At 39.5% G+C, this 144,179-nt stretch overlaps 4 protein-coding genes and 2 long non-coding RNA genes across 8 annotated transcripts; 4 read left to right on the forward strand and 2 right to left on the reverse strand.

Moving 5' to 3' along the window:
- Nucleotides 1-521: 521 nt before the first annotated feature.
- On the reverse strand, nt 522-9,887 carry MAIP1 (matrix AAA peptidase interacting protein 1). 2 transcript variants are annotated; one of them, XR_009352070.1, is made up of 5 exons: nt 9,263-9,887; nt 4,493-4,564; nt 3,948-4,074; nt 2,493-2,646; nt 522-821 (listed from the first exon to the last, which is right to left on the reverse strand). XR_009352070.1 is itself a non-coding variant. In XM_059168488.1 (5 exons), the coding sequence occupies exons 1-5, from the start codon at nt 9,701-9,703 to the stop codon at nt 743-745; spliced, it is 867 nt and encodes a 288-aa protein (XP_059024471.1). In that variant the 5' UTR covers nt 9,704-9,887; the 3' UTR covers nt 522-742. The 2 variants fall into 2 exon arrangements, 1 of the variants encoding a protein (XP_059024471.1); XM_059168488.1 differs by lacking the exon at nt 2,493-2,646 and adding an exon at nt 2,684-2,831.
- Nucleotides 9,888-9,964: 77 nt separating this feature from the next.
- On the forward strand, nt 9,965-28,994 carry TYW5 (tRNA-yW synthesizing protein 5). Of its 2 annotated transcripts, XM_059168486.1 has the most exons (8): nt 9,965-10,115; nt 14,788-14,942; nt 19,231-19,300; nt 21,997-22,041; nt 23,148-23,285; nt 24,995-25,082; nt 25,467-25,583; nt 28,450-28,994. In XM_059168486.1, exons 1-8 carry the CDS (start codon nt 10,038-10,040, stop codon nt 28,704-28,706), a joined length of 948 nt encoding a protein of 315 aa, XP_059024469.1. In that variant the 5' UTR covers nt 9,965-10,037; the 3' UTR covers nt 28,707-28,994. The 2 variants fall into 2 exon arrangements, with proteins under 2 accessions (XP_059024469.1, XP_059024470.1); XM_059168487.1 differs by lacking the exon at nt 14,788-14,942 and having other exon boundaries at nt 9,995-10,115.
- A 4,016-nt stretch (nt 28,995-33,010) lies between these two features.
- On the reverse strand, nt 33,011-48,718 carry C3H2orf69 (chromosome 3 C2orf69 homolog). The gene is made up of 2 exons (XM_059168489.1): nt 48,242-48,718; nt 33,011-35,942 (listed from the first exon to the last, which is right to left on the reverse strand). The coding sequence occupies exons 1-2, from the start codon at nt 48,587-48,589 to the stop codon at nt 35,115-35,117; spliced, it is 1,176 nt and encodes a 391-aa protein (XP_059024472.1). The 5' UTR covers nt 48,590-48,718; the 3' UTR covers nt 33,011-35,114.
- On the forward strand, nt 40,968-48,248 carry LOC131827602 (uncharacterized). The gene is made up of 3 exons (XR_009352071.1): nt 40,968-41,156; nt 47,031-47,121; nt 47,816-48,248. It is a non-coding gene; the product is annotated as an uncharacterized LOC131827602 (long non-coding RNA).
- A 15,050-nt stretch (nt 48,719-63,768) lies between the features above and the next one.
- LOC131827603 (uncharacterized) lies at nt 63,769-93,339 on the forward strand. The gene is made up of 3 exons (XR_009352072.1): nt 63,769-63,891; nt 87,313-87,419; nt 92,390-93,339. It is a non-coding gene; the product is annotated as an uncharacterized LOC131827603 (long non-coding RNA).
- Nucleotides 93,340-98,063: 4,724 nt separating this feature from the next.
- On the forward strand, nt 98,064-104,469 carry FTCDNL1 (formiminotransferase cyclodeaminase N-terminal like). The gene is given in 5 exon segments (XM_059168895.1): nt 98,064-98,139; nt 100,135-100,259; nt 102,962-102,996; nt 102,999-103,062; nt 104,282-104,469. Coding segments are annotated over 4 exon segments (402 nt in total). The 5' UTR covers nt 98,064-98,139; nt 100,135-100,144.
- The last annotated feature ends 39,710 nt before the right edge of the window (nt 104,470-144,179 follow it).

The raw sequence follows: 144,179 nt of genomic DNA on the forward strand, positions 1-144,179 counted from the left end.
AACAATTTGATCATGGTGTACCTTTATGAGGTTTTCTTTATGTTACCCTGCTTATTGAATTTCTTGATCTGTGAGTTTATAGTTTTCATCAATTAGGAAAAATTTCAGACATTATTTCTTATATTGTCTTTGCTTCCCTTACCCAAACTTCTAGGAATCCAAATACAAGTATGTTAGAGGATTTGATATTATCCCATAGGTGGCTAAGGCACTACTCTATTTTTTTCTTTTGGTGCTATAGTAAGCTTCAAGTTCACTGATCTTTTTGCTTCTGCTGTGACCAACCTAGTACAATTCCATCTAGTCCTTCTCATCTAGCTAGTGACCAGAAGTAATCAAATAGCAGCAATGATTTTTAAAAATAAATCTTAGACATACTTGAACTACTGGTTTAAACGTATTAATGACAAATATTTAAGGACTATTAATTTAGAAATGTTTTTTCAAGACTTTCTTTATGCCTATAAAATTAGTTTGTGTACAAGTAACATTAGAAATGATATGGAATATGACACCAACAATGGGCTGTTATACATTTTTTACTTTGATCTCTTTTATAGAACGTGGCATCTGTGGAAAATGCTCTATTGTATCATGCCGATATACTACAAGAAATATTTCAAAATAATACAAAAGTGAGCCACAGTCTTGACTAAGTGAAGATCAACTCGTCCAAAATTTCTTTCCTTAATTTTTCATAGTAATTGCCAGAAGTCCAGTAAGCTGGTTTTTCCAAGAAAGATCATTCTAGTAACTTTGAGTGTTCAATCCGTGCAATGGTCCAGTCAGGCTTTACTCCTTGTGTAAACTCCCTCTGAAATCTAGGGGAAAAAATTACAAATAATATGAATCTTAACATTAGTCCAAGTATTTCTTGGGTAACTATATAATTTGCAAGTGTACATTAGAGACAGTTTTTAGCAATAGCTATGGTTAATCATAAATAAACATCAAAACAAAACAAGTTTAATTTACCAATTCAATCACACACCAAAAAAATCCTCACAAAATTACCATATTCTCCACTAAAATGAGTTTTGTTTTTCTTTTCTTTTTTTTTGGGGGGGGGGGGTAGGCTCCACACCCAGTACAGAGCCCAGTGTAGGGTTTGAACTCACGACTCTGAGATCAAGAACTGAGCTGAGATCAAGAATCGACCACAATTAACTGAGCCACCCAGGTGCCCCTAAAATGAGTATCTTAATCAACTAATAGACAGTCCAAGAACTGCCAACTTTAGCAGAAGGATGTAATTATCCTTATATAATTATTATTATATAGTAATAATAGCAATTATTATTATTAATATCCTTATTATTCTGCTGTTAAATAATAGCTATCACAAATGCCTAATATGAAGAAAAATAAATTGGACCACCGTAATGCAAAGGGTACTTTAGTGGAATTTGGTTTATATACATTAGATCAGTCTTGGAAATAACAGTGTTTATGAACTGTCTGTGGTCTTAATAGGGAAAATCAGAAGAAGCAGAGGTATTGGTTATATTGTTCTTTAATTATATATGATGTCTTTAAAAGGAGATGATTCAGATTTTGTATAGTAATAAATAAAACAAAATTCAAAAAGAAAAAAAGCAGTCCTTTCAAGAAAAGTGAAAAAGTCAGACTACCTTTTACCTTAGTGAAACAGAATATATTTTCTTTCTTAGGTCATTTTTGGGATTTGTTATTTTAAATCAAGTTTACATAGTTTTGGCAACATGATAGTATCTTCTTTTAAATGAATATTAAATTGTGTTTCCATGGACTTGCTTGACCTGGTTCACTGTTCCAAATTTTATTAGCAGAAAAATACATGATAGTGTCTCTTTTAAGTAAGTTGCTAACCTACTATACAGTACCTCTTTATACGTAGGAACACTTCAATTTTATACGTGAACCCCTACCAGAGTACCTGGTAAACAGGAAATGATTAATAAATGTCTAGAGAGTAGATGGTCCATGTGCCAACTGTGGCAGATTGTATTTTCCAAGGATGGTTATAACCACATGCCCCATCACACATGTTCTTCTGCAATGTGACTCTGCTTTGCCCCATAAAGAGGTGGAGTCTCTCCTGCCCTTTCAAATGTGCAGGTCCTAGGACTGCTTTGACAGGCAGACTAGGGTGAAAATGTTCCCATCCTGGGCACAGTCTTTTACCTGGTCTAGCCAATGACCACATCAAACATGTGAATAGCCTGAGATCGCCACAAACCCAAGCCACGAAGAGAGGCCTTGGAGAATGAGACGTTATGTGGAAAAGTCAAGGAGCACCAAGGGAATCCACGTGTGAGTGACAAAGCCACTATGGAAATGAATCCTCCAGCCCCCGCCACAAAGAAAGACCCAGAGCTGAGCCTTCCCAAAACTCCTAAGCAGGAAAACAGCAGACAAAATATACAGCTGCTTGAAGTGACTGAGTTTGGGAGTGGTTTATAACACAGCAATAGACAGCTCAAACATCCTTTAATTAAATTCAGCAATATTACCTCTTTCTAACTTCTCAACACTTCTGTTTCATGTCCAGTATGTCTTTATGACTTTCTCTCTTCTTAAATAACTTGTCAAATGTCAATCCTTTTCTTCCTAAAGCTCCCTTTAGATTTCATACCTTCATACTTCCTTCATACTACCTTCCATTTTCTAGAGAAAGGAAACAATGAAATGAGATTAGACTTACTCATAGCTTGCACTAAGAAGCTGTTTAGTTTCCACGTTCTGATCCCCCAACTTAACCTGGAACACACTGGCTCCACTTAAAGTTTCACTGGGGATGTTGGCACTGGTTAGATACCAAAAGCACATCAGGATGTTAACAAACTTCCTTCCTTAGAGAAAAAACACACACATACACACATACAAATACAAATCACAAAAATCTATCATCCATATATCCAAAATGAAATTAGAAGTTGGCAATAGCTACACAGTTGTTACAGATCACATTTCATACTTAGTCTAGTCTGATAGTAACATAGGTGACTTTCTATTTTTAAAACATTCTCTTAACGTTGATGATGTATTTGCCTTCTTCTCTGCATCTCAGAAATAACAGTTGGGATTTCCTGAGCATGTACTATGTACCCTAATTCACTTTACTATGTGCCTAATGACTACAATAATGTAGTATGCTAAAATCAGGTTGTGACCATGATGCTGAGATGCAATTTGAAATATTAGGGGAGAAGAAAATATTTATCACTAAACATATCTATAGAAATGTTTTAAATTAACATGTGTATGAAAAATGTTCAACCATTAAAGAGTCCTATATCAGAACTGCCTTGCAAAGTATGTAAGCAAAAGCTAGATTTCCTCTGTGCCTGGCACATAATACATTCATTTATGAGCAAATATTTTAGAAGAAATAAATGAAGTTAATACATTTTTTAGGAATGCTACAGGGAAAATGGATGCATTGGCCAAGGAGAAGAACGAAATAACTACTAAAGTTCCTTTTAACCTTTTCATTGTCTCCAAACAAATCCAATGTGGGAGTTCCACAGCCAGTCTTACTTTCAAAAAAGTCATTAACTGGTATTATCAACTTTTTCTTTTACTCCTTCTATTTAACATATATTCAAAATATATTTAACATATATTTAAAAGGTAATGCTGAATTGTTTCCTTCAAGTTAGGAAATCTGAAACCCCAAGTATTTTCTATTTGAGACATGACAGCAGCCTTAAACAATTTTCATCAACTTAGGTGATGATACCATCTCTCCTGAATGAATAGTAGTAGAGGAAGGTCCTAGATAGAAGGGTTTAAGTTATTACCATATCTTAACTTTCCCAGAGCTGGTCTTGAAAGAATGAATATATTATTTTTCCTGAAGTCTGCTTGAACCAACAAAATCCCCACTATTTCATGATTACCCACTAGATTAGCTTTCCTGGGCCATTATTTATCATAAATTTAAACTGACTACTCTCTAGCATTACCTTTCTCGTCGTAGTAAATGGAGATGTCTCCTGTTGATGTGTATACAATTTCATCTATGTCAGCAGCAAGGGCATTTTTATGGTTGTCAGGTAGTGAACTGACCTTTTCCTTCAATACATGGAGCACCTAAGTATGGAAAAAGCAAATCATAGTTCGCCCGCTGAATTTTCAAAAGCCTTTCAAAAAGCAGATGAGTTCCTTATGGAGTGAATTTTTCTATGCCTATTTTTAAATTTACTACTGTATTTCCTCATATTCAAAAGCAAGGTTGAAAGGCATCAAATTGTTCAATAGGTAATTCCTAACAGAACATTCAGTATAAAGACAACTGAAAAACATCACATTTACTTACTTATTCCTTAAATAGCACATCATTCTATGCGTTTATATGACCCAAAGCACCGAAAAATAAAGATACAGGGATTCTACTTCGGCTGATGGCACACATACTACTTTTAAGCATAAATAAAGGTAACACATGTATTATTCTATTGCAGGAGAATAATACATTTATTTTTAAAGGAAAATTAAAAGTATACTTCACCTCTTTGGCCACAAGTTCTTCCAACAGATCAAATTTACACTGTGACAGTAACTTGGACACATGAGCAAAAGCCTTAAAAAAAAAAAAGTGGGGAGAGGTTGATAATGTTATTTCAAAACACCATGCAAAATACCATACAATGTACAATGCTCATACTTAAATAGCTTAGTATCACAAAGACTGTTTTATGATAAAGGTGACAAACAATGTTAAATATTATGATATCATTGTCAGGCGTGAGTCCTTCAAAGTTGGTTGGCTTTTCTCTTCTCATAGGACCTTCCCACATATACAGTAGTGAGCTCACTACCAATTACGTCTCCACTCTTAGGACCAGGGGAAAGACAGTGTGTGCGTACACATGAGCTCTCAACACAAATCCTCCCATAGCTTTCCTTTATAAAATAATAATGAAGTAATCACTGTTATTACTGTAATGACTATGACGTGACAACCTCCCCCCCTTAACTATGAACACAAAGAATTTGAGAAGCAGGGCAATCTAGATTGTACTGGGAGTCTGGAGATTTGGGTTGCAATCTGACCCTCATTAAGATTGGTAAGGCAGGCCACCTGGGTGGCTCAGTGGGTTAAGCCTCTGCTTTAGGCTCAGGTCATGATCTCAGAGTCCTGGGATGAAGGTCTGACTAGGGCTCTCTGCTCGGCGGGGAGCCTGCTTCCGCCTCTCTCTCTGCCTGCCTCTTGGCCTAGCTGCGACCTCTCTAGGTCTAATAAATAAAATCTTAAAAAAAAAAAAAAAAAGATTGGTAAGGTAGGTTTGGGAAAGTGGGAGGAAAGATAACGAACGAGTTTACAGTCTAAGTGGATGCCAACTCTGAAGTACGAGATGCCACTGTAAAGTAGGGGGAACCAACCGCACTCCTCCATATTCTCAGCAGTGAGACTGAAACGGTTATAAGACTCCACCTGTCTTCAAGGAGCTTTCAGGTTGCTTGAGAAGGGAGACAAGTAAACTGACAAGTTCAAGAACTATGACAGGGGTAGGAACAGAATGACCTGAGCAGAAAAGCCACTTGAGCCAATGTGGAAGGACCAGGGAGGGCCTCTGAAAGGAACATCCAAGATGAAATCTGCAGAACTAGCAGGACAAGCAGGTGTGTGGGATATGTTATGGGATTAACAGTTTCCCCCAAACTCCTATGCAGCAGTCCGAACTCCATCTCAGAAGAGGTCTATATTTGGAGACAGGGTCTTTGAAAAGATGATTAAGATGAGGGTGGGCCTTAATCCAATCTGACTTTATAAGAAGAAATTCTGACACCCACACAGAGGGGGGAAAAAAACCACATGAGGACACAGAAGACAGCCATTTACCTGCAAGGCAGGCAGAGGCCTCAGAAGAAACCAAACCTGCCAATACCTGGGTCTTGGACTTCTTTCCTCCAAAATGGTGAGAAAATAAAGTTCTGTGGTTTAAGTAAGCCAGATTGTGGTATTTTGTTATACCAGCCCTGGCAAACCAGACAATGAGAGAGCTGAATTTTGAGAAAATGCATATATCCAAACAGATTCAAGGACCCCTTGCCCTGAGGGTTCAGAGACACTATACATATATTAATAAGCCTTCATGTGAGGAAGATGGTGGTATTTAGGTAAGAAGAAACGAAGACCAGAGTGATCACGGGGAAACCCAATCATTATATTCTCATTTGTGGCCAAGGTGTGATATTTGTGGGGCCAAAGATCCCACCTGAGCAAATTATCTGATAAGATAATAATGAACCATTAGGAGGCTGCTCTGAGAAGGCTTTGATAATACAGGATTGTCTAACCCAAAGAGGCTTCTAGGAAATAGCCCTCTAAAACAGGCAAGCACCATACAGGAAAATAAACACGGTATGATTAATGTGGTTTGATAACAGGGAAGATCATATGCACACATCAGTAGTACTATACTGTGACAGAAGAAAATAGAAGTTTGTTCTTTGTTCTGAGTTCTGGCACAGAGCTCCTAAAACAAGCCCCTTTCAACCCTAGCTGAGTTTAGGATAATGAGGTGCCTGCTGTCACGGAAGCTCCACACCCTTCCCACATCCCTCGCCCTATGCAACTCTTCTATTTGGCTGTTCCTGAACTGTATCCTTTTGAAAAAAAACTGGAAATACCAAGTAAGGTGCACTGGCCAGTCCAATGGAGCCCTGACTTGTGATTAGTGCCTGAAATGGAGGCAGCCATCTGGGACTGAGCCCTAACTTGTGGGCATTAATTCCAGGGAGTGAGCCTCAGAACTGCTGTAGAATTATGCCCTGATGAGGCAGGCCTTGATGACACAGGAGTGTCTAACCTGGAGAGACTTCTAGGAAATAGCCCTCTTTTTCATAGAAAAGGCTAAAAACTTAACAAACAAGATATATAAGAAAACATACAGTATATGACTAACATGGTTTAATGGCAGTATTAGGGAAGATATCATATTATATACACATATTTTTTTTTTAAGATTTTATTTATTTGACAGAGATCACAAGTAAGCAGAGAGGCAGGCAGAGAGAGAAAGGAGGAAGCAGGCTCCCTGCTGAGCAGAGCGCCCAATGTGGGGCTCGATCCCAGGACGCTAGGATCGTGACCTGAGCCAAAGGCAGAGGCTTTAACCCAGTGAGCCACCTAGTGAGTACACCCCGTTATGTGTACACATTAATGAAAAGCAGGGTCTATGTCGCTAATAAAGCTTAGCATTGGACCACCTATTCCCTTGGCTCATGTAATGAATCAAAACTTGACTAGATTGTACTTAACCATCTCAATTTCTAGTGACTGCTTGTAGACTGGGTCACAGCCCAGTGCTTAAAATGCATCCTAGAGCCACTGTTTTATCATTGGCAAAGAAGAGTTAGACTAGAATCATGAACCTTAAAATGCCTTTTTGTTTTCATGTTCTCTGATTAAAAAAAAAAAAAAAAAAACCTGAATGAAAATGATCTAATGATCACTTGATTTCATAAACCAAGGTAAGATTTTATTGCTGGGAGGTTAGCTTAAGGAGAAAGGGCAAGTGGAGCCCATGAGAGGAGATGAACTAGCTAATGTTTTTGCACCAAATTATTCCCAAGCCCTAGAATTATGTATGTATGTATGTAACCCATGTTAAAAAAAAAAGATACAGTTGCACTAAGAGATCTAGGAGGGAGGTTTTTTTTGCCATGTCGTTTTAAATCTTAGGTGTTGAAGAAGTGATATGCTTGATACAAAAGGAATGTTAAGTAACCAGTGGTTTAAGGGAATTGATTTGCCATGGATGACCCAATATTGCTTTTGAAAATAACAGTGGTTGAATGCATAAAAACTGACTTAGATGAGGCAAAAATTGTTTACAGACTGGCTGATTAGGGGGGTGGAGATACTTCATAGCAAGGAGGGCTAAAATAGCTAACAGGGGAAACAGGAGGAGAGAGTGGCTAAAATGTGTTCCATGCATCCTCCCCAGAGTCTGGGGAGAGGATTTCATTCCTTACTGATATCAATGAGCTGGTACAGTTATACAATGTTATGAGGCAGACAAGCTCACATATCATCAGTGAGCACTGCAGAGGAGAGTAAAATCATGCCACTTGACCTCTGCATAAACAAAAGATTTTGAGAACTGATATGAGCAGAGGTTTACCTCTTATAACGCTGTAAGTCCAGCTTGGCGTTTGCTTTTTAATTTTTTTACAAACACATAAAGCAGGCAAGAGTTGACTCAGGGAAGCAGGAACCAGGAGTTAATATCAACACGGATTATGTAAAGTTGGAAATGATTTATGATTGATGGGTAACACAAATAAATATAAATGGCTATAGTTTACAGAAATAATCTGAAATAAATTAGGAACAAATGTATCAGTATTGGGAAATGATCCCACTAATTGCGTAAGTGTAAGGTATATGGCAGTAGGAACTGGGAAACAAGCCATGACTTCTATTTATCACCGGTTCTGAAACGCTTGGGAATGACAAACTCTCAAAGGGATTCAAAAGAAATTTATAGATGCACTTTCATTCTAGAAAAATGCATGTGCACACAAAATCCATGAGCAATCTTAGGGCCCAAAGTGACCATTGTGTGACAAGGGTCAGACAGAATATTACCAGTCACTAGGAAAGAAACAGGACAGGGCTTAAACTCGGTGCGCAGGGCGCTGTGCGCTCATCAGCGACCAGGTTGCCTCAGAAAATTCTTGGAAAGGGTAAAATTGCTTCGCTCTAGGTTACTCTTTAAAGAGGATGATAGGGAGGGGTTGCAGGGTAGGGAGCGGGGCAAGGAAGCTCCACCAAACAGCTAGCCGGAAGTTTCGTTTTTCTACCAAAATTACATTATTGCAATAGGAAATTATCTGGTTTACTCTTCGAGACAATCTTATCTACTCATTCATTCATTCAACAATTTGTGTAGTGTCTACTGTGTGCCAGGCACTGTCTTAATTCTGCAGAGAATCACATTCAGAAAAGACAAAGCCATGAAGCTTTCAAGTGGCAGAAAATGGTTGGAGTCGAATCCATTTCTATCCGATTCAGAACCTGCGGAGCGGAAAAAGAAACTGGGGGGCTTGACCCCGGTGTCTCGTCCGAACCCCTCCCCGTCGGCGACCATGCAAACAGGCTGAAGCTTAATACAAGTCCAGAGGCAGCCAAGGGGCTCGGTGCCTGGGTCACTACCCACGTGGGAAGACCCGGGACCCAGGGAGGAAAACTCTTCGCTCAAGAACTCCTGCGTGGTAACAGCCGAATGCCCGAGAGGCTAACGGGTCAACCCCAAGTCAAGAAACAAACCTGCTTCGCTCCCTCAGAGAATTCTGCGATGCTGAACTCTTGGTCGAAATAGGCCCAGATTAGGAAGGCGTAAATTCGAGTCCGAACCCAGTTGATGGGGTTGGAGAAGCCCAGAATGATCATCTTGGTTTTCTGGCGCGGCTGGGGCTGCTCCTCCGCGCTGTAGCGGCGCCGAGGGTAGGCAGGGAAGACCGAGAGGGCGGCGCGGGGTCCCGGAGGGCTGAGCAGGGGCCGCGGAGGGCCGCGAGCGAGCAGCGCCGACGCCCAAGTGACGCGAGGAAATGGGGCCGCTCCGGAGCCGAGGCGGCGGCGGCAGAAGCAGCAGAGTCCGGCCAACTGCGGCCTCACCTCGGCTACACCGGGAATCAGGGGTCGAGCGGCCCCGCCGGACAGAGGCGGAGAGAGCAGAAAGCGGGGCAAAAGACGCACGGCCAGCGCCATTTTTATGGCTTTTCACCCCAGGCCCCGTCTGTGCTGTGTCGAATGAAAGCCGGCGGGAAACCAGCAGCGCAGCATCCGGGGAGAGAGACCGGTGAGTAAAGCTGCCAGAGGTGCTACTGCCACCTCTGGTGAGTCGGCCCCGTGCCGCCCCCGAGCACGCCGCTCACGCAGAGGCCCTTTAGCCCCCAGTCTCGCTCCCCGACCCGCCACGCTCGCGCGTCCGCCGCTGCCGCGGGCCTTTTCTCCCCGGCTCGTGTTTCCGGGCGGACGGTATTCTGAGCGACGCGTCAGGCCCGGGCTTCCTGGACTTGGAAGAGGACTGGCGTGAGCCACCATGGCCTGGCAGAGTGTCCCGGTGCCTCGGCTTGAGGGCGTTTCGCAGGAACAGTTCGTGCAGCACCTCTACCCACAGGTGAGCCCCTTCTCTACCACCTGGGCGGCTCCAGATTGGTTTCTTGAGACCCAGGGTATGGGGTGGAGGCAGCGGGCGGCTGAGGAAGGTTGGTTGGCTCTGTGGCGAGGGGAGAGGACGCATGGGGGTGAGGAATGGCTCATCTGCGGAGTTTTCCAGAGGGAACAGCTCCGCGTTTGTGGGGAGCCGGATGACAGCGGAGAGCCGAGTGCGAGAAGCGGCTTGCTCACTGCCAAGAGTGGCCTCTCTGGGACTCTGGGACGCTCTTTCCGTTACCGTGGCAACGAAGGGAGCTCCCCACCCCCACCCCATCTCGTTTCGGGTTTCCTGAAGTTTAGGGGAGGTTTCACCGCCCCGCCTGTTAGTCCCTTCGAGTTGTTGGATTCAGAAGAGCAATTTTTCACTGCCCTGAGCCCAAGGGGGAGCCGTAGGAATCCCTCAGGAAGCTTCCGCCGGTCTCGGATTCTCACTAACCTGGGTTCTAGTTCCGGCGCTGGAAGCTCTCGTGTGTGCAGTTCGAACCTTTGTTCTTTTAGAGAAAACTCAAGAGGAAAATATTAACGAGAAGTCTTTCTCCTTGCACTGCTTTGTAAGGGAACCCATACGAGAGAAACTGAGACTAAATAGCCCAGCAGGTATTTAAAGAAAAAATAATCCACAAGGATCTAGTTGGTACGCTTACGGTTGAACTCTCCTCTCTCCCCGCCGTTTTACTTGATTTACAAGTAAGAGTACAGTTCTCAGTATTAAGGAAGCAGGGATGACGTTTTTTCTTTTAGGAGTTGGCAACCTACAGAGAGGATCTAAGCCTTCATTTATTTGTGGGTCTAATGCTGGATGGTGTGTTGTTGCATCAGGAAGTTTCACAAACTGGAAAATTGCAGACAGCACTCTTGTCACAATGTAGTAAAATTAGAAATGAATGAAATGGTAAAACAAGATCTTTCTACTTGGAAACACTAAAGAAAATCTACAAGAGGACATAGTCTTCATATTTTTAACACGTTTTAATAATTAACAGTGTGATAGTACGCGCATGAGTAGATCAGAGAAATAAAAGTCTGGAGATCTACATATATCCAGAAATAAAGTTCCATTTATATGGAGATTGAAGTATGTGATGAACGTGAGATGTTCAGAATCACTGGAGCAGAGGAATTTTTAAATGAATGATACTGGGGCAACTGGATTGTCATTGAAAAAATGATAAAATTAGATTTATATCTGACACCACATGCAAGAGTAATCTCTAAATGGATCAGAGATATAAATATAAAAAAATGAAACTAAACAGTACTAAAAGAAAACACGGGTAAATTCTTCTATATTGTGGGCCTGTGAAAGGGCTTTCTAACTATGAAAATTCAGATGTAGTAAAAGATTAACATTTGAATACATAAAATACAAACTGGGAAAAAATATTGACAACATGTTTCATAAAAGGGCCATAAAAGCCCGTGTACTTAAGAACTTCTAAAAAATACAGGGTGGGGTGTGAAAGGCCAAAAATCTGATAAAATGTGAGCAGTTGACCAAAAAAAAAAAAAAAAAAAAAAATCAAATGGCCTATAAACATGAAAAGATGTTCAACTTTCCTAATAAAAGAACTTCAGGCCACACTGATGTGCCTTTTCTTATCCATCACTGGCAAAAAAAATCAAAAGGCTGATTTTTAGTAATACTACTCTTGGTGAGGCTGTGAAGGAACTGGCACTCTCACACTTTATGCCAAGTGGTACAACCCTTGTGGAGGGGAATTTGGTATATCTAATGAAATTGTATATATGTTTATGATCCAGCCATCCTTTTAGGAGTTTACTGTGATGATTATTGCAAATAACCTAAAATAAAAACTATGTGTAGGAGAGTGATTGATTAAATTACTCATTTACACATGGTATACAAAGCAGTAAAAAAGAATGAGGGAGATTAGCTGTACTGATAGCAGTGATTTTCAGGATATGTTTTTAAATTAAAAAATAAAATTGCAAAAGAAAATATGTAACATGCCACCTTTTTGTGAAACAAGGGGAAACAATACACTATGTATGTTTTTGGTCCCTTTGAAAAAAAACAAAAAACAAAAAACAGGAATGATAAGCCAGAAATGAGACTGGTTAACTACAGAGGATGAGTGAATATGGGGTGGAAGAATGTGGCTGTGGTGACCCTTTGGTATAGTTTCAACTTTTGGGATCCCATTAATGTTTTACCTTCTAAAGTAATAGTAATAATAAAATTAGCAAGGGTAAGGATGATTAAAAACCCAAAACTCGGAGGAAGATAAGTAACCCAAGTCACTTTTACATATTAAACAAACACTGAGCTCTAGTTAATAGACTTACTTTTTATAGTGGTATGACTTAGCAATTATAAAAGTACTTACTGTGAATTTATGCAATTTAATTAATTAAAGATGAATCATTGATAGGAATGAGATTTCTCATTGTTAAGAGAAAGGAGCTACAAATATATAAATAAAAATTAAGATGAGTCTTGTGATATAAGATCGGAATTGAGGTATCCGTATTAGAGGTATTATGGTTCATTCATACATATATCCATTGTGTGTGTGTGTGTGTTTATAGTATATATGTATACTTGGAGAGAGATAAATAGATACGGTAGCTATACGATACATATAAATACATAGGTGGGGTGAGGGGCCGTGCTCATGCATACGCACGCATATTTGGGAAAAGGGGGAATGAGTATACATTCTTGCACATATTTCCTAGCTCTGTCCACTGAGAAGGCCTGGTAGTAATGACCTTAATAGCAATGAACACCTCTGACATGCAGATCATGGTTTCTAAGTAGCATTCCCTTTAAAAGAAACCAGAGCTGCTTGAAGAAATGACTGTAGGGCTGGGAGTGAGAGTATAAAAGGATTCTGGATTGTGGTGTTTTTTTGCTATAAAATAAGGAAGTGTTAAGGTAAAAAGTCACAAGAGCCAGCTTGATTTGGATCCTCCTGGCCAAACATAAGATAATTCGAGCATCAAAATTAATATCAGTAGATTATAACCAAGTGAATAAAATTAATAGGTGGAGATAAATTAGTTCATTTTGACATTAGCCAATTAATGTAGAAGATGATGGAGTTTTTAAAAATCATAATTTTTGCCTTCATCATAACAATATTTAATTCAGGAACAAATTACCAGTTGATCAAAATTAACATCATAAATAATAGGGCAAAATATCTTGTGCTACCTGATGTGTTACACTGAGATGGATACAACATTGCTTCTTTGGTACATTCCTTCTAAAAATGCATCACCCAGAGGCATCTGGGTGGCTCAGTGGTTAAGCATCTGCCTTCAGCTCAGGTCATGATCCCAGGACCCTGGGATCGAGCCCTGCATCACGCTCCCTGCTTGGCAGGAAGCCTCCTTCTCTCTCTCCCACTCCCCCTGCTTGTATTTTCTCTCTCGCTGTCTCTCTCTCTGTTGAATAAATAAATAAAATCTTTGGGGAAAGTAAATAAATAAATAAAAATAAAAATGCATAACCTGAATCCAATCATGAAAAAACATCAGATAAACCGAAATTGAAGGACATCCTACAAAATAACTGGTCTATATTTTTCAAAAACATCAAGATCATGGAAGAAAAAGGCTGAGGAACTGTTCAGATTAAGAGACATGGCAACTAAATGCAATGTGGTATCTCAGAAATAGGGGGGAACACACACTATAAGGGATAATATTAGGATAGTTAGGAAAATTTGGATATGGACTGTGAAGTTGTAGTATTACATCAGTGCTAAATGTAATTTTGACAATTACTCTGGCTATATAAGAAAATGTCTTTTGTTTTTTTTTTCAGGAAATATACTTAAGTTTTTAGAGATAAAGGAGTATATCTGCAACTTAGAAGTAGTTAAGAAAAAATTTAATTATTTTTAGTACTATGTTCCTCTCTATGCACACATAGTGAGAGTGAGAGCAAATTATAAAGTAAATGGGGCAAATGTTAAATTAACAGTTGGTGAACCAGAGTAAAGGGTATATGGGGGTTCTTTGTTCTTGCAACTTTCCACAGCTTTGAAATAGTATCAAAATAAAAAATTACGAACAGTATTTGACTATAAAATACAAATTTTAATCATCATTTATATTTTATCATAAATAACACTTGTGAAAATGCCTTTTTTTTTTTTTTTTAAGGTTGACTGATTTGAGAGAGACAGTGTGAGGCTGGGGAGAGCAGAGGGAGAAAGAGAATCTTGAGCAGACTCCCCCTTGAGCACTTGAGCCCAGACGTTGGCCTCAGTCCCATGATCCATGAGATCATGACCTGAGCTGAAACCACTAGTCGGATGTTCAACCCACTGAGACACACAGCTACCCTGAAAATGCTTTAAATAATGTTCAGATTTCTGGTTCTCAGCTACTGTTGGTACTGCTGTTTCATTTAGTTTGTTTTCCTAATGTTAAAGTTTCATTCCAAGTATATTACATTGCTGTTCTCCTGCTCTATGGCATGCATTGTCAAAAGGTGTGAGTTTGAGCATCTTAGGATCAAGAATAATTTCTTAATTGTTTTTGTCCTATGGCCAAATAATATAATTAATATATAATATAATATAAATAATAATATAAATATAATTTCCGATATATTGTTCATTTTCCCTAATTTTTTGTTGTATGCTGTTCCCCACTTATAGAGAAAACCCCTGGTGTTGGAAGGAATTGACTTGGGGGCATGTACAAGCAAATGGACAGTGGATTACCTGAGCCAGGTTGGAGGGAGAAAAGAAGTAAAGATTCATGTCGCTGCGGTTGCCCAGATGGACTTCATTAGTAAGAACTTTGTGTATAGGTATTTTCTTCTGAGGTTTACTCTGGGACTACAAGTAACTTATTTTGAACCTTGCAGATATTTCTGTGTTATTTTACATAGACTATATGGCATTTCCCCTTTTGGCTACTTGGATATCGTCACAGAATAGCTTTGTAATTTTAAAGAACAGCTTTTAAAAGACACGAATTCTGAGTTCACACAGTTATAGAAAGACATTTTCAAAGACCATGTTTTTCAAATAGGGTATATGGCTTAGAGCTTCTGGAGTTATGGAAGGAACCAGATTTCTGTAACTGGAGTTAGAGTGCCTCTAACATTGGGTGTGCTATCCTCACTCATGCTTCATTAAGAGATCCGACCTCATTAGTAATTGTTATAGAGTAATGAACTCTAAAGTTTTCCCTCATAACCTATTCTGATTTTTAATGCTCTTATATTTAGAAGATTTTCTAATTCATAATTGTGACAGATACATAAGCCATGTTTTCTTTTTCTGCCCTCTTCAGAAATAAAGGATAGGTAGTTGCTATGTTTGATATAGTTTTTCATCAACTTCAAAGCTTTGAAAAAAAAAAAAAATCACACTAAATTTTCTCTTTTGACAAAATAACCTTTAATACTTTTGATTTCCCTTGTGGTTGTCATTTTATGCTTTGGGATGGCTTAAAAGTAAAAAAGATAGTTGAACACTGCTGACTGTCCAAACTTGAAAGTTTTAAATGTTGTAATCTTATAAATACGTTATTTATTCCCATGTTTCAATAAAAATGCTAAAAAACAAATTATATTCTGAGCATGTGCAGTTTCCAGCAAATTCAGTCTATTGAAAAACCATGTAGTTCACAAAGAGTGATTTTTAAAGAAAGGTGGTTCTCACTGTTCGTTCCAGAGTTTAGAGATGAGTTAAACAGAGCTTCTAATGTCCAGAGCCATTCCTTTCTCATTAGAGTTTTCCAGGCTCATATAGCAGCTTGCCAAAGTATTTCTTAGTTTTTGATCCTTTGAATATTCACCATTATAGTTTTGGTTTTTAATAGGCCGTGAATTGAATTTAATTGCCTAAGTTTTTCTGAGTGTAAGAACTTTTCATTTTTTATTAAATCAAAAAGGTGGAAGAAAGTGCTGGAATGGTGAACATTTTTAAGCCAGCAGTTAATGATGTTTATTTTCCAGAGAGTCCAAAGCCGTAACAAATGGGTATTGAAACTTCATCTTGAATTGCTTTGCTGTTTTGTCATGTTCCATAAACCTTTCAAAACTTGTTTTTGTATCACATATATTATGTAATAGTTCCTATCCCAGCTTTCTTTAAGCCTTTCACTGGAGCTACTGAAGAGTTGCAAGATTATTTTCTTAGTGCAAGAAGAAAATAAATTTAGTCATTGTTGGCAATTACGAGGGAGTAGCAAAGAAGGGAGGCATCTAGGTCAGAGAGTCTAGAAGGAAGACATCCTACACACATGAATCATTGTTACCACTTCAGTGCCAGGTTGCATTTCTGCTTACTTAAATATTTGAAGAGCAGTACATTTCCAGGTCTTAGCTTTTACTTCTTTCTTCTTGGTGGCTCTCAGAATCAGGGTACTATGCGTGAGAGTATTGTGCGGTAGGAATACTGTTGGTATTCTTATGGTCATAGATCTAAAGAAATAAATCAGTTTGACTCTTATAGCTTTAATTGCTTCTGTCTGTCACATCATCTAATCCCTTTCATCATCCTGCTCTTATTATTTATTATACTTTTATTAATCCTGATCTTGATTTTGCAAAGCAGCCTTTGCAGATGAGAAACAGGACAGTGCGAGATTTTTTTTTTCTTAATGTTGGTAACTACTTTTGTCCTGCTGAAGGGTACATTACCATTGTTATTAACCCCACCACCTGTCCTTTACTGAGCGCTTACTGTATATCAAGTACTGTGCCATGCATCCTACATCATATATTAGTCATTTAATTTAGAAAGTCTGTGAGGTAGTTTTTTGTTTGTTTGTTTTGTTTTCAGTAATTATACAATCGAGAAAATGGAGGCTTAAAAACATTAAGTAACTTACCCAAGACCATACAGCTTAAAATAATGGAACCAAATTTGTACGCAAATTAGCCTGACTCCACAGAACCCATGATCCTAACCCCTCTTTGATACTACCTCCCTTACTGGTCTGTTTACCAGTCCAGACAGATGGAACTTAAATGGCAAATGTCCTTCTTTTTGAAACATGCATGGGATAGATTAAATCCTTGAGTCTAAGGAATTCCTAATTCCTACCTCATTTCCTCTTCTCTTAGCTTTGCTTCTACAGCTCTGACAACCGCCATTACCCAAGGGAAAAAACTGCTGAGAGCACCCAAGTTCTGCTCCTCTGGGTTGAGTTACTCTGTCTGCCCTGTTCTTAGAAAGGTCTTGAAACACTTCAGAGTTTTCAAGTAGCATCTAGTACAAAGATAAGCCGAGGCAACTGCACCAAATAAGGGATAGCTCGGGACCCGAGAGGCTTCCGTATTTCCCCAGACTCTCCAGAGTTGCTTTCGTAGGAATGAAGGGTTTGTGATGAGGTAAGAAGTGGAAAACATTGCACAGGAGGGTGCCAAATAAATTTGTTGATATAATTAACTAGAAACTGTAGCAGCAAATTGGTCTTTAGGTGGCAGACTCCTTTCTTCTCTCCTGCAGTGCTCACTCTTACACATAATCAGCAGTGTCCTCAAGTTCACATTGACATTCATGCCCACAGGACCCACTAGTCCATAATCTGGCATCAGATTCTCTTAGCTTTACACAGGAGTCCCCATTCTAGCAGTGTAGTATCAGTGGGAGTTCTCACACCAGTCCAGGAGCCATTTTTTTGGTTCACCAAGTGACAGCTTAATTACAAGGGAACATGACTATAAAGATAGGTATAGAAACACTTTGGCTAAATTAAGCCACCTAGTCCATAGAAACCAATGACATGAAATGGCCCATGAAATTTAGCTTCTAGGTTCCTCCAAGGGAGAAACTCAATGATAAGAGTTACACCACACAGGGAAGCCGTATCTTTCCCTTCTTAACAAATATTTATAATCCACACATCGACCTTTCAGTCTAGACATAGTTCATCAATCAGGGGTCATTTTTTACAACAAACAATGTTAACTGATATCACAGGTGACACTACATTTATCTTAACCCAGCAGGTTTCTACAAAAGCATTGCTAGGAAAAGGTAAGCCCAAGGTCATCTTACAGAGGAGAAAGGGTTTTTGCTAACACTTTCTCCCCACTTCCTCAGTACAGAGTTCTAGTGGAAAGATATTTGGTGGTAAGAGTGAAAAGACTAACAGAAAAAAAGAGAAAAGACTTCTACTCTTAATCGGAGGTTTGGAGGCCGGAGTGCAGTGAGCATTAGGGGGAGAGGCTTTTGACCCAGATGCTTTTTAGGAGGTCATTGTCTTGATGTTACTGTTACCAACTTCATGTCAGGGTCAGTACTTTTGCTTCTAGGATGGTGAAGGGACAGGATGGGAACCAGAAAAATGGTAGCCCTCCAGGCTCAAGAGTGACATAAAAGGAAACGAACTGCTTATGTGATGTTCAGCCCTGTTTGCCACAAGGGAAAGAGGTAGCCATTTGAACAGAAATAATGAAGAAGAATAAAACTTGGTCACTTCCCTGACTTCTCCTTGAGGTGTTCCTAAGACTTCAAATGACAGATGGTGAAGGAGAGTGAGAGCAGTGCTGTGAGCTTCTGTTTCCACCGGTCGTGCCAAAAGGCGGGAAGATAAGTGAGTGAGGACTTGATCTCTCTGGACCATTTGCCTGGGGTCTCTTCCAAAGGGGCACTTGGTAGTTTGTCCCATTCCACAGTCCCAAGACTTGTTTTGCCACGACACTTGAAGTAGCACATTTGAAAGTTTGTGTATATCCAGAGGTAACCGGATACCACAGAAATATTTTTCTAACAGTAACTTGGAATAGGAGAGTATTGACCTAAGAAGGATTCATCTGTGGCATAGATTTAAAAGTTCTTAATTTTTGAAATTGTAATTTTAGACAATCTAGGTCAAATAGAAAGGACCTAAATGAATTTTGAAAATTTAGAATTCCACATAATAGGTTATGATAAAATTGAAATTTCAGACAATGTAGGTCAAATAAAAAGGACCTAAATGAATTTGAAAATTTAGAATTCCACATAATAGGTTATGATAAAATTACAGCTGTTATAAAACAGCAAAGCATATACAACTGCAACAAGCCTGTATGTATAGTGATAAGGGTATTTATTAGTTGATTTATTGAGTCCAAGGCTTCTTTGTCTTTATTTCAGAACTTTACCTTTTGATAAGTTGGTTCAGAGGGCAGCTGAAGAAAAGCATGAAGAATTCTTTATTTCAGAGGTAACTGATTTGAACCTATTTTCTTTAGAAAACATTAATATGTATATATTAGGTGGATTTTCTTATACAAGAATATTAGATATAAAAGAGCTGTAGCCTTCTCTGAGAGCTATTTTTAAGGTTTGGTTTTGTATGCCAGTAGATCTAGGCTTGCTATTTATTAGATCTCAAACCTTGGCCAAATTATTTATCTGTGCCTCAGTATACTCACCTATAAAATGGGAACAGTTAAAGTACCTATTTAATAAGGTTTCTGTGACAGTTAACTAAATAAAATCTGTAGAGTACTTAGCACAATGCCTGACATGTAGGAGCTACTCCCTAAATGTTAGTGATTAATCATACTTTCTTTGAATATGCTTTGTTCTGGGGCGCCTGGGTTGCGCAGTCAGTTAAGCGGCTGCCTTCGGCTCAGGTCACGATCCTGGGGTCCTGGGATTGAGACTTGCATTGAACTCCCTATTCAGCAAGGAGCCTGCTTCTTCCTCTACCTCTGCCTGTTTCTCCCGCTGCTTGTGCACTCTCGCCATTAAAAAAAAAAAAAAAAAGGAAAAAATGCTTTGGTTTGATGTGCAAAGTTCAAATGCCAGAGGAGAACTTTATTTTCATATCTTACTAACCATTAGACTACTTTTATATTTTATTATTGTTAGTATCAATGTGACTTCTGTTGTATTTGCTATAATATTTGTTCAGGATTAAATGCAGAAAAATTCTGTTTATTTACATTATAATCCAGTTTTAAATAATTCAGTTTTAAATAATTCAGCTTAAATAGCCTGAGATAAAACATTGAGGCCTATATATATATACATTTTAAAAACTCACTGTTACCTCGAAATAAAAATGAACTGCTCTTCAAGCTTTGAATAAAGCTGTTTGCACTTGAGCCCGCTGGGCTGGTGGCCAGTTGGGTAGTGACAGGTGCCACCCGCTCACAGTCGTCTCAGCAGGTCGTGGTTACACTAGATGACCACGAAGGTGTGATTCTGCGCTATGATTAGATTGTCTCCTGAAACGGATTCCAGTAACTCTGTGAGTTTCTATTTGACTCACAGAGTTACTGGAATCAGTTAATCAGATACCTGAACAGTGTATATTCTTTTATATACTTTCCATAATCTTTAGACATAAATCCTTTATCTTGTCTCTTGTTTCTTTTACTTCACGTGACATCTCATGGCTCTTTAAATCTGTGCTGCTCGTTACATTACCCTTGGACAGGAAAGTTCCAAAGGGCAGCTGACTATACGTGTATATTTACATCTTAAATGGTGGAAGTATGTCAATAAGATGAACACAGACGGTCAGTTCAGTCTTCCAGGAAGCAGGTGTTAGGATGGAATTAGGAGTGCTGGTAGGTTTGTTGGAGAATAATACCTCTGAAAGGAAGGGGGGATTGGGTAGGGGGAGGCCGTCAGACGGTGACAGATCTCTATCTGATGGACTCTGCCAGCTCACGCTGGAACTCCTAAGCAAAGGCTGCCTGGTAGAGGAGTCTCGTGTGGGTGGCGGTGTCTAAGCCTTTCACGTCTTGCTCAGTCATCGGTTGGGGCTGCCCCAAGAAGCACCTTGAAAGGCTCTTGAAAGACTGAGGTGGACCTGGAAGAATTAATAGCGTGGCCAGAAGATAATCACCCTCTTTGCAGCTAGTGATGAATTCTTTCTTGGAGGGGTTCTGAGCAGTGCACCTCATGAGTCTTTTCTGGTTTTTTTGTGATTTTTTCCCCCAATCCTGAAATGTCAGAACTGGTAGAAAACTTTTAGAATTTTGAAGAACATACTTTGAAACCTATTTAGCCAATGAATTTATAGAAATTATCTGGTACTGCTTAAAAATAGAAAAGCACTGGATCTGAGAATAGAGTTAAATTTTTGGTCATAGATTTATAATATGTTGTTAAGGTAAATAACACGGATTTTTGAATGTTGTGTTACAGTGGTCAGTGAAGGTATAAAAGAGGCAGAATTCTTGAGTTGGGTTGCCCTTGTGCTTGACCCAGCAGCGCAGTTCTCCTGTTTCTTCGAGGAAATGCAAACAACAGTAGTGCTTTACAATTCTAAGAGTTCCCTCTTAGAGCTACTCAGTGAAGGTCAATGGGCAGTTTTTTCAAGTATCAACATAAATGTACTACTCTGAAATGACTTTTTTTTTTTGAAATGACATATTTCTAATTCATACATGAGCAGACTGTAAAGGATTTGGCTTGAGATTTTATATGTCTGTGGTGGGCTTAACTTGGTAAAATGCAGTGTTCCAGACTTTTAAAAAAATATATTACTGAAAGTATAATCATCTTATTTATCGTCTATTCTACATTTGCCTTATATTAACAAGTTTGTTATTGACCTCAACAATACCTTGAGATCATGTATGTTTTACAAATGAGAATTCTTTTAAGACTTGCTGTTAAGAGTCTAAATAATTTAAAGTACAAATGAAGCTTGTGTTTTAGATATAGTAGGTGTGTGTTGCCTTTCATATTTATGTAATATTTTAGGGATCCAGTCATTATTACATGTAGCCTATGAAGGCATTTCTTCATATGGCCACCAGAGAGCATTAGTAGAAAGGGTAAGAAGACGGAACTGTTTCAGAAACAACTGGGTTAGATTTTAAAACTCATTTCCTTCTGTCTTTACTTTCTGTTATTTTGACATGAATACTTATGTTACTTTTCTTTCGGGTGTTTAAGGATGAGAAGTATTACCTACGGTCGCTTGGGGAAGACCCTAGAAAGGTAAGAATTCTGAATGTAAAACAAAGGCTTAAAACCTAATGGATGTGTATATTTAAACTGGCACTGTGGTTTTTATACTTATTGCCTGACATATGACCTGTTTCTTCTTTTTCCCATTCTTTTCTCAATGATTTCTGCCCATGAATAAGAAGTAAAATTATTAGCAGGTGTCTGAGTAGCTCAGTCAGCTGAGTGGCCAACTCTTGATTTTGACTCAGGGTATGATCTCAGGGTCCTGGGATCAAGCCCTGAGTCAGGCTCTGCACTCTGCAGTGAGTCTGCTTGAGATTTTCACTCTCTCTGCCCTTCCTCTGCCCCTCCCCTGCTTGTATGCGTGTGTGCTCGCTCTCTCTCTAAAATAAGTAAATGAATCTTTAAAAGAAGAAAAGAAGTAAAATTATTAAAAGTTGATTAGTTTTTAAGTAGGACCATAGTATTTTAGTGTTTAAAGTCATCTCCTCTAGTCTCAATACAATTCAAAAATTCTTTCTACTATATTTTACAGATAGCCGTTCAGCGAATAAAATATAATCTAAACTAATTATTAAATTACTGAATAATTAATTTACTAATACAAGCTTTGACATGTATTCAGAGTCAAATTAATATGGTGCAGTGTTAGGGCATGGTCCCTAAAATGATTAAGTAAGATTCTGTTCTTTCCTTTTTCTGTCTCCATTTAGTTCTTTAACTTCTTTTAGCCTCTTCCCTTGGTAAAACCCACAGGTTTAACATACTTGATAACATTCAGATTGTTGACTGCTAAGTTTTAAATCCTTGTTATTGGAGTAGATGGCAAGTGTATGATTGTTGTCTAAATAGGAAGAACCGATTAATGAAGCATGTTAAGCTTACCCGTCCTGATGGCGTTGAGTCTGCAGTCTGCTACATAGTCTGTTATTCCTTCATTTGAAAGCTCATGTGTTGACTGTGGTCCCTTACTAGTATTTTACAGCAGTGAACAGAGTTTTACCCCATTCCTCCTTAATACCATGGGATCTGATGGCAGTCTGAGATAAAACAAGCATTACATAAATACTGCATTTATTATTAACATTAAAATTGCAATTATTGTTAAAATTCTTACCATGTTTCTCTCAATGCAGGATGTTGCAGATATCAGAAAGCAGTTTCCTTTGCTGGAAGGAGATATTAAGTTTCCAAAATTTTTCAAGGAGGAGCAGTTCTTCTCCAGTGTTTTTCGAATTAGCTCACCAGGATTACAACTTTGGACCCACTATGATGTATGCTACATAAATGAGAAATCTGAAGCTACAGTAGATATTTAGTCTTTAGAGACATAGCATTTACAGTTTCAACTTTCTGTAGATTACCCTAAAGATCTTGGAGACATAATTTGCTGAAACATGAGATTTGAAAACGGGGGCTCTGCAAGTTGGTGATATGGGAATAAATTAATGTCGTAGCCTAGTTAGTGTCTCACACTTGCATTGATCTGTGATAGTGTTCTTGATTTGTTATATTTTGTGCGTGTGTGTGTCTGTTAAGTTTTATGAAGCAGATTTTGAGTATCTGAAAAATGGCCATCAGATGAGGGGGAAAGTTGTACAAGTGGAAAAAGCAGTAAGGTTGTGACAATGAGGATGTGGAAATGATATACTTAACTAGATGGAACTATTATTCAAGAGAAAGCAGAAGTTTGTGGAGAGCCATTTCCAGGTATAAGAATTTGGGGATTTCTGATGGCCTTAGATTATACATCCCTTGAGAATGTGAAATGTACACTGTATCTGTTGAGCAGGAAGATGTATAGAATATTGCCCCTGATCATTTACTCTGTGGTATTATAATTTTACTTGCTTAAATATATGCATATAAATATTTTAAACACATTAAAAGTATAATATTGTGTATGGTTTGGTATTGGGTAGAGAATTATAGGAAGCTAAAGCAATACCTAATAGGTTTCTAAAGATAATTTTTTTAAAAAACTCTAAATCAAGCTATATTAAGTTTTATGTTATAATTCAGCAGAGGACCCCTTGGGAGGATTTTAACATCATAACTAATTAAATGAGATAAACATAAATTCTTAGCTTATTTTTTAAAGGTTTTACATAAATGATATAGATAAAAAATGATGTGGTAACTTAAATAAATTTTTAATTGTATTGTGTGACTTAAATTTTAACTAGTATCACTTTTATCTAGATTTATAATAGAATTCTATACAGCTTTTCATACATTAAAAATAAGTCAAAGGAATGCTTGTTATGTAGTTAAGGTTTACATAAGAAAAGGGTTAGTAATGAAAAAATGCTTAGGTAGAAATGATATGTAAATAATTATGAATATATCTTGCTTAGTATGTATTTTAATTCCTTGGCTGAGAATTACATATCTCTGCCTTTTAACATTTTCTACAAAGTGCAGAAATAGTTAAGATTACTCCATTAATAAGTACATCAAGAAAATAATCCTGTAGAAATAATTTAGAAATGAAGATGCCTGCAAATAAATTATGGTTGCCCATATATACTTAAAGAGTTTTAACTTAATTAGTGGTTGGTTACAGCAGTTACCTTGTGTTGTTTTCTCAAGGTCTAACTACCTTGGGAAAAGGTAGTTATTCCCCAGGTGCTTTCAGTCTGTTGCCTGATATTGGCTATATAGCATTCCTTGACAGATAAGTATGAACTAACCAAGGAGAGCCTCCCTGTCAGAGTGGTGGCGCAGGGGCAAATAGTGCTCAGATTTCCTCATGGCTTGCCAGGCTTTTCCATTTTAAGGCAGTGCTGCAGGAAACATCTTTAATAAAGGTACAGCTGTATTTACAGTACAAATGTTTGCATTGTTAGAATATTAGTGTAACTGTTTTAGATAATGTGAGTCAAGTCTTTAGGATTTATATTTAACTGTTTGGAATATACCATTGGTTTTGTTTATTTAAATTTTAGATATTGCTTCTCCGTAAGTTCTTATTATCCTTCAGGTCATGGATAACTTCTTAATACAAGTGACAGGAAAAAAGCGTGTTGTGCTCTTCAGTCCTCGAGATGCCCAGTATTTATATTTATCAGGTACTTTTCTTTTAAGTTTGTATTTCTAAAGTCTAGTCTGTTCAGTTACACTTTTTGGGAAACCTTTATTTTCATAGAAAAACATCTAAGGGCTTCTTTCTAAATGAAGTATTTGTGTCCTCCATGTGTACATATGTAATGATAGGCTATATGAACAATGAAATTTTCAGGTTTTCTTAATTATAGTACATGAATGTCAATAGTCATAAAGGATGGATCATTGAAAATCATCTTAGGTTTCAGGAGAATAGTAACCGTTCTTACATTGTGGATACAATAAATAATTGTACAGAAAAGAATACATTTTCAAGTCTATATTTGTGGTTACCTTTTAAGAAATGCTAACTTTGCTTACTCTGTATTAATCTCTTTTGGAACTTTAAGGTACTAAATCAGAAGTGCTGGATATAGATAACCCAGACTTAACTAAATATCCACTGTTTTCCAAGGCTAGAAGGTATGAATGTTCCCTGAAAGCTGGAGATGTATTATTCATTCCTGGTAAGATTCTAGACCTCATTCATATCCTTTTTATAAAATCTGTGTTCTGTCACTCATCCATTACATGATTTTTTTGAGTATAGAAGTGTATGTTACATGTATTCTATCCTATACAAGTTGATTTTTATATACAGCTGTGTATGTGTGTTTAAAGTATACTTGAGCAAATTCAATTCTTTTTTTTTTTTTTTAAGATTTTATTTATTTGACAGAGTTCACAAGCAGGCAGAGAGGCAGGGGGGTGCTGGGGAAAGTGGGCTCCCCACTGAACAGAGAGCCCGATGCTGGGCTCGATCCCAGGACCTGAGATCATGAACTGAGCCGAAGGCAGAGGCTTAACCCACTGAGCCACCCAGGTGCCCTGTTTAAGCAAATTCTTATAAAATTAACAATCTTGCTTTTCAAAAGCAATCTATAATATAACATTGTACTCTTAAATTATGTTGTTAAGTGACATCAAACAAGGTATTTTATAACTGGGAAAAGATTATACCTTGTTGTTCTTTTTAATCATTTCTAAAATATTTGCATATTGGGATGCCTGGGTTGTACAGTGGGCTAAGCGTCCAATTCTAGTTTGGCTCAGGTCCTGATCTCAGGGTTGTGAGATTAAAGCCTCACATTGGGCTCTGCACTCAGCACAGAGTCTGCTTAAGACTTTCCCCTCCCCTCTCTCTGTCTCTCTAAAATAAATAAGTAAATCTTTAAAAAAAAAAAAATTGCATGTTTTAGAACTAAGTCACTTAAATATTTGCCAAGAAATGGTAAGTGTATTTCAAAGCCAAAACAGATTAGAGATTTTATTAAATATCTAAATTGTTATAATCCCAACACTTATGATGTCTTATGTATGCATTATTTTCTAGGGTCTGAATTAGTATCACTTAATTTCTTTGTATAATAACTAGGTATTCGTTTTTAGTAATTAGTGATGTAGTGAACATCTATAATTATTCAAAAGTGATTACCTTAAGATTATAAAAACCATAATTAAGATTAAAGGAATGTGTTAACAAATTCTGTTTGTATAGTCACATTTCTCATATTTAAGTTAATATAGTTTTAATCATTAATACCTCACTTGGGTGGCTCAGATGGTATAAGCATCTGCCTTCAGCTCAGGTCATGATCTTAAGAGTCCTGGGATCGAGCCCCCTGCCTGGCTTCTAGCTCAGCGGGGAGTCTGCCTCTCCTCCCCTCTGCCTCTCCCCCTTGTTTGTGCTCTCTCTTTCAAATAAATAAATAAAATTTAGGGAAAAAAATATACCTCTTTTTCAGTGACAGAATTAAGAAAAAAAAAAGTATTAATAAAAATATGATGATCCCATTTGGGGCTATATTATAAATTGCTTGAGGATAAGGAACTATATTTTAGCAATCTTTGTATTCTCCAAGGGGCCTGTTACAATGTCTTTAACATAATTGATTGTCTATAAAAATTTGATACAGTAGTTTCTTATTCTGATGTTTTTTGTAAACAGTCAACACACTAGTCTTTAAATCCATTAGTATTGCTTAAATTTTTTGGTTTCATATCTTCAGAGAATGGTTAAGAGCTATGCAGTTTCTCTTATTCTGTATAAAACTTAAAAAAAAAAAAAGCCAGAAATACTTAACATTTGCATATATTTTGAAATAAAAGCAAAACCCCCATCTTTGCATTTAAATTTAACAGAATGGTTAGCTTTTTTCATGTTATATTGAATGAGGAAAAAGATTCTGAAAGAAAGAATAGTTAAGATTAAATCCATGTTTGAAACTAGTTTTGCAAATCAAAATATTTTAAGCTTTTGTTTTTCCTAGAGCACTCTTAGAATGAGTTTGTTTCTAAAATTTAGCATCTTGTAAATCTTACTTTTTCCCATTCATAAGATTAAACAGTTTTTGACGTGACTAGTATTTTTTTTTTAAGATTTTATTTATTTATTTGAGAGAGAGTACTGAGGCTTGAGGGCAGAGGGAGAGGGAGAAGCAGACTCCCCACTGAGCAGGGAGTCCCAGTTAGGGCTTCATCCCAGGACCCTGAGATTATGACTTGAGCAGAAGGCAGACCAGATGCTTAACCGACTGAGCCACCTAGGAGCCCCATTTACATTCCTAGTATTTCGTCTTGGTTATATTGTGATGTTGCTTTCATATTCCTATAGCACCTATTGTCTGAAAACATTTAGACTCCATTGAAAACAAAGAAATAAACGTTCTAGAGGAAGTGAAATATTAGTTAGCTATATCATATGGTAGTTTATTCATCTTCTCCACCACCAAAATATTTGCTTTAGTTTTATATACTTACTATACAGGAGCTGAAAGAAATATGATATTTATAATTGCATTCCAAATAGAAGTATAAAACTAAGGAGGCTACAATGAGTGCAAAATTAAGCAAGTTAGAAAACCAGTGCAGCTTGAATGGGACATCTGAGAACAAAAGTATTGTGCTGAGACAGAAAAGGTCAAAGATACTCCTCAAATAATTGAAATGTTCTGTGTACAAAAAGTAAACATTTTTAATGTGGTTGTATGACTCAGGAAGTGTAAACAAGTAACACAAAACATAGCCACAAATTACAGAACTCCAAAACAAATATAACTTTATTATGTCTTTCAGTTAAAAGGAAAAATTGCTGTTTCCAAAGGTTTTAAAAGTAGGGTTGTGTTATTGACACTTTAAATTGGTTGGCAATTCATAAAAGTTAAAATGATTCTGTTAAAAGCTGGGAGTGTGCTAACGAAGGGATCTAGTTACAAGAATTTTGCATTGGCTATATGCAATTTGTGATATTTCGCTGACATTTTGGTTTTTTTTTTTTTTTTTTTACTCTAGGTTTTATTTTTAACTTTTTTTTTTTCTTTAAACTTTCTCCAGCTTTATGGTTCCATAACGTGATTTCTGAAGAGTTTGGAGTGGGAGTGAATATCTTTTGGAAGCACCTTCCATCTGAATGCTATGACAAAACAGATACCTATGGAAACAAAGATCCTACAGCAGCATCAAGAGCTGCACAAATTTTGGACAGAGCTTTAAAAACACTGGCTGAATTACCAGAGGAATACAGGGACTTCTATGCACGGCGAATGGTCTTACACATTCAAGATAAAGCCTATAGCCGAAACTTTGAGTAAATAATGAAGTGGATGCAATGAATATAAACTTTTAAATACAGTTCAGCTCAAATACTGGAAAAATATCACCATATAAATTATTTTTTAGAAGATTCATTCCTTGTTAAAATAGGAAGGAAAAGCCTGAGATTTGTAGATTAAATATGAATTGGTGTTTATATGGTTTCTATTTAATACAGATTGTTATGGTTCAAAGCCTGCTATCCTTGGTGGGACCACTCGAGCTTTCAGATGCAAATAACTGAAAATCCAACTGAAAATGACTTAATAAAATGTATTGAATCATTATACAGATGTCTGCTAATAGAATGGGGCTTTAGTATTTTTGATCCAGTGATTCAGAGGTATCACCAAGAGCCCCTAGTTTTTTTTCTCCCATTTTCAACTGCAGCACTGGCATCATCCTAAGGCTGGCTACCCTTGTGGTCATGGGATGATCGCCAGTAGCAGTTTGAGCCACGTGCATCTTCATTTACATGCAGTGGAGGAGTCAGGCTGGATTCCAAGGGCCTTCTCTTAATATGCAAAAGCTTTCCCAGGATTTGCCACCAAATCCTTGGGTCTCATTTAAAGATTTAAAGTAGCTTAGACATCTCCATCCCTCAGCCAGTCACTGGGAAAGGGTATGGAATAACCCTTAGTCCAGCTGGCTCTCTAGGAGCTTAGAATGCTCTTCCTCTGAGGCACATGGGGTGTGTGTGTGTATATATATTTATATATATGTATATATATATATATATACATATATATATATATGGGGACAGCATGGATAATTTTTTAAATCAGGATTCAGTTAGGGAAAAAGGTGAGCAACCATTACCTACTACGTTTGTCTTTTAAATTTTTTATTTTTTTAAAGATTTTATTTGATGGAGAGAGAGAAAGTACAAGCAGGGGGAACAGCAGGGAGAGGGAGAAGCAGGCTCCCTGCTGAGCAGAGAGCCTGGCATGTGTCTCCATCCCAGGACCCTGGAATCATGACCTGAACTGAAGCAGACGTCTGTATAACTGACTGAGCCACCCAGGCACCCCCTTTTGAGCTTTTTAAAACACAGATGTCTAGGCCCCAACTCTGTAGATTTTGATTTAGTATGTTTGGGGTTTGGTAGAGTATCTGTATTTGGTAAACCTCATAGGTTTTGATGTATAATCAGGATTAGAATGACTGGATCAGATGATAGTGATTTGGATTATTAGTTTTGTGATTCTTCCAAAACATGTTTAATCTGATCCTGGTTTTTCTTGGCACTCAATGTCAGGCCTGCCTCTTTTTTCAGTTTTTCAATGTCAGAAATATTCAAATCTGTCTTAATTTTAATTTATACCTATAGCTAAACTTCAACCCAGTTCGTTTTCCCCACTAGATGCTTTTCCACCTATCTCTTTTTTAGAAAAATTATTTTTCTAAGAAGAAATACAGGAGAGATCCCAGTAATGTTGTCATTATTGAAGACAATGAGCCATTGTATGTGTTTCTGTGCCATTCTTTGTTTTGCACCTAGTAATTCTATTACAATGTCATTGAAGAAAGACTAGAAATATTTACTGAATGCAAATGTGCTCATCTAAAGTAATCAGTGCATCAAGTTGGTGCATTTTAATTATGAAGAAAATAATTTGTTAAAATAATTCATCCATTCATATCCTATGTTTGGAGTTGGATTAATTTCAAGTATTAAAAACAATATAATAAATAAGAAAGGAAAAATACATTAAAAAGTTATTCTGAACTTCCTAGGTGTCTTTAGGAAGAGAGATTAAAGTTAGGTCAAAAAATGAAAAGATAGTTTAGAAAAGGAATTGTTACATTCGATTTAATTTAGTTTTTTTAAATTTTAATTTAGTTTAGTTTAGTTTTTTTTTTTTTCATTTTTGGTTACTTCTTAGTTAAGTAAAGAAAATTCTTTAATGATTCTTTTTCCTTTGGGAAGAAAAAAAAGATAAAACCTCTGTTAGCTTGAACAGTACTTACAGTCAGCTTTTAAATAAACCCTCCTTGGTATTCTTTTTTTAAAAACCAGTAAAAGAATCAGTACAAAGTACATATCCAGAGTCATGTAGAAACTTGGAAGTAAAACTGAGATAATCTTCCATGCATATTCATTTTAATTCAGTTTATTTGGGAAGCAAACTGGAAGACCTTAGGTGAGTTAAATAACTTAATCTTTATGAAGCTTATTTTCCTCATCTTTAAACTTGTACTTTTTGGGGTTGCTGCAAAAATACAAAGAGATCATTCAGGGCAAGGACAGTTGATGGCTGATGCTAGCTTTCAGATGAGATGGCTCTTGTTGCAATATTAAATTATATCTAGAACACTAATAGCGAAGACTTTGGGAAGCCTTAAAATTATTTCCTTGATCATAATCTTTAGAGAGTTTAAATGCAAAATACTTTTATCTTTTTTGCTGACCTTATTGAGACAAAATGAGATGTTTTTAATGTATAAAATATTAAACAGTATATGTCAGCTGCAACTTCTTAGGAATTCCAAAATCTTAGAACTTCATTGCTGAAAGGGATCTTAGAAATCATTTTCTCAATCTAGACTGCTTAAGTGATTGTGCAGGTTTACACAGCTGGGTAACAGAACTGGAATTAACAGTTGTGACCAGATCATTCTCCACACTTTCTCCCTTAGGTGCAGTTCATCTCTCTGTTGTTCTTTGGCTACAGTTTGGGGGCTTGACCTGATTTACAAAGGAATCCTTTTCCTCTACCAGCAAAGCAACTCACTGTTCCACATAGACAAAAGATACAAAATAAGACAAAGGGATACAAAATAAGATTAATGAGCTAGTAGACAGCAAAGGGTAATATAAAAATGGAATACTATGCAAAGAATGAGACAGGTATTGTAGTACTGGCAAGAAATTTTTCCAAGGTAATTAAATGAGAAAAAGGTTGGAAACTGGGTATAGCATCCTGCCATTTGTGTAAAACAAAGGCATTCTGTAAGTAAACATTTGTATATGTATACGTTTACCTATGCTGGGATACACGAGAAACCAATGAGAGTGATCGCCTATGAGAAGTTAGTAGACAAGTTAGGTGGGCAGACTAGAATCTGCAGCTGTTATTATTTGACCTTTTTTGGGGGTCCCTCTATTCATTCTTTCAAGGTAACTTTAAAATACATGTGTAGACTATAAAAGTTTTTCATGAACATTAAGTGTTCGTCTTGGCACATAATTACACTGAAATTCTATTTATTCTGTAATGTTTAAAATTTGTCACTCAAAGTATTTTTTAAAAGGGAAATAAAGTCAACAAGGCTTATTTTGTATCTTTCCATCCTCTTGAACAGCAGCTATGTGAACATTTGGAAAGAACCTTAGTAGGGAGGCTTTTCTCTCACCTATCTAAAGTTGCCAACAGACATCTAAGAAGTTGACAAAAAAAAAAAGGAACCCGCAGAAAGCTGGAATGCAGGTCTGGATGGAGTTGGAACTATGCTGCTGTGACTCCTTCCTCCAGTGCTAAAATGCAGTGAGGAGGAACTAACGTAGATTGGCAGTCACCCACATATCCCTCAGACCACCTTAAAGTCTTACTTCAAGCATGTAGTCCATGACTATTTGGGTGTTTTAAATACACCTAAGTTGTATTCTTTTTAATTCCATTAAATGGGATACTAAAATGACCATCCTTAAGTGACTGCACATCTCTCCCACTAAGAGCTGCTGGGTCTCTGCCTTTGAAAAGACCAACCTGAATTTACAGATAAGGTCTATTCATCTATATATATCTTATCCTCTAAAACATGTTTCTCTTAAAAGCCTTTAATGAAGTCTAACAGAATAGTTCTTTTAAGAATACTATCTTTTGTTTCATATTTTCACTTTTAAGCCTAAGTCTATTATATATTTCTATACTCAAATGCTTGGGACTGTTTTGTCTGTGTCTAGATCTTTCTTACCTTTGGTAGGTGCTTAGATATTAGATGAATGAAATGAAAAACAGACCACACCATATTCTAACTAAGTCTCTTAATGACAGCAAAAGGAATATAGATACCTGAAATGATTAGCACATAAAAGGAAAAACCTTATTTTTGAGCAATTTTTTTTTCTCCCAAGAAATTTAAAAGAAGAAATGGAAATAAAGTGAATTTTTGTGGGACAATTTAAAGGTGAGAAGAAATGTATTTTTACAAGGAAAGGTTCAAAGTTGCTCATATGAAAAAACATGGAGGGTTAATGAAAACACACAAACCTAAACTGGCAAAGTGGAAAGAAATAGCTTCCTTCCAAGTAACAATCTGAAGTTTTAACAAATCTGGTAACATAAAGCACATCCAAACAGACTTCTCGGATTAAATTTAATACAATTGTACATTCATGCTGTGGCGGTAACAACTTTCACATTATCTGTAGGACTTCTCAGTTGACTCTCTTGACACAAACACAAAGGCACAGTCCAAAAGGATACACTAACATTTACAATAGTTTTAAACAAATGTAGAGAAGACAAATTTGAAGTCTTAAACTATTTGAAGATGGATCAACTGGAATATATTTTCATTCAAGAAAAGACTTATACTTTCAACACTCTCACTTTGCCGCAGTGGCGGTTCCAGGTGTCCAGTGAGTTATTCTTCATATCCATTGAACAGACAAATGTAAGTAAGCAGTCACATGACAAGATAGCTAAAGAACACAGATTTTTAAATACCTCAGATTTTTTCAGTGAACTCTTCTGCAAAAAGAAGAGTTCTACTTCTTCCATTTTAGTTAATCCTATAAAAATAAGTGCCTTTCCTGCCCTCCCCCCATTAGTGCATTCGCTACCTTAGCTATTTAACATTAGATTCACGTGAATTTAACCAAGGATTATTAAACACTGAAAGAAGCCAACCAGGCATGGTACTTTAGGTTTAGGTAATAAAATGCTAGCATCAGGATTTGTCTCCTTGTTGGGAATTTTTGGTCTCAAAAGAAACAGGTATTTAAAGAAAATGAAGCAATATAAACTAACTTGTCCTTAAAAAAATTGAGAGATACTATTCTGTACTTTATAGAATTAAGGGTTGTTATTTTTAAGCATTTGGTGAGTAAGAATTCTTATAAGTCTGAATATTTGGAATATATTATAGAGTCATTAAAATATAATTCTGGGAAGAAACCAAGAGATTAACATTTTAATTCTATATTTTATAAATTTAGGTCCTCTGGGTTATTAAGATATTAAGCTTCAGTGTCTTTTTTTTTTTTTTTTTTCAGTCTGAAAGCAGCAATGTTACTTCCCTGCTTAATTATTTCATGACCTGCAAAAGCTAATTATTATTAATAAAGGGCTCACCTTTTATTGTAATCACACAGCTATCAATGTTGGTTGACATTCATTAGATCTTGGTTTCTCAAAATATATTTATCTAGGTCAAGAAAAACAAGCAGAAGGAAACCTCACCCAAATTATGTAGCAGTGTTAAGCAAATTCAGTTTTTGAGCCAAAATTAAATCATTTGTGTCTTCAAACTTTCCCTGTAACTTTTCTTATAGCAATATAATTTTGCATTTTGGCCAAAGAGAGCTGCTTTCTTTTGGCAGATAAAATCATGCTTCTGGAGAAACACTGACTTAGATCTATAGAATCTGTCTCCTTTTCAATAGAGCAGTAACAAATAAAGTGTTACACATTTATTTCACCTAAGCTGATCTCTTTCAAAAGTCCAATATGATAAAAATCTGTAGGGTATTTTTACCCAATATACCTAATTACATTCAGTTTAAAACAATTTTTCAAAAGAACTGGTTTTTGGCCAAGAGTCAAAAACCAAAAAGTTGTCAAAAATTAAGCCATAGTCCTCAAGTGTAATGATTTTAAAAACCAACTATACACTACTGCATGTTCTTGGAAATTTGGAAACAAATATATTTTGACTCCTAAGAAAAAAACTTGGTGGCACATTAAAGAATGACTAGGAGTTTATAAAACATAAGAGGCAGGGGTACAGTTAATTTTACAATTATGGAAAACATCAGTGTGCCTTTGCTTTATTTGACGAGAAATGGAGTTTTGAGTGCCAAATAACTAATTACTGTTAGTGTCACCAAAATTAGTTCCAAACAGTACTCAGAAAATAAACTACTTCCAACAATAACAATTTTCATTACCTTTTCTAAGGACTATATCGTAATTTTCATTCTTTAGGATGATCCTCCTTGACCATCTTTTACTTTGCAAATGAACTAATTCTAACCCATTCTGAAGTAAAAACTGTTCACATTCACAAGCAAGGAATACTATTGCACATTACACTCATTTTAGGAATGTGTGCTTCCTCCCCCCACCCCTACCCCCAAAAACTGACAGTGCATCTATGAATTATATCTCATTATCTGAATTTATAACCCTCAAAGTGCTTTTGCTCTTCCACTGAACACGTACATTAATATTCTTGCAGTCTCAAAATACTTCGTGAACCCTGAAGTGATTCTCTATGGAAGGAGCTTCCTTTGCAAAATGAATTTGGCTAGTCACCTGCATACCAAAATCTCCAAGAATCTGAACAAATTTCTTGTGCTCCTTTCCAATCCAAGATCTCATTGGATCACATACTTGGTAAGGTGTTACATGGGTATGAACAATAATCCCTGTTTGTGCAAATTCTTTCAAGACTTCTGGATAAGTAACCCAAGTATTGCTTCCTCCAGAATGACCGCCATCCAGCCAGTACATTGTTCTTATGCTTTTGATAAAAGCATCTATGTTCTTGTCTTTCTTGGCTTCTTTTAATTCAAAAAGCAATTGATTCAAAACAACACAACCTTTACTGAATCCAATCAAAGTAAAAGAAGCACCATTTAGTGATGGTGGGTAAAAACTCACGGTGGACTCATCAGATTTCTCACAGGTCCTCTCTTTTTCTCCCTGGCAACCATTAGTAGTGTGAGAAGAACTGGATCTGCAGTTAGATGCTCTGGAGTCCTTATTCAAATCTTTCACATTCTTCCTTGATAACAAACTGTTCTGACTTAAATTAAAAGCATTAACTAATAACATATAAAGGTGCTTAAAAGCTCCAAAGTCAGTATTGTGTTCTGGAGCACCAAACATATTACTTTTCACAAAATTGTCATAGCAGCTGAATTTGTGCAAATGCATTCGGGAACACTTTATCACCCAAATATAACTATTAGGGAACCGGTGGGCTAAAATGGTGGCAACATTTTCTAGACTCCAGTTTTCCCACTGATAATTCTCAGGATGACGGGTCATAATTTCATGGTAATTCTGAAAGGTAAGAAAGATGAAACAAGCATTAAATACACATTTATATAAAATTATTTCCACAGTATAGTTTCCTATTTTTATTGCAGAGGAGATTGGGATGTTATATGACTAATGGTTAATGTACTAGAAATGGAAACTATAAATCCATCATTACTTTCTGATAATAAGACTCTAAACAAATAATCTCTTAGTTTAAACCTAAAATCCTTATAACCTCTCAAAAGACAGGTTATAAGATACAGCCAAACAGTAGAAATTTAAAAATAAAACTTACTTTAAAAGGATTACATTTTAAAATAAATTTTATTTAGTATACATAAAATCTCCTATTCTTAACACATTAACTGAAAATAAAAATTGGGTTTTTTTTTTGTTTTGTTTTGTTTTTTTTGAGAAGGAGAGAGAATGTAAGAGCAGAGGGGGAGAGAAGCAGGCTCCCCAATGAGCAGGAAGCCTGACGTGGGGCTTGATCCCAGAACCCTGGTTTATTAAACAGAGTTTCGACCAATCCAGAACTTTAAAATGCCATGAAGAACATGGCTTTGAACTGTGCAAATCACTTACAAGTGAGTTTTTTCCTATAAGTAATCATACTGTAAATGTATTTTCTCTTATGATTTTCTTAATAACATTTTTTTAAGATTTTATTTTTAAACAATCTTTGCACCCGGGGTGGGGTTTGAATCCACAACCCTGAGATCAAGAGTCCCATGCTCCACCAAACTAAGCCAGCCAGGTGCCTGTATAATAATATTTTAAGAAAAATGTTACTTTAAGAATAAAGCATATGATGCACAGAACATACAAAAGATATGTTAATTGACTGTTTACATTATCAGAAAGGCTTCCAGTAAACAACAGGCCATCAGGTAGTTAAGATTTGGGGGAATCAAAGTTACATGTAGATTTTCATCTGTGTGGGAGTTAGTGTCCCCAAACCCTAAATTATTCAAGGGTCAAAAGTGTGCAAAACTGCAATGAACATTCTAGAAAAATCTTTTTATACATCTATGATTACATCAATAAAAATAAATTATTGGATATGGGGCGCCTGGGTGGCTCAGGCAGTTAAGTTGGGTGCCAGTAATCATCTCAGGGTCATGAGATCAAGCCGTGCATGGGCTCTGTGGTGGGTGGGCAGCCTGCCTGAGATTCTCTCCCTCTGGCCCTTCCCCAGCTATCTCTCTGTAAATAAATGACATCTTTTAAAAATAAATAAATAAAAATAAATTCCTGGAAATGGAAAAACTGGGTCAAAGAATACTCATAATTTAAGATTAGTTCTACAGACTACAATGCTGTCTTCCAGAGAGGTTACGTATAATTCTTAGATCTTCATTCAATTTCTTATGCAAAGGATAGCTTATTCTAATTTGGACTTACTGAAGATTTGAATGACATTGTAATTTGTTTATATATTTATTAGCCATCTGGGTTTCTATTTGTGTCTGTTCATAACTTTGGACCTTTTTTATTTGGATCTTGTTTATTTAGGAGCATTCTATATATATTAATAACTTTTTGTATAGGTTCTAGGAAATGCATATAAATTTTTTTCCTTTCTATTTATATTCACAGCAGCTATTTTTAAAAGGGGGAAAATCTTTCAAATTTATTCTATGAGATTTACTGGATACCTACTGATTGGGTATGGATTAGAACAGACTACATCCCTGCCCCCGCAGAGCTTACATTCTAGTACAGAGATACAAAGTAAACATTCTAGCTTACATTCTAGTACAGAGATACAAAGTAAACAGAGCAACTCTGTCCAACAGAAATATAACATGGTCCACATAAAATTTTCTAGTAGCTACATTTTACAAAGTAAGAAGTTAACAGGTGAAACTACTTGTCTTTGAAATCCTGTGTGTGTTTACACTTAAAGGACATCTCAATTTGAATGGTAAATTTTCATTGGAACTACTGGATCTGAATTTAGATTTCATAAAATTTACAGCTGAAAAAGTAGATTCACATATTCAAGTTGTTCAAATATACTTAAAAGTTTTTTAGGAACTGAACTATCAGTTTTTAGACTTAAATTTAAAGTTAAATATAATTAAAAACTGAACTCCTTGATTAGACTAACATTTCAAGTGATCGATAGCCACAAGTCGCTAACAGGCAGCATAAAATATTAAGATGGTGGCTAATGCAATGGAGACATTTTAACAATGCTTATTCTTCCAATCCATGAGCATGGAATGCTTTTCCATCTTTTTGTGTCTTCTTCAATTTCTTTCACGAATGTTCTGTAGTTCCTTGAGTACAGATCTTTTACCTCTTTGGTTAGGTTTATTACCAGGTATCTTATGGTTCTTGGTGCTATAGTAAATGGAATCGATTCTCTAATTTCCCTTTCTATATTTTCACAGTTAGTGTAAAAGAAAGCAACTGATTTCTATACACTGATTTTATATTCTGCCACATTACTGAATTGCTATATGAGTTCCAGTAGTTTGGGGGTGGAGTCTTTTGGGTTTTCCATATAAAATATCATGTCATCTGCTAAGAGAGAGTTTGTTAAAATGTCTATATTGCCTAGAGCAATCTATACTTTCAATGCCACCCCTGTCAAAATTCCACCGGCATTTTTCTAAGAGCTGGAACAAACAATCCTAAAATTTGTATAGAACCAGATGAGACCCCGAATTGCTAAGGAAATGTTGAAAAAGAAAAACAAAACTGGGAGCATCACATTGCCTGATTTCAAGCTTTACTACAAAGCTGTGATCACCAAGACAGCCAGTAGAACAGAGTAGAGAGCCCAGATATGGACCCTCAACTCTATGGTCAATTAATCTTCAACAAAGCAGGAAAAAATATACAGTGGAAAAAAAGACAGTCTCTTCAATAAGTGGTGCTGGGAAAACTGGACAACTAGGAGAATGAAACTCGACCCATTCTCTTACACCATACACAAAGATAAACTTGAAATGGATAAAAGACCTCAACATGAGGCATGAATCAATCAAAGTCCTAGAGGAGAACATAGGCAGTAACCTCTTCCACATCAGCCACAGCAACTTCTTTCAAGACATGTCTCCAGGGCGCCTGGGTGGCTCAGAGGGTTAAGCCTCTGCCTTCGGCTCAGGTCATGATCTCAGGGTCCTGGGATCGAGTCCCGCATCGGGCTCTCTGCTCAGTAGGGAGTCTGCTTCCTCCTCTCTCTCTCTCTCTCTGCCTGCCTCTCTGCCTACTTGTGCTCTCTGTCTGTCAAATAAATAAATAAAATCTTTAAAAAAAAAAAAAAAAAAGACATGTCTCCAAAAGCAAAGGAAACAAAAGAGAAAATGAACTTTTGGGACTTCATCAAGACCAAAAGCTTCTGCATAGCAAAGGAAACAGTCAACGAGGAAGCAACCCACGGAATGGGAGCAGATATTGGCAAATAACGCTACAGACAAAGGGCTGATATCCAAGATCTATAAAGAACTCCTCAGACTCAATACACACAAGATATAATCACGTCAAAAAATGGGCAGAAGACAATGAACAGACACTTCTCCAAAAAAGACATACAAATGGCTAACCGACACATGAAAAAATGTTCATCATCATTAGCAATCAGGGAGATTCAAATCAAAACCACATCGAGGGCACCTGGGTGGCTCAGTGGGTTAAGCCTCTGCCTTCAGCTCAGGTCATGGTCTTAGGGTTCTGGGATCGAGGCCTGCATCCGGCTCTCTGCTCAGCCGGGGGCCTGCTTACCCACCCCCCACCCCTCAACCTGCCTCTCTGCTTACTTGTGATCTCTCTGTCAAATAAATAAAATCTTAAAAAAAAAAAAAATTGAGATACTACCTCACACCAGTTAGAAGAGCCAAAATTAACAAGACAGTAAACAACACGTGTTAGAGAAGATGTAGAGAAAGGGGAACCTTCTTACACTATTGGTGGGAATGCAAGTTGGTGCAGCCACTCTGGAAAACAGTGTGGAGATTCCTTAAGAAATTAAAAATAGAGCTACCCTATGACCCTGCAATTGCACTACTGGGTATTTACCCCAAAGATACAGATGTAGTGAAAGGAAGGGCCATCTGTACCCCAATTTTCATTAGCAGCAATGGCCACAGTCACCAAACTGTGGAAAGAGCCAAGATGCTCTTCAATAGACAAATAGATAAGGAAGATGTGGTCCATATATACAATGGAGTATTATGCTTCCATCAGAAAGGATGAATACCCAACTTTTGTATCAACATGGATGGGACTGGAGGAGATTATGCTGAGTGAAATAAGTCAATTAGAGAGTCAATTATCATATGGTTTCACTTACTTGTGGAGCCTAAGGAATAACCTGGAATAACCTCGAGGACATGGGGAGATGGAGAGGAGAAGTGAGTTAGGGGAAATCAGAGGGGGAGAAAAACCATGAGAGACTGTGGACTCTGAGAAACAAACAGGGTTTTGTGGTAGGGGAAGCGTGAGCCTGGTGGTGGGTATTAAGGAGGGCCCGTATTGCATAGAGCAACAGATGTGGTGCATAAACAATGAATCTTGGAACACTGAAAAAAAATAAAATAAAAGTAAATAAATGAATGCAATGGAGTATAATTTTTTTTTTAAGCAGGGCAAAAGAGATACAAGGTTTTAGAAAGGACAGAAGATTATATGAAACCCAGGGTGGTCTCCAATAATACCATAGTTGAGAAGTACCTGAAGGAACCAAGCAAGTCAGTCATGCTATTTCAGGCATAAGGAACCGCAAGGCCCTGAAGCAGAAGTATGTCTGGGACAGCCAAGATACAGCAGTGAGACTGGAGTAGCTCCTGTAGTAGGAACAAAAAGAAAGTGGGGGCACCCGGGTGGCTCAGTCTGTTAGGCATCCCTGCAGCTCAGGTCATGGAGCCTGGGCATCAGGCTCTCTGTTCAGCGGGGAGCTTGTTTTTCCCTCTCCCTCTGCCTGCCCCCATTGCTTGGCCTGTGCACTCTTTCTCTCTCTGTATGTCAAATAAAGAAAATCTTAAAAAAAAAAAAAATAATCGCCAAGGCCAGAGAGATTGTTGGGGAGAGGGGGAGGTGTGAGGACTTTGGCCTTTGCTCAGAGCACAGGGCTGATGTAATTTGTTTTGAAAGATTACTCTTGCTCCTATGTTGAAGGGTCAGGAGCTGAAACAGAAGACCAGTAGAAGGTTCCTGAAGTATAATCCTGACGAGAAAAGGCGGCTTGAACAAGAGTGGTAGTAGAAATTCAAGTGGTAAGAAGTGGTCAGACTCTGATTATATTTTGAAAGTAGAGTCAACAGCATTTGCTGATTGACTGGATATAGGGTATGAGAGAAAGAGAAACAGAGTTGTGATTTTCCTTTATTTCTAACAGCCATATACTATCTCTGTTGAACAATTTTACATGTACTTCTCTTTTGACCTCGTGATTCCACTTCTAGGAATTTATCTCAGTGATATACTTGCATATATGCATAAATAAATAAGCGTGTATAAGGTTATTTCTGTTTCAGAAGAATGAACCAAGACTATGAGTACTCATATGCATTATAAAAATAAGGGCTAAAAAAAACCTTGTATGCTATGTGTTTTTTAAGAAAAAAGAAAAAAAAAGTTTGCAGGGCACTGAGGTGGATCAATCAGTTGAGGGTCCGTGTCTTGATTCCACTCAGGTCATGATTTCAGGTCCTGAGATCAGCTCCAAGTCAGACTCCACCTTTTCTGTACTACGTCCCCTGAGTGCGCATGCGTGTACATGCAAGCTTGCGCGTGCACTCTCACTCTCTCAAATAAAGAAACAAATCTTAAAAAAAAAAAAAGTGTGCATCAGCACAGAATGTCTGTGGAAGAACACATAAATCAGCAACAGCGGTAGCGTTGGGAAAGAGAAATGGGAACCGGAGAGACCGGAATGAAAAGGTTATACTTTTCAACGTATAACCTTAAATAAACTTGATTTTTAATAATACACATATTTTTCTATTAAAAATCTTAAAACTAATGAAAGTAATACTAACTACAGAAATTTAGTTTATATACAAAGGTATAAGGAAGACAGAAAAGTCATCCATAAAACCACCAATTAGAAATAATCATTATTAAAATGAGTCTAGCATTCCAGTTTTCTTCAGTATACATACACATTTGTAAATATGTATTTAAGACAGCATTCTTACTTCTCCCTAGTAATATATTACAGGCTTGATTCCAAATCAATAAATACAGATATGCATAATTTTTAGACTTCCCATCAAAAAGATTAATTTCAATTTCCATTCTCACTGGAAGTATAAAAGAATTTATACTTTTATAAAAAGTATTACCCACATTACCCACACTAGCTATTAGCATTAATTTTTTAAAAACCTTCACTACTGTGATAAAATACTTTACTTTTGATTTAATTTGCATGTTTTGATTCCTAAGCTGGTTGTTTATTGACAATTTTCTTTTTTTTTCTTTTGTTAATCCTCTGTTCATGTCCTTTAAAATTTTCCCAGTTGGATGTTCAAGTCCTTCTTAACAGTTCATAATCTCATTAATATTAACAGTTTGTCATATATATTTAAAAAATACTTACTCCCAGAAGGCTATCATTTAACTTTTTATGGATTCTGCTACTGCCCTTTGCACATTCATATTTGTGATATAAAATTAAAACAGGAACTTAGATCTCAAAGCGCTCATCTAAATGCTTCGTATAGCTAAGGAAACTGAGGTGCTAGAAACTAAATAGTTATTTCTATTATAGTTATTTATATTTCTATTATAGTTATTTAGTTAATGAGCCAAAATGAACTCAAGAGTCTACAATTCTCAGCTTAGCCTCTACCACATAGGAGGTAATCTAAAAACTTGATCTTTTCTTTGATTAGTTCCAGGTTACATGATCAGAAGGGAAAAATGTTTAATTTATACTAAGGAACTGTGTGCACTGAAATATAAAAATAGTCACTGATCCCAGATCAAAACCCAGATCCCAAAACAGTGGATAAATACTCCCATATTCTAAAAAGAAACACAGGACATCCCCTAGGACTCGCTAACAGCTGGCCAAAACTGTTTCTGGAACTCTGGCTATTACCCAGGGCCACTCTAGAGAAGAGGGTAAGGCGATAGAAAGAGAGTATTTCCGTTTGAGAATTTTCATCCCAGTTGGGAATGTAATGTAGTGCGGAATGCTTGGAGGGGGGGAGGTATGATGCTTCTCATCACCAGTGAAGCAAGTGGCAAAAGAATCTCTTGGAGAGCTTAAGGTGCTCATTTCACAGGAAGATGCTTACTGACCTGCAAAAACTTACAGGCCCACCCCATACCGCTTCTAAAGTAAGGGTATAAAAGATTCTTAGCAAAACCTGATGTGCATGTGTCTCCAACGGTTTGGAAACATTTGTGATTAAGTTTCAAGCTAGGCGTTATAGTCTTATAGCAGAGCAAGGATAACTATATTGGATATGAGCTGTACTTCCATCGAAAAAAGGAGGGAGGGGGAGCCTCTGCTGAGCATAAAGTAGACATCCCAAGTAGGCAAGCTAGAAGGACTAAAACAGGATCCAGCCTAAGAAGGATGCCTGATATGAGCACAGAAAGCCCCAGGGCACAAGATCAAGTGTGAAATAATAGAATACATATATTTTTATCTGCTCCTGTTCCTGGCAGAGAGCTCCTAAAACCCTTGGAATTTCCTGGGTGACAGGAACAACTTTCTTCTAATGAAATAACTCTTGGTGGGCTCCTGGATGGGAACTGGTCAACCAGAGAGACCAAGACATGATTAGAAGTTTGAAACTTTCTGTCCCACTCTCCATTCCCCAAAGAGGGGCTGGAAATGGATGTTAATGATTGGCAGTGACTATGCAATGAGGCCTCCATTAAAAATCCCCAAAGTATGGGTTCTACTAACTTCTAGGTTGGTGAACACACAGAGGTGCAAGGAGAGTGGTGTTCGGAGAGCAAGCTTTGGAAGGTCCACACCCCTTCCCACATACCGTATGTATCTCTTCCATCTAGGTGTTCATCTGTATTCGTTATCACATCCTTTCATAGTGAGTAAAACAGTAAGCACACCGTTCCCTAAGTTCTATGAGTCACTCTTGCAGATTAACTGAACCCAAGGAGGGTATCATGGCCATCCCAATTTATAACCAGTCAGCAGCAGCACAGGTGACAACCTGGGACTTGCAAATGGCATCTGAAATGGGGGACAGTCTTATGGGACTGAGCCCTTAACTTATGAACTGTGACAATAACCGCGGGTAGATACTGTCAGATTAAGTACTAGGATGCCCAGCTGGAGTCACAGAGCATCACCTGGTATGGGGGAAAACCCACATATTAAGTTTCAGGAGTGTTTGAGTGTGGCAGTAGTGTGAGTAGTAAAGGCATGACACAGGAGAAAAAAGAGTCCAGGACATACACTTAGGGCACAATCATCTATATATCCTAGCCTTTAGGGAAAACAAAAATTTTTTAAAGGTAAAACTGGAAAATGACTCAAATGTTCACCAAGTGCTAAATGAGTAAACAAATTGTATATCCATACATAGAAAACTACTTAGCAATAAAAAGGAACATACCATTGATACAGGCAAGAGTAAGAATGAATTTCAAAGCATTATATTCTAGGGAAAGAAGCCGGACACAAGACCACATACTATGATTCCAAATTCATGAAAATCTGGAAAAGGTAAAACAATAGTGAAAAAAAGGTCACTGGTTGCCTGGGGCTGAGAAAAGAGACAAAAGTGGGGCATGAGGGTCCCTTTTAGGGTGATGGAGATGTTTTAAGACTGTGGCATTGGTTACATAATTATAACATCTGTCAAAATTCATCAAAGTGTAAGCTTATACTTTAAAAAAGAGAGAGAAGTCTAATTTTATATCCTGAGGCTTTTAAAAGCAAGATAACTCAAGAAAATTGGAAAGCGCCTATTTAAAAAAATCCTGACTCCCCCCTCCAAAATCATTACTGATGGATTAAAAAAATCAAAGTACCTTAAGAAATATGAATTACTATGTTCTCAGCTTGCCTATTAACTCAAATGAAAAAACCTAACAAGTACAGAATAAAAAAGGACACATAACAAGAAAAAAATGATTGCAAAAGGAACATCAAGAAAGCAACGGTAAGGGGAGCCTGGGTGGCTCAGTGGGTTAAAGCCTCGGCCTTTGGCTCAGGTCGTGATCCCTGGGATGGAGCCCCACATCGGGCTCTCTCTGCTCAGCGAGAAGCCTGCTTCCCCACTCTCTCTCTGCCTGTCTCTCTGCCTACTTGTCATCTCTGTCTGCCAAATAAATAAATAAAATCTTAAAAAAAAAAAAAAAAAGAAAGCAATGGTAATTAAAATTTAAAAGTACAGACAACTAGATCTGATACCAAATAATAAATTGGTGTTAACATGAGGTAAATTTTCTAATGGTACCTTACAAAGTTCTATTGGCCCACTTCTGTTCAGTATTTCTCCAAATAAGAATAAAGATACACAAAGTATGCTTATTTACTCTATATATGATATAACCAGAACAATGGTTCTATAAAAGATTCGATATACTGATAAGACAAGCTGTATTTAACAGTAAATTCCACAAGGATGAACATGAAGATGATAAGAATCAAGTACGAAGATACAGATGAGGAAATCTGGGCCCAAAGCATTTCATATAATAGCCAAGATTGATCAAGCACTTTGAGCACTGCTCAAAGCAACTTACATATATTCATTCATTCATTCATTCAACAAGTTACATACTGAACACCTACTACATGCCATTCAGTGGCATGTATCTATTCACATAGATATATTAGTGAAAAAAACAGACATAAAGCTTATACTGTAGTGCTGGAAGACAGACAAAAACCAAAATGAATAATACAGTAAATGAAATGGGTAAAAATAAAAGAGAAAAGCTAATAGGGATCTTGTGGATACATCTGATTACTAAATAGGGTGGTCAGAAAAGGCCTCACTGTGAAGGCAACTTTTGAACAGACTCAAACAGATGAGGTAATGAATCCTATAGATATCTGCAGGAAGATTTTCGGAGCAGTATGTGCAAAGCTTCTGAGGTAAAGTGTATCTACCATGAAAAGTATGAATACTGCTGCTAGGGCAGAGTAGAACAGAAAATGGAGACAGTCAGAAAAGCAACAGAGTGGGAAAAGGTGAAGACAGTGAAGAGCCCTTCAAAACATCAAGATTCTCTGGATTTTACTCTGAGTGATTTGGGAAGCTACTGCAGAGTTTTGAGCAGCGGTGTAGCATGATTGGACTTACTTTTAAACGGACTCATCTGATCACTTCCAGAAAGATCTAGAAGGGGAAGCAACTTTGTTGATGGAGGTATGAGTGTGAAAGAGAGGTTGCTAACAGATAATTCAAGATTTCTAACTTCAGCAACTAAAAAAGAATTTCCATTAACTGAGATGAGGAAGACAGAAGGAAGAACAGATTTAAAAGCAAGGATCCAGAGATTTTAGTTTTGAGATATCTATTAATTACCCAAAAGGAAATACTGTGCATGCCTTAGGGTAAGCCTAAGGTTCCAGAAATCTACATAGGCTAGATACACAAATGCTGAAGGTCATCAGAGTACAGGAAGAATGTAAAACTACAAGACTCAAAGAGATCACTAAGGGAGTAAAGGCAGAAGAGAAAAGTCCACAAACTGAGCACTAGGGCCACCCAATAAAAAAGGTGATCAGAAAGATGAGAAGGAACTGTCACTCATCAGGTGTTCACATATTTAGTCCTCATTGATATTCTATAAATTATTATTCCTATTTTATAGTTGAGATAGCCGCAATTGGCTGGAGAATTCATAGCTAAAAAGTGCAGAATCAGGGTTCAATCCTAGGCAATCTGGCCAAAGCCTTCTGATGCATTATCTTTAAAGGACCTGGGTTTTTAAAGCACTTCATACTCTGCATAAAACACTATATCACTGTCCAAAAAGCTAATGGAATCTCAGGCTACATAAGGAAATGGATGATGTCAAAACAAAAGGAGATATGACTCTAAGTATATTTAGACTTTTTAGACCTGCATTGTATTCGGGTTGTCACACTTTATAAACATTTAGTAGGTGCTCAATAAAGGTTAGTTACCATTACTATCATCACCATCATCATCATTACAGATGCACACCCGAGCTGTACCTCAGATCTCTGCAAGTGGCCATGAGTAATATCATCCTGTTTTCCCACACTGAGCAACCCAGCATTAATTGAGTAAGTATCTTCTCTTAAATCCAAATACTAGTTTTTACATAGTTGTTATCAGCCATCAACCCAGTTAGTTATTCTAAGAACAAGAGAAAAAAACTACATATATCTTAATCATCTTTGGACACATGGCACAAAGTTTGTAACTGTATCATTTTCAAGCAACAATTTCAAAAACAATAAACTAATACTGTTTCACAGTAGAAGAAACACATCTAGCCACATTTGAGCTTTCCTTGTCCACACCAGCACTACTCAACAACTTTCCGTGATGATGGAAATGTTCTGTGAAAATGCTCTGTATCTGCGCTGTCCATTAGGGCACACACAGACCTCAGGTGCTCCTAAGCACTTGAAATGCTGCTAGTACAACTGAGGAATTGGTTTTATTAATTTAATTTAAATAGCCACATATAACTAATGGCTACCATATAAGGCAACAGGGTTCTGGATTAAGATCTACATTAAGACCCAGCTTTGCAGGGCAATACATCCACGAATATTTGAAGATATAAAATTAATAATAAAGATAAAATCACGTACAAAAGTACAGAGTTTAGGTGAGCACAAAACACTGACACGCTTAGCAATTAATGACCCTTTTCTTCCACCCACCCCCTTTGCCTTTTCTAGGGTTACTGAAAGTGTCATATCCTTGTAAAAAAAAACAAAAAAAAAAATTTTTTTTTTTTTTTTTAAGTCACTGCCAGCGTTTTCGGAACACTGCGCGCTAATCTGAGAGCCATCCCGTCTCCTAATACACATGCACGCGCGCGCACCTCGGAGAAACCAAGTTAGAGCACGAACACACGGATGTGCCTGCCTCATTTGTTCGGTCTCAAAATCACCCCCACCCCCGCCCAAGCCCGGACGAACAGCTGGCTCTTCCGAGGTCGGTCGTAACCCTCCAAGGACACCTGCCCTCCGGGGCTCCAAAAGCAGGGGGTCAGGGGCGTGGCAGGGGCGGGTTTGGATTTCGGGGAGTAACTCAAGAGCCACGCTGGGAGCGCATGTGTGGGTGTGTTCAGGGGAGGCGAGGAACCCGGCACTAGTGCACGGGAGACACTGAGGGAATTCGCATATGCAACGGGGAGGGAACAGGTGTCCAGGCAGGCCCCCAGGTTACCTGCACATCCCCGGGGAAGTAGAGAACGTGATGCTGGCGCGCTGGCTGCGGCTCCTCCTTCGCCCGCTCCCCAGACAAGGCGCGCCGTTCCGGTCCCTCCCCTGCCGTCTCCGCCGCCAGCAGGAGCAGCTCGTTGCTGCGCTGCGGGTCAGCCCCCGGCACCGCGGCCAGCTGCAGGCACTGCGGCCGGCGCCCCTCCGCCGAGGAGGAGCACCGCGCGCCGCCGCCGCCGCCGCCGCCCAGGTTCATGGTGTCGGCCTGCGAGCGGGACGCGGCGATTCCGAGGCTGAGCTGCGGCAGGAGGAGCAGCAGCGGCGGCGGCGACCGCAGGAGCCTGAACTCCCACATGGGTCGCTGCCGCGAGAGCGGTTCGGGGGTGAGGGGAGGTCCCGAAGGAGGGACTTGGGCAGGCCGCCCAACGGTCCGCGGGAGCGGCCAGGGCGGGACGCGGCGCCGGGGCGACGACGGCGTCAGAGGCCGGCGTCCGCGCGCAGCGTGCGTAAGGGCGGGCGGGGGTGTACGAGAAATTGGACTCGGCTCCCCGGGCCGGGGGCGGGGGGGCGTGGCCCCAGGAAGGACGTTTGTGATTGGTGGGTTCCCTGCGCGGGAAGTTCGAGCGGAAGTCGGGCGCGGAGCTGTAGGAGAGCCGAGAAAGAGGGAATGCACTAGGGACTCCGGACGGAGGGCGGCAGTGGTAGCGTGAGCACCGCAGCAGGAGCGGCCCGGAGGCCGTCGTCCAAGGACTGGGTAGAGTTTTGAGTCCACTGTGCTCCCGTTTCTGTAGGCTCACCTTTCTGGTGAGACTTTTTATAGTTCTTTGAGCCCTAAATGAAGGGAATCTTCCTTGTCTCACAAGCTCGAGTTTTCTTTGTGGATTCAGAGGATTTCTAGGTTCATGGGGATTTGTTGTTAGAAACGAAATCCAATGCACCTTTGATTGGTAGTGGGGAACAGGGCCCATGACCTGGGACAGGAAAAATGGGGCAGGTCACCACCTGTTACACATTTGTTGTCCCTGGTGTTTGCAACCAATGGGATCGGCTGCTTTAGAGTTTTCAGACTCCGGTGTGGTGGCCCCTTGTGGAGCAGTAAGTTTTGGCCAAATGTATGCTAAAGACGGGGCTGGGGGGTGGGAAGTGGTTCAGTATTCTAAATCTCAAACTGTTGGTGAGGCAAGGCACTATAAGGTGCTTTATAGGACACAGTATTAGTGATTTTCAACTTTCAGTATTTCTGAGCCCGCTCATGGGTTCTCAGGGAAAGCATACATTAACAACTACCAGAGTCTGCAAAAATCTCAAAGCATGGGGTCTACTTCTGCCCTGAGCACATATTGTCCATCTGCTTTGTTTATAAATAACCTAAAAAGGAGGTTATACATAAAGAAAAGAGTTAACAAACAAATAAACAAAAACCAAAACACCTTCCCTGGTTCCTGTAAGATTAAGGTCATGAAGCCCTCCATCTACTAAACTTAAGATAAAGTCTGTTTCTTTCTGGAATGTCTTTTATCTAATGATTTGTAATTTTTTATGCAAACAATGTATATAATCCTTCACTAAATGTTCCTTCCCTGGAGCACTGTCTTCTTTATGAAGATTGTGCATCTGGGCAACTGTCCTAAATTGAGAAGGAATAAAACTCTTTCTTTGAGAAATTATAAAAGATTACTCATTTTGTGTTGACAAGCTGAGCACTTCGTATTATTAACTGTTGTGAGTCTACATATGTATGTGTTTAAGTACACACTTTGTTTACTTCATTTCACATATCAAATAGTCACAAATAAGCTTGGACATTAGGTGGCTCAGTTGGTTGAGCATCTGACTGGCTCAGGTCATGATCTGGGGTCCTAGAATCTAGCCCCATGTCGAGTCCTGTGTTCATCCAGAAGTCTGCTTGTCCTTCTCTCTCTTCCAGTGCCACTTGTGCTTCTCTCTCTCTCTCTCAAAAATAGATAATCTTAAAGAAAAAAACAAATAGTCTGGAAATATGAACACAAATGATAAAATATAATTTTCCTATTTATTTTTAATGAATTCATAGAGGTCTAATATGCTAACCTGTGGTCCAAATTATTGGGTTCCATCTGACATCATAATAGTGTAATGAATCAGAAACTAATTATTATTATTAAGTAGATCTGCTTTTTAACAATTACTGGCTAAAAAGAAACTGAGGCCAATTATTTAACCATATTTGGGAAATCAGCCTTCACTCTGTTTTGTGAATCATATACATATTGTTACATTCTCTTGTTAGGTAGAGGATTACTGAAATGTAATCCAAAAACCCAGCCATATATACATGTATTTCAAATGCAGCTTTTGATTTTTGTAGTCTTATTTTTAGGTTGACCTGTTAATGGAATCTGTCACTATTGAAGAGGATGGGAGTTCTCGTGCTTTAGAAAGAAGATTAATTGTAGTAAATGTTAAATACTGCAAAGTTGTCCCAGTCATTCTAAGATAATTAAGGTCTTTAAGAAATATAAATAAAGATTTAAAGGTCAGAGAAGAAACAGACTGAAATAAGTGCAAGTTGGGGTTTTTTTTTCCCCTATAGTCAAGTAGCCACTTCCAGAGAAAGTAACAGCTCTTAATTCATCAGTTGAGGTATGTATATCATTTATATTAAGTCATTGGCATTGTAATTGCTTTTCATAGGTCCCATTGATGTGTCTGTAACATCTGTTTCTTTCTCCATCCCCTCTTCCTTTTTCCAGAAAGACCTATATTGTAAATCACTACTTTTATAACAACAATAGGCACAGATTGCCCAGGGCTTTTCCCTTTTATTCTCTCTCTGAGATGGGCTTTTCTTCCCTGAAAGGTCTTCCATATACAAAGTTAGTGTAACCCCTGATTTGAGTTTCCCCCTCCTTTTCATCAGATAGAGATCTCCACAGGAATTTTCATATGCTTATAGGGCCCAAAAGGCCACAGCTTATCTCTGGACTCTAGACAATTGTCAAAGGATCCTTTCAGAACTTTTGTTTTACTGCTCAGTATAGTAAATAGAAAAAGTTGCAAAACTGGAAGGAATCTGAGAGAGTGTGATTAATATACATTGGAAAGGATGGCATTAAAAGGTCATGAATCCCAGTATCTACAGAAGCTAAGCCTGTATTATAAATAGTAAAATTGGCCGTGTGTAATACTGTTGGGAGTGGTAAAGACTGCAGCAAATTCGAGGACATGTCATATTTGAAGGAGATACCCACTATTCACTACCATTTAGTGGTAAAGTGCAGGCCACATTTTGCCAAACTCAATTTTTTTTTCACAAACTCAAAATTTTAAAGGGAAATCAGATACGTAAATTTTAAAAAATTTTTAATGGTTTTATTTATTTATTTGACAGAGATCACAAGTAGGCAGAGAGGCAGACAGACAGAGAAAGAGGAGGAAACAGGCTCCCTGCTGAGCAGAGAGCCCCCCCCCCCATGTGGGGCTTGATCCCAGGACCCTGGGATCATGACCCAAGCCAAAGGCAGAGGCTTAACCCTTTGAGCCACCCAGGCACCCCAGATATGTAGATTTTTATGTGTCATTTCCTAATTTATAAATCTTAACAACTAATTAAATTTGTGTTTAAGATGTTTTATCAAATTAAATGCAGGCATAGACTGGCCTATGTGTTACACATGGGCAATTTGTGATATAATGAATGGATACAGAAAGGCAGAGAATGGGGAAAAAAGAATGGGGTTCCTGTGGGAGACTGAATGGGATAGGAATGAAGAAAGAAATATTTTTAAAGTTTTTTCTTGGAATTTGAATCAGATCCCATTTGATATTCTTTGAGAGATTCCAAAAATGTTTGAATTCTTTTCAATTTTTCTTGGCTTTGGACAGGTATATTGTGTGTTTTCATAAACCTCTCTACCAAAATTGGATACTGAAAGGACCAGGCTTCAGATGAGGTATGCAATTATCATATGATTTTGCCCCAAAAATGCCTAATAAAACAAGATTAGAAGAAAAAATCATGTGGATTTGAAAGCTTATTTTTTGGCTAGTTTCACTAGCCAAGTGACACTCTACACTGCTCTGGTAGCATATGATTTAAATACATGTTTCAGCAAAATCCATAATCCAAATCAACCTAATAAAGGACATCTATGAAGAGCCCACAGCTAACATTAGTAGTGGTAAAAGACTGAATCTTTGCTCCCTAAAAACAGGAACAAGATAAAGATGTCTGTTCCTACCACTACCAATCAACACTGCACTAGTGGTTCTAGCCAGGGCAGTTAGGCAAGAAAAAAAAATTCCAGATTGGGAAGGAAGGAGTAAAACCATGCAGATGACATGATCTTGTATATAGAAAATCCTAAGGAATCCACTAAAAACTATTAGAAATAATAAACAAGTTCAACGGAATCCACTAAAAACTATTAGAAATAATAAACAAGTTCAAAGGTTGTAGGATACAAGATCAATATACAACAATCAGTTGTACTTCTACACTAGCAATGACCAATCTAAAAGTGACAGTAAGAAAATTCCATTTATAATAGCATCAAAAAGAATAAATACTGAGGAATAAATTTAATGAAAAAGATGAAGAACTTGTATACTGAGAGCTACAAAACTTTGTTGAAAGAAATTAAAGAAGACCTAAATAAATGGAAAGATATCTCATGTTTGTGGATGAGGGAATATTGTCCAGTTTGACAGTTTTTCAAAATCTTAAACATAGATTTGCCGTGTGGCCCAGAAATTTCACGCCTAGGTATATACCCAAGAGAAATGAAAATATATCCACATAGCAACTTGTTTACACATGTTTGTAGTAGCAGAACTACATAGCGTAACTATGTAGCAGCAAAACAGCCAAAAAGTGGAAACACCAAAATTTCCATTAACGTTTTATATCCGTTTATCCATACAATGTAGTATAGCCATACAATGAAATAAAAAGGAATAAAGTGCTGATACATGCAACAACATCAATGAACCTTCAAAGTATTATGCTGAGTGGCAAATGTTAGTTACAAAAGACCAAATACTATATAAATCCACTTATATGAGGTGTCTGGAAATAGCACAGAAGTAGATTAGTGGTTGCATAGAACTGGGGAGGAGGGAGACTAGTTAAAACCTATTTACCAGGGGCACCTGGGTGACTCAGGCATCGTCTGCCTGACAGCTCAGGTCCCTGCTCTGCAGGAAGCCTGCTTCTCTCTCTCCCACTCCCCCTGCTTATGTCCCCTCTCTCACTGTTTCTGTCTCTGTCAAATAAATAAATAAAATCTTAAATAAATAAAAAATAAATAACATCTTAAAAAAAAACTATTCACTAAATCTAGCCCACAATTAGGGGAAAGAGCATTAGTCTTCTTTTTTTTTTTTTTTTAAGATTTTATTTGTTTATTTGACAGAGAGAGAGCACAAGTAGGCTGAGAGGCAGGCAGAGACAGAGGGGGAAGCAGGCTCCCTGCCTAGCAGACAGCCCGATGCTGGGCTCAATCCCAGGACCCTGGGATCATGACCTGAGCCGAAGGCAGATGCTTAATCCATTGAGCCACCCAGGTGCCCCATGTCTCTACTTCTTGAAGGGAGGAACATCGAAATTCCTGTGGATTTATTTATTTGTTTGTTTGTTTATTTATTATTTATTTAAATTCAATTTAGTTAATTTATACAGTGTTATTAGTTTCACGGGTACAACCCAGGGATCCATCAGTTGCATGTAACACCCATTGCTCATTACATCACATGCCCTTCTTAATGCCCATCAATAAGTTACCCCATCCCCTCACAAATCTTCCCCCCACAGCAACCCTCAGCTTGTTTTCTTGGGGTGAAGGGTCTCTTATGGTTTGCCTCCCTCTCTGTTTTCATCTCGTTTTATTTTCCCTTCCCTTCCCCTATGTTCTTCTATTTTGTTTCTTCAGTCCCATATCTGAGTGAAAGCATATGGTATTTGTCTTTCTCTGGCTTATTTCACTTAGCATAATACCCTCTAGTCCTATCCATGTCATTGCAAACAGAAAGATTTCATTCTTTATGGTGGCCGTGTAGTATTCCATTGACATACACCACATCTTTATCCATGCATCTGTCCATCGATGTCTCCGCTCTTTCCATAGTTTGACTAGTGGGGACATTGCTGCTATAAACATTGGAGTGCAGGTGCCCCTTCAAATCACTGTTTGTGTCCTTTGGATAAATACTTAGTAGTGCAACTGATGGGTCATAGGGTAGCTCTATTTTTACCTTTTTCAGGAACCTCCATACTGTTTTCCAGAGTGGCTGCACCAGCTTGCATTCCCACCAACAGTATAGGAGGGTTCCCCTTTCTCCACATCCTTGCCAACATCTGTTGTTTCTTGACTTATTAATATTAGTCATTCTGACTGGTGTGAGGTGGTATCCTATTGTGGTTTTGACTTGTATTTCTCTGATGCCAAGTGATATTGAGCATTTCTTCAAGTGTTGGCCATTTCTTTGGAGAAATGTCCGTTCATGTCTTCTGCCCATTTCTTGACTGGATTTTTTGCTTTTTGGGTGTTTGCTGCTTTCCAACAGCCACTTGCTGATTTCCAACAGTGCACAGGAGAAGAATGAGGCGCAAACATGTCAGCTTCAAGAGAACGGGAGCAGGGGTTGGCAGTTGAGAAGACTGCCTGCCACCTCGAACAACTCCTCGGTCCCATATTTATTAGATACAAGACAACAATCAACAAAGGAGTCAAGGAAATTATAGATAAACAAGATGTGTCTGATCAAGCAGTATAGGATTTGTGGTTGAGGAAACACACTTAAAGGAATCATCTAATTAACTCCGGGTGATCTCTTGGAGAAGGGGAGATAAAAGAAAAAAGAAGCAGGCAGGTTTCCACCCTGAGCTGAGTGGGCTGGGCGTTCCCTGCTGCTTGGCTTCGAGGATGTATATCATCCTCTCCCCCAGAGGCCTGTTGCTGGTACATGTTCAAGCATGTTTGGTCAGTACATTGTTCTGAGGGACAGTTACAGATGTTGAGGGGTTTTTTTTTTTTTGGTTTTTTTTTTTTGGTCTTGGAGGTTTGTTTGTTTGTTTTTAATTTTCTATTTGAGAAAGTATGAGCAGCAGGGAGGGAGAGAGGGAGAAGCAGACTCCCTGCTGAGCAGGGAGCCAGCCCTGGGGCTCAATCCCAGGACCCTGGGATCATGATGCAAGCTGAAGGCAGATATCTAACCAACTGAACCACCCAGGCACAGCAGATATTGAGTTTGATAAGTTCTTTATGAATTTTGGATATTAGCCCTTTATTTGATAAGACATTTGCAACTAGCTTCTCCCATTCTGTAGGTTGCCTTTAGTTTTGTTGACTGTTTCCTTTGATCTGCAAAAGCTTTTTAACTTGATCAAGTCCCAATAGTTCACTTTTGCTTCTGATTCTCTTGCCTTTGGAGACATGTCTAACAAGAAGAAAGGGGGGTTGGCGGGGAGACAGGGTAACTGGGTGATGGGCATTAAGAAGGGCATGTGATGTAATGAGCAGTGGGTGTTATAAGAATCACTGGATTGTATCCCTGAAACTAATACTATTGTATAAATTAACTAAATTGAATTAAAATAAATAAATAAATAAATATGTCCACAAGAATTTTGACACTCCTCCCTTCAAGAAGTAGAAACTAATTCTTTTTCCCTTTTTTGTGGGCTAGATTTAGTGAGTAGTTTTGTTTTGTTTTGTTTTGTTTTTAAAGATTTTATTTATTTATTTGACAGAGAGACAGTGAGAGAGGGAACACAAGAGAGACCTGCAGCCAAAGTCATAGAGTTTGCTGCCTGTGTTTTCCTCTAGGATTCTGATGGATCCCTGTCTCACATTGAGGTCTGTCATCCATTTTGAGTTTATTTTTGCGTATGGTGTAAGAAAGTGGTCCAGTTTCATTTTTCTGCATGTGGCTGTCCCATGCAGCACCATTTGTCAAAGACACTATCTTTTTTCCATTGGATAGTCTTTCCCGCTCTGTCGAAGAATAGTTGACCACAGAGTTGAGTGTCCATTTTGGGGTCCTCTATTCTGTTCCACTGATCTGCATGTCTGTTTTTGTGCCAGTACCGTATTGTGTTGATGATGAGAGCTTTGGATTTTTCTTTTGCCTCATATATTACAGAATTAAAGTTAAAGAATCTAACAACTCAGGAACTCTTGATAGGCACAAACAACAAAAGTTTCAAGAAAAGGCTGCTGTCACTAGGCAAAACAGGAAGGAACGGAAAGCCTGGGAAGATCAAAAACTTTGAGAAAATGACTGCTCTACTCCAGCAAAATATCTCAGATAAAACTGTGGGCTACCCAAGAAGCAAAGGCTGAGTAGGGACCTAGACTTCTACCCTCAAGTTAAATGAGATGCCTTGATACCCCTGCTTGGGTGGTATCAGAGAAGCCCATATAAAGAGCCTGGACTATCATCTCCATCACCAGTAACAAGCCTTCTCCTTTCCTCATATTGTCAGTGGTTACCATATGGGGAGTCAGGACCTTCACCACTACCCAGGAATAATGAGGCCAAACCTACCACAGTGTCATTTACAGACCATGTGGAGAGCTGGAACATCTGTCTATACCCAGTAGTAATGAGGAGCTCTTCTTTCCCATCCACTGTCAGATCAGGCCAAACAGGGAATCTAGATTTCTACCACTACGTGGCAGTAACAGGGTAACAACCCTTCTCCCCTGCTGGAGTGGTATCAGACAACGTTTAAAACCAAAGGTTTAAATAAGATACAGAATCATATAATATGAAAAATTCCAGGTTTTGTTTGAAAACCACTTGTCATACCAAGAATGAGGTAGATCTCAAACTGAATGAAAAAAAGACAAATAATAGATGCCAACAGTGAAACGTCAGAGGTGTTAGAATTTTCTGAAGCTTTTAAAGCAGCACTAATAAAAATGCTGCACCAAGCAATTACAAACACACTTGAAAAAATATTTAAAATTAGAGTGCCTCAAGAAAAATGAAGTCTCAGCAATGCAATAGAAGATTAAAAAAAGAAGGCGGCGGTGGGGGGGGCGGGGAGAAGGAGGAGGAAAAGGAGGACTTACATAAAAACCATACTGGATGGGCTCAAAAGCAGTGTAGGAAATAGAGGAAAGAGTCAGTGAACCTGAAGATAGAGTAATAGAAATTACCCAACCTGAACAACAAAAAGAAAATAGACTAAAAAAAAAAAATTAAAAATAAACAGAACCATACGGGATTGTGAAACTTTCACAAAATATCTAACATTCATGTTATTAGAGTTTTGGAGGAGAGGAGAAAGAGAGTAGTGTGGAAAAATTACTTAAAGAAATAATGGCTAAAAAATTACCAAATTTAACAACATAACCTATAGACTCAAGAATCTGAATGAACCCCAAACGGGATATAACAAAAGGAATCTATGCCAATATACATCATAGTTAAACTTGTGGAAACTGAAGACGAAGGAAAAATCTTGACAGCACCTAGAAAGAACTGACACCTGATAAAGGAAATTTTCAACTTCCAGTGTTCGTGGGCCCTGCTTCTGGGCTCCCAGGGAAGCTCTTCTTTAACATTAACCAAGGTGAAAGTGACTTGACAAAACTTCAAATCCTGGGTCTGTTTCTGCCCCAAGCACACGTTGTACATCTATTCTGTTAAAATAACCAAAAAAGAACATTCTGAACACAAAATATAAGGAAAAGAAAGAAACTTCCCTGATTCCCATAAAGCCATACAGCCCTGCATATACTAGAAACTTAAGGTCTTCAACTTTCTGAAATGTCCTTTGTCTGATAATTTGTAACATTTTAATGTAAAAAGATGTATATAACTCTCCACCAAATGTCCCTTTACAGGAGCACTGTCTTCTTTGTGAAGTTTGTGTATCCCTCACAGCCGTCCTAACTTGGGCTGGAATAAAACTTTCTTACTGCTAGAGATTCTAAAAGGTCTGTTAATTTTATATAAGTATACCTCACCTATGGGAGAAAAACAATGGAAATGACAGCAAATTTCTCATCAGAAACATGGAGGTCAGAATGAAATAACAATGTTTTTCAAGTGCTCAAAGAAAAGAACTGTCAACCCAGAATCCTATACCCAATGAAAATACCTCAGGAATAATGGCACATGAATCTACAATTTGAAAATAAGTTCAGGGGTTTTTGAAAAGGATTTTATTTATTTATTTGACAGACAGAGAGAGCACAAGCAAGGTGAGTAGGAAAGGGAGAAGCAGGCTCCCTGCTGAGTGGGGAGTCCAATATGGGACTCGACCCCAGGACCCTGGGATCACGACCTGAAGGAAGGCAGACGCTTAACTGACTTGAGCCACCCAGACTTCTCTAAGTTCAGTTTTTTAACATTTCATTAGGCTCCCCTTTTATCTCCTTACTGTAGGCAACAGTAATGCCCATTGTTTGCTATCATGTAACATGGGTCATTATTGTTCAGGGGTTCAGTAAAATTTCTCTGTTGACTAAGTATCCCAGATTCTCCACACTGTCACCAGCCTCAGATACCAGTCTAGGTCCTTTTGGGTGGAGGGAGTGGGGAACGTCATTATTTCTGACATGTAAAGAAAACCTGTTTACTTATCAGAGAGTTAAAACAGAAGAAAAGAGAAATCAAATTCCCAGGTTTAGTCCCTAAAGCTCTGGGTTGTCTTTGTTTCTGGGAATTACCTGAGTAGCTTTTTTTTTTCTTTTAAACACAACTTTTCCATTTTTTAAAAAATATTTTATTTATTCATTTGACAGAGATCACAGTAGGCAGAGAGGCAGGCAGAGAGAGAGGGGAAAGCAGGCTCTCTGCTGAGCAGAGAGCCCGATGTGGGGCTCGATCCCAGGACCCCAGATCACGACCTGAGCCGAAGGCAGAGGCTTCAACCCACTGAGCCACCCAGGCACCTCAACTTTTCTATTTTTTATTAAACTGCATGAATTTTATATATACTGCTTGGTGAATTTTTAAATTTATAACTTTATTTTCAGAGCAGTTTTGGGTTTACAGAAATAATTGAATGGAAAGTACAAAGAATTCCCATATTCCCTCTATCTCCCCATTGTAGTTTCCTTGCTATTAACATCTTCCATTAGTGTGGTACTTTTGTTGCCATTGATGAGCCAATATTCTTACATTTTTTTAAACTAAAGTTTATAGCTTATTTACATTGGGACTCATTTTTTATGTTTTATTTTATGGACTTTGTTAGCAGTATAATGCCATATACTAACCACTACAGTATCATGCTGAATGGTTGCCCTGCCCTAAATATCTCCTGTGCTCTATTTATTTATCCTTCCCTCAAACCTCCCCCCCGCCACCCCTAGCAATCTCTGATCTTTTTACTGTCTCTATTTGTGCCCTTTTCAGAACATCATATATTTGAAATCATGTAGTATATTGGCTTTTCAGATTCACCTCTTTCTCTTAGCAGTATGCCCTTCAGTTTCCTTCATGTCTTTTCATGGTATAATAGCTCTTTTCTCGTCATGGTTTGATCATGTTCCATTGTGCCCATGTACCACAGTTTGCTTATCCATTCACCTCTTTGAAGGGCATCTTGGTTGCTTCCAAGTTTTGGCGATCATAAATAAAGCTACAATAAACACTCGTGCTCTGGTTTTTGTGTGTGAACACAAGTTTTCAGGTCATTTAGGTAAGTAGCAAGAAGTGTAATTGCCAGATCATATGGTAAGAGAATATTCAGTTTGGTAAGAAACTGCCAAATTGTCTTCCAAAGTGGGTGCACCATTTTGCATTCCCACCTGCAATGAAGGAGAGCTCTTGCTGCCTCACATCCTTGCCAGCACTTGGTGTTGTCAGCATTTTGGCTTTCAGCCATTCTAGGAGATGTGCAATGGTATCTCATTGTTTTATTCTGTAATTTTCTGATGACATGTGACGTTGAGTATCTTTTCATAAGTTTATTTGCTATCTCTATATCTTTTCTGGTGAGGTGTCTGCTCAAATCTTTTGCCCTTTTTCAATTAGACTGTTTGCTTTCTTATTGCTGAGTTTTAGGAGTTCTGTATAGAAATCAGACACCAGTCAGTCCTTTACCAGATAAGTGTTTTGCAAAGATTTTCTCCCAGCTTGCGGATTGTCTTTTCATTCTCTTAACAGTGTTTTTCACAAAAATTCACAGAAGTTTTTTGTGTTTTTGACAAAAATTCATAGGAATTTTTAATATTTATGACATCCCACTTATCAATTTTTCTTTCATGGACTGAGCTTTGAGTAAGGTATCTACAAAGTCATCACCAAGCCCAAGGCCATCTAGATTTTCTCATATGTTATCTTCTAGGCCTATTTTAGTTTTGCATTTTACATTTAGGCCTATGCTAACATTTTGAGTTCATTTTTGTGTAGGGTGTAAAATTTATGTCTAGATTTCTTTCTTTCTTTTCTCTCTCTCTCTCTCTCATTTTCTCTTTCTTTCACATATGGATGTACACTTCTTCTAACACCATTTCTTGAAAAGACTATCTTTGCTCCATTGTATTGCCTTTGCTCCTTTGTCAAAGGTCATTTGATTATCTACATGTGGTTCTATTTCCGAGCTCTCTATTCTGTTCCACTAATCTTGTCACTAGCCTCTTAATAATTTCCCTTACTTACTTATGTTGATTTGACTTGAATTTTTATCAGTGGCAGCTGAACTATCACTGATTAATTCAAGCACTTGGTACATGCCAAGCTCTGTGCTAATCTCTTTACATAAATTTAATTGCAGCATTCTTTTAAAATAAATTAGGAAATTTGGGGTTTGTTAATTTAAATAACATGTTCAAGATCATGTCACCAATAAGTGTCCCAGATCTGTCTGCTTGTCTATACTATACTATCTGCCAAAGGTGACCTTGTAACTCCTCACTCAGAATATTACAGTTGCTGTAATAGTTTTCTTCTGCTAATTGCTGCCTTTAATTACACTACAGTTGCCTTCTAAATTAATTACTGACTCCTTAGCCAGCATGTAAAGTCTAAACTACCTCTCCAGCTTTTTTCCTGTATTCTCTTACACGCTTGGTGGGACTACTGTGTGATCTGGTGTGACACCCCCTGCTTTACTGTATCGGTATGTAACCTAACCTAGTCCTTACACTTGATGCAGCTCCAAGTATTAAAATTCCCCCATCAGAGTCCATTTAAAATGTCATCTTCTCCCCTGCTTCTCCTTAGTTTTGTACACACGCACCCCCTGAAACCGGAACTGGGAGCTCTCTCCTTAACGTCACCGAAGCATTTCCTTTGAACTCTGGTGGTGGCACATCTCCTGCCTTGTGTTTTAGTTACATGAATCTGACCTGTCCTAACTACTAGACTGCTACCACCTTGACGGCTTGCATACTGTGTTGAGTCTGGCATGCATTTTTTTAAAAAAATGTTTTGAGTATATGATATCTATACCAAAAACTTCACTAAACGCAGGGGTGGCAAAGATAAAAGACATAGCCACTGCTTAAAAAAAAAAAAAAAAAAAAGTAGAGTCTAGTAAGAGAAGCCAGACAAGAATGCAATTATTTTTCTGTAATTTACATTCTAATATGAAAGCAAGCCTCTAGTACTGCGGGATGGAGCACAGGGTATGGAGAACTTAATGTCGTTTGAATCTGGAAAAGAGAGAAGACTTACCGGAGGTCAGCGCGTAGAAGGAGGTAGGCTGCTGAATGAGCAACATATGGCAGAGCAGGAGGCTTAAGACAGCATCACATTTGGAGTGCAGGCAGTTCGGATTAGATATCCTACAGCGTTTGAGTTAAAGAACGACAAAGGATGAAGCCAAACATGCAGGGAAGGGCTATATCTTAAAGGCATTTCTGAGTCTTGCAAAGGAGTTTGCATGGCATCTCCTGAAGGACATGGAAGTCAGGAAAGGTTTTAAGCAAGGAAAGCATGTGCTCTCACTCATGCTTAGATGGGTCACTCTGACAGTCGTGTGAATAATAGATTGGAATTTGCTGAGACAGAGGACAGGAAGGGAGAGCATCTAGCAGAACGCTGGACAGTCTCCATCAAATAGCATTAGCGTCTGAACAGGCCAAGATGGGGAGAGAACTTACGGGAGCGATATTTAGGAGACAGAATTTGTAAGACTTGATGATGGGTAAAGCAATTCTTCAAGATCTCAAATTCTCTGTAGCCGGGGATTCATTTAAACAATGTCTTCCTCATGCCAATGCAAAGAAGTACTTCCTCCCACGCCACTATATAAATTACTAGGATGCATCTCCTTCCTTTCTTAACACCAAGAACCACTTTGCCAAGACAGCTACGAAAGGGACTCTCCAAGGAGGCTCTGCCTTATTATTAGAGCTTCTGGTGCTACTAGAGGGTAAAAGAGCCTCTGCTCACACTGCAAAGCTCAAGAGATATACTTCTTTGGGGGTGGGGGGCAGTGAGAAGGGAGAGATGTACTTCTAAAATGAAAAGTAGAACTCATTGTTTCCTTAGAAATAATACTGAAAGATAGGTACTCATGTACATCATGTGTTAAATTGTCTATTTCTTTTTCTTTATGGACTATTCTAGGGAAATGAAACTGTTTAAGGCACTTCAATGAGAATTTCTAAACAAACTTCTTTTTTTTAAACCTTGGAAATGAAGTTGGAGGCTTCTTATATATACTGGTGTACCAAGGAGTAGGAAACAGTTCACTTCAGCAAGAAGGAAATTTTTTTATTTAAGAAGGAATATTTTATTGCTGATGTTTTTTGGACTTGCTGTCACATGATGATAATAAAATAGGGCACCTGGGTGACTCAGTTAAGTGTCTGTCTTTGGCTCAGGTCATGATCCAGGGTCCTGAGATCGGTCCTGCATTGGGCTGCTTGGTCAGCAGGGGGCCTGCTTCTCCCTCTTCCTGCTGCTCCCCCACTTGTGCGCTGTCTTTCTCTCTCTCTTCTCTCTCTCTCTCTGCAATAATAAATAAATAAGATCTTTTTAAAAAATTAAAAAATAAAAAATAAAATAGGGTTAAAATATCTATTTTGTTGAAGATTAAGTAATCTATTTAAAGCATCTGGCTCTTAGTATATATTCTCAAAATATTAATTCTCTCCTGTAGAAACTATTTTCATATTTTCTGGCTGTCCAGGTTGTTTTGAAAATACTTGCTACATTTAGGGAATCCCCAATCTTAATGTAAGCGCTGCTTCCCCAAGGTAAGCTCTGAAAAAGAGGCTCTTAACAGCTATGTTGCAGACACAGGACCCAGCCTTCAACATTCAGCACACCTGCATAAGACTTTGCGTGGAAGTGAATAGCTTGAGGAAGGAAAAATTGTGCTTGGAAACCAATTTGCTGGCAAGGGCATCTGACATTTTCTGGTAGACGTGCCTGCAAGGTTAAATTCGTAGCATGGAAGTGGCCTTGGTGGGCAGTGGCATTGGCAGCAATTGCTTTTAGTGTTTGTGGGAGTAAAAGTTAGTAGTGGGCGTGACCTTACAGGGCCCCTCCCACGGGTCGCTAGTGAGCATCACTCCCAGAAGCCGAGTTCCATACCTGTCCCTCCAACCTCCCAGAGATTCTCTTGAGTTTGTCCATCTCCTTTTAAACTTTTCTGCTTACTCAGCCAGAATTGGTTTATGTCCTTTGCAGCTGGGAGCCCTGACTGATCCACGTGTCTCCGCTGGCGTGACTACCTGTGAGTGACAGGCCAAGAAGAATATCAAGGTAGAGAAAGTAACGGTGTAATTTATAACCGCCTGAAACAAAAGTACATAGTTCTGGGAAGGAAATCTTAGAAAAATTTAATGAGCTGTAATTGAGTGGAGATTAAGGAATATAACTTTGGGCGAAATCGTAATATTAGAATACTTCTGCCAAGTTTTTGTTCCCCTGTAAATGTTGGAAATAGGTAAGAGAGCTAGATTTTCATGCTCCCCCCAGAAGAAACTATTTCAGAACGAGTTTATTTTTAAAAAATGTAATCCCTAGGTGTTGATTCTGCTGAGCAGTCCCAAGTGAGTTTATCAATTCAAGTCAAAGCCAGAATCAAAGTAAATCAGGCATTATATGGCGTATTAAATTTCTGGAGCTCAGCTCAGTTCCCTTAATCTCTTAGCAGCAGTAACAGAGTGGCAGCTCTCACTCGTTGCAGTGGGGAAATAACAAAGCAAGAGCAAAATTGCTGTTGCAAACTGAAGCACATCACCACATTTCCATCGAATGCATTATAGTTCATGAATCTCCCAGGAGCCAGGAAAACACAGCAAAGTCTTTAAAAGTGAATCCAGATGTCAGCCATCTCCATAGCAGTGCTTTAATTATCAAAAAACAAAGAAATAACTCCTTAGGTACATTCTAAGCAGGTGTTCCTTCACAAAAAAAAAAAAAAAAAAAAAAAAAAAAAATCACACCAGAATAGCTGAAGAAGCAGCTGTAGCATTGTATCTGCTTTCATCTAGAGAAGAAAAGTACAACCTAAATAACAGATGATCCAAAGGGAGCTTAGAAAAATCACAATTATTAGGACTTTGCAAGTATTAATCCGTGCAACATAATGACTGATTAATATTAATTACTCCAGGGGCACCTGGGTGGCTCAGTGGGTTAAAGCCTCTGCCTTCAGCTCAGGTCATGATCCCAGGGTCCTAGGATAGAGCCCCAAGTCGGGATCTCTGCTCCGCAGGGAACCTGCTTCCTCCCCTCTCTCTCTCTCTGCCTGCCTCTCTGCCTACTTGTGATCTCTCTCTCTCTCTCTGTCAAATAAATAAAAACTTTAAAAAAACATATTAATTACCCCATTTTACAGATGGGAAAACTGAGTGTCTCCTATGGCAGCCACTCCGAACTCAAAGTCTGTCAGTCTCAGATGAGTTCACCGTTAGGGAAGTTAGAAAATAAAGATAAAAAAAAGAAACCTTTAAACCATCTCTAATAACTGGTATTTTAAACCGAATTCAAAACTGGATCCACGGTTGGACTTCAAAAGATCTGTGAGCCTCTGACACTAAAGCAGAAAGTGACAATATGCATTTATTTTTCCCGGAGTGAGGGGTGCATATACCTTTCATCAGATTCGCAAAGTGTCATCAGTCAAAGATTAGAACTCTCGATCCTCTGGACTTAATATATGAGCCTGGAGGAACAAAAACACCACCTACAAGTCACAGCCTGAGAAAGAAGGTAGCCTATCTAAAAGGTTAAATGAGGGGCGCCTGGGTGGCTCAGTGGGTTAAGCCTCTGCCTTCGGCTCAGGTCATGATCTTATGGTCCTGGGACCGAGCCCCGCATCAGGCTTTCTGTGCAGCAGGGAGCCTGCTTCCCTATCTCTCTCTCCCTCTGCCTGCCTCTCTGCCTACTTGTGATCCATCTCTGTCAAATAAATAAATAAAAATCTTACAAAAATAAAACAAAATGTTAAATGGGCCAAATCAAGCACTTATTTCTAAAATTGGGCCTTTCTTTCACACATTAGCCTTGTCAAATTATGGGATATTAGGAAATTACTTCCTTTCTTCCTTAAGGTTTGTAATTTTTGTTTGTTTATTTTTGTGTGTGACTTTGTGCAGTCTTGAAAGCTGCTTCTGCACAAGCAGAAAAATAGAGAGATGCTTTTGCCACTCACATTAGTGGGAAAATATGACAGCAACAAGGAAGTATCCACAAGGAGCAGCAGAGTTGAGGTGTTGATATCATGGGTGAAAAATTAAAACCTGAATATGCTTGAGGACAGAGGGGAAAAAGCCAGTTGAAAAGAGCATGAGGACATAAAGGAGGAAATGGAAGAGTTAATGGCGTCTTTCAGAGGAGCTGGGGGTAAGAGATTTGTGACTGAACAGGACAGGAAATCAGGGGACCAACTTCCTTTGATGTTAATGAAAAAGGGAAAGGAAAAATACTGAGAGATACTCTGGTATAAAGCACACTAGACAGATGGGTTATTTGATGAACTATACCGTCCATTCAACATTCTTAATGAGAACTTACTATGTATGAAGCACTATGGATAAAAATATGTGTAGGAAATAACTCTTGGCCCAAGGAATTTACAGCATAACTGGGAAGACAAATATAAATTAGTTCTTCAAGGTATCAGAGTCACAAGTGAGGAACAGTAGTGTTTGTGAGATCATAGTGGGGGTGGTCAGGAAAGGCATCAAAGACTGTGCTCAAATTCAGTCTCGAAATAGGAATACGATTTATTGTTATCTGGCAAAGGAGAAGAGTAAGGACAATGTCAGGGAAGAGAGCAAACACAAAGGCATGCACGGGTGAGGAAGCACGGCCTGGGTAGAAGATGCCATGTACCTTGACATGCTGGCAAAACAAAGAACTCAAAAGGTGGCCCAGGGCCAGCAATGATGTTGGTTTCTGCAGAAGCCCAGGGAAAAGGAAAGGTTCCTCACCTAATGCAGTGACAAGAGGATTAACTTGAAAAATAGAAGGTGAGAGTATCAGGATTTAGTCCCTCTTGGGAAAGCCATTATGAAACCTTACCAAAGCTGCATTACCAGAAAGAAACGGATAACTTCAAGTTAGAATCAAAATCCCACCCCCGCTTTAAGAGACCACAAGAAAGAGGAGTGCCTGGGTGGCTCAGTCGGTTAAGGGTCTGCTTTCAGCTCAGGTCATGATCTCAGGGTCTTGGGATCGAGCCTGAGTCAGGCTCCCCACTGAGTGAGAAGTCTGCTTTTCCCTCTTCCTCTGCTTCCCCCTGCCTCCTGCTCATGCTCTTTCTCTCCCAAATAACTAGAATCCTCAAAAAAAAAAAAAAAAAAAAAAATAGACTTAAAAAAATAGTTCTATTACATCTCCCATCTCTGTTCACCTCTGTTTATCTCTGTTTGGGCCAAACTTCCCCCAAAGGCCCCCCTCCCATATTGCTCCAGTTACTGTCCTCAGGGCCCTCAAGATGCCATACTCTGGGACTACTGTTTACATTGTATTTTGTGCAAATAGACCAAGCTTACCCCTTCCTTAACTCCCAAATTGCCCTGTGGTCTTCCAAACGCCCTCCGGCATATCTTACGGGGCCATCAGCAAACTGCCCTGCAGCCTCAGCCTCTGGTTCCAATGGTTCCTTCCCTTAACCCAAAGCTGCTTCCGCTCTGAGGTCCTCGCTGTATTTGCAGCCTGCCCATGTGGAAGCTGGCTTTTTGGTTTTGTTTTTCTTCTCTCGCACCCGAAGCACCTTGGGGTTAAGAGGTGGAGTAGATGGCTTTGCCTCCCTACCTTCTTTCAAAACACTTCATGCCCTTCTTCTCTTTCTTCAAAACTCATCCGCACTTGTTCCCCCCATCACCAACGTTTAATGCGCTCATTCCCATCTCAACCACAGAAGACTTTAGCTTTTGGTTCAGTCTTTCTCTTCGCCTCCTTCTATGTCATCCTTAGAACTCCGTCATTTATGTGGCTAATTCATTCTCTACCCGCTTTTCCCATTCCTGGGTCTTCTCACCTCCAAAACCTCTTCCTCCATTCCATAACAGGGGCACCACCCCCGCCATTTCTCGAATCTGCCAGAACCAAAGTTTGGTACTACTGAAATCCGGGCGGCAGATAATCTGGCTTTGGGCCATTGTCCTTTTATCCTTCCTTTTCCGCCCTTTTTCTGTAGAACTCCCACAGCCACGCTTTGTCAGTTTAGGGGAGACTCCCAGTACCTTGACCCCACCCATTTTCATTATCATTCCATCCCCTTTTCCCTCTACTTTTTTGTCTGGCTTAAATTCTATGGCTGGTTATTAGGATGACTCCTTTGATAACACCTATCTTTGCTTCTTTATCCATTTTGCCTGGAGAGGTAGAGAAACTTGTCTGATTGGAAAATTTGTGAAGAACATACTGGGTGTGCTCAGCTCAACTTTTCCCTCGCCTCCTGTGTGATAATCCTGCCTACAAAGAGCCCATGTCCCCCTGGGCCCCCCACACGCAGGCTCTGCCCTGTGCAAACATGGGAAGGGTCCTGGTCTGGCCCTCTGCGGCACTGTGCTGGGTGAGCGGGTCCTGGTCTGGCCCTCTGCGGCACTGTGCTGGGTGAGCGGGTCCTGGTCTGGCCCTCTGCGGCACTGTGCTGGGTGAGCGGGTCCTGGTCTGGCCCTCTGCGGCACTGTGCTGGGTGAGCGGGTCCTGGTCTGGCCCTCTGCGGCACTGTGCTGGGTGAGCGGGTCCTGGTCTGGCCCTCTGCGGCACTGTGCTGGGTGAGCGGGTCCTGGTCTGGCCCTCTGCCGCACTGTGCTGGGTGAGCGGGTCCTGGTCTGGCCCTCTGCGGCACTGTGCTGGGTGAGCGGGTCCTGGTCTGGCCCTCTGCGGCACTGTGCTGGGTGAGCGGGTCCTGGTCTGGCCCTCTGCGGCACTGTGCTGGGTGAGCGGGTCCTGGTCTGGCCCTCTGCGGCACTGTGCTGGGTGAGCGGGTCCTGGTCTGGCCCTCTGCGGCACTGTGCTGGGTGAGCGGGTCCTGGTCTGGCCCTCTGCGGCACTGTGCTGGGTGAGCGGGCTAACTCTGCACTGTTTGGGAAAGCAGGTTCAGTATGAGGAAACCCATTTCTGTTTTCTCTTTCGCCCTTGGTGTTTCAGCCATACTTCCTAGAACAACCCAAATCTTTGCACCTTCCTGCTGTTGGCCTTTCTCTGCCTAATTCACTCCCCCTCTTTCCACACCCCCCACTCTTGCTTTGACTAGCTCTTAATTTTTTCAGGTTTCAACTTACACTTCTCTAAAAAAGTGCTCCCTGACTTGACGATCTGAGGTAGGTTGTCCTCCCATCATGCTTATCTCGGCCTCTTGCAGAGTTTAACTTGAATATATTGATCTGGGCCTCAAAGGAGAAGGCATAGGCTATTTAGGATGTAAACATTTCAGGCATATAAGGTGGCCCAAGGAAATAGTCAGTGTTGGATAAGTGGAAACAGCGTTGGTTAAGATCAGATCCCTGAAGGACGTGTAAGAATTATTTCTAGGAAGAGCATTCAAAGATGAAACCTGCCCAATGAATGATCAGAGTGATAGGAATTCCTTAAGACAGGTGAGGAAGGGGAGATCTTTAAGGAAGGTTTAGTTTACAACATAGAAAGCAGTGCTGAAAACTGTTGAAAGGAATCCAAACTTGGGATTTGATATGTTGGTGAGAGATATTTTACCATAAGTAGGGAAGTCAGAAGCCAGGTCACAGTAAGCTGGAGAATACATTAAAGATGTGGAATAGTCTAGTATAAGTATTTTTGGAAACTTGACAATGAAAGTGAGAGAGGTGAAGCAGACTAGCTAGAGGGGAACTAGGAACTGAACAATTTTTGTTAAGACTGGAAAATGTTTCACTAGTTTATAGGTGAAGCTAACATATCAGAGAAATTGAGAGCAGAGATAGTGTAGGTGATAAAGAAGGCAGGAGGGTAATCATCCTCAAAAAAGAGTAGCTGACTCCGGCTAACACAGGAACACTTCTTTCTCTGACACTGGAGGGAAGAATGCATATGGCATAGGTCAGTTTGAGAGACAGATGAACAGGAAATCTGTGAAGAAGGAAACAAGGCCATCGGTTGAGAACGTCAGAGTTGGGGCCCCGAGGAGAATGGCGGAAGTTAGTGCTAGCTACTTGAGATGGCAGGTGGAATGAGAGAGGGAATTTTCACCAAGGAATAGTAAAAGGATTGGGAATTAGTATTAGCGCTCCAGCTGAACCCAGCGTGAATCTGTATACACTATATCACGTCTGCAGAAAATACCACACTGTTGTTTTAAGCCAATTTCAATTTAACCCTGAGCCTCAAATTAATAAAGTTGGAGAGTAATACATTCTCGATCATTATTGGGCTCCCAACCCTTCTCCCCCCCAGAATTATACAGAAGCCACTACCACAGAGATTCCTCCAGAAAACTCAATTTAAGTTATGGGCTCATCATGTTTACTACTGAAATAATCATTGCCCAGCCCATGACCCATGCTTTAGATCCAGGAGCTCTGTGGCCTGTGTGGGGAATAGGCCTCTTTTGCTGGAATGTAGCTCTTGTGTTTCCAGTCCCGTCTCCCTGTATGTCTGCTGATGTCTTAGCATATACTTGACACTGACACTCTGTGGTCTGTCAACTCTGACCTTGCCCAATAAAGGATGTAATACAATGGTTTTTAAATTGTGACTAGAGAGGCAAACAAAAATCAAAATTTAAATAAATCAGTACAAGCCAGACTGGGGGTAGGGCTGGAGTATGAAGTTAATTTAAGTCATCATGGACTAAGAGATTAACTGCAACCTGGGTAGAATTTCAGATTCCTATTTTCCCAGATCAGATGATGGAATTTTAAAAATGTTTATAGCAAAAATTAGAAAATTCAAAAAGATACCTAGCCACATATGATTTTCGGGGAAACTAAATTCTACAGGGTAGTGTGAATTAGACAGGGTCATCGGTTCACATAGGAAGCAGAACACATCTGTGGTGGGTTGAAGCTGGTTGTAAATTTTTTGACATTCCTCTCATTGAGAGGTAGAGTTGAATTGCTCACTTCTTGAATTAGTGCACTTAGTGACTTCCTTAATCAATGGAAAACGGTGGAAGTGACATTCTAGAACTTCTGAGGCTAAGTTTTTAAAAGCTCACAGACTTCTTTCTGTCTGGGCCTCCTGAGCAGCCATGTAAGAAGTTTGGTTACTCTGCAGGAGAAACTCCCTGGGAATTAGCTCACCTAAGCCCAGCCTTCTAGATGTCCACATTAAGACAAAACAAGTGAGTTACCCTTTGACGATCCAACTCCTCTCAACAATCAGCAGACTATACCCAAATGGCTGCCTAGTCAAAGCTATATGGAGCAGACAAGCCTCCTGGCCATTCCGTGCTTGAATTTATGATTATAAAAATCATCCAATACAATAGAATTATTGTTGTTTTAAGCCACTCAGTTTTGGGGGAATTTTTAAGCAGCAGTAGATAACTTGAACATCAACAGAGCAAACAGAAGTTCCAATGAGGACTCCATGAATTAACGTAACTTTGGTAGAATGATCCTGATGTCACATCTGATCTTGATCGTGGTCACAAATCTCTAATCAGTGATCCATATAGCAGTTTGGACTCTCTGATCTCACCTGCCTATGATTGTAAATTATGCCCTACAGTTAGGTAAGTCCACTGTAATAATGAAATAATTCATACTCTTAGTAATAATGAATTAGGAATGAACTTTGTAATTATTGCTGTTGTATTTGTTATTGTATTTGAAAAGATAAAGAGAATTTGATATATTACCTTGAAATTTCATCAGAAAAGTTAAGATAATTTGATGTTAGACTTAAGGTTTTAATTTGAAGTGTGTAAAAGAACTGGTGAATTTGTAAATAGTGCTTAAATGTTTTAAGAGCGCCCGGTTTGATGCATGTATGAGTTTGATTCATTAGACTGGCAATAGCTACGAGTCTTAGAGCTCACTTGTTGAACTGTTTGCCTTTTCAGTCATGTAAAGTGGCTCAGATAATCAGATATCTTAAATTTGTCAATATAGTTTCAAAAGGTTTATTTTTGTGTGTGTAAATGGGGGCTAACTTTTTAAGGAATTTTAATCTGTTGAACTTATGAATTAATTGACCAATCATCAAAGAATAAATGAAAATGATTTATAAAGGATTTTTACTTCCCAGTACAATGATTAAAAAGTCTGACTGTACCAAAAGTCTGGGGAGGACGAAGGCCACTTCGTTTAACGGATTGTAAAGTGATGCAGTCCTTTGGAACACAATTTGGTGTACCTTACAATCTAGTGATTCTACTCCTAGTTATTTATCCAAGAAAGTTTCTTATATACATACACTAAGAGATGTATTTAAGAATGTTCATTGCAGGGCGCCTGGATGGCTCCGTCAGTTAAGTGTCCCACTTTTGATTTCAGCTCAGGTCATGATTTCAGGATCGTGGGATCAAGTCGTCCCCCCCCCCCCCGTGGGCTCCTGGCTTGGTGTGGAGCCTGCTCCAGATTCTCTCTTTCCTTCTTCCTTTGCCTCTCTCCCCTCCTCGCATATGTACTCTCTCTTAATAATAATAATAATACAAAACATATACTGAAAACAACCAAGGTGTCCATTAACAGAAGGATGGGTATATAAATTATTGTTTATTCAAATTATGGAATAGTATATGACAGTGAAAAATGAGTGAACTATAACCAGTTGCAGTAACTTAGGTGATTATCAGAAATGTCATGTTAGCAAAAAAGCAAATTACAGACAAATATAAAATATATCACATAAGTTCAAAGATGTCTCAAACTGAATATGATTTAGGGATATACACACTCACTTGTAGATAAAACTATTATGGAAAGCAAAGGAAATAAACAAAATTAAAACAGGTAGTTATTTCTGGAAGAGGTGATAAGGATGATCAGAGTGACTGGGAGGGCTTCCGAGGTACTGATCCTGTCCTTAAACTGGGGGGTAGGCATATGGATGTTTATTTCATTGTTCTTTAGATCATATGTAGTATTTTATACGCAACATTTTTATATGTGTGTATGTACACATGTATATACATGCATTCTTTTGTAAGGATGAACTACTTCATAATTTTAAAAAATTCACAGTAACGTGAATTTTTTAGATTCTAAAACTTAGATTCTTAAAGCTTAAAAAAAATTAGTTTTACATCTACAACTTGAATCAATTGGCAGCTATTAAATGCACAACAGTTGTTAAGTACTACCGATCTTTTCACCCAGAGAAACCCTGTAGAACATTTCAAAACTCAGCTAGCACAGTTCATAACCTTTCTCCCTGGTTGCCCTTTCTCCCCTCCCCAGTGGGGTCCTTACCATAATACTTTTGATGAATTTTTAGCTTTTACAAAAGATGGAAGGAGTTTGAATATATGCAACTTTTGCTTTGAAATTAAACCTGACAAAGGGAACTATAGCTTCAAAGCTCCCCTGACAAAGGGAATCCAAAGCCTGGCTGTCTGCTTGAAACGGAAAGAGAGAAAAACATAAGGAAATAAAGAAAAGACAAGCACAGACTAATACCTTGAGTTACCTGGTTGTAGATATTTTATTACACTTTGATAATTTCTTTTTCCACATTCAATGTTTTCAGGATTTTTACCATTTATGTGACCCCTTCCTACCAGTTTGTTATAAGTATTATGTTCATTTAGAAACACCATATGCAATTTTAATAGTATTAACAACCAGAAGCTTCTCTCCCTTCACAAATCTTTTTTAAATTTTTTAAAAAATTGGTCTATTTCTGAAAGTCAGTCTTTCATCTTGGCATCTGCGTCCATGAAAGGGTCTTCAATCATCTCTAGGGACTTTATAATCAAATTCCCTCAATGAAATCCTTGTGTGGGCATTTGCTGACTTATAAAATCTCCCTGCTACACATTGCCCTTTAGGTTCTTCTAAGTTCTGTGCTCTTCCCTTCAGAAATTCTGCTTAGTTCTTTTCCCTCAGCAGCCTTTTCTTTTGTGGATTTTAAGGTAATCATTAGGCAAGAGACAAATGTCGGAACCCCCTTGCCTTCCTTTTCTTGGATTTGATCTTCAGTTTTCCTCTCTTGTGTATTCATTCTTTTTCTGCCTGTACCTTTTGCTGCTTTTCCTCTGAACTCCTTCCTTCTCTGAGTGTGTAGCTATTAATTCCCCAACTCCCCATGAGACTTAGTATTTGGTTGCTAATCTGCCCCCTATTTTTTTTGTTAAATATTTTATTTATTTATTTAACAGAGAGAGGAGAAATCACAAGTAGGCAGAGCGGCAGGCAGAGAGAGGGGGGAAGCAGGCTCCCCGCTGAGCAGAGAGCCTGATGCGGGGCTCGATCCCAGGACCCTGGGATCATGACCTGAGCCAAAGGCAGAGGGTTAACCCACTGAGCCACACAGGTGCCCCCTGCCCCCTATTTTTGCTGCATCTTTATCCTGCCTGTCTCCAGTTCCTTTTCAATTTCTGTCCTGCCTTGTTCCAAACATAATTTTATGCCTTTTGTCAAATGTATTTTCTCTTGGTTTATTTATATATTTTCTCTTTTTAAAATTTAACTCCTGGCCATTTCTTTGGCCATTATTTGAAAACCTAACAAAAGTTACTACTTCACAAATATTAACTTTACAGGTTATTCACTTATAAGTTATTTTATTATTTGAAACTTACAGAAGTCTCTCCTGGGGCCAAAGCGATAGACTTGATCTCTAAATTCTATTCTAATTTATAGATGGCCAAAGGAGGGGTAGAAAGGGAAATAGCTTGCCTTAAGCCATATGTTAAGTCTGTAAGAAAGGCAAACTCAATCAGAGAGCACCTGCCCTCACACCTGCCATCACCAGATGCGCTATCCCCTCAACCACTTCCTCCCTCAAGATGGACCTCGGGACAGCCTCCATCAAAAGTCTCCTCCTTCCTTTTCTGCTCTAAACCCAAGGATTCAGCTTCAAGGGATAAGGCCCAGAAATCTCCATTTTTCATAACCCCAAAGTCATTCTTAAGCACAAAGGAAGGAAGAAAGAAGGAGGGAGGAAGGAATGAGAGCAGGAAAGAAGGAAAAATTGAGAGAGGGGGAAATGCCACTGCTCTACTCTAGCTTGGCTTCCTAAGGTAGTGGAGGAACTAATCCTTTTTGTGCGTATACTGTATATCCAGTATTGTGGTCTATTTTTATGTAGACATGTTATTAGTTGATTTAATTCCGTAAAAGTCCATTGAGATAGATTTCTTATATCTATTTTATAGTAGAGAAACTGAGATTCGCACCAAGGTCATTCAGCTGGTAACTTAAAAGAGTCCATGTCTGGCTCCATCACCCTGAATTTTAAGAATTATGGCATAGTACATGTTTTAAATGTAGCATAAATCAGGGTTCCTGGCTGACTCAATCTGTTAAGTGTCAACTTTTGGCTCAGGTCATGATCCCGAGACTCATGATCCCAGGGTCCTGGAAAGGCCCTGCAGGTTACCTGCTCAACAAGGAGTTGGCTTATCCCTCCCCTCTGACCCTCTCTCCCAGTTCATGCTCACTCTCTCTCAAATAAATAAATAAAAGCTTCAAAACAATGTAGCATAAATAGCTATCAGGTAGAATAATCTTACCATATAGATGCGATTATATTAATCTCATAGTATACTGCAAATTATAAAACAGAGAAATTGATTAAACTCACTTAAATGTGTCTACTTTTTTATTGATGTGGTTGACATGAACATTATATTAGTTTCAGGTATTCAACATAATGATTTGATTTTTGTATATATTGTGAAATGATCACCACAATAAATGTATTTAACATCCATCACCACTCATAGTTACAAATTTTTTCTTGTAATGAGAAATCTATACTCTTAGCAACTTTCAAATACACAAGGCATTATTATTAACTAGAGTCACAATGCTGAACATTATATCCCAGGACTTATATATCTTATAACTGGAAGTACCTTTTAATCGTCTTTCTTCATTTCACCCTACTCCTATGCCCCCATCTTTGGCAACCACCAACCTGCATCTATGACTTCAATTTTTTTCTCTTTTTTAGAGTCTACATATAACTGAGATATTTGTCGTTTGTGTCTGATTTGTTTCACTTAGCATAATGCTGTCAAGGTCCATCCATGCTGTTGCAAATAGAAAGATTTCCTTCTTTTTTTTTTCTTTTAAAGATTGTATTTAGAGAGGGAAAGAGAGAGCACAAGCAGGAGAAACTCAGGCAGAGGGAGAAGCAAGCTCCCCACTGAGCAAGGAGCCCAATGCAGGACTTGATCCCAGGACCCTGAGATCATGACCTGAGCCAAAGGTAGATGCTTAACCCACTGAACCACACAGACGTCCTGGGGATTTCTTTCTTTTTTATGGCCGAATAATATTCCATTATATAAATGTACCACATTTTCTTTATCTATTCATCCAATCAATGGACACTAGTTTGCTTCCATATCTCAACTACTGTAAACACGTTGCAGTGATCATAGGGGTGCAGATATCTTTTCAAGTTAGTGTTTTTGTTTCCTTTACATAATTACCCAGAAGTGGAATTGCTGGATTATATGGTAGTTCTAATTTCAGTTTTCTGAAAAACGTCTATACTGTTTTCCATGGTGGCTCCATTAATTTATATTCCTACCAATAGTGCAAAAAGGTTTTCTTACCTCCACATCCTTTCCCAAACCTGTTATTTATTTTCTTCTTTTATATATAGAATTTATTTTTAAGTAATCTCTGCACCCAACGTAGGACTTGAACTCACAACCTCAGAAGGAAGAGTAGCAACTGAGCCAGCCAGGCACCCTGTCCTATCTTTTTGATAATAACCATTCTAACAGGCACGAGGTGACATCTCATTGTGATGATGTATCTTTTTGTGTATCAGTTGGCCATCTCTGTGTCTTCTTTGGAAAATGTCTATTCACATCCTCTGCCCATGTTTTTAATTAGATCATTCAGGTTTTTTTCCTACTGAGTTGTAGGAGTTCTTTATATATTTTGAATTTGAACCCTTATCAGATACATAATTTGCAAATATTTTCTCCCATTTGATAGGTTATCTTTTCATTTTCTAAATTAATTATTAATTACTTTTATTTATTTGGGAGAGAGAGAGAAAGATAGTGACAGAGATAGCAAGAGAGAACACAAATGAGAAGGAGAAGGAGAAGAAGGCTCCCTGCTTCGGGCTCGATCCCAGGACCCTCGGATTATGACCTGAGCCAAAGGCAGACACTTAACAACTGAGCTCATCCATGTACCCCTGTCTTTTTATTTTGTTGGTGGGTTCCTTTTCTGTGCAGAAGATTTTCAGTTTGATGTAGTCCAACATGTTTATTTTTGCTTATGTTGCCTTTGCTTTTGGTGTCAAATCCAAAAAAACCATCATTAAGATGGATTGTCAAGGAGCTTACTGCCTGTGTTGTCTTCTAGGAGTTTTACGGTTTAGGTCTTACGTTCAAGTCTTTAATCCATTTTAAGCTGGTTTTTGCACATGGTGTAAGAGAGTGGTCCAGTTTCATTCTTCTGCACGTGGCTGTCCACTTTTCCTAATAATATTTACTGAAGAGATCATTTATTTCTCCTTTATATATTCTTGATTCCTTTGTCATAAATTAGTTGACTGTATATGCATGGGTTTAGTTTTGGGCCCTCTATTATGTTCCATTAATCTATGTGTCTGTTTTTATGCAAATGCCATATTGTTTTGATTACCACAGCTTTATAATTCAGTTTGAAATCAGGAGGTGTGAGGCTTTCAGCTTTGTTCTTTCTCAAGATTGCTTTGGTGTGAGAGTCATGATTTTACATTTTCCTGAAAATTATCTTTTAACATAGAAAATGTATAATCAAATGCGATGATGAAAGAGTCAAACATTTCGAATAGACTATGTCAAAGAATCATGATCACATGTTAGTCATACAAGTAGCAATGAGTTGTTCTGGGGGGAAATAACCCCTTTTTTCTTCCTACTATCTGGACTATGAATGCAACAGCCAGAGCCAGGGCCACCACCTTAAATCACCAACTGGAAAGTGAATATTGAGGATGGTTAGAAAAGCCTGACTCTGGATGTCTATCCATAACCCACTGAGCTGCTTCCTAGATTTTATAAAATTCTATCATGTAAATATTAATGATTGGAAAGATTAACAAAGCTATACTTGGTATTATTTCAAAAGCATAAATCAACACTGAGAATATATTTTAATAATAATTAATGCATATGTTGCCATTTTTATAGGTTCTCAGTTACAACTGTTAAAATTCTTTTTGTGGTTAGCAATCAAACAGGAATTGTTTGTAACACACTTAAAATCTAAAATAAACTCACACTGAAAATGACATAAATCCACCATTAAAATAATTATTTCTGATTCCATGGTAACCTCTTAGAGATAGCGTTGCTATGTCAAAAACAAACAGAATTTTATAGGATGAGTCATACATTGAGACAACAGAATAACTCTCTGTTTTCCCAAAGTTTCCAACCAGGTTTCTGGCTCTATTGCACCAAGCCAAATGTCCTATATCCCTATAAAGTACTCTAGCAGATTTAGGATTGGAATGCAAGAATTATGTTGTAATGCTGGATAAAAATGGGACTAATGAGAGGAAATAGGAACTCTTGGAGAAAGTTCAAGAATCAGCTAAGCTAGTCAAAGCATTACAGTTTATCATTATAATTGATACTTAGAACAACGTCTTCTGGAGAATGAAGTGAAAACCCTGCATTCCCTATTCTAGAAGTTGACCTGTTGTCCCTAATTCTGTTATAGCAGAATTTATTCCTGCGGTTTACAGATTTTATTTTCCCACCTTACCCTTCTCAGGGGAACAGCATCACACGTGCAGGAAGTGTTGTTGTTGTTTTTCATCTATATCCATTGTATATGTAGGGGTGGGTAAATCAAGTAGGGTTGGATTTGGAAACCCATAGGGAAGGTGAAGAATCAAATAGTTTGATTTAAAAAAAGGGAAATGTAGTGTTTTATAACTAAAGCAGCCACTTTTAAGAAATTACTCTCTTTCCTGTTACTGTTTTTTATTGCAAGATGCACTGAACAGGCCCAAGCAAGAAATTGGGACTTCTGCAGACTTAATGCAGGACTAAATTTCTGCATTTAAAATAGAAATTACTAACATTTTACTAAATGTTCAGGTTCTTAAAAATAGATAACTTTAATTTCATGATCTTTATAAGTTGGATTTCTTTCTTTTTTTACGTACCATAAATAAATGTTAAAATCCAGAGACATTCTCTGAAGCTATTAGAGCTACTGCAAGTCCTCACACAAGGACTCCATTTGAAGACCCCCCATCCAGGAAAACATTTAATGAAAGCTCAGTTCCAATTTTCCTCCTACATAGTGCCAGACGACCAAACTGACCCTGTCAAGATTTGATCCTTTAACACTGATTTCTCACCTGAGGTTTGGACCATATAATCGTGCTTTAAGTACTTTAGCAAGGCATTCTGACACTGCATTTCTAATCAGGGAAACATAAAACAAGATTTGTCCTTAAGCTGTTTTACTTTGCCTTATAATGGTCTCCATTTCCTTTCATGAGGCATTATCTTGATAAATTGCTGTCTTTTAAAAACCACTTTTTGCCTGGAAAATGTGCAATAGATCAGACACTGAGGGCTCTTGTTGAGGTTGAGATTTTGGCCACATGTTGTATAACCTTCCTGCAGGCTGTACTAATACCCTGTGATATTCCTGATTTTGCTCATTGTTTCCAATTTGTACACTGGCTACTAGCAAATTACACTGGGTAGATTCTCCTGATGACAAAGCATACTTTTTAGCGAAACCAAGGACTAAGAAGCAGAGAAGAATATTATCGTACTCAGAAAAATTCATAGAGTACTGAAGCTCAGTGCAAGAAAGAAAGAAAAAAGGAAAGAAGAAAGAAAGAAAGAAAGAGAGGAAGGGAGGCAAGGAAGGAGAGAGCAGTGTTAGAAGTCAGGTCACATTCCTTGAATTCAAATGTTAATTATTCCCCATGAAGGTTACTGTGCTAATTGATTTATAGAGGTATGTTAGAATTCGAATCACTTACCTACATTCATCCCTAGAAATCTAGCAGTAGTTTAAAGAAAACTTACATGGTAATTTGTCTGTACTTATTACACTTGGAGGAACACTTAAAAAACACTACACATAAACAAAATACAAAGCAGGCACATCGCGGTGGAGTACAAGTTCCTTAGAGTGACAATAACAATTAGTATAAAAAGAGCAGCGTTGGCTCCGTTGAGGACTACTCTTTCCTCAAAAGCAAAGGAGCAATTTAGAGGAAAGCTATCAGAATTAGTCACCATATCAGTGAGTTCATTGTTAAATAATGCCCTGAACCAACTTTGAAATAACACATGGGTATAGCCAAGCTACTGGCAAATGGCAAAGAAAACATTTCTGAATTCATTAATATTTATCTGAACTTTCTCTCAAGAAAGGTTTTTTTTGTCACCAAGAAGTCAAGAAAGCACCTGTCCCTCTGTTAATTTTTTATAATGTTAGATTTATACCTCTAATAGAGGATTAAAAGACTACTCTATAATTATCAAGCATGAATCTCAAATTCGTATTTAAAAATAAAGTTCATGTCATGCCCAAAGTCATGGAGAAATTTAGAAGTGGTGTTTAAAATAGAAATTTAGACTACCGACTTGAAATCTCATGCTCTGACCACTAGACCACACGCCTGCCCAAGGATACTTACATTTTTTTACTGTGTTATTCTTCTTTGTAATTAGATGCAGTGATTAGAGTGTCTTTTGCATTACTCTGCATTTTTCTTTTAAGTCAGGGTTATAACCCACAGAGGGCAATGTCCCCAACAAAACTAAACAAGGGATTTTCAGTCTTGCAATACAATCTCTTGATATTTCTTTATAGGTTTCACACATCAAAAAAAACAATGAAATCTGTAATTTTTCAAATTACAATCTTTTCATTCTCTAAGTTATGTGCCTACGAGAATTTGCAAATCTTTTGAAGAGAATGTAATCTTTATGCTTACAAAATGTAGGCTTTCATATTTGGGTACAATTACAAATTAAGGCCTTTTTCTTCCTCATAATAATCAGTTCTCAGAGTTGTGGGTTTTCCTCATTTGAAAATAAATTAATGGGAATTTAAAAACATAATTCATCCAGTTATTAAATCTTTTCCATCCTTAAAATTAGAAACCATTTCTATTCTCAATCTGCAAGGAAGCAATGGGAGAATATGCCCTATAGCGTATTAAAATTTAATTTTTGTTGACTGAAGCAATAAAAGAAACACCTAAAATCAGATTAATTTAAATTTAAAAAGGGAGAAAACCTTTATGATTCCTTATTATTTTGCTTCTTCTTCTTCTTTTTTTTTTTTTTAAATGACAGGTATATATTGTGTGTTTAAACAATTGAGTTTTTCTCCATCAAGTACCTGTCCAGAGAGAAATTCAATTTTGGAACAACAAAAACTCAAAGTACTCCAGATGGTTTTCTCAAGGAATTTGAATGAGATAGTATTCAATGTTGCAAAAAACAGTGATAAGTTTCGTAACTTTTAAACATCAGTTTTTTAAATTAGAGATTGATATTTAAGGGAACGGACTTTGCATAGTCATTCATTTTAAAATAACACATCATAGTTTCTAAATTATACAGTTTTATGTAGGAACATACATATTTTCTGAATGCTGTCATGTAATTATTTAGAAATTTCATTCTCAAAGCCATGCATTTTAGATACGGGTTACTTTTTTTCCCCATTAATACTTTATTTTGAGATGAAGATGTGGTCATTCACATTTTTTGCAGAACTTCCTGGAGCAATCTGGAGGGCAGGTAGTGGCAACAGACATATGCAAAACTCGTGAACCCTTATATAAAGAGTGTGGACTTGTTGTGAGGCTGTAAAGAGCATCCCAGAGGGAAAAGAAAGTGGAATCAGGAACATCAGTGCTCATCTAAAGAGGTCCCCTTCCACGTAATGGTTGCCTTTTTATCAAAACTCTAGAAAATAAGTTTGGAGAACAAGTTCTTTGTCTAATTTGCTCAACACAGTGCCTCTGGTGCCTAGAACAACAAATACTGAATGAATAGACAACAAGTGATTAGTTAAATGGATGAGTAGTGATCTGTTTAAATACCTCTGAAGTCAAATTGCCGTATTAACATTAAGAATCATCGGTAAACAGAAGGTAATATACTGACGGTGAGTGGTGTAGGAAGTACACACACTGAAGATGTTTGAGAAAACAGAACTGTGGCTAGGATCAAGGATTCTTAAGAGCAAATGGCCACTCAGGCAAACTGAACTTTTCCAAAGCAGTTCTAAGTCGTGGAGAGACCAGTGATCTATTGACATCAAAATCCCTTCTTAACTTTATGGATGAAATATGAGAGCTGGGCTTTCCTTTAAAATCATACTTTGATGAGGCATCTGGTTGGCTCAGTCCATTAAGGGTCTGACTTTGGATCAGGTCATGGTCTCAGGGTCCTGGGATTGAGCCCCACATCAGACTCCACACTCAGTTGGGAGTCTGCTTATCCCTCTGCCCCTCCCCCTGCTCATGTGCTTTCTCTCTCTCTCAAATACATGAAATCTTTTTAAAAAATTAAAATGAAATAAAATCACACTTTTAGGGCTAAGGCGGGGATGGGAAAGAAAAGCAGACGAGGTATAGATAAATTCACTACATTGATGATAGTGGTTGAAACTAGGTATATGGTCTCCCTTAAAATAACTCTTCTCTACTTTTGTGCTGGAAACGTTAAAAGTCAACAAACACACAACTCTCCACTTAAACATGATATAATAAACATTTATATTACCCAATATGTAGATAGTCTAATCTTAGAAAGGCCTGCTTATAAAGAAAAAAAATTTTTTTTTAAGATTTTATTTATTTGTTTGACCGAGAGATCACAAGTAGGCAGAGAGGCAGGCAGAGAGAGAGAGGAAAGGAAGCAGGCTCCCCACTGAGCAGAGAGCCCAATGTGGGGCTCCATCCCAGGACCCTGAGATCATGACCTGAGCCAAAGGCAGAGGCTTAACCCACTGAGCCACCCAGGCACCCCAAATTAAGAAAAAATTTAAAAAGATTTGTCATCATGACAAAAAAATTACTTTTAGTTCTAGATGCCATAAATTATGATTGAAATCATTACCATATCTCTGATACCAGATTTTTAATTATCTTGAGGGGGAAGCCGGGGAGCATAGACTTATGTTGACCCAAAGCCCACGTTGTCCTCAGGGCATCTTCACACTCAGTTGGATGAGGGCTGAGGAAGTCAAAGAGATTAGTGGGAAGGTAACCAAGTACCAAGATAGCCTTGCAGACCTACCTGTTGCTGCCCATTTGCTGAAGACCTAAGTGTGGCCCCCTCCTCAGGCGCTGGAATTCATTACTTTATAGAGCTTGTATGTTATTCTCATTGCTTGGGCGTGAGCCAGATTTATTTATCAAATAAACTTAATCTTAGATTCTGGCCTCATAAGCTCTTCTTAGTCCACTCAGACTGCCGCGAAAGAATGCCAGGTGCTCCTGGGTGGCACTGTCCGTTAAGTGGCCAACTCTTGGTCTCAGCTCAGCTTGTAGTCTCTGGGGTCATGAGATCAAATTCTGGGTCCAGCTCTGTGCTCGGCGCAGCCTGCTTAAAGAAGGTCTCCCTCCCTCTAAAATAAATAAATCTTTTAAAAAATACCGTTGACTGGGAGCTTATAAACAACAGAAATTTGTTTCACAGTTTTGGAGGCTGAAAGTCTGAAATCAGAGTGCAGCATGGTTGGGTTCTGGGAAGCTCCCTTTCAGGTGATGGACTGCAGACTTCTCTGTCTCCTTTTAGGAGGGCACTAATCCCATTCAGGAGGGTTTCACCCTGATGACCTAATCATCCCTAAAGGCTCCACCTCCTAATACCGTCACCTTGGGCATTAGATTTTCTCTTTCTTTCTTTCTTTTCTTTTTTTTTTTTTAAGATTTTTATTTAATTATTTATTTGACAGAGAGAGAGAGAGAGATTACAAGTGGTCAGAGAAGCAAGCAGAAAGAGAGGGGGGAGCAGGCTCTCCGCCGAGCAGAGAGCCCAATGTGGGGCTCTATCACAGGACCCTGAGATCATGACCTGAGCCGAAGGCAGAGGCTTAACCCACTGAGCCACCCAGGCGCCCGGGCATTAGGTTTTCAACACGTCAGTTTTGGGGGGATACAAATAGTCAGACGGCAGCAAACCTTTTAATGATTTTATGTTTCTCTTAACGTCTAATTCTTTAAAAAGGGACACACTTTTTTTTTTTTTTTTTTTTTCCCCTGCCTCTTCAGAGGATTTTTTCAGGTCTTTTTCCGCTCAGTGATTTGTGACTTCATAAATAGTTTAATATATATTCAGTAATTAAGGTAAAATGAGTTTGAATTCTCAGTGTATCCTTAGGCACCATCAGAAGTAATGTGACGTATTCAGATAGGAGTTGATGAGAAGAAATGAGGTAGTTTTTTTCTAGCCCAATCCCCATGCTTTCCTAGGCAAAGAGCATTTTCATTGAGATTGATTTGCAAATGTTTGGTTTGAAAGCTTAAAAAAAAAAAAACCGCTCTGTATCACAGGGTCCTTGAGGGCAGGAATTCTCTCTCCACAGCAACTTTTTTATTTTCTCCTAACACTTAATAAATAATTCTGTTGCAGAGTAGACCCCAATACCTTCCTTGGCACTACTAACCATCATTATCACCACATAGCCTCATGGGAAAATATATGATTCCAATCTTTAATAGTGTTAATCTGAAAATTTTAACCTTATCTTGTTACTGAATAAACAAAATATACAATAGCATCATTGTACAATAGAAGTCCACCCTCTATATGTTTGGTACTAAGATTGAAAAATCACCCCTGTAACAGAGGAAGGTCAAAGTTAAGTGAGTTGTTCACTTCAAATTGTACCGTAACTCTAGTATTCACACAACATAGTGCAGTTTCCAGCTGACCGCTCAAATCTACTTACAAGAAGAGAGGTTTATAATTCAAATATTATAGGAAGAGGAAATCTAATTTTGACCTTGAGTCAAACTGATTCCTTTGGTTTTCTTTACTTTATAAGCTGTAATTGCAAATACAGTTTCCTTCATCTAAAAAACTATTCCACCCTGAAATTTTCAAACAAAAATAGTTTGCAGAAACATTGGCAAAAGACATCTTCAAAGGAAACTAACTAGTTTGAATTAGAAGGAGAGGGAGGAGAGAGATGGTGGATATTTTTAAAGGGATTATGTTTTCAATATTTTGGGCATTCGACGTCTAATTCCTGTTGCTTTTTTTAAAAGCATTTCTCATTTAAAATTTAAAAGTAGATTAGTAATTTAAATGTGCTTAATTTGTAAATAAGATAAAAATAACATGTGTATAAGATAACTTGAAGAGAAAAAACTTGTGAAAATCTTCTCTTTAAATATTAAATAGAAATAAATTTGTCATTAGTAAATGCTATAAAATACTAAAATAGCTGGGTCCATGTTATGGTATTAATAAAGAGATAGAAATGGTCAGAAGTTCATTTACCAAAAATATTTTGACTGATTATTTTTGCCAGAATACTTGAGAATATAATTCCATGTTCAATATAAAAAAAAGATAATAATAAGAGTTATGTTGGTTACCCCAACACTGTTCATTATGGTGTGTCTATAGCTCAAATTTAAAACCATGCCTAACTTTGAGATTAATTAGGTCATTACCTTTGCCACAACTATTGCCTAATGTTAAAGATCAGACACCTCAGGATACTGGTTCTATGAAGTTAGTGTATTATTTCAGTAGGAGAGAGATAGTGCAGGGTAAGAAGTTAGCATTAGGAAAAAATGTTATCCTTTTGGGGCCCCTGGATGGTGCAATCAGTTAAGCATCTGACTGTTGCTTTCGGCTCAGGTTGTGATCTCAGGTCCTGATCTCAGGGTCATGAGATCGAGCCCCACATTGGGCTCTGCGCTCAGCGCAGAACCTGCTTGAGATCCTCTCTCCCTCTGCTCCTCCTGCTCATGTTCTCTCTCAAATAAATGAATAAATCTTAAAATAATTTTTTAATTAAAGAAATGTTATCCCTTCTTATTTCCTATTGCAGCAGATTCCAGGTTACTACACTAATCTCAGGTCTCAAATGGATAGCTTTTGTGTGTGTATGTGTATTTAATTCTCAGACTCAAGTACTTTTGATTCCAGTGAATACTGCTCATGGGTTTTCACGACCAAAACCATGTTTGGCCAAGGTAGCACAGAGGAACCCACCGAATTCCTCTTGAATGTGTTTATTTTACCTTTGAGTTAAATGTATAAAATACTGAAATGATAATTGCAGCAATGAAAACAGGAGATACATGAATCACTGGGAATACATAAATGTTGGATTAAGGTAGTTCATTCATCATCTGTTATATTGAAATTTACTGTAAAATTACCATTTTAAAGAGAAAGTTCAGAGGTTCTTACTTGTTTCTAGGAAGACATCATTAAATACAATAACAACAAAAGAGCTGGGAAACTTCCAGAGAAGCATCACATCTTCACACGAATGGTTTTTGTGTCAGGTCAGGATAAAATGATAGGTTTAGAAAGGTCAAGCCATTTAAAGTGATAGTTGCCCCCTCCCCTCCCCTCACCACCACCCCCAATCCTACCAGATTAACAAAACCAGAGTAAATTACACCAAGACAAGAACAATAAGAAAATAAAGATAAAAATGGATTTCTTAATCATTAAAATTATAATGGCTATTGTACATATACAAGACAACAGTATCCCTGTGGTGAGACCCAATCTTGTTTTTATTATGGCAGAATGACACCTCAGGGAGTAAGGGCTCTGTAGTCCCTCTTCAGGAATAGACTATCTACATGTTATGTGATCGTGGTCGGTAAAATACAGAAAGTTCACAGAACTGGCAACTAGATTTTTTTTGAGTGGTAGAATCAGGAGGTCTCCTCTGAAATGTGAAGGAAATATTTATAAGTAAAATGAAATTTGTCTGCAGAGATGTATATATGGAAAACAAATGCTATGGAGAAAAGTTAAAAAAAATTACTTCTAATCACTAGAAGGAGAAGTTAGAGACGGTCCTGTTAGATTCCTAAACTGTGCAAGACGATACTATTCAGCTAATCCCTTGTTACCCAGGCTCAGAAGGAACAGGCGGATGGGGCTATGCTTCTACCCAGTAGGGCACATCATAGAAACTTAACGTATTAGGCTTGAAAGGACAGGATAGAATCCCTCGTCCAACTCCCTCATTGTACAGATATGGAGATTGAGGAGCAGAGAGCCTGAGTCATTTGTCTGATGTTACACACTTGATGACCAGCTTCTTGATCTCCTGTCCAGAGTTCTTTCCATTATGCGGTGTTACTAATCAGGGGCATCTCTATATCAGTTCAAAGCCAAAATGTGTTACTCAAAACATTGATTATCTTCTTACGGAGGTAATGTGGGACCTAAAGACCTAAATGCCATAATAATTATTGTCATCGTGGTGGTTAGAGTTCGTGGCCATTGTCCACCTGCTGGGGCTCCATTTTAAGGGACATAAGCAAGCAAAGTAGTCTACTGTAACATAAAACAGTTACTTTGGGTTCAAAACAATTAACATGAAAGTTCTGCAGGAAAAGTTCTCTTTTTAATACTCTTGCCTTCTCCCATTTTTCAAGATAAATGTAACTTAGAGAAGAATGGACTTTGGATATGGAATTGCCCCTAGCTGAACCTGGCTAGCAATTCTTGGTGTTTCCGTTTGAAGAACAAAGCAGATGATCAGGTAACAAAACCTTTTACTGTATAGCTATGCTCACTTTTTTCTCAGGGAGAAGAGAGAAGGCAATTGTGTATTGGGATGGGAAAAACAATTATAATCAATTGAACATTTTGTCTGTAACATTAGGATATAATTGCAGATGTAATTAGTGGAAATTCTTTTTCCATCTCAGTAATCCCACGTAGGCTTTTCCCACACTGTTCTTTGCATTTGGTGTTCCTGGTAGTTTTTGCTAAATATTTTCTTTCAAGTCAGAAAAGAGAACTTACATATTTGAAAAAGAGAAAAATCCTCAAAACTATTATGTTTTACATTACCTTCTTTTCATTCTACTCTCCTTTTAGATTTATTTTTTTTTAAAGATTGTATTTGTTTATTTGACAGATAGAGATCACAAGTAGGCAGAGAGGCAGGCAGAGAGAGAAAGAGAGAGAGAGGAGGAAGCAGGCTCCTTGCTAAGCAGAGAGCCCAATGTGGGGCTCAATCCCAGGACCCTGGGATCATGACCTGAGCTGAAGGCATAGGCTTTAACCCACGGAGCCACCCAGGCACCCCAGCTCTCCTTTTAGATTTAGAATAGATTTATATAAATACATATTTAGGCTGAATGCCAAACAGCTTAGTATTAACACTTGTCAGAGACTGAAGCTAGATATCTTCATAGAATGAACTTGGTTACAAGAAGAAATGTGAAATGTAATCACGATTACACTTTTACAATTTAAAAAAGATGCCAGTAATGGAATTTTGAAGTTTGATATGGTACAGGTACAATATTCATATTTCTGTCAATCTATTTCCTTATTTCTCAATTTAAAGACTTAAAAATTCTTATTTGTTTTCTTTTTTAAAAAAGATGTATGTATGTATTTATTTATTTACTTACTTATTTGAGAGAGAGAGATATCACAAGTAGGCAGAGAAGCAGGCAGGAAGAGAGGGGGAAGCAGACTCCCCTGTTAAGCAGGGAGCCGGATGTGGGGCTCGATCCCAGGACCCTGAGATTATGACCTGAGCCGAAGGCAGAGGCTTAACCCAGTGAGTCACTCAGGCATCCCTCTTTTGCTTTCTATATAACATTATTAACTTTCATAGTCTTTGTAATTCTATATCACTTTTCTCTTCCTGTACTTCTGACATATAAGGAAATTTTAATTCCAAGTTATATCTGTACATTCAAAGTGAATATTCAGATGTTAACCAATACATTAGAATGGTCTTCCTTGGTGTCATTATTCCCTTGCTTTACTGACTGTACATGATGGAGACGTGATGATGACGACATAGGTATGTGGCTATTTGATTTTCCAAAGGCTAAAGGGAGGCTGTAGCTAAAGCCAAATAGAAATCTTGGCCGAATCCCAAAGTCAAAACCAAACTTTAGGAAGTCTCTAAATCAGAGTTTGGTAGAACATTTCAATAAGCAAAGAATGTCCTAATCTTTTATTGTTTTTCTATTCTCTCTCCTTTTCTAGAGAAGTAACTAGACATTTTAAATTGAAATCCGTGAATTCCTCTAAAATCCACAAGATGGTGCTATGACGTGGCATTTAGAAAACTTTTGAAAACCTTTTGCCTTGTAGGGGCAACTTGTAGGCAGAACCAAATAAGTACCATTTACTAATATCCGCTTCAGGTAAATGCTATTTAAAAAATATAACATCAACCAGATTAGTTGATATAAGGAAGGTGTATCTTTATTCCTAATTTCTAATTCCTAATGTTGCTTTTTAATACTTTGTCCTAAAAATTATACTTCTGAAATTCTGTTATTGGTGTCGGGTTTTCAAATGTCTTATGAGGGGCACCTGGGTGGCTCAGTCATTAAGTGGCTGCCTTCAGCTCAGGTCATGATCCCAGGGTCCAGGGATCGAGCCCCGCATAGGGCTCCCTGCTCAGTGGGAAGTCTGCTTCTCCCTCTCCCACTCCCCCTGCTTGTGTTCCCTCTCTCGCTTTGTCTCTCTGTTCAATAAATAAATACAGTCTTTTAAAAAAAATTAAAAAGTCTTATGGGAAGTCTAAGAACTGAACTTGGGTCTTAGCAGGGCTAAGTCGTAATGGAAAAAGTTCTGGACTGAAGTGGAGACCAGAGTTCTAATCTCTGGCCTCCACCGGAGTCCTTGCATGCAGCCAGCCTTCCGTCTACTTCAGCTGTTCTCCACCAGGGGCGATTTTACCCCTGGGGAATATTTAATGAAGCCTTGGAGACATTAATCATTTATTCATAACAACTTGGGTGACGGGGCTGCCACTGGCACCTGCGGGTAGAGGTCAGCGATGCCACCGAGTATCCTACAATACGCAGGAAAGACTTATCCACAGCAAAGAATTATCCTACCCAAGATTAATAGTGCTCTGGTTGAGGAACTGACCTATTCGTTCACTCCTTTGTTGGTTTGTCTGTTCATTAATTAAATCATTCACACGTTCATTGACTTCCGCATGTACATATCCATCCCTTCAACAAATTTTTACAAAATATCTACTACGTCTACTACGATTCAAGACCAGACTAAGATGTAGGGATTAAAAAGACAAAAGTTATCCTATACCTGTTCAGTCTTACAGGGGAGAGAGACGACTTATGAAAAACTCTCACACTACGTGATCAGTGTTTCAGCGTTAAACGTAGGATGTCCTGAGAACACAGAAGAGAAGGATAGATGCTGGTGAAGAGGGCAGAGCTCAGGAAGCCTTCCCGGGGGTGGGGGTTGTTCACCGCGTGGGTGCACGGCGGTCACAGAATGAAATTCTGAGTAAAACACAAGCTAAGCCAGAGATATACAGTAGCCCAGAGTGTGCTCGGTGGGTGGTAGGCCTCTGTGGGTGCGATTAGGGGTTGGAAAAGGAAAGCCGAATCTCTTAAAACGATAGAATGGGGTCCAAGAGAGCCTTGGACTTCACCCTCCAGACATCAAAACTTAGAATAAAAGAGTAATATGAAACGTGTGGTAATCACTTCGCCTCTTTGGGTCTGGGTCTCCCACCCTTAAAGCATTTGCTGGGATTAGGTTTCAGGGTGTCCTCACTTATAAAATTACCTTTTGTTAATTATAAAATCAATCCATTAGATATACTAAATGCTGTATATTTTTAGATCGATATGACTATGAAAATCACAATATCTGTAAAAAATATCTTTATACACAAAAGTTGTATTGTTGCAGATATGTGCTTTCATTATAATGCACAAAGTATAATATATTCCTATTAATATATTATTTGGTGTTTGTTTTAAGAGTGGACATACTTGGGAAGATCAAGTTATTCTGCAGAATATAGTCTTCTAATTGGTTAATTCCTATGTCAATTGCTATTTTTGGTTGCATCTGGGATAGATTTTAAAAATATTTTTTCCTTAACCTTCTTATCAATAAGTTTTAGACAATCAAATTATATATTAGTAATTTAACATATGTTTTATTATTTGAGTAATTACTTAAAAAATTCGAGTGTTTTAGGGTGCCTAGGTGGTTCAGTCCGTTAAGTGTCTGCTGAAGCTCAGGTTGTGATCCCAGGGTCCTGGGATGGAGCCCAGCATCAGGCTCCTTGCTCAGCAGGAAACCTGCTTCTCCCTCTCCTCTGTCTCCCTCTGTCTGCCCCTCCCTCTGCTTGTGCTCTCTCTCTCTCTCTGTCAAATAAATAAATAAAATCTTAAAAAAATAAAAAATAAAATAAAAAAAAATACGAGAGTGTTTTAGGGAAATCAAACACTGGGGTCTTTTGTATTGTATGTTAATTAATGACGAAAACCCAGAGATTAACAACTGTTCGAATTTTACTTGAGTAAAATTAGTAGTTGTCAACCGAATGTTTGATACAGTTTGATTATGATTTATAAAATGTATTTTCATGCTATATTTCAATTTAATATTTTCATATTTTAATTTAAAACATGGGTTTTCAGCTTTAAAACATAGGTAGCTGAAACCCCTGCTCTAGTCCAGTTCTGTGGTCATTCTGAATTTATTTATTTATTTATTTATTTATTTTAAAGATTTTATTTATTTATTTGACAGAGAGAAATTACAAGTACACTGAGAGGCAGGCAGAGAGAGAGAGAAGGAAGCAGGCTCCCTGCTGAGCAGAGAGCCCGATGGGGGACTCGATCCCAGGACCCTGAGATCATGACCTGAGCCGAAGGCAGCGGCTTAACCCACTGAGCCACCCAGGCGCCCGGTCATTCTGAATTTAGCCCATAGATCAAATGACATGCTTTGAGATAAAGGAAAAAAAAACTGGATAGGGAAGGGAGAAAAGAACAATGGGCCCCTATCTAAATAAAATACAGCAATCTCCTGTGGGAAACACTGCCATCATAGGACCCCAGATAGAGGGTGAAAATACTGATGGTAAAGGTGACAGAGGCCCTGGGAAAGGCAGGGCTGGGTTACGGCCATCTGGTCTGAATCAGTTAGGGACCCAGGACCTAAGCCCTCTCCTCCTTGCTCGCAGTCGCACTATAACCCTCTGACTGCATCTTTTTGAATCCTTTTTCCCCTCCCTCCCTGCCCCGCCCCCTGCCCGCCCCCTGCCCCGCCCCAATCATGATCCTTCCAGGTTTCTGTGTCATACTTCCTTGAGTATTAATGAAAACATTTGATGAATCTTTTCAGATTTGAATATCTGTTCATATTTATTTTCCTCCACAGAAATTATCTATAAAACCTATATCTATAATTTAAACTAGTGTGGATTGTTCAGAGTGCTTGTGTTTTGAGACGGCGTCACAGACTTGATTCACAACAGTTAATCTTCAAAAGATGAGAACTTTATATGCCATGGTAAAAAAGGCTTTCGAGCCCCGGAAAAGGGGTTGAACTAGTTGGTGATTTTAACAGGCACTTTAGGATTCAGGGAGGGGCCATGAAAGAAGCAGTGGCAGGAGCAAAGAATGGGGGTGACCTGCAGCGCCCACCCCTCCCCCTGCTTCATCAGAAACTGTTTCCACCCCTATTGTCTTTTTGTTCCAGATCAGACATCGCTGGAACAAAGGTTATGATGACGTCCCAGATGAACTCTAAGGTCTTTTCTGACCTGAACTTCTGTGAATTTATATTTTCAAATCCTCTCCAAAAAAACCAGAAAACTTCAAGTTTAAAGAGTTGTGTAATAACTGTGAGGCACAAGTTAGGATAAAGAAAACATTAAGAACAACAGCCCCAACAAATCAATCTTGCTCACCTGTTCTTAAGAAATTAGACACTTTCTATTTAAAAGTAATGAAAAATACGTTTAAAAAGTGAATCGCTTCAAACACAAAGAGGAACAATACAAGAGAAACAAATGAGCAAGAAAAACTTCATTGGTACCTTCAGTATGAATGTCCTGCAGAGACAGAGCTTAGAGATCTGACCAACAGCAGAACTGGTTCTTTCCCGAGGGGCTCATTTTCAAAGCAAGGAATGGCTCTGAACACACATGTGAATTAGGACAGGCACACATCACGGGAATGCTTCTGTCCAAAGTCTCGGACTCCTGTGCATATAGGAGATTACTCTCCTGGTAGCCACAAGAGTTGACATTCTTTTGCACATACATGAGACATTAAAGACAACAATACAGAAGTGCCTACATTTGCGCAGAGCTTGCGGCAATCATCACCCAGTGGTGGGCATTTTAAAGTAAATATTTCTTGACAAAACCTCACGATACAACCAAAATTCATTTTACTTAGGGGGAAATGTTTCTAAACATTCCCAGAAATTTTCTGGGTATAAAAAGATACATTTTGTGAATTATTGTTTTAGGAATAATTCTAATGTAGTCCCATAAGTTAAAAACAAATTTTAGCAAAAATGAAAAGTCTATTTTAGGAATTGCTTTTCATCTGCAACATAATTAATAGCTATAAGAAAACAGCTTTGGGGAGAGGATCTAGGAGAAACTTCATTCCATTCAATGCCTAGGTTGTATAATAAAGGAACACACAACTGAGTGACCATGCAGAATAAAAAGGTATATGTTATATAAAACATGGTATACGTGGTATTTTATACAAAGAATGAATTAAGGGGTGGATAGGTCATAGACTTTTAGTTTTTGGCTAGTTACATTAGATATGCCTAGTATGAATGAAAAGAATGCATAACAAGTGATTCAAGTTTAAGCTAGTAACTATGCTTACATTCTAGCCTACTACTCTTTTTTGTTTTTAAGATTTTATTTATTTATTTAACAGAGATCACAAGTAGGCAGAGAGGAAGGCAGAGAGAGGGAAGCAGGCTCCCTGCTGAGCAGAGAGCCCAATGCTGGACTCGATCCCAGGACCCTGAGATCATGACCTGAGCCGAAGGCAGCAGCTTAACCTACTGTACCACCCAGGCACCCCCTAGCCTACTACTCTTTAATGATAAATTCAGTCAAGTGAATCCATATTGTGTAAGGGGGAAAGACATTTCCCAAAAATGTAGGTGAAGAAGTTTAATTTTGGGAATCTTGTGGGGTTTTTTTCCTTCATTAAGACAAAAATGGCTGGAGATCATTTCCCATGATTAAGGCAGCGGTGTATGGGCAGTGGAAGTATTTCTGTTAGTTGTTATAACTTCTTTCTGGATATGAGGCTCCTTTTAGTCATTTAAAATAAATTACTAGCATAACTTCCCCCACTATACACTAAAAATGGCAGCAGTGAAACCCATTTGCTGTTTTAGAAAATGACTAATAGAACAGATATTTCATAATCTCCCATGATTCAGTTTAAAACAAGGAATTAAAACCACTTCTGTATTTAACTTGTCCTGGAAAGATAACTAAAGTCACTTTTTAAAAATTATTCATTTATCAGACCACATTTACATGGAAGAAGAAGTAAAATTCATCCACGTTTCATGAAGAAAGAAGGCAGAATGAAATCTGATTTAGGGCAAAAGAGGGTGAAAGTAAAATCTTCAAAGAAAACAATTTGCATTACGAATTAGATTTCGGGGGCCCCTGAGTGGCTCAGTTGGTTCAGCATCCAACTCTTGATTTCGGCCTAGGTCGTGATCTCAGGGTCCTGGGACTGAGCTGTGAGTCAGGCTCTATGCTCTGCAGAGAATCTGCTTGAGGATTCTCTCCCCCTCCCTCACCCCTTCCCCAGCTTGTGCTCTTTCTCGCTCTCAAATGAATAAATAAATAAATAAATCTTTTAAAATCTTTTTAAAAGATTTTATTTATTTATTTGACAGACAAAGATCACAATTAAGCAGAGAGGCAGGCAGAGAGAGAGGAAGGGAAACAGGCTCTCTGCTCACAGAAAGCCCGATGTGGGGCTCGATCCCAGGACCCCGGGATCACCCGAGCCGAAGGCAGAAGCTTTAACCCACTGAGTCACCCAGGTGCCCCAAACAAATCTTTTTTTAAAAAGGGAATTAGATTTCTGTCTTTCTAAGGGAAATTCTCACATTTCCCTGAACAGAGGTAAGTGCTGGGATATGAAGTTAGAAAACAGTCTCATAGCATTAATTTAAAATGGTCTTTAAAACATAATTTCAAAATTCCCAAGTGCAAAAGGAAACTTTCTAATGACCATATTTTGAAAGGTGTCAGATAAATAGGTAAAGAAACGTTATTAGTTAATAGAGTTGATTCTTTTGCTTGTTCTAATAAGGGTTTGCCTTCTCTTGAGGTAACTTGGCCAAGTCTCCTATATATGGAGGTCTAGAAAACTCTTCAACAGACTATAAATTATATGTAACCACTAGCTTGGAGATTTCTACCCTTGACATTTCTGGTTTTGCTGCCCATTTTGGGGGCCCAGGAGAGGATGCAGGCAGGGCAGAGTGGTACAGTTTCCTCTTAACCCTTCAATCAGGAACAGACTGGTACAAAGGGGAACGCAACCACAGGGCAGGGATCAGGGTGAGCTGAGGGTGACCGAGGTGGACAAGTACAGGGTAGGGCTCTGTATTTACTTAAAATGTTATTTTGCTCACCACGGATTTCTTATTTTGCATTAATTTTAACTTCTTAGGATACTGCATTACCAAGTTTTTTGGCACCCGCTTAAATTTTGCATGTGACGTGAAAGCCTCACTCCCTCACCCTGATCCCGGCCCTGCTCGGGCAGCGCCTGAGTGCTATGTTCCAGAAGCTCTGTGGAGCCAGACAAGAGCACAGCCTCTCCCTTTGACCCACCTCAGCTCTGATGGGCCAGGGGAAGCTGCTATAAGACCTCTGCTCTCCTTGCTGGCAAAAATGAAGATGAAGGATAGAGAAAACTATCTTTGTCTCACAAGGGACTGATGGGAGTGTTAGGAAACAGGTATCACAGACAGAATTGACACTAGGACTACTAGTTACACTTTCTTCTGGTGCTTATTTGTGTTTGGACAGGAACATGATGATCAAGGGAAGTGATGCCCTGAACATGGACTTAGCAGGAGAAAGGAGTAGTCAGGATAACTCATTCACCCACAGTGAATGAAAAACTCCTCCAAAGCACGCTAAGTTAAACAATGAGAGGTTTGATGCTCATACATTATGAAAGTGATGTAGGTCTCTTTTAAATAACAAAAAAGGCAGGATTTTATGTGGCTGAGCTAAAGTAAAGCTAAAAGCTAAAGGTACTTTTCAATTTATTTTTTAAGATTTTATTTATTTGTCAGAAAGAGAGAGATACAGAGGACAAGCAAGGGGACCCCGATGTGGAACTCGATTCCAGGACCCTGGGATCATGCCTGAGGCTGAAGGTAGAGGCTTAACCAATGCAGCCATCCGGGCATTCCATGTTTTAATCCCTGAAAAGAGCAAAATAAGACTTTCAGTCTTACTGCTGAACTTTCATCAGACTTGCAGGTATCTGTCTTCTTGTCTTTTCCAAAAAGACGTGTGTACAGTCCTGAGGCAGGGGCAGATGCTGCCCTTCTCCACAAAGAACACTGGGACCCTGCGTCTCCCCATTTCTGTCTGACCTCAGGAGAGTGGAGAAAGGGATTAAGGTTTACTGAGTAACTGCTGGGAGTTGTTGCTTTCCAAAGTGTTATCTTACTTAACATCCCAGCATCCCTGTAAAGGGAAAGAAATTCTCACAGAGAGGATTAGGAGATGTGGGAAAGAGGTTTTAGTTCTAGCAGTTTTTACAGCTAGAACCATGGGCCCCTAGGTGTCACACTGTTTTCTCTGGAGGGACAGATAAGACTAGATGTAATGTCACTGTGTCTTCCATTTGCAGCCAGTAGTCTGTCCCATCATAGGACTGTTTGGAAAGGTGAGATACAGGGCCTTCATTCAGTTCCATTGTCCTCCTTGGAAGGAAATGTTGGACACTGCAGTACTTTTTGTAAACTGGAAACTAAAAGTAAAAGTTCTAAAAGTTCTCTCAAAAAGTCAGTAAAAGCTCTCAAAAGGAGAGAAGAGAAAGTTAGGGGCAGAGGTCTAGTTAAATTATTTTGAAATTATCGCTGACATTAAGTAGATCTGCTGGGTATTGGTTTTTAGGCATTAACATGGGTATATGTCTATTTTACACATTTCTATTACAGATTCAGTAGAGAAAAAAAATACCTAAATATATATTTAATTCCACAGGATCCCAAAGCACTTTGAGGATTTAAATTGATAAGCCAACCTCAAAGGGACTGATTCTTGCAACTAAAACACAGACACCTCTGGGGTGAAATGTGGCAACAGTTTGACAGGCATAGCAGTAGCTTAGGCCAGAAAGGATTTATCCAATTAAAATTATGGGATGAATTTTGGCTGGCAGAATGTAATTACCAGCCTTGGAACGAATCCAGGATCCTGAGGTTAACACCCCTCCTCTTGCCAACAACCCTCCTACCTGCCAACACTCCGAGCTGGAGAAGGCAGGATCTGACACAATCGCACATAATACTGTTGTGACATCTCAGTACAATGATGATGATGTGAGAAGCATCATGAACCTGATTTTTTTTAACACTCATTATGTTACTTATTTTTATGCCACATTAGGCTAGAAACCAAATGTCCACATAAATGTTAATTTCCTCAAATCTGTGTTTAAAAAGTATAATTAGAAAATAAAAAATAGATTTAAAAATTAATTTATTCTGTCAAAGTAGTTATTTAGTGATTATTTCACTTCAGGAACGAAATTGGATCAAAACGGTGACATTTTATCCTTGCTATATATATTTTTAAAAAAACACAAAACAGGTTTTTGTCGGAGAAATGTGTTCTCAAGGTTCCCTGGCCTAGAAAAAAAGGGAAATGCTTAATGCCGGGTTCAAATTGCTTGTAACTGAGTCCGCGGGCAGGTGCCACGACTGCTGCTGTCCGGGGACGGGTCCCGCCCCAGCTCACACGCGCTGGCGTGTTTCCCCGCGGAGACGCCACTGACACGCGGCCCCCCGCGCGCGCTCCGAAGAGCCCCCTGCTGGGTGTGCGGTTAACGGATAATGACCTCATCCGTAGATTCTGATGCCCTTTTACAAAGTCATTCATTAACAGACGAGTGTGGAGAATCCCAAGCTAAAGGAGAGGGGCGACGGAACGTTAAGCTCCCGGCCGCAGGGCTGCAGAGGGCTGCGCGGGGGCGCGGGGGCGCGCCGGCGGGGGCGGGGGCGGGCGCAGGAGGCGCGGGCCGGAGGTCAGGAGGTCAGCCGGCGACCCGGGGAGCGTGCTCCGCGCTACGCCGCGGCGGGCTGGCGCGCGAGCCGGGCGTCCGGGGGGCGGGGCCGGAGGCGGAAGCTGCGCGCCGCTCACGCGCGGCGACCCCTGCTCCGCGCCGACCCACCCCGCCGCCCCTCCGCGCGCGCAGGTCGGTTCCCTCTCCCGTGCGGAGCTGCGGGCGCGAGCGCCGGCGCTGGCGGTACAGCCGGTCCCGGGCGGCCCCGCCGCCGGCCGTGCCTCGCTCCCGGGCCCCGGAGACGTTGCTCCCCGCGGGCGTCGCGGGGCGCCGGGGGGCTGCCCCGAGGCCCGCGCCGGACCCCCCTTCCCCCCCCCCCCCCCCGGGTTAGCCTTCGGCCCACGGGGCCGCGCAGGGAGTCCCAGCGGCGGGTGCGACCGCAGCACCGCCCCCGCCCCCTCGGCGAGCCTTTCTGCCGCCCCGAAAGCGCGAAAGGTGGTGCGTGCGCGGGCGGCAGGTGATCTGGCGGAACTGCCGCGGGCGGCTCCCCTCCGCGCCCGCCCCGCGCGGTCCTCCCCAGGGGCGGCAGCTTTTTGGTTCGTGGCGGGAAGTCGTCGAACTGCGATTGGAGGGACGGGCGGCCGGGGAGCGCGTTCTCCCGAACCACGAACGCTGGCGGGGTTGCTCTGGGTTCCTTTGTGGGTGCAGGAGGCAGGGAGACACTTACCCTTTTGCTCACGGGCCTGACTGCGCTCCAAAAGCCTGGTGGCCGCTAATTCCAGCTTTTGCTGTGAAGGTAGATTTTTCTAACACCATCTTTGTGTGATTTAACTGTCCACAGGGAATCAAAATGTGGAATGAGAGGATGAAACTAATCCTTTCTTTTGCACTGTTAGGGGTTGCCATAAACACCATTTGTTAAAAAGCATAATTATGTTGGGAAAGTGCCTGATGAGACAATTAAGCTACATAAACACACTGAAAACAAATGAAAGCCAGAAGACGCCCACACCCCTCTTGTAAAGCAATTTTTTGTTTACACAGAAACGAGAGAGGTCTGAGTTGCCTTATTACAACGATATTATTAATACCTACAAAAACCTGAAGACCATATTTTTATGACTTTTCAGGCAGGAGGTGATGGCCACAGTATGAAAAGTTGCTTGCAAACCTAGACGAGTCATGCAGCCCCGGATTCCCTCTAGGTTAGGACGATCAGGCCAAGAAACGATCTTGGTGGACAGAAGCCAGAGGGTTTATGCATCGACAGTACTGTTACTCACATGAGAGCACAGTTCAGCTTAAACTCAGAGACTTAACGTCTGTCTCGGGCTTGGACACCATTCACTGCGGCATTCCCCACCGTGAGAGCATTGCCTAAGACGAAATCACTCTATGGAATAACTTGTTGAATGCATTCATGAGAACCATACTTAGTTTTTTAATATTTAAAAGAGACCAAAATATGCCCCATCTTGAAAAGGGGAATTGTTTTGTAATTAATCCACTTTCAACAAAAGGGCATCAGTCACATTTTGGGCATTTATTGTCAGATTTCAGTTCCAGGAACAGAGTCCTTTGAAAAGATTTTAAACTGATAAAGGAACTTTGGGGATTTAAGTATGAGAGGAATATAGTCAAATAGTTGTCACATACAGCACCCAAATGAGTCCCTTTTATTTGTTCATATATTGGCTGTAGCATGGACCATAGAGATAACTTTTCTTTTTGCCAGAAGGGTAGTTTTTCCAAGAATCTTCTTCACTTCTGTTTTCTACATTTCCCTAGTAAGTCTCATTTAACAAGAGGATCAAGCTTGTTAAGTATCATAGATCTTGAAAACGGGGATAATCTAAGGAAGATGGTGTTAAATAAGAGAGAATAGAATACTTTAACAAGTATTTTCATTTACATGACAATTCAGGCTGAGTAACTTGCCCTGCGTTTCCTAGTGTCGATACTACGGTCTGTAGTCTTACCTGTACATGACCACATACACATGGTTTTCTGGTTGACTCAATCTGAAGGTTTCTCCCTTCAGGTGTTCTCCAGGAATAAAACAGTGAAGTGTTCATATTATGACTGCCTGGTTTCCAAAAAAGTATAATTTTTTTATGGTTAATGAACATGAAAATACGAAATGAGCCATAAAGGCCAAAATGAACAATAGTTTTTCTCCTATTCCAGAAAAATCACCATGGCTTCTTCCAGACTCGGGTTCTGTTTGGCTGCTTGTTTACTAAGTATTTCAGAAGCCAGAAGAAAATACATTGTTGAGAACATAGCAAAAGCAGCTCTTCTTGAAAGAAATGGTAGGAAAACAGACAGTTGATGTGAATATGTATGAGTACAGTAGTTTTTGTATTCTGCAGACAGTGCTATAGAACATTCTTTCTTCTTAGACTTTTCTCCTTGTTTTGAGGCTGTTAGAGCTTCTGCAGGACTCCGGGATACTGAAATAGATCAGTTACTCATGGGCACATGTGCTCTTCCCAAAAGCCCACATAAGCTCAGCAGTGCACTTATTCACATGAGAGTGAGTGCCTGAGATGAGCATTGTTCAGGGGTTCAGGCTCCTGAGGAGGATATGTTTACATAAAAGTTTAATGTTTCCCTCATGGGCCACTTATTTGATCATTAATAGAATGAGCATAATTGTAACATTATGCTTTTTATTCAACAGGTTGTATAAAAAATAAACTGGCCAAATACCAGCTACTTTTCAAAGCTCTCCTGCCAACAAAACCCATGCTTTCATTACATCATTATTATTTCTCCTCCATTTTCTCCATATAAAAACTCGTAGGCAGTTGCATTTAAATGATGGGTGTAAGATCTCTCAGCAGTTTCAAAAACTGGACCTCAAGCCTCTTTACTCCCTGGGCCAGTATTTCCAATGAGAGATATTATTCTTTGTTTTACCCTTGTTAAAATGTTCATGTGATGACACACGGTTTGGGTTCTAGATGTTTTTGCTTTCACACACACAAAACAGAATGTATTCAGACTTCTTATCGTTTGAGTAGAATGCTTTGTTAATGAAAATCAATTTTTTGGCAACAGGTGAACATTCGGGTCACAATCCAGAAGCATTCAAGATAGTCTGTGTTAAATTCTGAGTCATTTTTGATCTGAGGACTACTTTTCATGAGAAAGAAGTGTTTTCCCCTGGCCCGTTTCTAATGGTGAGCACATTTAAGTTACTGTCTTACAACTTTGCAGGAGCTGGAAGCGTCTAAGAAAATTCCTTATAATTGCTGATAAGAAAACTCCTCTAGAGGCAGGATGCTTCTGTGCTTTTGCATTCTCTTTGTGGGAAGAGCCAGCTTGGGCCCCTCATTGTGAGACACAGTACTTCTAATGGGACTGGGTTACCTGTCTCTGTGATTAAGTGAATATGCAGGGACATTTGTGGAAGCCACAGACTGATGGACACCTGGGTCTCGACTCAGAGTTCTTATCAGCTTATTAGTGGCAGCGGCTCAAGTGGAATTATAGCTATTATACTCCATTACAAATACCAAACAATTTACTTCTGCCGAGATTCATACTGACAGTTCCTCCTGCCAGCAGTAATTTTTTTTCCTATATGCATGTTAAGAAATTGCAGGAGAGAGTGTTTCATTCTTTTAGCATTTGATTCAATTGTATCATATGAAACTGAGAATAAAAGCTTTTCAGAAGAAGATTTGGGATGAAAAAATAAAATCATCTCTTTTCTTCCAGGAGCTAGAGTATGTTGAAAAAATACTTAAAAGAAGAGGTTGTATAATCTTGTTCTTGCTTCATCTTTTCTGATTTTAAAAAGTGAGGGAAGGTAGAACTAGCTAAGAAAATGACCTGTCATTTTACAAATATTTTAAATGCCTTTATTTTTAAATGAGTGGAATAAAATTATACCATCCATATTTTTTCTGATTAAGCAATGTGAACATATTTAAATCGCCTAAAATGTCTTGGGCAAAGAACCTGAGTTATAAATTTTAGATGTACACCAGGGCAGGGCTCCGTAGATGCTCATTTGGCTTTGAGTGAGTGACATATGTTTATCTTCTCATGTTATTAAAATTAATAGCGTAGGGCTGCTGTAAGCTCTGCAGTTCCTGTGTGTAACTTATTTTTCCTCTCTTCTGAAAAGATTAATTGTTAGGCTGCCAGGGGACAGGGCGACAAAGGTATAATAGCATAGCTAACGGTTTAATTACTGCCTGAAAACTTTTGTCCTTCACTTTGAATTTGCTTTTGTAGGCTTAAGGGGGACTTTTAAGGAGGCTGAACCAGGCTTGTAAACTTTAAAAATAACGTGGGGTAATGTGCGGCTACCATACAAGTGTATGGCAGCTTTCTCCTCCAGGTTACACATTCAAGTGAGTCACAAGCCACCAAAAGCTGGAAGTCGTTAACATCTGAAGGACGTTGGTGGCCTCTGACAAGGAGATGGTGGGGACAGAATGGTTTCTAACGGACAGGTGCATGCATCCCAGGCACCTGTGCTTTAGGCACTAATTGGCCTTTCTTAGCTTTTCCAGATGTCAGATTTTGATCCAGGCAGTTTGATTTGGGAAGTTTTGATTTGGAAATTTCCTTTCCTTTGGAAGGAAAAATTGACAAAGCCTAGAGGATGAGATTGAGAAGGAGCAGAATTTAGAGTGGTGTGATTTGGCGATTGAAATAGGAGGCTACCATCTTGGACTAAGTTAAGATAACTTTGGCAAGCCCAGTGGCAAGTCCAAGAGATCATCTGTCATAGACACCAAAGACTAGCCTCTGAACTGAGCCCCTGAACTGTTATAACTAGATATCAGATCTCATTATAACTGTAATCTGGTTATATAGTAATCCTGTAAGAAGTAGACATTACTACCCGTGAATTTCATGATTAGTCAATGTCACTTTAGAGGTCAAATCCCAGGATTTTTCTATCACGCTCAATTTAATTGTATCAGAAGAAATAAATTATTAAGATTTCATCACAGAAAAAAATTCTTGCATGTATGTGTTGTTTTCTTTGCAGGGCAGAAATATCCTGAAGTATCAATGTTCAGTATATTTCATTTTCTGATCAAGACTACATCAGATCTGTCATTACAGTAACAGCTTCTATTAATGAGTTAGGTAAGATTTTAGTTTCTTTATGTATATGTCTTTGGATGAAGGGTAGGCTTCAGGTAGACCTGAATGCTCTTTAATCATTGATTTCCTGTATAAATGTGAATACTCAAGATAGCATACCCCAAAACTTCATTTCATTATTCTTCTGAACGTGTATATCCCCAACATTTCCCATTTCCTCCTTATTAAAATGAACCTTGGGGTCCATGATTTAATCAGACTCTTACTGAAGATGATGATCCCATATCTTATGTGGTTAAGGAGAACTTTTCTAGTTTTAATCTGTGAAGTAGTAGTGTTGAAATCAACCTTGATTTTACTGATAACTTGGCATGGAACGAAATACACTATAAGCAGTTGTGTTTTGGGTTGGGACCCTGAAATCTCAAGTTAGTTCATGGGTTAAAACGAAATGAACTCCATGGTTCACAGGGATGTTGTCAGGTTAAACAGGACAACTTGGATTGGAAGGATCATAATTGTTTAAAGAAAAGCCTATAATATCTTAATCTTGTTTAGTGAAGGGTTCAAAATATTTTCAGATAAACCTGATTTCAACTTAGCAGAGTGTCTTCTTTCAAAAGGCCCATTTTTTTAGAGAGCAAAGAGCTGACTGATAACTTCTAGCAAACAAAGGACAGATTATCTTGACTGTTAATCATAGGATGTAAAATTTGCTTCTTTGTTTTTTATCTCTGTTGCTAAAATGATCATGTTGCATTACTGAAAACTCAGAGTAGTAGTAGCATAGGTGTCTGTAACATGTACCTAGACAAAATGATTCAGTGTAAAAAGCTATGTACTGAATAAGAGCAAAATCAAATAATTATGCTTCAGAAAAATGTGTATGTATTTTTTAGTGTAATTATTTATAAAGCATTCTGAAAATAACAGAATTTTATCAGATTAATGTGGTAGAATTGAAAAATTTAAAGTAACCAACTGAAAAAAAAAAAACAAAACCAAAGTTGCTTAAGACTGATGAGCGTTGTGTAATTCTCCACTTTCGGGAATAAAGAGCTGGCAGAAATGTGAAACTTTATGACAATAGGGAGGTGAGGTGAAGGGAAATGGTTGGATCTTTTATTTTTCTTTATTTGGATAAAAATAAGCTCCCTTGCAGATTGCAAAAGAAAACAGCTAGTGGGACAGTAAAATTATAGCTGCTTCTTGAGATGCAAGTGAAAGTTCAGTGATTGCTATTTGCAGTTCACATTTTAAGGCAATTCTCTTCTGGCTGCCAGCTTGGAGGCCTTTAATTCTATCACTGTGGAGGTTTGAGAGGGGAGCCACTCTTGCCTGGGAGCAGTGAACCTCTCTCCCATTGACCCTCTCTCTGGTGTCCCAGGGGACGAGTGTGGAGCTGTGGCCAGAAGTAAGAGAAAGTTTAGGGCAGTGTATCACTCCTGATTAGAAACCATTTTTCACAATTCAGAACAGTTTGTGATAAGATAAGCATTCCTCAACTCCCCAAGAAGAGTTGACCTTGGAGAATTCCAGCAACAACAGGCTCTCATGGGCTGCGGTGCACACCATGTCTCTGTGACTTCTCTTTCCACTCTCCACCCGATTGGGATGGGGCACATAACCATTTCATCCTTTACAGATTCACCATAGATCACGAGAAGCAACAGTAGTTTCTGATGAGTTCTGTAGACTCCTTAGGGCAGAACAATGGTGTGTTTTGCCCATCTGTGTCCTATTTTCTTGAGCAGGGGTAATGATGAGGTTGAAAACCACTTAAATGTTAACTCCTACCCCTTTTTCCTCTGATTTTTTTTCTTTCTTTCCTTATGCACAACTCTCTTTAAGATTTGCTTTGGAACTGAACTGTCACATGCTTGATTTCAGCCCCAGGGGTGAGTTTAATTTGGAAAATTTGAGCTATGTCACTTGAGGTGTTTTTGAATTAGGCAAATTGGGAGAAAAGAAAGACCTTTTGCCTGGACTGTCTAGCTGCACCGTGGTTAATTATGAGATGCAGAGGCTCATAACCTTTGGGGGAAAGTCCGCCTTAGGATAATTGCATTCTTCTCTGTATGACCCCAGAAGTCCCTGTATGATGTTGCCTCATTTTTATTTAATGCTGTATTGTCTGACATTTGGGCTGTAGATCTGGGATTCTGGCTGAGCTGGGCTACAGTAAGTACTAGCAATAGGAAAAGAGACTTGTTTCCAGAGGAGCATCTCCCTGCTTGTGCTGCATTTTAATGCGACCTGACAGTCTAAAGATTATTTCGGGAAAGCCTGGGCTGAAATTTGCTGTACTTTTTATCCAGGAAAGGGTTAAAATTCAGCATGGGGGAAAATACGTTGCACACAAAAATGAAGAGTTCAGAATTGTCCAGACCAGAATAATGAATTTAATTGTCTTCAAAACAATTATGTTCAATTACATTAAATCTCAAATTAGCTAGTATACGAAGTTCTTCATTACATCAGGACCAGTCCCCCCCCAGATGTTCATCGTGTGTCGGAGACAGTTGACAATCGGAGGGTCTGGACACAGTGTTTCTCCCTTCCCTTGCCCTTTTGCTTCATTGGCAGCTACTGTACCTCATGATTTAAACATGGACATTTCTAATTAAATGAGAGCTCAGCTGCATTCTTGAACTAATTTATAACATTTGATTTGAAATGTAATAGCTTCAATCTTCATCTGATTAAAAACAGTCATATATTGTATATGGTTACTATTTTGATGCTGCAACATGCAGTTTTTATTTTTACATTCCCCTTTCTACACAGCTGTTCATCTAATATCGATTTTTTTATAAAGTTTTTTTTTTTGTTGTTGTTGTTTTATAACAGCATGCCCAGGCATTCTTATGAGATAGAAGTATTCACATTCTAGAACATGCTGTTCTCAGAACAGCAAAGGGATGTTTTTCACTTAGGGTGACACCTTCTTATGGAAACCAACTTTAGGATAATCATAACCCACTTTCTCTGGGAGGAAGGGCAATGGAGAACATTCCAGTGACATGAAAAGTAGCTCTTATTGATATGTGTAATTCATGTATGCTTTATATGAAAATATTCTGAATAATGTACTTCAGAACATTTTTATAGCAGCTGTAAGCTTGCTTGTAGCTTAAGGAATGGGTTCTTAAGGTGAGGTCCAAAATTAGTGCTTAGGGGGACCTTATAAGTAATGTCAGAATCATCGGCAGGTTTTGTGTGTGTTCATTTGTGTATGCATACATAGTCACAGACACTTACACATACTTCTGCGTGTAATTTTCATAGAAGAACTTTTAGGATAAAGGGCCCAGTGATGCAGAGGCTCAGATGTGAGAGCATCCCGGGTTTGAGGACCTGCAGACGACTTCAGTGTGGCAGGCTGGAACTTAGAGATGGCGTGGGAGGAGAGAGGCAGTCCTGGGCCTGTTAAAAAATGAAGCTTCAGGGTAGTTAGAGGTCAGAGCGTGAAATCCCGTAGGCCAGGTTAAGGAGTTTAAACCATATCCTCAAGGCAGTGGGAACCACAGGAATGTTTTAAGCCAGAGAGCGGTGTGATTGGCTTTGGGTTTTAGAAAGCCTTCTCTGCCTGCATGTTAGAGGATGGTTAGGAAGCAGGCAGACCAGTTTGGAAAGGTGATGGTGCCCTAGGTAATAAAGTGGAGAGAATGGAGAGAGCCCATAGGATGTTGGGGGGGAGGGGTGCGGACAAAGCAATGGTATGGAAGTGTCATCATTTACAAATGATGGAAGAAAGGGATGTGGGGGGAAGGAGCAGGAATACTTTTTTATACGCTGCCATTTGGCAACGAGATACAAAACTGAGAGCTGGGAGACACGAAGATCTAGTCTGTACTTACTGAAAGCTTATCCTTTTCCAAAAATATTTGGACTTTGGTTTTCATTGAAAATGAAAACCACATTTGATCTGTTAGGCTCTCGTTCATTTTTATCTGTATTGTGTCTTTAAATTTTTTCTTCGCTCCCTTTTCCCCTCCTCTCTCTGTCCTTTCCTCTCTCTTTGCTTTTCCTCCTTCCTTTCCTTCTTTTTCTTCTTTGTTATTATCCAAATGATACACGCATGTGGCTGAAAGTTGACTGTTTCACAGGGTTTATTCCCAAAGCTCTAAGTACCCACCTCCCTTTTCCCTATTACTTTTTCTTCTCCCCAAAGCCAAGTGCTTTCAACTCTCTTGTCTTATCATTTAGGATTCAACTCCAGATGTCCAAATACCAACTCATATTGGTGCTTCTTGGTTTTTCAGTTTTAGGCACTGTCTATTGACTTCTTGCAGAAGATGAAAATTTAGCTTCCTTTCACCACCCACTCCTGACCCCCAATATATACACACTCATACACTCTTCCTGATCCTCCCTCTTCTCCATAAGTTATATCAAAGTTTGGATAAATATTTGGTGGTTACATTATTATAACTATGTAAACATTCACAATGAGGTATTTAGAATGTTATTATTTTACCCTTTTTACACAATTTTCTTTTGGCTGGAATTGATCATTATCTTTTTGATTGTTTACTTAGTTTTTTAAATACCCGTCAATGGTTTAACCTCAGCCTGTCTGTTAATAATAGCATCTCTCCATGCATTTAGATAGAACATTCCATGTATTGAATGTTCTATCAGTTTCATCTTCTTAAAGAATCATCTTCTAGAGCTCTCTGACCTGTTTCATTTAGGACTAGTTGCCCTCAGTTTGTTGAGGATAACTGTCATCATGGAATCTCCCTTAATTACCATCCTGGGTATTCCCTGCATCTTTCTCCATGTTGGATACCCTGGTTCCTAAAGCTCATATCTTCTCTTTTCTATCCCCCTTAGTTTATGGCCTGTTTTAGGGGTATATATCTTCTAGGAGCTTCCTTTGAAAAGAGGGATGGGGGAGTATTTTTGAGACCTTACATGTCTGAAAATGCTATTATTCTATCATCACACTTGTTAGTTTGGCTAGGTATAAAATTCTAGGTTAAAAATAATAATTCCTTTATTTTGAAGACATTGTATTATTGAATTCTTATTTTTATGTTACTATTGAGACCTCTGAAGTCATAATGATTCCTAGTTTTTGTATGTGATCTGTCATTTCTCTCTGGAAGCTTGTAAGATTTTCATTTTCTTTCCAGTGTTCTGAAATTTTTGTGACATGTTCTTTGTATGGATCTGTTTTCATTTATTTTGCTGGAGATGTGTTAGGTGCTTTGAATCCTTGACCCTCTTGTTCCTTGGTGCCAGACAACTCTTGAATTATCCCATTGATGATTTTTTCCATTTTCTCAGTTCTTTCTGGAGGCTCTATTATTTGGAAATTGGAACTCTAGTATTGGTTCTCTACATTTATTTTCTCTCCTTTCCCCATCACTTTATATTTTTGTAATACTTTCTGGCAGATTTCCTCTATATGCCAAGCCTTCAGTAAGTCTTTCATTCTTTTTCTATACTAGCTTCCAAATACTTTTATATACTCCTTTTATCTTATATATGCTTATATATACTCCTTTTATTTTATTATTTGAAATAACATCCTGGCCATGTCTCATGAATGTAGTATCTATGGATAATTTTTGATATTTTCTTCATTGTGTCTGTTTTTCAGCCCCTACCCGCTCCCCACCCCCCTTACCCCCAGGTTGCTTGTTTGTTTTAGAAGCATTTCTTGGATGTCTGATGATTCTGGTTGGCTGCTTACTCTGAGAGTAGGCACTGAAAGACCGAATGGATATTCTCAGTATATGGGTGGAGCTTGTCAACTGTAAACTCATCTGATCAGATCATTTCTTTGGGGAACCCCTATGTTAGGTTTTTTTGTTTGTTTTTTCCTCTTGGGTTGTTCAAGTTCCTCAGAGAAGGATCATCCAGTCTTCAGCCTGGAGGGTAGACACAGCTGTCCATATTTTAGGAAAAGAGTTGCAGAATGGGGCTGGTAGAGTCTCAGCATTTAGTTTGTAAATATTCTCTTAGCTGCCCTCTTTTCATTACTCATCCCTGCCCGAAGCTCTGCCTGGGATTCTCCAGCTCAGATGCCTCGGTGCCAGATGTCTCTCGTGTCTTCTGCCAAGGTGGGGGCAGGGCACGTGCCTTTCTATGTTGGGGGGCAGGTAGCATCTAACTGCTTCTTAAATAGACTTTCCACGAGTCTCCCTGTTTTTGAGCTTTGCCTTGTTCTTTCCTTCCAAACTGAGGCTGCCATTTCTGATCATTATCAAGTGCCTGTGCCATAAGTCAGGTTCTTCTCTGCTTTTCATCTTGCTGCGTTGGGTCTGCTAAATTACCTACGACTCTTTTTTTTTTTTTTTTAAAGATTTTATTTATTTATTTGACAGAGAGAAATCACAAGCAGGCAGAGAGGCAGGCAGAGAGAGAGAGAGGAGGAATCAGGAGGCTCCCTGCTGAGCAGAGAGCCCCATGCGGGACTCGATCCCAGGACCCTGAGATCATGACCTGAGCTGAAGGCAGCGGCTTAACCCACTGAGCCACCCAGGCGCCCCTCACCTACGACTCTTATATCTGTTTTCCAAGTTCTGGTGCTATTGCCTCCTCTTCCATTTCTCTACCATTTGTTCGAGTGAGTCCTTGCTTTTAAAAAAAAGTATCCCTTTCCCATCTTTTTCCTGGGGTTTTGGGAAGCAGTGAGAATAATTATAAGGTCCATACTCTTATCTTTATTTGGAAGTCCCTACATCTGTAATTCTCCTCAGTGATTTTCAGTTAATTTGGATCATTCTAAGAACACGTCATTCATCTAATTTGGAATCAATGGTAAGTTTACAGGAACATATTCTTTTTTCTGATGTCCCAACTCTATATTGACTATATTTAGTCTCAGTTTCTGGGCTTTTATAAATTTTTTATAAGCATTTTTCTCTGAAGGATTGCTGTGGGTCATACTGCTTCCTGTATGTTTTCCCCTTCTTCCTTACTCACTGTTTTTACATGTGAGAGCCAGTGTTTCTGAAACATGACCCTGTTTCCCATTCACACATAAATCTTCGTGAGAAGGACTGAGTGAAGATGTGGGGGAGGGGTCAGGGCAGAAGGTGCTCAGGCAAATTCTCCCAGTGATATGCTGGTGACGGTGGGCTTACCTAACATGTCGGCTCATAGCATTCAGCTTTAAAAGTCTGAGCAATAGCTATAAATTTTATAAATGATATGGAAACCTGATTTTTGTTTTATGTCATTAATCAAGAATAATGTTTGTACAATGCCATATAAATGGACATTATTTAGAAGACTGGAAAGATAAGGTGCTAGCTCAGTAAGTTATATGACTAAAGAAATAGCTTCTACATGATTGATTTTTGTTTTTTTGATTTACCTCAAAATAGATAAAACATTAATGGATTTGATTAGAAATATCAGCCTTGTTAGATGTTTTTTCGAGTATTTTTATGACTTGGAGGACACATGCCATGATAGATTCACACGATGTCAACACTTGTGTGATAGTCTTGAGACCCTTTGATTACCTTATTACAGATTGTCAAAACATGGGCTGATCTGGCAAATCAGGCACAACTTTCCACTTCAAGAATTTTCTACCCTGATTCTCTAGTTGCTATGGAGATTGTCTTATAAAACAGCCCTGGATTTGGTTGAGATTAGTCAATTTAGATGCTGGGTTCTTTTTTTTTTTTTTTTTTTTTAAAGATTTTATTTATTTATTTGACAGAGAGAGAAATCACAAGTAGGCGGAGAGTCAGGCAGAGAGAGAGAGAGAAGCAGGCTCCCGCTGAGCAAAGAGCCCGATGCGGGGCTCGATCCCAGGACACTGAGATCATGACCTGAGCCGAAGGCAGCGGCTTAACCCACTGAGCCACCCAGGCGCCCCTAGATGCTGGGTTCTGATATAATTCTCTCCACCATCAGCCATGCCCTCATTGCCATAGTATAAAAACAGTGGTTCATTTTATGAGCATATGTTAACACAGTTTTAGGACATAGCATTTAGTTGGAGAATTTTAAGGATACTGGCACCGTATTTTAAGAAAACTGAAAAAAACAAGGGATTGTGCATTAGGAAAGTACATAAAACACTAAGATTGATTTAGCACATTTTAACTATAAAGGAGAGTAACCAGGGTGTTCTTAAATGCAGATTACTATAGGTTTAATAAATGCAACAGGATTATATCGGCTAATGTAAACGGAGGTACTAATGAAGAAGGATAAGGCCAAGTGGGAGAAGTGAGATAAACTAATCTGTTCTTCCATGGCAGTTAGGGATGAACCCAACCATACTTGAAAAACCTGCATCCTTTTCTTGTGCTTTGACTCTACGGTAAACTGAAGTCCAGGCAAGTTAACATCCCATGGGACAAGCTGTGACCAGGGGAGAAATCTGAACTGATAGATGCATACTCTCATCTTTTGTCCTTGAGATGGACAATTCTGAGGCCCATTCCAGCAAGGCCACGCTCCATTTCTCACAATGATGACTGGTTGTTAACACACACTTGTATTGGCTCTCCCTCCCTCCTCTGTTTCACTCTTAATGCATACTGAATAGGATTTTTTGCAAATATTGACCAAAAAATGACCATATTTGTAAGAATCTTGGGATGAATGGGTGGAGTGCATGAAATCGTTGTTGCCTGACTACATACTTCTTTTAATTCTTCCCTAATCTAGAAGTCACTTATAAGATTTATAGTTAAAAATTGGGAGGCCTCCAACCCCGCCTCTAAAGGGTCTCAGGTTACTTATGATGATGCCATGGGTCATTGTGGGAGACATTATAACATTCACTGTTTACTAGTAAATGCAGCTCTGGGAGGTTCTCAAAGTTTAAGGGCTCTATGTTTTCTGATTTTGAGTAGTTATTTACAGTGCCCAGAGATTGATTTTATGTGATTGCTGATGGTGTTTCAGAGAATGTGAACCTAATAAGGAATTTATAGCAGGTCACTGACGTCAAAGCTAACTTTTTGAGCCCAGGTCCCCGAATCTTGGCAGTTCTTTTATTTATTTATTTATTTTAAAAGATTTAATTAATTAATTATTTGTGAGAGGGAGAGAGCGCATGTCTCTGAGTGGGGTGAGGAGCAGGGGGAACGGGACAAGCAGACTCCGCATTGAGCATGAGCCTGACTCAGTCGGGGCTTGATCTCATGACCTTCAGATAGTGACCAGAGCTGACGTCAAGAGTTGGATGCTCAACTGTCTGAGCCACCCAGGTGCCCCCTGACCTTGGCAGTTCTTTTCCCGGGTTTCTTTTCTTTTTTGTCCATGCTTCCTAGCATTTATAGTGACTCCCAATGTCAAAGTCACTAGGACTAGAAAATCCTGAAGAAGTGACATAGTGATGCTAGTGACACTGATGGCCCTGTAAAATGAGCTATGTCAACCCAAGTTTGTCCACATACTCATAGAGCCACCAATCCACCTACCTGCTCTCCATTGGTTAAGCGAAGATGTGCTTCTTCAGGAGACCCAGAGCATGTGATAATAGTAGTGACAACATATGGTTATGACATTGTTACTAATTAGATCAATTATCATTTATTATTTGACTGCTAAAATTCATATATTAAAAAGCTCATTCTCCAATTTTAATTAACCAAAAACATACAGTAAGTTAATATATTGAGATATTAATTTTTTGTGTGCTTCTTTCCCCCATAGGCTATGCATGCCTGTTTCCTGGACAGTCTGAGTTATCTGCTACCTTGAGGGGTATAGAATTTTTATAGTGGGAGTGAGGAAGTAGCAGTCAGGGGTCACTCAGGTGGCTCAGTTGGTTAAGCCTCCAACTCTTGATTTTGGCTCAGGTCATGGTCTCAGGGTGGTGAGATCGAGCCCCGTGTCAGTCTCTTCACTGGATGCGGATTCTCTCCCTTCCCATGCTGCTCCTTCCCCTGCCTCGCAAAGAAAAAAATCAAAGAAGGAAGTAGCTGTCAGTGTTTGTGTTTGAATTTTTGACAACTTAAAGCAGAGGCCTGGGAAAAGCTGTATATGAAGTTTATGCCATTGCAATAGGAAAGACAGGGGAGGAGGCCACCTCGCTCCCTGCCCAGAAGAAGATGAGGACTGGGGCCTGGGTTTGGAAGGAGGGTGTTCGTTTTACACAGTGCCCTCTTCCCCTTCCAAAATTTCGAACCAGTTTGTCAGTAAAGAAAGGGAGATGAGAAAGGGAAATACTGATCTTATTTTTTTTAAGATTTTATTTATTTATTTGACACAGAGAGAGAGGGAACACAAGCAGGGGGAGCAACAGGCAGAGGGAGAGGGAGAGGGAGAAGCAGACTCCCTGCTGAGCAGGGAGCCCAATGTGGGGTTCAATCCCAGGACCCTGGGATCATGGCCTGAGCTGAAGGCAGATGCTGAACCGACTGAGCCATCCAGGCGCCCAGGAAATACTAACGTTAATACTGATGAAACGAACATTGACAGCTGAGCTTACTTGACCAGAGAATTAGACAGACTCATCCAGCCAGCCACCAGCAGCACTGGACAGCACAGGCCTGTCCCTGGAAAGCTTTTGGTAAGGAAGAGTAGACCAGAATATGTGTTTCCTGCTGGCAGCTAGCTCCTAAGAAGGAAGATGGAGGAAGGGTATGCATGTGCAAACCCTGTGTCTCTTCCAAATTCTCCACCAGGGAATGAAATTTAGGAGGAGCAAGGCCAATGTTTATTTCCTAGGACTTCAGTAACAAAGTGCCACACACCAGGTGGTTTAAACAACAGGAATTTGTTATCTCACAGCTCTGAAGCCTAGAAGTCCAAGATCCAGGTGTCAGTTTAGTTCCTTCTGGGGGCTGTGAGGGTAGAATCTGTTCCTTTTGGCTTTTAGATGGCCCTCTTCATGTTCACATGTCATTTTCCCATATATTGTCTATGTCTAAATTTCTTTCTTTCTCTTTTTAAAAAAATTTATTTTATTTTATTTATTTGAGAGAGAGAGAGAGAGTGAGAGCGTGGGGAGGAGGGGGAGAGAGAGCCAAAGCAGAGCGGGAGGGAGAGAATCTTCAGTAGACTGTCTTCTGAGTGCAGAGCCTGACATGGGGCTTGATCTCAGGACCCTGAGATCATGACCCAAGTTGAAACCAAGAGGCAGGCATTTAACCTACTGAGCCACCCAAGTGCTCCCAAAATTTGTCTTTTATGAGGACACCAGTCATATTGGATTAGGGCCCCACCGTACTCCTGTATATGACCTCATCTTAACTAAATTTTATCTACACTGGACCTATTCCCAGATAAAGTTACATTCTGAGCTCCTGGGGCTATGACTTCAACGTATGAATTTGGGGTGGGGCACAATTTAAGTCATAACAGCCAGCAAGACCAGCAGAATTCTCTCCATGTGGAAGAAATGTCAGTAGTGAGCAAGAAATGTTTTCCCCCCAAAGGACATTTAAAGAGGTAGACATAGGGTCCCCGTGAGAGTGGCAAAGAGCCGAGGGACTGTGTGGGAAAGGGACTGGGAGGAGTTGACCTATTAAGAGGGTACATGGTGAGAGTTAGGGCTAGGCTTGCGATGACTGAGTGGCTGTTGAGTATGACCAGTGGCCAGAAGATGTGTGGGAGCCAGACATGCACAAGGAAGCCAAACTTACTCAGGTAGACTGTTTGTTTGCCATTGGGGAGCACTGTTGGGGTGGATGAGCCAGATTAACTCCTTGCCGTCGTGGGGAGTAGGCTTTATATTAAAGGTAAATTGCACAATGATGATATATTGACCCGCAGAAGGATTCCTTCTCGAGGAGCCACTCCCAAGGCTTTGTTGTGTCCCATCTGAACTCTACTTTGGGGCAGCCCAGCTTCTCACTAGCCCCCGGAAAGAGAGTGGGAAGTCCTTACTAAGAGCGAGGCTCTTAAGGAGTCTTAAGGAGGTGAAGGCCGGATTCTATCCCACATATGCATTATGTATGTGTGTATATGTGCTGTATATTTTTGATCAGCCTGAGCTAAAGGATTATATCACATTGGGTGGTGAGACAGGAAATCCAAATCATAAGTGGTTAAAGTAAGGATTTTGGAGCTGAATAAATCTGAGTTCAAATTTCAGATTTGCTATTTATTTGCCAGCTGATGCTAAGAAAATTTTTTAGTCTCTTTTATAGTCTTTTTTTGGTTTTCCTCCATTCAGTGGGGAACAATATCTTCCCACCAGGAGGATTATGAGAAATAACACCTGTCTGTAAAGGTCCTGGTCCACTGCCTCCCACCAGTAAGAATCTGTCACTGCTTGTCGTGATTCTCTGAGGCCTTGTGGAGCAGGGTGCTGAGCAGGGCGGCCCAGCAATTGCCCTTCACCATGAAGAGAACGAATCCCTGGTCTCCCTTCTGTCTTAGCAGGATTTCAGATAAGGTGCCTTTTGAGAAAAAGGATTGCAGGACAAGATGTTTGAAAACCTCTTGAGCAGATCTCTAAAGTGTTTTCAGCGCTAAAATTCCAAGTTCTATAGCAGACAGCTTCTTCCTGTTGGTTCTTCTTTGCAAAATACTATTCAGTGCCTGTTTCAGACAAATATATGAAGCTACAAGAAGAGGTGTTTGTGCACATCCAGATAGTACTGGAGTGCCTGTTACCTTTCCACTTACCGTGGTTAATGTTGTGACTATCAGAGACTGGTAATGGGGTTCCTTCCCTAAGAAAGATGGGGCCATGGGGTCTGTACCCGAACCAATTAGAGAACAACACGGGACAGATGAAAACATTCGTATTACTGAACACAGTGTAAGCAACATATGCTAGGTCACTCAGGAAAGTATAATTCTTTAAATGAGTGATACCATGTCTGCACAAAGTGGTAATTATCTCAGCATATGCCCTACATGGGAATAACAAGCTTTTGAATATACGTCTCTGTGAAAGTGTATGTCACATATGAAGAAATAACAAAATTCTTGGATGTGAATATATATATAACATGTAGCCCCAAACTACTAATATACTCTATATTTTCACGGATACTATTTCTCCATGAAAGTACATAATATATGAAGAGTTTGGAGGCATGTAATTCTCACGCTTACAATGAAGATAGAGGAGAGGTGAATTTTTTCATTCTATAGCTGAAAAACAGACCTAGAAATATTAAGAAACTTCCTCATGTTTTTCTATCAAGACAGCAGAAGAATGAAGGATCCTCACAACTTTTTACTTATTAGAACTTGCCTAGGACATTTTTTTTAATTAATTCTCTTTTTCAAAATTTCATGTGTTCCATGTAAGGTTAAAGTTTACCTCTGACCATCATCCCCATTCCTGGTGCCCTGGACCACCCCTGCCAGGTTGGGATGTGAGGATTTTTTGTGCACTCTGAATTCCGAAATTCCGAAATTTCCCCATGCTTTTGTTTACACACATGTGTATACTCGTAAACCCAGTATAATATTGCTTGTGTATGTTTGTAATACAAATGCTATCAAGCTAGAACTTTTTTATTCAGTAAAGTATCTTAGAAATCTATCCATGGTATTACATACACTTCTAGTTTATTCCTTTTAATTGCTATAGAGTATCATGGTATGAAGGTATCACATTTTACTTATTTCTCTATTTGTGGACACTTTGATTATTTCTCAGTTTTCCCTACTACAAATAATGCAGCAGGGAACATTCTTGAATAGTGTTTCTTGTGTACATATGCAAGAATTTCTCTAAAAGAATGGAGTCCATTAGGTACAAACATTTTAAAATATTTTCACAGATTAATTTTTACATGAAAATCAGTCAGTATTGACCCTCATTTCTTCCTTATCTCATTTCCTTAGCATGTAACAAGTTTTTTCTTTGCACTTTATTTTTTTACCGCCATGCCAGTGAAAAACTGACAACTTAGGAGATAAAAGTGGAATTATTTTTTCTTAGTAGGTCCTGTTCACTTTGAATCATAGTTGCTCTTATCAGTGTATCATTATTTGCAAGCTTTTTTGTCCTGTAGAAATGAACGGGGCCGAGAGAACAGTAGCATTCAGAGATGTGCAGTAGAGTTTTGTCCCCGCCCGCCCCCCCCCCCCCCCCGAAACTGTTTTTTGCTACTTCAGGAAAGAACAGGCAGCAGAAAGTGTCAGTAGAAATACAATTTAGGAATTGTACTTGATCTCATTTTTCAGCCCAATGTTTCTGTTCTTTCATCATAAAGATCAGCTGCATTTTATTTTTTCTTCCAGTCCCTTAGAATAACATCCAGTTCTAGTCAGCATGTTTCATGTACTTCTCGATGATGTTCTAGCATAATAAATTCTCGTATCTCGTGCATGTGTACATATGGTAAAAATTTCTTCAAGTTCTAGCCATGTGGGGGAGGAATATTGTGGTTGCTTTGTTAATGCAGTGTTTGTGTTGGAGCAGTTAGGGCCCCATGCTTTAACTCTCAGCGCTGGGCGTAATGAGATGACTTTGATGGTGGCTGAAGAGTCTAGGGGGACGTCCCAGCTTCACACTTCAAAGCCGAGCATCTGGGGTGAATACTGTGGAGCTTCGTGCTCTTTGGGGATGGATGGTTGGGAGACAATTCTTAACAGCTCTGTTTGATGAAGATATTGGAAAAGAAATGGTCTATCTTTAAAATAATCTTGAATTGCAAAGAGAGAAATTTCTACCCCCCTTCCATGGATTGAACTAAGAATAATTTTTCCTAGTCTGCTCCTAACTAGAAGCTGGGCGGCATCACCCTCCTCTGCTGTATTTTCATCTGACTTCTCTTTCGAAGGACTGTAGTGAGATGAATGGGCCAGTTTTATTTTAGGCATGTGTGTGAGTTTAGGCAAAAACTTTTAGGGCTATCTGTTTTACCATCTGAGAGGTTTTTTATGGCTTCTGGTAGAGGATCTTTTTTTTTTTTCCCTTCTCATTAAAAAATACATAAATAAAAAAATCAACTAAACAAAACTCTTGGCTATATTAAGAGAGCTAGACCGAAACTAGAAGACGCTTGTAAGATTTCAAGTCTAGCACCCAGTTTAATTTTTAGATTCTGTGCTTCTTTCCCTTTACTTGTTATTGGGTATGAGGTGACAGGGTTGAAAAAAATACTCTCTTTGATTGCTATGTGCGTATGAAAAAATTTGATTCCTGTTTGAGTATCACTAGGGTTCTGGTTTAAAAAAAAAAAACAATGATTATACACCACACATCATACCATGGGTCACAGAAAGGAAAATTTATCTATTCATAGAGGAGAGGGAATGACAGACCTGAATTTTTTTTTTTCTAGTTGTGCCTTTTGACTGCTATCGAAAATATAACAAAACTGAGCTCATCAGTTATGTTCCTCGAGTTGCTGAAATGCAAGTCTCTTTAACGGTTCAATTTTAACTCCATTTATGCCAATAGTCCTAAATTGCTCCTAAAAGAAACAAAAGCAGAAGGGAAAAGGACAATATTAAATACCACTGTACACCTGGAGTGTGTGTTAGTGTAAGGTAGGCATAGCCATTTAATTAAGCAGATTCTTAACTAATGTCCTTACATGCAACTTTATTGTTTCTTCTCTTTAAATAGTACGTTTCAGCCACACTTATGTCTTTTATAGGCTCAGAGAAAAGTATTTTGTTAAGAATATGAAGCTTACAGTGGGGTAAAGCCTCTGCCTTCAGCTCAGGTCATGATCCCAGGGTCCTGGGATCGAGCCCCGCATCTGGCTCTCTGCTCAGCAGGGAGCCTGATTTCTCCTCTCTCTCTGCGTGCTTCTCTGCCTGCTTGTGATCTCTGTCTGTCAAATAAATAAATAAAATCTTAAAAAAAAAAAAAAAAGAATATGAAGCTTAAGCTTCTCACTGCATGGAGGTACATCTCATTGTAATGTATAAGCAAACTCATAGACGTCTGTGAAGTTAAGACTAAAAGTGACAAATGTACATGTGGAGAAATGGCCCCAAATCATTTTTGAGTAAATAAGGCGATCCAACAATGAGGGGTAAAATACATTGAAAAAATACTGTCATTTTTCAGCCTTCTTAAAATAAAACTAGTGAGAATTGAAAGATCAGAACTCTTTTTTTTTTTTTTAGATTTATTTATTTATTTGACAGACAGAGATTACAAGTAGGCAGAGAGGCAGAGGGAGAGGGGGAAGCAGGCTCCCTGCTGAGCAGAGAGCCTGATGTGGGGCTTCATCCCAGGACCCTGGGATCATGACCTGAGCTGAAGGCAGAGGCTTTACCCCACTGAGCCACCCAGGTGCCTCGAAAGATCAGAACTCTTAACGATGGTGGGAATAGATTGTCAAAAAAGGAAGAAAAATGAAAATAAACTTGGTCTCTTAATAGAGCACTATTTAGGAAGCTGCGGAGCTTTGCTTTGCCTGCTTCACGACCAGCACGATAGCATCATACCCTTCCTGCACAAGGTGATTCAGACGTTTGCCTTGCCTGACAGTACCTACTGGTTCGGGCAGCCCACAGGGACAGGTAACTTTGATGGCTGCTGGTGGGACTAGTGTTCTGAGGCCAGCTTGGAAAACATGAGAATAATGCTGGAAAATGGATCCCAGGGTTTCTTGCTTTGTTAGAGCAGTGACCCCTTACTGTAATTTTGTGTGTTTGGAACGGACCCCATTCTTCAGTATCCAATGCCTGCAAAGCGCTTAGGAACCAAATTCAAGTCATTCAACCTAACGCATGTTGATCAACTACAAGGCACTGCCTCAGGGAGTATAAAACCTACTAAGGTCTGCAATTAACTATATTATACAAGTAGATTAGGTTCGATGTCACGTCCTATAAAAGCTGTCAAATGCTCTGTGAACATGAGAGAGACAGAGAGAAATGAATTTCAGTGGATGGAGAGCACAAATAGGAAGCAGGGATTTTTCGTTCAAATGTTCTGGGTTTTGGGGATTCATCATGAGTACTAAAAGTCCCTGCTCTGGAAACGTTTGACTCCACTGGAGAGATGCATTTACAGGAAATGCACACAGAACTGTTATTTTAAATAATAACCTACTTACCTGAAAACCAATGAGTGGGTTCCCACTGGCTTGAGCTTGAAGTATTCAGATTTTTTATCTTCTGCAAAAGGCCAGTTCGATTTGCATGATGCGAGTGTTGAAGTTATGTGGGATGATTTTAACATAGATTAATTGTGAAAATAAAATGATAAAATTAAAACTAGCTCTTTTGAATAAGTAATTTATATCACAAATAAAATAACTTGCTAGTAAGCTTCTGACTAAATTTGATGCTTTTCTTTAAAATACAGGCAATCTAAATTTACTTCTCTGCAAAATTACAAATATCCACCTGCCGTGGGCTTTTAAGTTGCAATTATTAGAAACACAAATGTTATTTCCTTGAATATGAAGAGTGTAGCATACTAGCTCTATTACTATCATTTTGGCTTTGGTTGTCTTTTCATTGTACTTGAATAATGAAATATTTCCTTTTCCGGCTTCCTTAAAGAACAAAAATTAAGTTGGGTTCCTTCCATCCTGATTTTGTGGAGAAGACATAATGGAAGAGGAGCGTTGACAAAATATTCGGGGGTTTCTAAGTGCGGACGTAGCAGTCCAGGAAGGGATTCAGAACTTTCAGAATTCAGAACAGAGCTGTGGGCTCGCCAAGGGGAAAGGAAGCGAGTGTCTCCCGACTACCGTGCAGCGGGCTTCATGCCAGCTGCTTTTCTTAGCTTATTTAAGCTTAATTTCTTTATTCATTCTATAGAGTCATTTCTTTACTTTCTTTTTTTTTTTTTCTCTCTTTACTTCCTTTATTTTTCTCTCCTTTCCTCCTCCTCTTTTCTTTTCCTTTGATTTTAGTAAAGCATTTTAAAGCAAGTTCCAAAGATCCATGTCATTTCACCCCTAGGTATTGAATTTATGTCGCTAAACACTACAGACATGCTCTTACATAACCAGTGTCATCACACCCCGCAAAATTAGAATTCTCTGGTACCATCTAGTATCCCGTGTATATTCTGGGCACATGCCTTCGTGTGATGGGCTTAATTGAATCTGGATCTCCAGATTCACGCCCAGCCTTGATTCATTGTATCTCTACTGGTGTTGGTCTGGACCGGGGCCCCTGGCATCACCCTCCCCCCTTTTTCCTGCCTTTACTGGTTACAGAAACTGGGTCAGTTGTCCTGAATCTGTTTACTCCCTTGTGGTATCATTTAATTTGTGTATTTATCTCTTATATATTTTTTATCAACATTAAGTTAGATTTAGAGGCTTGATTGATTTGAAGTTCAATTATTATTATTTTTTTTTTTGGCAAAAATTCTTTGAAGATAGGCTGAGAGCTCTATAGTCAACTGTAACAGGAGTGATAATGTCTGGTTATCTCAGTTCGGATGATGCGAAGATGAATTGCCAATTTGTTCCTAATTAGCTTTTCATGAGGGCTTCGTCTATTGATGATCTTTGTTTGAAGCAATTATTTCTTAAGAGCTGTAAAATGATGATTTTCTAATTATTTCATTACTTGCACATTTAGTAATTGGATTTTTTCTGTTAAAAAAAACTCTTTCCTTAATTCAGGCTATCTAGCTATCCTGAAACACAGTTTATACAGGAAAGGCAGGATAAATGCTTTTTCCTTTTCCTTTTATTTTATTTCTTTATTTTTTAAAGATTTTATTTGACAGGCAGGGATCACAAGTAGGCAGAGAGGCAGGCAGAGAGGAGGAAGCAGGCTCCCTGCCAAGCAGAGAGCCCTATGCGGGGCTCCATCCCAGGACCCTGGGATCATGACCTGAGCCGAAGGCAGAGGCTTTAACCCACTGAGCCACCCAGGCGCCCCAGGCGCACCTCCTATTCCTTTTAATTGCCAGATTTCTAGATAAGGAGTTGGTGTGTTAGAGGAAGCTTTAAAACATGTTTTTGTTTGTTTATTTGTTTTGTTTTTTGTTCTTTTTAAATTTTACAGACAGAGAAGTTGAATTGTTCAAGATCCCAAATAGTTATTAGGAGCAGAAATGGTATTCAAACTGGTATCTTCTGCCTTCGAAAAAGCATGTGTGATTTGCACGAAACCAAATGCATACCTGTCCTTGAATCCCCATTGCTGGCTAACAGCTGGGGGTTGCTACTGCAGATATCTCCCACTGCTTTGACCAGGTGCCAGGCTCCAGAATTCCTTCTTTGCAGACATTCTGGGCTTTATAAACTTATGCAGTGCTCCAGAACTATAGTTCCAAATGGAGGTGCCAGCCTGGAGAGGCAGAGACCTGGACAAAGCCAGAAAATATGTCACACTATTTAGTAGGAGAGACTTCAGACCTCACGGTTTGTGTTTTAGGCTTCTGCAGACCCCGAAGTGTGAGTCACTCTGAGTTATGTTGGAGCAGGTACATGTGATCAGAACAATTTGGAGAGCTGTCAGATATTATGATGCCTTAATATCCTAACTCTCCTAAATGTTCTTGCCATGCCCACCCCCTGCCATTCCAGATTTAAGGGGAGAATTTAACTAACCACCTAAACATTATTTTATAGTTCCTAAACCTCTGGGGTGCCTGGGTGACTCAGTGGGTTAAGCCTCGCCTTTGGAGGGTCATGGTCTCAGGGTCCTGGGATCAAAGAGCCTGCTTCCCCCCTCTCTCTGCCTACTTGTGATCTCTGTCTCTGTCAAATAAATAAAATCTTAAACAAACAAACAAAGAACCATCCCTAAACCTCAGTTGGCTGTCTGTGTCCCAGGCATCTGGCCCCACCCACTAGCTGCATCCTGTAGTTTCTTAATATAGAGTTAAAGAAGCAGAGATCACTTAGTAAATTTCAGAGATTTTCTTCGTGGTGTGTACATCATGGGCTTCCAGTGCTAGACTCCCAACCTGACTCTAAGAAAGACCATTTCCCAAGACTTCATACAACCTAGGGGTACAAAATGTTTTTTTTAGTTTCCTCCACAGTTTACTCCTCCTATCAACATGGCAGTCTACCTTAGAAATAGAAAATAAGTAGCAAACCCTAAAATTGCAATTGGTCAGATTCCCTATGCTTATTGTGGCTAGAGACCCACCTTAGCCTCTGATGGTCTATAATGTACCTCTGAATAAAGAAGGCCTACACTCCTGCCACCCCAAGGCAATGCCATCCATTCTCTGAATACCCAAATTTTATACATCACACACACCCGTGTATGTTATTTCTGTCCTTGCTTATAAGGGACTGTAGTTAGACCCATAAAAAGATGCCATCAGCAGCAAACAAGTCCTGGGGGGAGGGGGCAGTTCTCCAGAAAAAATGGGAAAGGAATTCTGTAATCTGCCTTGGGAAGATAAGGTTAGAGATAAAATTCAAATACAAAGAATGGAGGAAGAAGATGAAAACAAGCTGTCTTTCAGAGTAGCCTCCAGCAATGTGGAAATATGAGACTTCCTTACAGAATAGCTGGTTTAGTGTTTATCCAGTAGAACTTTCTGTGATGATGGAAGTGTTCTTTGTCTGCACTGTCCAATAAGGAGACTACTAGCCATGTGTGATTACTAACACTTGACTTGTGGCGAGTGCCACATTTAACTTAATTTTTAGTTATATTTTATTTATGTATTTAAATTTTATTTTTTATTTTTACCTTTGACTCCCATTTCCCCACTCTGCCACACTCCACCTCTTAAAACCACCTGTGTGTTCTCTGTATCTATGAGCTCGTTTTTTGTTTGTTTGGTGTTTGTTTTAGATTCCACATATAAGAGAGATCATATGGTATTTGTTGTTTTTCTCTGTCTGATGTATTTCACTTAGCATAATGCCCTCAAGGTCCATCCACATTGTTGCAAATGGGAAGATTTCCTTTTTTTTAATGGCTGAAAAATACTATGTGTGTGTGTGTATCAGACACCACTTCTTTATCCTTCCGTCCACTGATGGACACTTAGGTTGCTCCCACATCTTGGCTGTTGTGAATCGTCCTGCCATAAATGGGGGGGTGGGGTGGTGCAGAAATCTTTTCAAGTTAGTGTGTTTGCATTTTTTTCCCCTGAATAAATACCCAGAAGTGGAATCTCTGTATCATATGGTAGTTCTATTTTTAATTTTTTGAGGAACCTCCATGCTGTTTCCCATAGTGGCTTCACTAAATTATATTCCACTTTTAGTATATGTGCTGCCAAAGGGAGCACTCCACTAAATTACATTCCCACCAACGGTTCACAACGGTTTCTTTTTCTCCACATCCCCACCAGCACTTGTTGCTTCTTGCTTTTTTTTTTTTTTTTAAAGATTGTATTTATTTATTTGACAGAGAGAGACACAGTGAGAGAGGAAACACAAGCAGGGGGAGTGGGAGAGGGAGAAGCAGGTTCCCCGCCGAGCAGGGAGCCCGATGTGGGGCCTGATCCTAGGACACTGGGACCATGACCCGAGCGGAAGGCAGAGGCTCAACCCACTGAGCCACCCAGGCGTCCCTCTTGCTTTTTTGATGATAGCCATTCTCACAGGTATGAGGTGATCTCTCATTGTGGTTTTGATTTGCATTTCCCTGATGATTAATGATGTTGAGCATACCATCTGTAACTCTTTTTTGGAAAACCGTCTATTTAGATCGTTTGCCATTTTTAAATTTGTTTTTTTTGCTATGAGTTGTATGAATTTTTTATTTAATTTGGATATTAGACACTTATGGGATACATGATTTGCAAATGTTTTCTCCCTCTCAATAAGGTTATGTTTTCATTTTGTTGATGGGTTCCTCTGCTCTGCAGAGCTTTTTAGTGTGATGTAGCCCCACTTTATTTTTGGTTTCATTACTTTTGCTTTTGGTTTCATTGCTAAGATTTACATCAAGGAACTTACCTATGTTTTCTTTTAAGAGTTCTATGGTATCAGGTCTTACACGCAAGTCTTTTTTTTTTTTTTTTTTTTTTTGAGAGTTATTTATTTTAGAGAGTGGGAAAGTGTGTTTGTGAGTGGGGGGAGGGAACAAGAGGGAGAATCTTTAATTCCCTGCTGAGCCCTGGGCCTGTTGAGGCTCAGTCCCATGACCCATGAAATCATGACCTAAGCTGAAACCAAGAGTCAGACACTCAACCAGCTGAGTCACCTGAGGGCCCCACATTCGTCTTTAACCCATTTTGAGTTGATTTTTATGTATGATGCAAAATAGTGCTCTAGTTCCATTCTTTTGCATGTGGCTGTCCAGTTTTCCCAGCTCCATTTGTTAAAGACACTGTTCTTTCTCCATTGTATGTTGTTGGCTCCTTTGCCCTAGATTAACTGACCATATATGTGCGGGTTTATTTCTGGGGTCTCTATTGTGTTCCCTATATGTGTCTGTTTTTAGGCCAGTACTATACTGTTTTTATTACCATAGCTTTGTAATGTAGTTTGAAATCAGGGAGCATGGTGGATTTAGCTTTGTTCTTCTTTCTCAAGATTTCTTTGGCTATTAAGGTTTTTGTGGCTTCATACAAGTTTTAGGACTGTGTATTCTATTTCTGTGAAAAATGTGATTGGAATTTTGATAGGGATTGCACTGAATCTGTAGATTGCTTTGGGTAGTATGGACATTTTAACAATGTTGATTCTACTAAACCGTGGGCGTGGAATAGCTTTCTATTTTTACGTATTGTCTTCAGTTTCTTTCATTAATGTCTCATTTTCAATGTACATTTTACCTCCTTGGCTTAATCTATTCCTAGGTATTTTATTCTTTTTGATGCAGGACTGTTTTCTTTTTGATAGTTCATTATTAGCATATAGAAATGAAACAGCTTTTTGTGTATTATTGTATGCTGCAACTTTACTGATTTTGTTTATTAGTTCCGATAGTTTTTTGATATAGTCTTTAGGGTTTTCTCTATATAATATTATGTCATCTGCAAGTAGTGACAGTTTCACTTTTTCCTTTCCAATTACTTATTAAAAATTTAAATTTAATAGCACATGTAGCTAGAGGTGCCAGTGAGGATCTGGTTCTTTTACCCTTAACTTTTATTTTTCTTAACAATATACACAACTTGGTGCTGTGATAAAATTGCTTACAAATTGAAGGCACCGACTTCATTAGTTCTTGTGATGAATTTTCCATGGGAAACTAGATTTGTAATGGGTTAGAGATCTTAGCCTTCTTGGACAAAGACACACTTTTATCATGAGACTAACCTCAAGGGAAAATAAATTATACCCAAACTTTGACTTTTAAAAATCATATAAATTATATGGTATTGCAGTGATGGTTACACAGTGATGGGAAGGTACTTAATGTAGTCTTAGAATTGGTTAAAATGGTCGATTTTATGTTACATATGTTTTATCACCGTAAAAATTATATGCCTTACTTTTTTTATTGGGTTTGATTTCAATTAAATTTTGTTAAAATTTGGTCCTGCATGTCCCTGGCTGTGGTGTTTCTCCTCACTGAGAGGAGAAACCTGTCTGAGGAGTCTGTTCTTGTGTAGAGAAGGAAGCTACTAGACTGGCTTAGGAAGAGGCATCTCAGCGCTCTTGAATCTGACCTGGAAGCAGCACCAGCCCTTGCAAAGATGTGGTTTAACAGGTTCTCAGTATGTTTTTGAAACTTAATCAGCATCCCGAGGTCCCCTTCGTTTGGTCTCTCTCATGTCAGCAGAAAGGTTTATGGTTGGGGGCTCCTCCTTGAATCGGGGCGGCGGGGGGGGGGGGTCTTCTCTTGGCTTTTACTTTCACCCATGCCTTTGTAAGCTGACGGGGGAGGCTAGAAGCCCTGGCCATATATTTGATGAGAGGCCCCCAAGGGTGATATTCAGGATCTTTAATGAGCCCTGCAGCATGGCCAGTGATGAGAATGGTTGCAGCTCCTTACAGGGGGGAGGGTGCCTGGGGCCCTGCTGCTGTGTCTGCGGGTCTGAGGGGGTACCCTGGGGTGTGATGGGGACACTTGAGAGGTGGGGACCTGCACAGAATACTACTTGGAGCTGGCAGAAAAATCTTCCAGTCCTTGAACATCTAGGTTGGCCACGTCGATGCTTACAGCTTGAAATCAGTTCTAGAGCCGCCCTGGGGAAAAGCTTTTCTAGGCAGCAGGCTCCTAGAGCAGAGAGAACAGACGCTGGGAAAGGTGTTCTCTCTTCCCTCGGATCTCATCAACTCTTGCCTCTCTCTGCTGCTTCAGTCACCCCCCGCGCTTAGGGGGACCTTAGGAGAAGACAGTGCCCCTCCCCAAACCCCAGGGCCCATTCCCTGCGTGTCTCCAGCTCAGTGCTGTTTATTTGAGTCTTAATTCTTCCATTCTCAAATATCTTTTGTGGGGTCACAAATTCAATCACGTTAGGTAATATTTTGGTAGTTATTACCTACCTAGCAGTTATTAAAATACTAGATACTCAAGGAGCAAGAGGCAGGCAGGCACATTTCCTTGAGTCACAGCTCTGCTGCGGTTACATACAGGCCTTGGGCAGAATTCTGCTCCCAAACAAATGGTATCTACAATCAAGTAGAGAAGTACAATGAAAAAAGTATAGGCTGTGAAGCTGTGCTCAAATCTTGGCCTGGCCGTGTGTTTGCCATTAATCTCATTAAACCTCAGTTCTCATATCTATAAAATGGACATAGTCCTTGTAGCTCCCTCATAACACTGTGAAGTCGAAATCATGTCTGTTAAGTGCCAGATACGATACTAAAGGGCCATTTAAAAAAAGAAAAAGATTTTATTATTTACTTGAGAGAGAAAGAGCATGAGCGGGGGGAGGGGCAGAAGGAGAGGGAGAAGTAGACTTCCTACTGAGCAGGGAGCCCAATGTTAGGCTCCATCCCAGGACCCTGAGATCATGACCTGAGCCCAGGGCACGAACCCAACTCACTGAGCCACGCAAGTGCCCTAAAGGGCCATTAAAAAAAAAAATCCACTGTAAAGAGATTTATTAAAGAGTGATTATAAATATTTTTCAGTATTTAGTTGTGCAAAGAAGGAAGAAACTGATTGCTCCCTGCCAATTTGAACCTCACATATTTTCCCACAATTTGTCTCACAAATGTAGAAGTGTAAGTTTTCTAACTTTAAGAAATCTGTTTCCTGGTTTTTGGAGTTCACTAAAGACTGAAGGGATCGCACCACAGACCAAGTCACTGGGATGCCAGGTAACTGGATTGGTCAGGTGGACAGGAATTAGAAATGGGGTTACCAGTATTGGGGGACAGAAGAACTGGCTTTAGTATTAGGTTAAGCAAGCCCTTGAAAAACTTAATTCTTGTTTTTGTAGTGCAGTGAGAATGAAGGCATCAGTATTTGGGAAGAGCTTTCTTTCTTTCTTTCTTTTTTTTTTTTGAACAGCTGTTACCTTTGTTTTATCAAATATAACTTGAGGTTTACATACTCTTTTAAAATTTTATTAATTTTTTATTAACATATTATATATTATTTGTTTCAGGGGTACAGGTCTGTGAATTGTCAGTCTTACTCATTTCACAGCGTTCACCATAGCACACACGCTCCCCAGTGTCCATTTTGCAGCCACCCTGTCCTTTTCCCCAGCCAGTACCCCTCAGTTTGTTTCCCGAGACTATATAACCTGATAGTAAAAGTGAATCTGAATTCAGTGTTCACATTAAGTCTCTAGGAACAAACTTGGTCTGTAACTGTTTAAACCAAAATGGATATTGCTTCTCCATCTCATGAAAGAATGCTTCCAGTTGAGATAATCTGTGTCTCTACTTCATCCACACCTGTTTACATTGTTTGATTTGAAATGGACAGCCATTCGGGATTTCTAATTTCTGCTTTATTTTACTCCACACAGAGAGCTGTGATTTACATGAATAATTTCATCAACATCTGCAAATCCCAAGTTAAAACTTGAAGATGCCAAAATTGGCACAAAATGTTTAAAGATGGCATTTTAAAGGTAGTGTTTAGTGCTGGGAAAGATGTAGCTAGAGGCACTCATACTGCTAATGGTAGTCTAAAAAAAACCCTCCTGGAAGTGAGTCAGTGATATGTATCAACAGCTCTCAAAATGCGTAGAACTGCCTTGCAGGAATTCCAGCTCTAGTGCTAGATCCCAGGGAAATAATAAAAGGTTCAAGTACTTCCATGCAAGTGTGTTTGTCAAAGCATTATTTATGTCCGTGGATACTGAAAACAGTAAATGTTCAGGATTTGAGAATGGTTAAACAGATTATAGCATACCCATGTGAAAGGCCCTTGAAAAAGCAATGAAGTGTGAATTTTTCGGAGAAATTTTAGCGAAATGGAAAATACAGTACAATGTAGAGAGAGAATTTGTAATTAATGCATTAAGGCAACAAATATTTATTAAGTACCTAGTATGTGCCGGGCACTATCATCAGTGTGCAAAAGAGAATTTATATGCCCTCAAAGAATTTATATTCCAGTGGGGAGGGAGTGAAGGGACAGACGATAAATAACACGTTTAATAAATAATGAATTATATAGTGTGATAGAAAAATGGTAGGTGGTGTAGCCAAAAGAAAAAAAAAATTGAACAGAATAAGGGGCATCATCATGAGATCTTGGATGGAAGTGAATCATGATTTTAAATGGGATAATACGGGGGTGCTCAGTGAGTTAAGCAGCGGACTCTTGATTTCCGCCGAGGTCATGATCTCAAGGTTGTGGGGTTGAGCCCTGCACTGGGCTTCCTAGTCAGCGTTCAGTCTGCTGGAGATTCTCGCTCTCTCTCCCTCTGCCCTACCCTCTGCTCATGCACTCTCTCTCAAATAAATAATCTCAAAAAAAAAAAAAAAGGGATAATCCAAAGTCGGTATCATTGTGAAGGCAGCATTGGAGCAAAGACTTGAAGGGGTGAGACTGTTAGACATGTGGAGATATGAGGAGTCCCAGGAAGGAGTAGCTAGTGTCAAGGCCAGAGGATATGAAGTCCGATGCACAGTAGGATTTCACTGTTGTAAAATGTGCATGTATTTTATCTCACATATTTCTAAGAAAAACATTTAAAAATTCTTAATGCTTCCAAATTACTTTAAAAATGTCTCTAAATCAATTTTGTGATCATTTTCTATCATCTTCATAAAGGATGATTATTAAGGTTTTGCAGTGGTCAGTTTTATAAGACCTGGGTTTCAGTGCATTCATTCAGTTTGGGTTAGATGGGAGATTCAAGGTAAGAAGGAAAAAGCACAACTTTTATCCCCATGTCTTTTTTTGCTACTATCTCCTGATAGGGGGTAGGAGATCTATCTCCTGATAGGAGATCTTAGTTTGTGCAAAAAACTTGAACATTCCAAGGGTTGCCAACGTTAGGCAGACAGTTGTTCATCAAGAGACCCCTTATTTAGGAGGCTCAAAGCAGATGCTAATGGCAGAAAAAGAAAATGATTCAAGGAGGAATAGTGAATAAGGGATGTGGATAAACAGTTTCTAATATTTCACAAACTAGTTGTAATTTAAATTTAAGAGATATGATCAACTGAAATCTTAGGTTATTGTACTTGCATGAATTCTCCCTTAAAAACACATTTATGTGGGAAGGAGTAAACGCTTTAATTTTTTACCGTAATATCTATTGAAGTAGAATTTATAACACGTTAGTCGTTAGGGTAGATGTTATCTTGTTTTTCAGTGTATTTAGCCCCCCCAAAATGGCAATTTCCCTCCCTATTTTTAATTCTTAAAAATTATTTATTTATTTGAAAGAGAGCGAGATCACAAGTAGTAGGAGAGGCAGGCAGAGAGAAGGGAGAAGCAGGCCCCCCCGCCGAGCAGAGAGCCCGATGTGGGGCTCGATCCCAGGACCCTGAGATCATGACCTGAGCCGAAGGCAGAGGCTCAACCCATTGAGCCACCCAGGCGCCCCCCTCCCTATTTTTAAATTGAAGGATTTTATATACTTTTGTAACTTTTTTTAGTTATATCAGTGCTTCTCAGCATTTCTTTTTTCACTCCTCCCAATAAAGCAGAAAAGCCTCACCACGTTGTTGCTGTGTTTATTTATTTTTTCCTTAAGAAATTAAATAGAAGTGGTCGGGGCTCTCAGCTGAACACTTCTAGCTAACTGTACTACATCGTACCTGAACGAAGGCAGAACTTATAAGGGGAACAGGTCTCTGTTTTGAAGTTCCCTAAGAATAATATAAACAGAAGAGAAAAAAGAATGAGTTCAGAAATGATTAACAGCCTTAGTTAGTGCCAAATACACAAAATCTTTTAAGCCAAATTCCTTTTAAAAAGTTTGTAGTTGGCTGGCTCATAGGGAACATAAATAAGGGCAAAGCGGTAAGAGTTGATACTTTTAGGTCTATAAATAAATACTTTATTCATATATATTTTAAAACCCTAAACATTTGTGAGGTAATTTAAACACTCCTGAATGGTACGTTGTATTCATCATTGTTTAAAAATACAAGGACAATTCTCTGAGCTGTAGTTTCATATGGTGCCTTGGGAATCGACGGTGGAGGGAATTCGTACGTCTTGGAATACGAACTTCCATCTGGTTATTTAAGCGGGTAACTGAGAGCTGCCTCTGCTTACTTTGCTCCGTAAATGAGTGCAGCATCAGGCACTGTACTTGGTGTTGAATAAGCCAGTTGCAGGGGGAGCAGCCGGCAGAGGCAGAGGGAGAAGCAGGCTCCCCGCTGAGCAGGGAGCCGGATGTGGGGCTCGATCCCAGGACCCGGGGATCATGACCTGAACTGAAGGCGGACGCTTAACCGACTGAGCCACCCAGGCGTCCCGAATGCGCCTGGTTTGAAAGAACCTGTTTTCGTAATCTTCTTGGTTTGCTCGTAAATTTAGTGGGGATGATGGAAGATGAAAGTCTCCGTGTGCAATTAAGTGTGGTACCAACCCGTGATTGAAACGTGAAGGACTCAGGTCCGGGCTCGGCGTGAACCGGGACGGGCGCTGCCCTGCTACGCGGGCCGGGGAGCAGGGAGGCTGCCCCTCACCTGCGCGGGCTTCCTTCCCGGACGCCGCGGATGGGCACCTGCCTCTGTGCTGCCCCATGAGTCACTGTTACTCGGAGAGATTCAGAGTTGAGGAACCGAGCTCCCAGGTCCTCAGAGAGCGGGAAAGCATCTTAGCCGGTTTGCAGCAAGACGGCTGAGCAGAGGCAGCGACCTCGAGAGCGGCACCCTGAATGCCGGCACCCTGAATGCCGACCGCCTGAATGCCGACTCCCGGGGGGCCCCGCCCCGCCCCGCCCCGCCCCGCCCCGCCCGGGCCCTCTCCGCGGTGTTTCCTGGGGATCCCGCCGCGTGCGTGCGAGTCCCGCCTTCTTCCTGCCCTGCGAGCGTCCGACTTCGCAATTATGTTTGACTTTTATGGCTTTAGTCATCGAATGTCGTGTTTGGGCTGCGGTTTCCCTTTAGTACATGCTCTCAGAAATGTAAAGGACCGATACGTAACGACGACTAATTGCTTTTGGTGTAATAACGGTTTACGTTGCTCAACCTGAGTCCCGAGTCTGTCTGTTACTGTGTTGGTTACTCTGAAACAAAGAGCACAGTTAGGCTAGGTTTTATCTTGTTTTAACCTTCTTTGTGTTTTTATACCCAACAACCCGCATGGTTCCTGGCACCCAGCAGGGTTTCAGTAAAAACATATTTAGTGAGGGAACTGCACCTCAGTCCACAAGAATCTCTCTCTTTATTCAAACTGTAATGCAGTCCACAAATTTGAAGTTCTTTCTTCAAATAGAAAAATGCAAAAATATCCCAAAACACCATCTCAACTCTTTCCTCGTGCATGTTTTGATACTACCCACCCAAGAGGGGCTTAATAAAATAAATAGAACTTCTAAAGACAAACCTAAACCACTTCTTCTGACCCCTTAAAATGAAAATCTTTCTGTAGAGGAAAATATACAGAATCTTTTTCACCTTTAATTGGTTGAAGATGATGGTGTCTGGAACGATTTTTGAAAATAGTTTTTATCTAAAGGGAAAAAAAGACATGTGTTTCTTCTGAGTACTGCTTTTTCATTTTTCTAATGGGCTCTTCACTATTGTTTTGTCTGAATGCAGCTTTTTATTTGTGTTATTCCAGACGTGGTCCTACCACAAGCATCTTTAAACCAGACATTAATAGCATAGTTCACAGTCATTACTGCCAGTGCTCAAACACAAATATTGCATTTGTGTTTGCAAAAGCTACACATCAGATGTTAATTAAGTGCATTTGGTTTTTTTCTGCTTAAACAATCTGGCATAAAGAGTTTACATCTATATCAGTTCACCATAAGGTCTCTACAATATCTGAATCACCAGCCATACAGTATATGATAAATACAGTGTTTCCACACAAGAAAATAACAGAATTGTCAGGAAAACATCAGGCCTGTTATATTTCCCTGTGAAATAATAGCAACTGAATCTCAGTTTCTTTTTCTTTTTGATAAAAAAAGTATTTAACTAGGAGTAAACACCAATATTTAGAATGATAAATTTTTCATTAAAGAACACATGGAAAGTGAAATCATACCAAAGATTTTTTTCCTTGTTTTTAGCTTGCTTCAGGGCGTTTTGACAGTTGCGTTGGAATAAAATTGGAATTTCAGCTTTGCAGCGAGGAGATTCGTGCTGCCGCCAGAGCAGCCGAGTGCCAATGTGCGGGAGGCAGGAGCGGAGCGAAACCGCAAACTGAGAAACAAACTTTCACATCAGGTTTCTAATTTTAGAGCAAAAAATGGAATTACTTTAATTGTGACATTTAACTAGAAATATGATTTGCGGGGATTAATTATCTCCCTTATTTAAAAATTCTCACTAAGTTTAAATTAGCATAAAAAAATCAAATTCAGCATTTGAATAAGGTCAGTGGTACTGCTGAATTTAAATGCAGAATTTGATTCTTCAGAATTGGATCACCATATCTGTGCTGGACTTGGGAAGGATTAAATGGAGGAAATTGGAAAAGCATGCTTTTGGGCAGAAAGCAGGCTTTTGTTTTTTGTTTTTTCTCTCCCTCTTGGTCTCTTTTTTCAAGGGAGAAATGGGTCATGGCCTCATAACCCCGCAGGGAGGAAGCTACAACCTGGTTAGTTCAGAAACTTCTCAGATTCATTGGATGGTCTGGATTCACACCTTGAATAAGGTAGAGCACTAAAACAAAGTATCGTGTAACTACAGTGTAACAGAATTTAAAATACATACCACAAGGGCATAGACAAAAATGATCATTCTGTGTTGTTGAAGTGGTTACCTGTTTAAAATAGTAAAAGCTATTTCTGATGTTTAACTTTATTTTTCTCAGAGTTAACTTTGAAGTGTGCTTTTGAAGGAATTTTTAAAACACTGCTTCATTGTAATTTAAGTAAGTCAGTGTTGGGACAAGCGTATTCTGTATGGAACTCCTGCACTCTAGGCTGAACATCTAAACTTTTACATTTTTAATAATTTATCTCAGGCAGTGAATTCATTTATGGACACAAATGATCAACTTTGCAAATTCTACTAAAAAAGAGAGTTATTGGGGCGCCTGGGTTGCTTAGTCAGTTAAGTATCGCTGACACTTGATTTCTGCTCAGCTCATGTGTCTCGGGTTGCGAGACTGAGCCCAGTGCTGGGTATGGAGCCTGCTTAAGATTCTCTCTCTCCCTCCCTTCCTCTGCCCCTCACCACCACTCTCTTAAAAAATAAAAAATCGGGATAATTATTAGGCATGTGGTAGTAAAAGGCCCTCTAGAATTTACTGGGTGGGAGGTTCAGGAAAAGTCCCATGGCTATAGGGGTGGAATGGACTATGCCACTGTAGTGTGGGAAGGAGGAGCCCCAGGTCTCTCTGAAGGAATTGCTGTTGAAAGTGCCTTGCTTGCCCGGGCATCTGGGTGGCTCAGTCAGTTTGGTGTTTGTCTTTAGCTCAGGTCATGTCCTCTAAGCTCTGGAATGGAGCCCAATGTCCCTGCTTCCCGCTCTGTGCTCAGTGGGGAGTCTGCTTATCCCTTTCTCTCTCCCTCTGCCCTCCCCACACCTTGTGCTCTGTCTCTCTCTCAAATAAATAAATAAAATCTTACTAAATCACAACAGCAGCAAAAGAAAGTGACCTGCTTCCCCAATGGGATAAGCTATGTGTGAATATCTGGATGTTGATTGGCAGATCAAAGTTCCAGAATAGCAGAGCACAACAGGCACAATATGTATTTTGAATAGTTGTTCTTACTATAACCCAGTACTTCTATACTGCTTAGCAAAATCTGAGTGTGACCCAACTATTTGCTGGGAATATAGTAAAGATGAGGCCACTTCTTTTTTCTTTTTTTTAAGATTTTATTTATTTATTTGACAGACAGAGATCACAAGTAGGCGGAGAGGCAGGCAGAGAGAGGAGGAAGCAGGCTCCCTGCTGAGCAGAGAGCCTGATGCCATGCAGGGGCTTCATCCCAGATCACTGGGATCATGACCTGAGCTGAAGGCAGAGGCTTTAACCCATCAAGCCACCCAGGTGCCCAGAGGCCACTTCTTGAATGAGAATAGGGTGTGTATATCAGCTTTGTGGAAATAGGACTATTTGTGACATTACCTGTTGAGGGGCAGAGGAGAGAGAAACCATGCTTGGATATTTTGTTAATGAATGTCATTAGCATTGACAAAAAAAATTTCCAATTGTACTCTGTGAAATGTTAAAACCGATATAATTCTCAAAGATATTTAGAGTAAGTGATTGCTATATGAAATTATGAGAGAGAGATGTATTGACTGTTAGAAAATTTAATTTTTATGAAATCAGCATTATGGAGAAATGTAATCTGATTCATGCCTGCAGAATTCCCAGTAGGAGGAGGCCCAGCTTCGGGAGTTGAAATGTTTCATTATGTACATGTGTGGGAAAAAGATGAAATGTGGTTTCCGTGTGCTGATTTTCCGTAAAACGTCTATTAGTATGAAAGTACGCAGGCTAGGCAGCAAAACCCCCAAACCACGGCTGTCTGGGAGAAAGTGAACTCAGCAGGATATCTCTGATGGAGATTGACATCTTGAGTAATAAGTTTGAGAGGAGCCAAGAGAAAGCAATGACAGTAACATAGTGTTGAAGTAGTAGCTAAGGAATTGTCATATGCTGAAGATGAGCTCAGCCTTTTAGAAATGTAAGGTTCCCCCCAAATAAAGAAATTGCAAACCTAAGCTTTTTATACTTTTTATACCAATGCTCATTTAACCAAGTTGTCCATCTTATAACATCAACTATAATTAGAGCAGGCTATTTATGTAACATGAGCTACACCATCCCTGCGGCAGGGAAAAGAGGGACATTTGTCCCTGGGCTGTAGAGTAATAGGGCTCTAGAGTAGCAATGATAGTCCCAGTCCCTTGGAAAGCTGGAAAAGGAAGAAAGAGGTGTCTCCAATAGGTTATACCAAATAAGGTATACATAATAGTCCAAAGCCTGCCAAATCCACATTTCATGAGACACAAGTGCCTTTGTCCTTTCCAATTCCAAGGCCATATGTCACTTTTTAGAGACCTTCTTTCCTAGTCAAGACTGTTGTTGAGTTTAGTTTGAATTAGATGTTAACGTAAGTTAGTGATGACAGGTGCGTGTTTGGGGAGGAAGAGGTGGATGCACATCTTCCTGATCCTGACACTTGGCCCTGAATTTCAACCCCTGTGGAAATGGTCTTGGAGATGAGTGAGGGCCAAGGGTTTTTGCTGCTGTTGATGTTTAGTTATCAAATGTGCTTTCCTTTTTCTGGAGATATTTTAGAAGGTCTGGGATCTTTTAACTATTCCAGAAGAAGTGTCTTTCGGGTACTTTTAGAGTAGATTAAAGTATATGCCTTAGCTCAAATATAGCTCTGTTATATATAAACAAATAAACAAATAAATAACCTTTAGAAAATTCTGGAGTTCATAATGAGGAATATTTGAACTATTTTCAAATAAAGTAAAGGAAGTTCCTTGGGTTGATATTGGCTAAAGAATAAATTCTTCAAAAATGAGGGTTTTGCTTTGCTTGATTAACATGCTCTTCTAATGCCCTACGCATCAGAGCCAGCCCATATGCGATGACATGCAGTGTTACCATAGACGCCCAGGACTTGGCTTTGGGAAAAGAGATCTCGAGTGCCATTCAGGGCTCCAAAGCCAATGGGTTGAAGGGTGTCCAAACAATGACTTTTCCTCATGAAGGGAAGATGGAGATAGCTTTCAATGTAGAGTGTTTTGGAGACCAAGACACTATAGAAACCTCAGAAGACTCTCAATACATGGCTTACATGATCATGGGATCATTTTTCTTATGTATCCTAATTATATAGAAGCTCAAGTTAAAAAGTCCGTGAGAGACCAGGGAATTGGTAGAGCATTGATTGGATTTACACCCCAAGAACGTAAAGAACTGTGCTGAATGTGCTATGAAAGAAAGTACTGGGGAATTCTGGAAGATAGGGGGAGGGTGGTATTTTTACATGATCCAATCTAAGGCTTCTCTTAAATTTTAAGGAAGACATCAATCATGACAATGTTTTCTTTTGGCTGATGAAGATGAAAAGAAGATACAAAGAGAATGGTAGAAATTCTCTGTTCAACAGAACAGGTGTTTATAGCCTGTCTGTAATCACCCTAAGGTATTTCTAGTTGTTAAAACTTCGTGAGAACCTACTCTGTGTCAGGTTTATGTCCTTGTGTACATTAAAAGCCTTCCTGAACTGGATGGATAAGATGGCCATGGTTGCTGGACTACCTTTCATTATCGTGAACAATCCTAAAAACAGGTTACTTGATTTTCCTGAACTCTATTCCTGAGTCCTGTATTCAACTCTCATTTTTTGAGTAATCATGTTTTTAAAGAGTATACTTTAAAAGATCAAGCACTAAGTGGCTAAAGTGTGGGGAGAATTAGAAAATGAAGTTCATTTTTCAAAGAATCATTGCCCGTTTTTACCTTCCCACTTTTAGGATGACCTATTGTTCATTTTAGAGGTAATTCCCAAGGGTCAGACTTGTCTAATTTTTCAGTGTTTATATAGGGAGATGGAATGCTGGTATTGGGCATGACTTCAAGGAATTATGTTTATCTTTTTTGGAATTTAAATGGAAAATCTGAAGGTTTAGGGAATGTATTGCTTTTGAGCAAAGAGAAGGGTATCAGTGGAAGGATTTTATTTGAAAGGAATCAAAATACGTAGCCTCTTTGTGAACTAAAAGAAGCCACTTATTGATTCTGGCAATTTTATATAAATCCTTAGTATTTATATTGCTTTAGTACAGGTGCTTTCTCTCCATAAGGCACAAAGAAATGAATTTTTTCCATTGATTTTGTTTAGCAAGAAAGATTATGGTCTTGTCTAGTAAGAACATATAATGTGAATTTATTTTAATGAGTAAAAAAATAAAAAAGAGGTTGAACTCTTACAGGATTTAGTTACCTATCTTTATTTAACTTCTATTTGATTCTTGAATACGATTGCAAATTAATTTTGTTCCAGAATTGTGATTCTGTGAGTGTTTTCTTTTCACTGTCAATATAAATACAACAAAGATAGAGAAATGATGGACCAGGTGTGGTTTTCAGTCAGATAGAAGTCTAATTGCTGTGGCGAAGAGCAAATGTTCTCCGTTTAGACCTGGTGGGCCAATTTCTTAGTCTGTAAGAGCTGAGAAGCAGAAACGCTTTGTTCTTCTCTTACTTTGGTGGAGGCCACATGGCCCAGTAGGGTGAGCACTGGATTAGGGGTTGTGGGTTCTTGCCTTTGCTCTCACTCTCCATTACCTGTTAAATAGGGAAAATAGATCCCCCCTTGATCAAGGGCTGTATTCTGGGGGAGTAAAATGGAAGGACTTGATATTCTGTAAGGTGAGAATGAAATATATTATTCATACTCTTACAGATGTGTTGTAGAGCTTTGGTTCGGTTTTGGGCATCAATGTTAAACAGATGAGAGCGGGTAAAAGCACCGCATGCCGCTGGGTCATTTGGGGTTGTAGGAGGAGTTGACTGATTTTGCTAGTCATGTGAATTAGCCTCTTTAGGTTTCTATCACTGCATTCTAGATCACTGGCTTCGAGTAAGGCCTGTATAAAGCCAAACCCCCATTTAATGGGCACAGGGTTTCAGTTTTTGAAGTTGAAAAAAGTTCTGGAAATGGATGGTGGTGATGGTTGTGTAACCATTGATGTGTATCAATGGGAGTACTAAATGCTGCTGAACTGTACTTAAAAGTGGCTAAAATGGTAAATTTTATGGTATATATATTGTACCACAATTAATTACTAAAAAAATATATATTTCAGAAAAGTTAAAAAAAGTAAGATCATTTTACGAAGGCTTTCTAAGTAAAATGTTGGCAAATTTCTAGTATCTATTGACGTATACAAACATATAAGACCCATTTTTCCTTTTTAATCTATTATGATGGACTCTGGCACTGCATGTGGGGTTTATTAATGGTTTAAAATAGAGTTAGTTAAATTTGGCCTTTGATTCATCTGTCTATTTAAAAACAATAACTTACTATTTTTGTTAAAGAATTTTCAAAACCAGCACAGTCACATTTCTTACTTCCCATTGATACTCTAATTCCCCTTTTCTTTCTGTTGTCTTTCCCTTTCCCACTCCCCCTTGCTCCCCCATGGTTCTCTAGAAAATCTGAAACAGCTGTGAGTTCCCGAAGGTTTAGCCTATGGACGGATGCAGGGTGTATCACCAGCTATTTCTACGCGGGAGCTGGCAGAAGTAGCCGGAGTGGATCTCTAACAGCCAAGGATTATCAAACTGGGTTGAGAAAATCTGACAAAATGAGCTAAGAAACAGCCTGACTCCTATTAACCTTTTCTCTTATTGGCCTCTTAAAAACTGTCTGTGGGAATGTTTCGGCAGTACTTTTCTTTTCGTCTGACCACAAAGTGGACATTGTACGGAGTGTGGCTTCCTTGCTTGTCTAACCTCTGGCTCCTACCAGAGGGCTTTGCCTGTGGCTTGTGCCAGTTGCAAATAGGACCGAATTGATGTGGGCAAATAGATTTTACAGTTCATCAAGTCTTTAGTGTTTTTCCTCTATCCCACTTTAAACTTCAACTTTTAGTCTCTTAGAAGAAGGACAAGGAAAGCCGAAAGCTAGGCTCTGAGGGTGATAAGGACTCCTGATGTCATTATTGTGGGGGGGGGGCTGTCCTTTTTTTCCAACCTGAATTTGGACTTGACACAATAATAAATTAAAATTATTTCAACATAAGGAGCAGAGGGTGGGCTAAATAAAATATAACTGTAAAATAAAACAAAATGGCAGGGGGGCTGATATTTTCATTCCTCAACATAATGAAAAGCCTTGCTCTGTAATTGGTTTGTACTGTCTTGGAAGTGGCGTCCATGGCCCACAAAGGACCACTCTATGAGAGATCTGCAAGGAATTTATCATTCCCTCTGGCTGAGCCAAAGCAGGCTTGATATACAGTTTTGTTTAGTATAAATATTCTCATGTTACTGTTTACTCTGTGGGGATATGAGGATCTCACGGACAGGGTACGTGCTCCATGGCCTTGCTTTTAAAAGGCATTTATTTGACTCTGTTGTTTGTACTTGCCCAGAAACTTCAGAGAACGGCTCAGGAACTTGTTTGATAAGCGTCCAGACCATGCTCCCGGAGAATGTGGTGCTCGGGGGTTAGTGAAGCTTATTGTTTTAAGTGGGCCTGCATATGGCTGCATAGGAGCCCATTTTTCATAGGTAAGAATGATTAAGACAGAATCTGACTCCTTCTCTAGGGTGTGAGAAAAGATCCCGGGGAGCGTGGGTCTGTTGGACTCTCTCTGACTGGATAACCCGGCCACTTCTTTTGTCCCTGTGCGCAGATTAGCTTGTAAATGAAGATGTGAGTCGGAGACCTAAACATGGAATCAATTCCTTTTTCTAAATGTGTAGCGTGTACGTCGTCCAGCTCAGCCACACGCCTGCCCTTCCATACGCTGCTGTGGACCTCGGGGACTCTGCAGGCCACAGTCCTCCTTGCCAGCTGGTTTCCTGCTGGGCTGGGCCAGGACGGGTGCTGGCTGGGGAGGCGGAGAGGGGCTTGCCCTCTCCCCTTTGCTTCCTGCTGCTGGCAGCCACCTGCCGCGGTGGCCCTGCAACTGAGAGTAGTAGCTCCCGCTTCCAGGTTCCAGCTTTTCTTCGGACGCTTCCAGAGCTGCCCTCTTCCTGTTTCCCAGGGGTCCCAGCAGCTGCTAAGCTCTGGCTCTGGGCTTCCCGCAAGGGCTCTCCCCTAGCTTGTAGGCTCTGCAGACCCCAGCCTCCTCCTCCCTTTGTGCCTGCAGCTTTAGGACGTACTGCCTCCCGCCCTTGTGTGTCTGGGGTACCATTTTCTGTCTTTGCTCTTTGGGTTCTCCAACAACTTTTGGTTGACCCATTTTCTTATGTTCTGTCTTTTGAAATACTTCATGGGGTTTCTGGTTCTCTGACTGGATTGTGTCAGAAGGAAAACTCTCAGCAGACTGAATCAAAGGGAGGGAGAATAAGGCAGAAAATATCCAGTTTGAATATAGTTTTATTAAAAGCAGCCCATTGAAGATTATCACCCTCTCTTATCATTAGCATTTTATTCTCATAATTTCTTTATTATTTTTTTCTTATTGTCAGATCCTGTGTGTTCTTTGACAGTCTTGCTGTTCCTTCAGCTACTAGGGAGTCTGAATGTTGATCGGGGGTAAGGTGGGAGTATTATCGGGCCGAGTTTTCCAGTGGGTGCCTTTCATGCACTAACTTACTCTACACTTAAAAGCGTGGCCTAATGTAATTTTAAAACTGAAATTCTTTTCTGTTATCACAGTTATGTGTCTTTCCTTCTGTGCCCACCCTCCCCTTCCAGGTAGATGGTGGTTTTCAGCTGATGGTGGGCTCCCAGCCAAACACCTTTCCCAAACCTTCTGTGTAGCGTCCTATTAGCTTTTTCTTAGGAAACCCCAGATGTGGCCAGTCACTGTTTCCTAACTTCCTAGGTGCCTGTATCTTCATGAAGACCAACTTCTTTGGAAGAAAGTCATCATTATTTCTGATATAGTCTAGTAATGACCTACTGTATTGTTTCTGGTGAGGATAAAGAATTTTTGGTAATTGCTGTTACTCACTGTCCCAAACTTATGTTCCAGAGTTCATCTTCCGTCACCATATCCACACCAGTATTTCACAAGAATAAAAGGAAGATGAAATAGAAACATCCGGGAACAGAAGTCTTTAGTGAACCCTTTTAGCACCATTAATAGTGGCTACCTTCTGTTGAATTCCTAGTGTCAGGTACCTTATGTGATTTCCACAGCTCTCTGGAGTAGGTGACTGAGAAGTAATATGATTACCCATGTTCTTTATAGCCCGCTGGGTCAACCAGGAGCCTCTTCCTACTGTATCTCTTATCCTGTAGACTTCTGTCACCACTTGAACCCTGAACACAGCAACCTGAACCCAGATTCTCAGAACTCCAGGCCTCTCCTCTTAGGCCTGGTCAGCTTTTGTGTTTTGTTTCTCATGATCTGGTTAGACTTGGACACCCAGTTGGTTGACCCTCCCCTTCTGTGGTGCTGCTGTGGACTAGGCCACCTCAGGGTGCTGACATCTCTTCCAGACCTAAGACTCTTTTCAGCACTTCTACACTCTTTCCTCACTTAAAATTTCATCCAGATCTGTCTTTGACACAGCTAGAATATACTGGATCCTTGCCCATTTCTTCCTTCCTGTATCTGGGAGATGCATCAATGCCTAGTTTCATAGCTTCGCCCCGGCCTGTCACTCCTCGTCTGCAGGCCCGACTCTGCTCCGGGGCGCAACCCTGCCTCATCAACGAGGGAGCGGATGTGGATGAAGCCCCCTGTCCCTAGATTTCTCCCTGCTGAGTTTCCCAGACTGAGGCATGAAACTTGCTCCAATTCATTAGGAGATTCCTGAAATCACTGCCACTGTCCTGAAAGGGCCAAGTCAGCCACAGGATCTCAAATGGTTCCCCTCAGTTTTGATTTAGGGAGGACTGCCACCAGATGGTGCCAGAACTGCAGCCAGGACCAGGTGGGTTTGGCTGATGCCGCCACGCCTCCAGGACTCAAGACTGCCTGACCCGGTGGAGTCACTGGGTTATTTCTTTTGCTTTGAATTCACATCCCCACATTTCATGCAGTAACGCTTTTTGGACTTGATGCACCGAGTCGTGACCATGTTGTAGTCATCTCTCGTTTGTCTTGTCGGCTCGACGGCGCCATCTCTTCTGGGTCATTCCGGAAGAATTGTTGAGCACCTACTCGGTTTAGTGGTGCAGGTTTACCATGATGCTGATGACGCATAAGCCACAGGGACCCCCACTTGCATGAAGCCCTGGTGAGGCCTGGGGCAAGCCCTGCTCGTAAGCTCATAAGGTTGTACGATTCTGTAAAACCGGCAAACGCATGCTGTTTTAGCCACAGTTTGTTGAAACTACTGTCTGTTCCCAATTCTACTTCTCTATTAAACGTCCTCTCCTGACAGGTGGCAACAGAGCGACCAGGGCCAGCTTCACGGGCTTGCAGCCTGGGCGGCAGCACGGTGCCCTGTGCTTGGTTTAAATGCTTCGCTATCATCAAGATTCTGAATTATTTTAAGAAGAGGACCCTCATTTTCATGTGCATTGGGTCCCACAAATTACATAGCTGGTTCGAGGAGTCGCCATGGGCGTTTTTGGAGCCAGTTAAAGGGAAAGTTGAGCTGGGGATAATTTGGATTTAGCAGGATATATGTATGTGGTTCACAGTCACTTGCATCCATAGTGAAGTTTGTGCCAACTCTTCCAGTGGAGGGATGGCCTCCAGGAAGCCCCTCGCCCTCTGTGATGGCTCGCCACCAAGCAGGGCCGGAGGACTGTCACAGATGAATGTGTCCTCTGGTGCCAACACCAGAAATACATAAGTTGTGGAGGAAAAACAAGGTTCAGGAGGAAAAACAGGCTAGTCTGTGGAAAATCTTTCCAGTTCTTAGTAGTGTAAAACTGTAAGCAAAGGATGTGGTTCTTAATAATGCCCATCCCAAACAGAGACTCTGTTTTGCGGAAATATACGTGTTGCTGTAGTGTGTACAAATGTAAATACACTAGGTTATTTCATTTTTTCATGACAATCATATGAAATAGAACTGCTCAAAATGCCTATTTTGGGGGGGAAACAGATCTCTGGTAGAACTACAAAGAGCAACTGTGTCTGTGTGGGAAGTTGCGTTCAAAACATTAATAATTACAAACAGATTTCTATCAATCATTCTAGAAAAAAGAATGAATTCACTTTATAGTCTCTTTACATAAATGACAAATCATTGTCATTTGAATAGGTGACCAAAAGGTAGGCTGCCATAAAAACGTGGAAAACATGTAGAGAAGTATGATAGAATAATTCATAAAAATGTCATGTTATTTT

The sequence above is a fragment of the Mustela lutreola genome, chromosome 3 (genome assembly GCF_030435805.1).
Source record: "Mustela lutreola isolate mMusLut2 chromosome 3, mMusLut2.pri, whole genome shotgun sequence".
Classification (NCBI taxonomy): domain Eukaryota; kingdom Metazoa; phylum Chordata; class Mammalia; order Carnivora; family Mustelidae; genus Mustela; species Mustela lutreola.

Bases quoted from the DNA above. Each gene is read 5' to 3' on its own strand.
- TYW5 (XM_059168486.1), top strand. From the start codon at position 10,038: ATGGCCTGGCAGAGTGTCCCGGTGCCTCGGCTTGAGGGCGTTTCGCAG. The intron at 25,083-25,466 runs GTACTTTTCTTT...TGGAACTTTAAG, and splicing joins CCAGTATTTATATTTATCAG to GTACTAAATCAGAAGTGCTG. The intron at 25,584-28,449 runs GTAAGATTCTAG...AACTTTCTCCAG, and splicing joins AGATGTATTATTCATTCCTG to CTTTATGGTTCCATAACGTG.
- MAIP1 (XM_059168488.1), bottom strand. From the start codon at position 9,703: ATGGCGCTGGCCGTGCGTCTTTTGCCCCGCTTTCTGCTCTCTCCGCCT. The intron at 4,075-4,492 runs GTGAAGTATACT...TTCCATACTTAG, and splicing joins AAGAACTTGTGGCCAAAGAG to GTGCTCCATGTATTGAAGGA. The intron at 822-2,683 runs GTAAGTCTAATC...TTTTTCCCCTAG, and splicing joins CTTCTTAGTGCAAGCTATGA to ATTTCAGAGGGAGTTTACAC.
- C3H2orf69 (XM_059168489.1), bottom strand. From the start codon at position 48,589: ATGTGGGAGTTCAGGCTCCTGCGGTCGCCGCCGCCGCTGCTGCTCCTC. The intron at 35,943-48,241 runs GTAACCTGGGGG...CTTACCTTTCAG, and splicing joins ACTTCCCCGGGGATGTGCAG to AATTACCATGAAATTATGAC.